Here is a 121,087-nt window from a genome sequence, read left to right as displayed (position 1 = left end):
CAGAGAAATAGCGCACTTCGCCACAATAACATACAATGACGATTATTTTTACTGGATCACCTAGTAAAGAGTTATTTTTGCACAAATCTATTATTTTATTTCAGTATTATGAAAAAAAAAACGCTGAATACATAACAATTCAATATCTTCAATTATAAAGAGTTCGAACAATCGGAATTCAACACTTTTTTAATTGGACACTGAAAATCCGCACTATCATTAATCTGCAACAAAAAAGGTTAAAACTGTTTAATTAATTACTTAAAAAACAAAAAAAAAAAAAATAAATAAATAATTGGCGAGTACAATTCTGTTGGATGTTTGGCTGAGCTCCTCTTCCTATTTGTGGCATGCGCACAAGGTTTTTTATGAGGATCTTTCTTTTTCATGGCAGAAAAACACTCTGAGATTTGCCATTGCCTGCCGAGGGGCGACCGTTGTTAGAAAAAACCGTTTCTACTATTTGTATTTCATACTGGGGGATTCGGGCCCGTGCACTATCCTATGGTAGTCACGCACCAACCCATTCGGCTACGGCGGCCGTCCCATGGATATAATAGCCGTTAAAATTTGAATAACCTCGAAGGATTTAAAAATGATTGGTTGGGATTGTTTTCATTATTTCTATATTTTCAATAACTTCGATATCCAAAATATAAGTATTTGCGAAAAAATAAAGTCTGATCTCTTAGAAGACATAAAAAATTAATACAAAATAAACTGGTGGTAGAATTTTTGCTGTTCTCTTCAATCCCTAAGGACCTGTGTTATTTTGGCAAAGAATTTTTTCTTCTCTGGAAACTCGTTGGTCAATATCTGTACTACGTCTAGGAGGTTGTCATTTATTTCCATTTGCTTTTGCACCAGCTGACCTATTGTCGTTTCGGAACGCATTTTCGGTACGCTAGAACCTACTCCTAGTCGCCGATATGACTTTGCACGATTTTGTTTGCGTACAATGCGATCTAAATTGAAATGTTTCAACAGCATGCTCTCATCAATCTTCTGACGAAATTCTTCATCTTTTGTTTTTTCACGTTCAATGTCGTTGTATAAACGACTTAGTTCGGCACGAATTCGTTCATTTTCGCGAGTTACTTTCACGAGCTGCTCGTCACTAATGGTGTTGATCTCATTTTGCATCTTTTTCAATCGATTACGTAGATCGATAACTTTTTGCTCGGAGGAAATACCGGTTTTCAAACGTTGCGCTTTGACTTCGGCGAGCTTCTTTGCCGAAGCGGCGACATAGATGTGCTCACGATGTGCCACACCATGCTGCAAATCTTGAGCAAGCTTCTCTTGAGCGCGTGACAACTGTTGGAAACGTATCTTCATGCGATGTATCTCTGACTTCATATTACCAATTTCACTCGAATCACTTGTTTCATCCTTGTGCCAACGCAAGGCCTCTTCGATGAGTTTATACTTGGTCTCCCACGAAAGCGATTCACGATGTTTATCTAAGACCAGATCTTTGTAATGCTCGATTTCGTCCTGTAGTTCATCGATTTCGGATTCCATATTCAAAACGTTCATTTCATGATCCTAACAACGTAGGATCAAATGTAGTTCAAGGCGAGCAATTTTTGAATTCTAATTACTTACCTTCAGTTTTAGAACCAGCTCAGTATGCTCCAATTGGCATTCATTTTCTTTAGTGTCATGCTGTAGACGTGCTTTGCTTATCTTTTTATTCAATAGCTCCAATTTGGTTAGGAACATTTGTATGTCACGCTCCAGTTCTTTTGTGGCTTCTTCTTGCTTTTCTAGATCTATGTCGATCTTCAGGGACTTTTGCTTTACTATACCGTATTCTGAAAATTCAAGGCAAGTAATATTAATAGTGTGTAAAAAAAATAGTGTCAACATTTAGACTTAAAAAGAGTAAATGAAAATAGGATGAAATTTAGCTTACGGGCGAAACCGCACTCTCTTCTACATCCAATTTTCAAATATATTATATCTGATCACTTTCGAATGGCGATACCAGTGACGATTTTGTAGGAGATCGTTTACTAATATTTAGAAACGAAGCTTCCATCAATAATATGACATAAAAACAACAAAGTTTCTGGTGTCAATGGCATACCGATTAAGCTGCTCAATGTTAGAGGCGAAGAGTTAATACGATGCATCAACGAGTAACTAAGTGCGCTTTGGTCGAATGTCCGATGCTGGGAAGCCTAATAACAGAATCGCTCGGCAACTGCGACTGAATCTTAATGCGACACGCAAGGAATCCCTTCTGAGCCAAATATACATAGTCTTAGCACACAAATTTCTGTTATAACCGGGCACTGTCAAAAAGGTAGACATACAAGCGGGGAGACCCATAAATTCTGCAGAAGCTGATAAGATGACGAAGAGGACGAGTCGATTCTGCACCTTCTGTGCCACTTTTCTGGTCTATCGAAACGAAGATTTGCAGTTTTAGATACACAGTTCTTCAAGGAGCTGAAAGACCATAGCACTGTGGAAAGAAGGGATATTCTAAAGCTTTTGTTTGTTATGTAGCTTTGCACCCTGCTCCTCGCGTGTTGCCTCTTTCAATTTGGGTTGATATTTGATTTCGGCGATCTCATCTTTAGTTGCTCCATCGTACGCAACAGATATTCTTTCAAGTTTGATTGGAACTTTGCCAAGAGAAGATGATCGGGTGGCAAAAGTGCTAGTCGAATGGGCTCAGATTCTGGTGTTCCAGGAGCCTCTGGTAAGCGCGAAAAATCACATTCGGAAGGGCCATCATTCTCATGATCCTGCTTTGATTCTGGTATGTGCTCTGGTCCGGAATCAGTCGGGGATGTCTGTTTAGCCTCGCGTGGAGCACTTTCTGGCGCTACTTCGTTATTCATTATGAAAATAATTCAGTTTTTGGTTTAAATATTCCGCTAACAACCAATCACTCGAAATGAAAAAGATTGAAAAATGTTTGTTTCTGTTTGTTTCCAAAAGTTGACTAAAAATTCAGATTGTTGCTTTGGAGATTTTATACAAAGTGTTTTTGCCTTATAAATATTGCCGAGTGAGAGTTGCTCGTTGCCATAAGAAAAATATTGAGATGTTCGTATTGACAATCATTTTCACCGTCGTTTGGTATTATTGTTTTCGGAACACGATGGAGAGATGGGAGCGATCGAGGCAAGTTTCACATGAGACCGAGTGTATCTCATAGTTTACAAACGTTACAAACTAACGTAACGGGACATTTCATGACACGAAAAAAGCTCTGCTTGGTATCTCTATGAAACTAAATGGCTATATACGAGTAGAACGACGTTCAACAGGATCCTCAGCCCCGTCTGTGGGACTTCTCCGAGCCATTCGGAATTAAATAATATTAGAAAGACAGATGCGTAACATAATCGATTACTCCATCAGGGTCATCCGCATGAAAAAGGGCCTACAGCTTAAAGAAGGGGACAAAAGAGGTTGATTCTAGTAGCGAAATAGGACAAAACAAACACTATTGAGAATTATAACTCCTGTCAAGGACTTGGTAGGCTTAACGAACAATAACCTCACTTCACAAGTCTGTCTTATGCCCATCATAGCGCCGTAACGTGGAAGATATTGAATTAAGATAAAAAGGCATTCAAAGGAGTTGCAAGTTTGATTGGAACTTTGCCAAGAGAGGATGATCGGGTGGCAAAAGTGCTAGTCGAATGGCTTCAGATTATGGTGTTCCAGGAGCCTCTGGTAAGCGCGAAAAATCACATTCGGAAGGGCCATCATTCTCATGATCCTGCTTTGATTCTGGTATGTGCTCTAGTCCGTAATCAGTCGGAGATGTCTGTTTAGCCTCGCGTGGAGCACTTTCTGGCGTTACGTCGTTATTCATTATGAAAATAATTCAGTTTTTGGTTTAAATATTCCGCTAACAACCAATCACTCGAAATGAAAAAGATTGAAAAATGTTTGTTTCTGTTTGTTTCCAAAAGTTGACTAAAAATTCAGATTGTTGCTTTGGAGATTTTATACCAAGTGTTTTTGCCTTATAAATATTGCCGAGTGAGAGTTGCTCGTTGCCATAAGAAAAATATTGAGATGTTCGTATTGACAATCATTTTCACCGTCGTTTGGTATTATTGTTTTCGGAACACGATGGAGAGATGGGAGCGATCAAGGCAAGTTTCACATGAGACCGAGTGTATCTCATAGTTTACAAACGTTACAAACTAACGTAACGGGACATTTCATGACACGAAAAAAGCTCTGTTTGGTATCTCTATGAAACTAAATGGCTATATACGAGTAGAACGACGTTCAACAGGATCCTCAGCCCCGTCTGTGGGACTTCTCCGAGCCGTTCGGAATTAAATAATATTAGAAAGACAGATGCGTAACATAATCGATTACTCCATCAGGGTCATCCGCATGAAAAAGGGCCTACAGCTTAAAGAAGGGGACAAAAGAGGTTGATTCTAGTAGCGAAATAGGACAAAACAAACACTATTGAGAATTATAACTCCTGTCAAGGACTTGGTAGGCTTAACGAACAATAACCTCACTTCACAAGTCTGTCTTATGCCCATCATAGCAAAGGCATTCAAAGGAGTTGCATTAAATAGGCAAGCCTTTCTAGCTTTATGACATGCGACACTCTAACATGCATCAAAAAGCGACTACGGTACCTTGGCCGACGAAGATGCTCCGGTGGAAATATACTTCGATTAAGTCTCTTCCACTACTTTCAATGAATCCACCTTCATTCAACCCTTGCAGTATTACATGGTCTAAACCCATCTCTTCAAGCCCATTAATTTCTTTGTTTAGAAAAACCACTTCGAGGGTGTCCTATCAGTTAGAAGGGCCATGCAATTCCCTACAATATTGCTGAGCTGTCACTCATATCAGTTCACAAAATTTTTTCAGAAGCGATCAAAAGAAAAGTCAAGAAAAAATAATTCCATGACGAATTTCGAGTGCCGTTCGTGAATCCAAGGAAATTAATGCCGCTTCATTATCAGATAAATATTGCTCTCTTGAAAGGATGTTACATTAATTAGCATACACATTACACATACATACACAGCCATTCGATTGTTTCTTTAATGTAGTGATCAAGATGGCATTACGCCGCGACCAGAGAAATCGTGACGAAACAGCGTGATTTCTTCCCTAACAAACTGATTTGCTGTTTTGGTGACATATCTTGGCCTCACAGGTTGCCTGATCTTACCCCTATGGGCGTTTTTCTGTGAGAGCACCTCAGAAGCAAAGATTATGAAACAAACTCAGCGGCCAACTCAGCACTAAAAGAAAATATCATTCGCGAGGAAAATGGCACCCCGACATCATTTTCCAGCGTGTGGCGCGGAGTACGGAGGGCAGGTACCAAGAGCGTATCCGACGTAACGGCATTTAGACGAAATAATTAAAAAAAAAAAAATCCGCACTTGTCTTCTTTGTAATAGTTATTGAATAACTACTTTTATCATTAGTCGACAACTCATTAGATCGAATTTTTTAGAATTTCCTTTGAAATTCGAGTATTCACTGTAGCAGTTTTTAAAATCGAAATCTGCAAAAGTACCTGTCAAGACCTCGATTACCACAATTTATTCATAAAAACCCAATTTATTTGCTGTTTTTCAATTGGTCTTCAAACGGGCCCCCAATACCAACAATGCAATATAAGAAATATAGATACCAGGTAAGGATTAAAATTTGGGTTTGAAAATAAACACTTACGTTTTTGTGTCACCTGTATTTCGTTAAGTTGATTATTGCGCTTTTCCGTGAGATTAACGTAGTGGTTTTGCATCATTAGCCAAAATTGTTGTAATTCACGTATTTGCTGCTCCATGGATGATATAGCCTTTTCCAGCATTTTTATCTACAGTTCAGAAATTATCTTCACTTTTCTAATTGTTTCTGAGAATATACTTTTACAAATATGTATACCTTCTTGCTTGCTGCGTGCAATCCCTCTCCTTCGCCCAATTCGGTCAGATAAGCGATACGACTTGACAAGCGGTCAACTTTTTTCAATTTTATATCGATTTGTGTTTCGATTGTACGTGTCTCGGCAGAAATGAGATCTGCGTTGCGCTCAGCATTGTCTAATTTCTTTCGTAGCTCCTCTTGTTCCTGATTCATCCTAATCAATATGCCTCTGTAGTGCTCTGCTTCGAGAAGTATGTCGGAGAGTTGGTTTTGCACTATGGCCAAGTTTAATTCAGTACTTCTGCGGGTCTCTTGTGCTTCGCGTAACAGTTTCAAACGATATTGGCTCGCTTTATCCGTAATCAGATCTTCTTGCGCCAATTTCAACATGTTCTCCTCCATTTCGTATTTCTTGGCATTAAGTTTATCGATTTTCCATTGCAATCTTCGCAATTCGGTTCCCAAATTGTTGCCTTCTCGATTAGCTTCGGTCAAATCCTTTTCGTTTTGCTCTAACCAAAGCGGAAGCTCTTCGAGCTTGGTTTGCAGAGAAAGCAGCGTGTCGGATTGCTTTTGACCTGTAGGTGGATTTTCAGATATGTTATAATTTTTTTTTGTTTTTATAGAAACCTTTATTGAACTCACATTCGCGTTTGAGATTTCCGCAGTCGGTTAAAAGTCTTGTTTTAAAGACTTCTAATTTTTCATTTATTTTCGTTTCATTCGCAATTTGCTTTTTGATAGCCTCAATGCTCCTGGTGTTTAATTTAATGGACTCTTGTGCCTTGCTGGAAGCAAAAAAAAAACAGAAAACATTGTTTCGGTGTGCAGACTAAACATTACTTAGCTCTCAACGATATAAGTACTTTATTTAGGTGGCGCAAAATTAATCATTTCAGTTTGTTTTTGAATAAATTTTTTACTAAATTAAAAAATGATTTTGAGTGATGGCAATATCTGTTTTGGCCTTTACATTGTTTGTTTGTTTTTATACTGCACTAGTGCCAAATATGACTGACGTCATTTGAAAAAAGGTTTAACTCTTTCGATCAGTCACCACCTTGCGCAATACCACCATGCTGAGTTGGTTGCCAGTATATGAAGGCCACGACTGCAGGCGAAATGCCTAGCGAAATTATGCACTGAATCAAAATTCCGCGGACTAGAACTCTTTTGTCGTCTTACCAAAGTCTACATAAAAGAAGTTGTAAAGGTCTGGGAAGACACGGAAGTTCACGACACTGGATTGAAAGTCCAGACAGGAGGCAGGTAAAACAGTTTATTCTTTCTCCAAGAAGAGCTCAAGTATACTCCTAAACCTAGACAGAGAGGATTTACGCTATATGTTCAGAAAACTAGGACTAGCAGAAAAAGACGTATACCGCTTTTGCGAGCCAAAGCATCACCTCTGGGAATGTGTAGCTCTCGTTAGGTGAAGAATCGCACACCTAGGTGCTTTTACTCTAAATCCATTGATGATATGGCACGAAAAGTATGAGGAAGTGTTCAACTTCATGAGAAGCCTCCAATTGTAGGCTCGCAGTCAAGCACCACATGGAGGGTCCAATGCACTATGACCCAATATTAATAATAATAATAACAATCTTACCTTTGTCAAGATGTCCAAGATTTCCCACAGTAAAAAAATGTCAGTGTCAACTAAAAATATTAGTCAAAAGTAAGCACATACTTGGGCTAAGAGACGTGAGCTGGTACCGAAGTACATATTTACTTGCATATAATCAAAGAAGTTTTAGGCAACTCATAACCCTCCCTAAAGACAAACTGAGAATACTCACGGGCATTCTGACAGGTCACTGCAGATTGCGTAGCTAAGCAAGATAAGAAGGAGGATAAGATATCGTGGAGAAGAATAAGATAATAGGACTATGAATAAGTTCGTGCGGTTTTTTCCGAAATTTGAAACTTTATTGACGTAAAATGGTTACAAATTTAATATTCAAAATATTGTCCATCGCTTACTACTACTTTTTCCCATCTTTCTGGCAATTCACGGATTCCCTTTGTGAAAAATTCGGTCGGTTTTGCCGCAATCCACGAATCGATCCATTTTTTGACTTCATCGTAATTACGGAAGTGCTGGTCAGCCAGGCCATGTTGCATCGATCGGAAGAGATAGTAATCGGATGGCGCAAGGTCTGGACTATACGGCGGGTGGGGTAGGACATCCCATTTGAGCGTTTCTAAGTATGTTTTGACCACTTGTGCAACATGTGGCCGAGCATTGTCATGTTGCAAAATAACTTTGTCGTGTCTATCGGCGTATTGCGGCCGTTTTTCTCGCAGTGCTCGGCTCAAACGCATCAATTGTCGTCGGTAGACATCCCCCGTAATCGTTTCATTCGGTTTCAGTAGCTCATAATACACAACACCCAGCTGGTCCCACCAGATACACAGCATAACCTTCAGGCCATGAATATTCTGCGCCGACGTCGATGTTGAAGCATGGCCAGGGTATCCATACGTTGCCCGACGTTTTGGATTGTCGTAATGGACCCACTTTTCATCGCCAGTCACAATTCGATGCAAAAAACCCTTTCTTTTGTGCCGTTGAAGCAGTTGTTCGCATGCCATAAAACGGCGTTCAACGTCTCTTGGCTTCAATTCATACGGCACCCAATGGCCTACCTTTCGGATCATTCCCATGGCTTTTAAACGTTTGGAAATGGTTGATTGATCAACTCCCAAAGTTTTTGCAACCTCTTCTTGCGTTTGAGCCGGATCTTGATCGAGCAATTCCTCCAATTCGGTATCCATGAACTTTGGCGGCGCACCCTCGCGTTCTTCGTCTTCCAAGCCAAAATCACCACTTTTAAAGCGTGCAAACCACTTCTGGCACGTTCGCTCAGATAGAGCATGCTCACCATAAACTTCCACCAAGATACGATGACTTTCGGCTGCTTTTTTCTTCATATTAAAATAATGAAGAAGAATTCCCCGCAAAAACACATTATTTGGCACGAAATTCGACATTTTCAAGTGTGGTAAAAATATTGTTGTTTACGCTTCAAATAAAAAACTTATACTGACGTTTGTGCCTTACGACAGTAGCTCTCCAATGAATGTTTGGAAATGTGGATCGATGGAATAATAATCAAGTTACGCCATCTGTTGTAAAACCGCACGAACTTATTCATAGTCCTATTATATCAGCCGGAAGTGACCGGAAAAAGGCAACCCAGCTATACTAAGGTTACTGAGTTTGGATGAGGTGCTGTGTTGTAGGGGGCACAAAATCCCACGAGGTCGAAGTGCAAACCTTATTTTGATTCATACATTTATTCAAGCAGATTTTGGGACCACTCTGAAACTACTAGGTTTTGCTTCTATGTATTATAACTAATCACAATTAACTTGACACTCTCATTGTGATATATAGAAAGTAGGTGGAAGTAGGAGTCATTATAGTACTGACCAGCCCTCCAACTATTTTAAAACAATATCCCTAATGCAGGCCAAAGCTTATCTACTTATATTATCATAAAAATATACTTGTATAATTAAATTTATTTGGGATGTATGGGCTCTGGGAGATACCTGGAAATGAAGCAAGTGGCCAAGGTGACCTGGCAGGGCCTTTATTGGTTCGTTATTAATTACTACACTAACCCTTACACCACTATCTGCCACACTCCATATCATTACACCATTCATATGCGATGTATCACTTACCTCATTGCCTTATGCGTTTGATAGACAATTTTGTCGCGGTGTTGTATGGCCACTATCACCTCGCTCCATGCCTGAGTCAGACGTTTATGCTCATTTTGTAGGACTTCCAAGTCGGTGCTCGCATCACTAATGCTCATCTTCAGCGTATCGGTTACGCCGCGCATTTCTTGCACTTCATTGCGCATTATCTCGACTTGATATTCCTGCTTCTTAACTTCCATGTCCAAGTGGTAAAAGAGCATATCGGATTTCTTTTTCTCTTCGGATAGTTGCTTCTGCAGTTGTGTATCTCGACTTACGATACGCTTGGCATTCTTCACTTCATCTTCCACCTCATCGGCCCAATTGCGTATATGCCCCTCCAAGGTGTTCATGCTCTCCAATTCGACCATACGTTTGTTATAATTTTGTTTTTGTTCTTTCTTAAGCTGCAAACGCTGTTCGTACTCCTCCTTGAGTTGTGCAACAGCGCCCTCCATTTCCATACGTTTCTGCATATTTGTTTGTATTTCTTGCCCATAATCTTCCAGCTGCTCGTTTTGGCGATTAATACCTTGTTGCAAGTCATATAGCTTTGCACCCTGCTCCTCGCGTGTTGCCTCTTTCAATTTGAGTTGATATTTGATTTCGGCGATCTCATTCTTTAGTTGCTCCTTCGTACGCAACAGATATTCTTTCAAGTTTGATTGAAACTTTGCCAAGAGAGGATGATCGGGTGGCAAAAGTGCTAGTCGAATGGGCTCAGATTCTGGCGTTCCAGGAGCCTCTGGTATGCGCGCAAAATCACATTCGGAAGGGCCATCATTTTCATGATCCTGCTTTGATTCTGGTATGTGCTCTGGTCCGGAATCAGTCGGAAATGTCTGTTTAGCCTCGCGTGGAGCACTTTCTGGCGTTACTTCGTTATTCATTATAAAAATAATTCAGTTTTTGGTTTAAATACTCCGCTAACAACCATTCACTCGAAATGAAAAAGATTGAAAAATGTTTGTTTCTGTTTGTTTCCAAAAGTTGACTAAAAATTCAGATTGTTGCTTTGGAGATTTTATACAAAGTGTTTTTGCCTTATAAATATTGCCGAGTGAGAGTTGCTCGTTGCCATGAGAGCATTCAACAGCCTTTGGGTGGTAGAGTACGAATCATTCGATACGATTTGTTTAGAAAATTTTCAATTATATTTGCTTACATAAGTACATTATTCGCCACTTAACACTAAGCTCATAGCGGCACCAAAAGAAAACTCGTATTGCTATGTATTTAAATATTTGCTCTCTAAAGAGGGAAATCCCTAAAAGTTCCAAAATGTTACATCGAACTAAAATCTAAACAGTCCAGTCGATACAGTCAAGCCATATTTATTAATGAACCTCCCGAAAAGTTGAGGTGGAGGTGCATGGGGTGCGTGGGTGGTTCCGTAAGCTATGAATCGCCTAGAATTGGCTGCTGGTCCAAACTGAAGTTTGATTAATTTCGAAAACGTAACACATCAAAGTGATCTCCTTTAGTTGTATGACCGTTTCCATTCATTTGTGCTTTGAAATAAGAGTTTGGTACTCTGCAAGGATGATTTTACGACTTCAAACTTTATTTAAAAACATTAGAGAATCACGCCCACGACTTGTAGCACAACAAAAAACATTAGTGCTTGGGAACTTTTTGAGCAAAAGTTTTCATTTCTATGATTTTGAGTACTTTTTCTTTAGTCATTGCTTTGAAATAAAAAGTACCTTTTCCCAGCGGTCATAACGGATTTCTTAAGTGGCTCAAAATGGCTGATACAGAGTGAATATTAGACATTACATCACCTTTAATTATTGCCTTATCTGGGCAAACAGAAAAATATTGAGATGCTCGTATTGACAATCATTTCCACCGTCGATTGGTATTATTGTTTTCGGAACACGATGGAGAGAATAATGAGGTGACGCCTATAATGGCCCTATCGTGGTTTATATCACTCTCGGATTTCGTACTACTTATACTATATATGGAAATAATTATAGAACATTTTAGTAATCGTATATTACAATAAAAACAGAACATTTATACATATATATAATTGGCGCGTACACCCTTTTGGGTGTTTGGCCGAGCTCCTCCTCCTATTTGTAGCGTGCGCCTTGATGTTGTTCCACAAATGAAGGGACCTACAGGTTCAAACCGACTCCGAACGGCAGATATTTTTATGAGGAACTTTTTCATGGCAGAATTTTTTCTGAGAAAACTTTTAAATTTATTGATCTAAAAATTTGTACACATATTATGTTCTCTTTTAACTGTATTTTAAGACTTAGTATTAGTAAAAATATTTATTTGGAAAGGAGCTACAGCTGATCTTCGGGAGCTCCTCTCAAAAAGGACGTTTTGCGGTGATCACTATATCTCTGAACTGGAGCCTCTGAAATGAAAAAACCAAACAGATTTCGTTACTGTAATATTAAATCTAGTAATTTATTGAAAGAATAATCAAATAATTTTTTTTGACAAAATGGCGGGTTCTAAATAAAAATCGGTTTTTGACCAATATTTCGGTCTTAAATTGTTTATAAAAAATATCTATATTTATCGGTGAGAAAAAGTCTTCGATTAATTATATTACTAAAAAATATATTTAAGAAACTCGTGTTAAAATTTGAGACTAATCGGTTTAGCCGTTTTCGAGTAATGTTGGTCACCGACTTTGAAAACACCATTTTGAGAAAGAATGCGTTTAAAGTTTGCTTGTAAAGGGTTTTCCAATAATAGGTGTTATTTTGAATAGCCCGTTATTTCGGTAGATGTCGCTTTTGAAGCTGTCATTTTCTGATATTTGTCAAGTAGAAACTATGCCATTAATAAAAATGGAACGATACACGCTTAAACAACGCATTGAAATTCACTTTAAAAATGGTGAAAATTTGGCAGAGACGGTTCGTAAAACTCGAACATTTTTGGGTTATCGTGACGCACCTTATCGGACCGCAATATAGAAACTGGTGAATAAATTCAAGCTGTTGGGACAAGTTAGTGATGTGAAGAATAAAACCCGAGCACGTCGCTCAAGAATAGCCGAAAATGTTGAACAAAACCCAGGTTTGTCCATCCCTCGTCGTTCTTTGGAATTTGGCATTCCACAAACGTCATTACACTGTATTTTGCATAAAGATTTGGGTCTTAAGGGTTATAAAGTCCAGTTAACACAAGAACTCAAGCCGGCCGATCATCAACAACGTCGTGTCTTAGCTGATTGGGTCGTTGAAATGCATGAAAATGATCGGGAATTCCTTCGAAAAATCATCTTAAGTGATGAGGCGCATTTCTACCTCGGTGGCTTCGTCAACAAACGAAAAATTGACGGGTCCGGGGCTCAGAAAATCCAAGAGTTATTGTTGAAAAGCCTCTCTATCCTCAACGTGTGACTGTTTGGTGCGGTTTATGGTCTGGCAGATCATTGGACCTTACTTTTTCGAAAATGAAGATGGATCAACAGTTACGGTGAATGGATTGCGCTATCGATAGATGATTAACGATTTTTTATGGACGGAATTGGATGGTATTGATCTGGACAACGTTTATTTTCAACAAGACGGTGCTACGTGCCCCACAAGCAACGAAACCATTGATCTTTTATCAAAATAACACCTCTCATTGGAAAACCCTTTACTTTCAGCACAAATTTGGGTGTAACTTCGAAAATATTCACCGGAATGATATTTCACGGGAACGGTATATGTATATAAAAAATCGGTTTTTTGAAAATTCTAACTGTATATAGCTCCTTAAATTACAAACGACGAAAAATAAGATAAGCCTTATGAGAACCGGTGGAGAGACTCTTTTAAAGAAGTAATCTCAGCAAAATAGAAGATGAAGCCAGCCGCTTTCTAAACCTAAGCCTACCAGTAGAGCTCTTACAAATGTCTCAACCTTTGGTGATAACACTTGGATGGCCAATGTCTAGCATATACGAGTATGTATTCGTTTTCAAATTCGCCTTTATTCGCCATTTTTTCCATACATTAGCGCTTACCGTCAATCGTTTTCCACAGAAAAAAACAAGCCAAACAAGATGAAATCAAGGCTCAGATGACATGCATATGTGTGTAAGACGGCTGATACCTCGAGGCACGGGCTTATTCTTCTAGGGGCGAATGGACTCGCTGGAATACTAGGACATGAAACATCTGCCTATTAGGGCAGAGTGGGTTTTGGCCGGGTTTTAAAACAGTTAGTCTTCTGCGCATACGACTGCAAAATTACAAAGGGCATGTTGGACAATTTAATAAACAAAATTCCTCAGTCTGGGTTCACTATGGTAGAAATGGTGAAAGATATGGGTGCAATAACCAATCGTTATGGAAAGAGTTGAATGTGACAAGTGGCATATTTGCTTAAGCTGATTCGAAGTCACTTCCTTGCCACTGGATATAGTAATACAGAAAAAACTCGCTAAGTTGCTCACATTAACATCAGCTTTAGATGTTTCAATCGCCTACAAAATATCAGAGGAACATCTCACGGTGTACCATGGAGTCAGAAGGTCTTGTTGGCTACCCAATTGTTTTCACAAAGTACTGCGAGTGCAATCAGAAGGTGATGCATTAGGGCATGACATTTGCAATGCGATTGAAACATCCGATTGAAACATTTCGCAACGAGCGGCAACAGTGAGAAGAGTTGGATAGTCTAGACGAGGACGTGATTGAATATGTTTCAGGCTTCATTATAAGAAAGCTGGGATTGACAGAACACGTTTCTAATAAGCCTACCTTTACTTGGGTGGATGAGGTTTTCAATCGAATTTCAGTGTCGGCGTCAAGAACTTTTTTATAAAACCAGAATGTATCAGTTAAATATAAATTTAAACACATCATTGCGAAATAAAGGACATTTTTAAAACCTCCCTTTAAACGCAATAATAATAATTAATTTATTGTAAATAAGCACAGTTAGTTTTTCAAGTATATTAGTAATATAAGAGAAATTGTGACCAGGGGATCAAAGCTCAAAACGTAGATGGGCAAAGCGTGGTAAGGTAAGTTAAAAGTTTGTGTTAGTAAATTAAATTTATGATGAATTTCAGTGAACTTATGAAAAAAAATAAGCAAAAATTTTAAATTTTTTACATTTGAATTGAATCATTGTTAGCGGAATCAATTTCATTTGCGTTACGAAGCGTCGAGCAAGAGATGATGTTGTAACAGGATTTTCCAATGAATTTCCGCTTTCGCATGTCAAATTCAATTAGCACTCCAGTGAGAAGCAACAATTTTCCTAGAAGTTAGAAGGCTCAGATCTTGTTCTATGAAGGTATAAACATTCTAAGGTTTCTTCGTTGGCACTGATTGGATGTTCAAAATTTTGTATTAAAAATGTCGAACCAGCTGTTAATAATTTCAGCAAACTCCGCTGTTTCTATAGCATTGTAAATCTCATGACCCAGCGCATGAACCCGCCATATTGCGCTTGAATTGCTGTGTGAGAACAATTGGGCAGCCAACTTCACCTTTTGATGCCCAGCATGATGCGCCGTGGATGTTCTTCGTTAAGTTTGTATGTAATGGAAGCGTCCGACACCGACGTAAAGTGAGCAACTGAGCAATCGTTCTCGATGTCAGCAGTTTGCCTTTATACACGCGAGGATATCCAGTGTCGAGGAAGTGATTGCCAAGCAGTTTAAGTAAATGCGGAACGTCTGCAAACACAAATATTTTGCCTTTCATTGCTGGATTGGAAAACCAGGTTTGCTCTAAGAAAAAAAATTGTTATAAAATGATATGGTAATCTTTCAAAATAGGAGTGGTATACACGATACTTTCAACTCTTTCCACAAGGACTGATTTCCTGCTCCCATATCTGATACAATACCCACCACTGTAAACCCGGATTCCTGAATCTTAATGTTGAGGTTCACCGAAATTGCCTTCGTAGTTGCAAGGATTGCGAATAGTGTCGGTTGACTGGTCGTATTCATAAATGAATTGCACTTTAATTTCGTCGTAGCGCATTATGCAGAGTATATCTTTAACGAGTACGCAAGAGTAGCAAGGGAACTGAAAAGCACTTTTACATAAATGGCCAGAGGAAATGTCTTGCCATGCCTAGTGGATGTTTTTTGCCGGATTTGTCCCTACGCAAAAATTGTTGTTATGTGTGATTTGAGTTTTTCTAACTCCTTAACTCGCGTTCTGAATTCCTCAATTTAGGTTTCAAGAACTGCCACATGACAATCTTTTTACGACCTAAAGCAAAATATTAGCTACAAGAGGTTTTTATTATCTCATTAATATGTATTTACTCGGTTTGGGTTGAGGTATCGACAATTTTGGAAGGAGTTGCATGAGCCCATTCAGATGGAGTTTCCGCTATCGGCAACGCATCTTCACATAACCTCCCCCTTTTAGATCCATATAGAATGTAGAATGTAGGTGGTACGGCTACCAAAAAGGGGTGAGGATGAAAAATTTTTTGAAGAAAGGTTTTAAATCGACGCCGCACGACTAAGACCATATTTTGTCTTTTATTACATTCATTGGAACGAAAACATCTTGATGGCTTCTTGGGTCTATGTTTTGTGACACAAAGCGCAACTTGCTTGTTGAACCAAGGATTATTTCCCAAGGCAGCACAAAATTTAGGTAGTGGGGGTGTACAAATGTTGACCAGAGAGACCAAAATCCTGTAGGAAGGAAACCACAATCCTGCTGTGAGTAAAGAAACCAAAATCTTGTTGTTTGAGACGAAACGACGACGCGAAATATTGGTTGATTTTTACAGCTTTTTAAATTGCGTTTTTCAATATATTTTCAAAAATGTTCCCCTTCAGGTAAGAGGCGTGCCTTTTATATGTCGGGATTAGGGAACAAAAACAAATTTTAATCATCGAAAATCTCTTTATTGTTTTTCAAAATACTCTCCATGAAGATCTATACACTTTTGCATGCGTTTGAACCAATTGTCGAATCACTTTTGCCACTCTGAATTAGGTACCTCCAAAACATGCATTCTGAATGCCGCAACCGCTTCTTCAGGTGTCGAAAAACGTTGACCTCTCAGTTTGTTTTTTACGTACGGGAATAAAAAGAAGTCATTCGGTGCCAAGACAGGACTATACGGCGGATGACCCATTAATTCGGTGTTTTGGGTGCTCAAAAATGCAGTTGTTTGAGCCGATGTGTGAGAGCTCGCATTGTCCTGGTGAAGAGTGATCCGTCTTTGGCGATTGGTTTTCCTAATTTCTTGGAAGACAACTGGCAAACAAATGGTTGTGTACCACTCAGAATTTACTGTTCTGCGTTGTTCTAGTGGTACGGTTGCGACATTCCAGTTTTTCCGAAAAAATAGGCGACCATTTGCGTGGAAGTGCTTCGTGCGCGAAAAACTTTTGTTGGATTTGGCTCATCTTGAAACACCCATACAGTCGACTGCTGTTTACTTTCGGGCTCATACGCGTAAATCCATGATTCATCACCTGTCACGATGTCATAGACGTGTTTCGAAGCCCCGCGATCGTATTTTTTGAGCATTTCCTTCGACCAATCGACACGAGCCTTTTTTTGAGCGATTGACAAATTGTGTGGGATCCAACGCGAACAAAATTTTTTGACAGTCAAATGTTTATGCAATATTAAATGTATGCTGCTCCCACTAATGCCTAAGATTGTCTCAATCTCCCGATAGGTCACATGACGATCTTGCAATATCAGTTCGCGCACAGCATCAATGGTTTTCGGAACAACAACTGATTTTGGACGACCTTCACGAAATTCGTCTTGGAGTGAACTACGACCACGATTGAATTCACCATACCATCGATAAACACTGGTCCTTGATGGAGCTTCATCGCCAAAAAATGAAGTAAGTTCATCCATACAATGTTGCTGAGTTAATCCACGTCGAAAGTTGTAAAAAATAATCGCACGAAAATGTTCACGATTTAATTCCATTTTTGGACCGAGACGAATCTTTTAAGTTACTTATGTTTAAGCCTTAAAGTGTATAACTCACAAATGTCATATACTGTTTCAGTTTACATTATGAGTGAATATTTGAGTATTTTAATATTCGTTGCGAATGCCATTAGGGTGATCCAACATTGCTTTTGGCATAATAACCTTATTTAAATATTTCAACCAAGAGATAAAATTGTTGTAAGCGAAATATATTTTTAATTAAATGTGTTTTCAAGCGAGTTATCGAAAAAATCCTTATAATGCGTATCGATTTTTTTATTTCATTTCATGTTTTATTAGTGTTTTTATACCCACTACAAAATCTTAGAGCTTATTTATTATGCATATATAATTGTTCTCGAGATCAAAAGCCTTAGAAGTAGTGAATTTACAAATTCAAAATTACGGCTTAGGTGTTTTTGTAGATACTCGTATAAAGTGTGTGCACTTATTCGTACAGGTGTGCAGGTGTTGGAAGGCTGTACTTGAGCCTTTACGAACCCTGCTAATAAAAGCTTTTAAAAACGATTTGTTTACAAATTTCCCATCAGAACTTACTAATTGGAGTATATGTCTGGTAGCCGGGATTGTATGATACTTGAAAAAATAAAAACCATTTATAAGAATTTTTACAAATGCCTGATTGGGACTTTCATGTATGAAAATGCACCAAACGATGGCTTTCTGCAGTAAGAGAACAGCTTTACATAAAAATTGTCATTTTATTGCCATTAGAAATGAAATTCGAAGGACCTAAATAATGAAAACCGTTGTTAATTTGCAGAACAATTCGTTTTTATAATGACACTTGCTCGAATGTTTACAATTAGATAATTTATTTAAACGAATAATAATAAGATAAAGCGTCAAAATCATTCCATCATTTCCATTTGCGTTACGAAGTGTCGAGCAACAGACGCAACCGGGAATGCAATATCTGTCATCGGCTGTACGAGCACATTGCTGACCACAAACCCCCACAAACCATGTTATAGCAGGATTTTTCATAGAGTTTTCGCTTCCGCATGTCAAAGTCTATTAGCAGTCCAGTGAAATATTTTGCCAGGGGTTAGAAGGCTCAGATCTTCTTTTATTCTTCACAAATCACAAGTGCAATCCTACCGAAGCTAGAGCAGTCCCACATAATATTTTTCACTTTTTTATCTCTTCGTCAATCGTACTCTGCAACGAAGAAACATCTGGTCAGACCTTGAAGACGCCGTATGTTGAGTCAGCTTGCAGTCAGTGGGTCAGTCGTCGATATACTGCGTTGTCGCTTTCATTTCATGTGTGACCATTCGAAAAAAAAATCGATTTTATTCACGAGAATTATTCAGAAAATATTCCGCTAACAACTCTTCGAACCGAACGTAAAAGATTGAAAATATTTTCTTTATTTTTATTTTCATAAGTTGACTGAAATTTACATGAAAATTTCAGTTTGTTGCAAGGCTTGCTGCTTTGAAAATTGTGTACAAAGTATTTTCGCTATAAACATTGTCAAGTGTGGCTTGCTATATACCACAAAATCAAGTTTCACGATGGTTGAGTATTCTTCATGCAATAATTTTTCAATAGTTTAGTAAAATCATAAGCAAGCGGCATGATTCGATTATTAATTAGAATTCTGGCATTATTTCGAAACCAAACGAAAATTAGCACAAATACTTTTTTCCTGTACGTAATATGGCTTTAGTAGAAACAGAAAACAGTCTCATTATCAATGGAATGAAATTTCTACCAGCAGCTGCTTCAGCTGACTTCATAGAAGGGCAAATCGAATCTCTAATAAGACCCATTGAAATCGCCATTACACTTGGTAACTCGGGTTATGGCTTAGCTGCTTTGGTAAACATAACGCAGGTATTCTATTACGGATCTATGATCACCTCAAGCATCTGATTATTTTGGCAGAGCAAGTCCTGTACGGGCTTCCATTGGCCGTCAATCATACTCGTATATGACGCTACCTATAGAGGCCGTCAAAGTCAAGGTGGAAAAATTCTTTGCTTTAATTCTCCAAGCAAATGCTCTAGCTTCTTTGTGGCTAGTATGAACTGGTAGTTTGCTGATACGTGGCTGGACAAGTGACATTTCCTTGGACATCCACGTACTAAAAATTGCACTTGCTAACGTAGAAAAGAAAAAAATAAAAGACGAACTCATTTTAAAATTTTTTCCTACAGGGTATTCACCATGCACTTGCTCATAAGTACATACATATACGTCCATAGATGAAGACCTATACATATACTCGTACATACTCATATAGAAATCTTGTTTCTTTCTCCACGGTTGAAGCTAAGCTGTTAACTTGCCAACAGAGATGCCACTAACGACAAAAATATCAGAATATCAAACAAATGAAAAAATATCCTATATTTAGAAAAGCCGAGTTCCTTTAAATAAAGGAATTCGAATAGTTGTTTTATTTAATAACAGTATATGAAATTATTGTCGGCTACAGTAGCCGAATAGGATGGTGTGTGACTACCATTCGGAAAAACGGAGAACGTAGGTTTGAATGTCCGTGAAAAACCAAAATTAAGACAAAGTTTTTTCTAATAGCGGTTGCCCCTCGGGGGGCAATGGCAAACCTACTAGTGTATTTCTGCCATTAAAAAGCTCTTCATAAAAAAATATCTGCCATTCGGAGTCGGCTGTAGGTTCCTCCATTTGTGAATCAACATCAAGACGCACACCACAAATAGGAGGAGTAGCTCAGCCAAACAGCCCAAAAGCGTATAAGCGCCATATATATAATATAAATTATTTGAAATTATTTACATAAAAAGTAAACCGTGTTTTGTATGCAACTTTAATAAGCTTAGACCGAGCTACAAATACGATTCTCCTTCCAAATGGCAGATCCGAAAGCAGAGAATGCGAGTATACCGCAAATTAGACAGGATACAACCTTGGTCAAAAAGTTCGCGAAATATAATCAGAAAATTCATAGTACAAGCTTATTCCGCAAAAGTGATTTTATGGCCTTCACAGTACTCCTCCTCTCGAAACATTTCTGGAACTTTATTTTCGGCATAGCCATCAGAGCCGTCTTCCATTACTTCTTTTGGCTGTTAAAACGTGATCCCCATTGTGGTGTTTTGAATCGATTAAATAAACAAAATTTATCTTAGGGAGCCATATCAGGTGAATTGGATGGCTGTTAAATGGCATTCGTTTCGTTCTTGGTCAAAAATTCACGGATGATAATGGCGCTATGTAGCGGTGCGTTATCATTGCGCAAAGTCCAGGAGTGGTTTTCCCACAAATCCTTTCATTTTTGACCAATTGCTTCCCGTTAACGTCCCATAATGCCCGAATAATAGTCCTTGTTAACAGTCTTACCTTCTGGCAAAATTCGTGGTGTATAATACCGTTGAAATCCATAAAAGCCGTGAATTCCGCTGTTTTGTGTTTTTTGTTCTTTGCTGGTAAACGACGTGGATTGTTTTTGGTTCATTTGGAGCTCTTCAGTAACTCGCCAGATATCTGGATTGCATGTCAAACTCATAAACCCACGTCTCTTCTCCATTAATAATGCGTTTGATGTTTGTTGGGTCGGACTCAGCCTTGGAAATCATTTCTTTGGCGATATCAACGGGATCTCTTTTGCCTTAAATTCAGGTTATTTGGAATCTTTGGGACTTTGCAGCAACACGGCTCAAGTTTAAATCATTAACTACAATGGCCTTAATGGACATTCTTATTTAGCAGACCAATTTTTTCTGCAGCTTGAAAAGTGAAAATTAACCAAACGTCACACAATAATTAACCAAAACACACCGCGGATCGTTTCGGTAGAGTAAGGTTAGTCGTAGGGGTTTTTGTTTTTATTAATATAAAGATTTATAAATCGGGTGGCGCACCTATGTCGCGCATGTGTAAATGCACTTAGTTTGAACCAGTTACATAAGTTTCCATTTGCACCCCAATGGCATGCATATTACTGATGATCGTTTGACGCAATCTAAAATCTAAATAAAAAAAATTAAATCTAAAATCTACCGCAATAAAAAATGTATCTTTGTATAAACCTAAAATGTGGTAACACAAGATATTTAAAGGTGTTAATTTGCTGACCACTGCTGAATTAAACGATTAGTCGCGAGAGTGCATTTGATCGAGCTACTCATACATTCTTAGCAGTTTTTCCCCCGTTGTTAATTCTTCGAAAATTGAACTAAAATGCACGTTCTATTTTGGAGTTTAAAGTTTTTGCTACTTTGCATTTTGGTCAATCAATCAAGGCAGCAATACCAACCAAAACAGTGTAACAACTCCACAGACGGCCTAGAAATAGGTTTTGTTCAAAGTGTATTTACCGTTGACCCTCAATGTGGCCCTGGCTATGTTTTGATAAACCATCGTTGTCACAAGAGCGCATAACTATAATTGGAAAATATGTGAATCTGTGTTTATATTGTATTGTAGTTAATATGAGTTTTCCGAGTTTGTTTATAATATTTGTGTTTTACGTGTGTATTAATAATTTTCTTGCCTATTTTAACCCAATCAGCACTTGGAATATAATTAAAACTTATTACTCAAAACGTTAAACCCGACAAAACAACGAAGCAGTGAAACGCAAGTTAAAATAGGCGTTCAGATATATTTGTTGAAATAATTAAGAGCTTAAATTATAAAATATATATGTACATACATACCTGTTATATAATAAACCAAACTATGATTTAACATTTTTAATAGTTTTTTCCTCGTACAAAGAGTTTGAATAATAAATCAGCAAAAGCTTGAATAAAATTCCTTGGTCGTTTATACTTTCTACTGTAGACGTGTTTATACGAGTAATTTTTATGCACGCATGCAACAGCATAAAGGGATCTAAAGCACCCGAGATACATATCGACCCATATGTGCAAAAGGTTCATAATGATGAGAGAAGTCAATTTAACATTAGAAAGTCTGAAACTTAGTACCATATATGTACCATATACCCATAATTCAATGATAAAAGGTTTGCTCAGTAAGCAGCTTTCTCGTCCTCTCTTGACAAATCGGCTCCCTTAGCAAGGCACTGGGTTGCTAGCTCCAGACATTTTGAGTAAAATGGAGGAAAAGTAAAATTTCATTTCATTTTCAAAATGGTCTGCTTACGAGCAACAACTGGCTAAAGAGTTTTCATCGGTATGCTTAGAACATATAAAGGGTTTCCAATAACAGATGTTACAGGTGAAAGGATTGCGCTATCGAGTGATGATTAACGATTTTTTATGACCGGAATAGGATGGTATTGATCTGGGCAACGTTTATTTTCAACAAGACGGCGCTACTTGCCATACCAGCATCGAAACCATTGATCTTTTACGGGAAAAGTTTCCGGACCGTGTTATCTCTAGAAGAGATGATCACAATTGGCCACCGAGATCTTGTGATTTAATACCATGTGACTTTTTTCTTTGGGGCCACGGGAAAGAGAAGGTCTACGCGAACAGCCCAGGGTCGTTTCAAGACCTCAAAGATGGAATTCGTGAGGCTATCGAGGACATAGGGCAGCCACTTTGCAATTCGATTATGGAAAATTTCGTGAAAAAGATATTGTCCTGTAAGCGTGGTCGTGGTGGTAATTTGCCTGATGTTATTTTCCACTATTAACAGCATACTTTCCTCTTTATGATGAAATAAACATTCGATCATTTATAATAAAAAATAGCACTTTTCGTTGAATATCAAAATAACACCTCTTATTGGAAAACTCTTTATTATTGTTATTGTTGCAAAGTCATACTTGATCAATTTTTCATTTGTTAGAATATGTACTATTTGAGAATGCCGCAGTTGATCTTTGTGGGTCTTCATTATTCTGATGAATTTTTTTGTCTTGCAGCTCTGCAATCGGAAGGCTGTTCTGCTAATTGAAACAAGAACTGTTTTCGTTGTATTTGTATTCCTGTCCCTTCTTTGTAAAGGATACAAGCATTTATAACAGCGAAATCTAAATTATTGAAATATATTTGGAGGGGCCATCTACGAGAGCTACAAGGTGAATTTCGAAATAAACAAGCCTGAGCTAAAATATAAATGATGGGAGCTTTGTTCTGATAACTTCGAGTTTATTTATTCAAAATAGTTCCCTCTGGCCTCGATACACGGTTTTGCGTGATTTAAAAGCTTTTTGAAAAAGTGTTTCAGGCCATTGACCGGAATATCCTTCAGGATGTCCGTACAAGCCTTTTGAATGGCTTCGACGGATGCAAAACATTTTCCTTTCATGGCCAAATGCAATTTTCTGAACGGGTAAAGGTCACAGGGAGCTATATGAGGTGAATACGGTGAGTGATTGATGGTTAAAATGCGATTTCTTGTCAAAAAATCAGTCACAAGAGTGGATCGATGAGATGGTGAATTATCATCCAACAAACGCTTCAAAACGTCAAAATAGAAAATTGCATTGACGGGTTGGCCCATTGGTACGAACTCCTTGTGGACAATTCCCTTGGAATCGTAAAAACATCGATATGATTTTTAAATCTGCAGCGCGCGAAATAAGAGCATAAACGATAAGGTTATGGCAAGACCGCTGGATTAACGAAACACGCGGCAGATGAACGACTACGCTAATAAAAGACGACACTACATCGTACAGCAGGAACTTCGGTGAAGTCAATTTTTATAAGAACCAAATGCTTTAAACGCGTTTCAAGAGATCTTCTGGGTGCTAAATCCGCTGAATATGGTGGTTGTTCGATGATATTTGCCAAGTTTTTGGTCTAACAAGTATTGGTCAATATGAGCTTTGTGAGACGGCATAACTTCCAAATAATATTCCGCATTCATTCCAGAACACCATGATAATCAAAGAAAACGAGTTGCATGACTTTTACTTTTGACCGATTTGACGTAGTTTTTTGGGTTTCGGCGCCGTTCAGCCGCCTGTTGACTGGTTGACTGATTCGTATGTCAAACTCATATACCCACGTCACATCATCCCTTATGATGCACTGGATAAACGTTGGGTCCGAATTCACTTGCTCAAGAATGTCTTCAGCCACCTTCTTCCGATGAATTTTTTTAAAGAAATTCAACTCTCTTGAAACGAGTCGAGCCGCCACAAGTCTCCTGCCCAATTGATGGGCAACATGTAAAATGTTGCGAATTGAATCGTGAGACACGTTTCTGATAAAGTATACTCGCCATAGGCTTTCTGCAACATTTTAAACGATTCGGCACAGGAAATCCCGTTCAAAACACAAAGTTCAAGAGAAGTTTTTTGTTATTTAGATATTTTTATCCATAGTGAAAATCGCAGAGCATACCCGCCAATCATAATAAATTTCAGTTAATCAAAATAAAAAATAATAAAAATATTTTATAATTTATGCAAATGCAATTCATTTAATATCTCGAAACAAGAAATATATGACTTAGACAACTTTCATAATTTGAAATTGAGACCACTTTCATATAAAATTTTATTCTGTATGAATTTAGAGAAATTTTACTTGCTTAAAAAGTACCGTTATGTGGGAGGTTGGCATGGTTATTGATCGATTTTGCCAATTTTTAGTAGAAACTTACCTTTCATCAAGGGCTACATCCTAACTGAGCTTCGTAAAATTATACATATAATACAATATATACGCGGAGGATGGTTCCATGTGTAGAAGTCCACGCAAGTGGGGAAAGTTATTGGTCGCCATTCACTTGGAGGTGGCCAGGACGATTCTTCTACATATGGTTCAAGCAGCTCACAACGTCCGGGATTAGCCCACGTATCCTCTGGTTAGCTTCCGAACACCCGATCGGGAGTGAGCTAACGTGAGAAGGCGAAGCATCCCAGTATAGCTGGTTGTGCGCTGGGTTTGGGACCCGCCACTTAAAAAGCCCCCCCAATGAAAACAGCAACAAAGCCTCGGATGAGAACTTCCAACACTGATGACGACCCCTGCAAACGAAATAAGGAATACGATTTGAGGGCATGCACCTGGAATGTCCGGTCCCTTAATGGGGAAGGTGCCTCTGCCCGGCTGGTTGATGTCCTCGTGAGAGTAAAGGCTGACATTACTGCCATCCAAGAGATGCGATGGACGGGGCAAGGTAAGAAAAACATAGGACCTTGCGACGTCTACTACAGCTGCCATGTAAAGGAGCGCAAATTCGGTGTCGGATTTGTTGTGGGAGAGAGACTTCGTCGCCAAGTACTGTCTTGCAATAATCCGCATCAAAGCGCGATTTTTTAACATCTCGCTAATTTGCGCCCACGCCCCGACGGAAGGGAAGGACGATGCGACCAAGGATTCCTTTTATGAGCGCTTGGAACGTTCCTATGAGCGCTGCCCCCGCCACGACATAAAAATCGTGCTTGGCGACTTCAACGCCAGGGTGGGCAAGGAGGGAATTTTTGGTCCCACAGTCGGAAAATTCAGCCTGCACAACGAAACATCCGGTAACGGACAGAGGCTGATTGACTTCGCCGGGGCCCGAAACATGGTAGTCTGTAGCACCAGATTCCAGCATAAAAAGATACACCAAGCTACCTGGCTGTCTCCTGATCGAAAAACGCGAAACCAGATCGATCATGTTGTGATAGATGGAAGACACGCTTCTAGTGTATTAGATGTACGTACGATCCGAGGAGCCAACATCGACTCGGATCATTACCTTGTTGCAGCCAAACTGCGCACACGCCTCTGTGCAGCAAAAAACGTACATCTACCTACGCAAAGAATGTTCGACATCGAAAAGCTGCAATCACAACAGACTGCCAGAAGATTCGCCACTCGACTCTCACTCCTGCTCTCGGAGAGCACTGCCCAACACACCGGCATGCGCGAGCAATGGAGCAACATTTCTCGTTCCCTATGTACCGCCGCCGAAGAAGAAATCGGATTCCGGCGAGCCCGAAAAAAGAATTGGTACGACGAGGAATATCATGCTGCCGCCGAAAGAAAAGATGCCGCCTATAGAGCCACGCTGCGATCGGGCGCAACGCGAGCCATGTGGGATCGGTACAGAGAGCTGAAAAAGGAAGAGAGACGTATTATCCGACAGAAGAAACGAGAGGCCGAAATACGTGAGCGCGAGGAGCTTGAGATGCCGGCCAATAGGAACGACGCCCGAAAATTCTACCAGAAAGTTCGGCGGCTTACAGACTGCCGGGTGAGCTATTCAAACATGGCGGCGAGGAGCTGGTAAGGTGCATGCATCAGCTCCTATGCAAAATATGGTCGGATGAAAGCATGCCTGCCGATTGGAATTTAAGTGTGCTCTGCCCAATCCATAAGAAGGGCGATCCTGCAATTTGTGCCAATTACCGCGGGATTAGTCTTCTAAATATCGCCTATAAGGTTCTAGCGAGCGTATTGTGTGAAAGGCTGAAGCACACCGTCAACCAACTGATTGGATCTTATCAGTGTGGCTTCAGACCTGGAAAGTCTACCATCGACCAAATATTCACAATACGCCAAATCTTGGAAAATACCCATGAAAGGAGAATCGACACACACCATCTTTTCGTCGACTTCAAAGCTGCATTCGACAGTACGGAAAGGAGTTACCTGTATGCCGCGATGTCTGAATTTGGTATCCCCGCAAAACTAATACGGCTATGTAAGATGACGTTGCTCAACACCAGCAGCGCCGTCAGAATTGGGAAGGACAGGGTGACTCGCTGTCGTGTGACTTCTTTAACCTGATGTTGGAGAGCATCGTACGAGCCGCAGAACTTAATCGCTTAGGCACAATATTTTATAAGAGCGTACAATTGTTGGCGTATGCCGATGATATCGACATTATCGGCCTTAACAACCGCGCTGTTAGTTCTGCCTTCTCCAAACTGGATAAAGAGGCAAAGCGAATGGGTTTGGTGGTGAACGAGGACAAAACGAAGTACCTCCTGTCTTCAAACAAACAGTCGGCGCACTCGCGTATCGGCACCCACGTTACTGTAGACAGTTACAATATAATTTCGAGGTTGTAAAAGACTTCGTTTATTTAGGAACCAGCATTAACACCGATAACAATGTCAGCCTTGAAATCCAACGTACAATCTCTCTTGCCAACAAGTGCTACTTTGGACTAAGTAGGCAACTGAACAGTAAAGTACTCTACAAGGCTCTCATCATGCCCAACCTATCGTATGACGCAGAAGGACGATGACAACATCCAATGAAGCGTGCCTTGGAATGTTTCAAAGAAGGATTCTGCGGAAGATTTTTGGACCTTTGCACGTTGGCAACGGCGAATATCGCAGACGATGGAACGATGAGTTGTATGAGCTTTACGGCGACATAGACATAGCGCAGCGAATAAAGATCCAGCGGCTTCGTTGGCTGGGTCATGTCGTCCGAATGGATACAAACGCTCCGGCTTTGAAAGTATTCGATGCGGTACCAGCTGGTGGTAGCAGAGGAAGAGGAAGGCCTCCTCTGCGTTGGAAAGATCAGGTGGAGAGGGACTTGGCTTCACTTGGTGTGTCCAATTGGCGCCGGTTAGCACGAGAAAGAAACGACTGGCGCGCTTTGTTAAGCTCGGCCAAAATCGCGTAAGCGGTTATCGCGCCAATTAAGAAGAAGAATATATACGCACATTTTTTCTGGAGTTACATACTGTAGCAGCAGGCGGACGGGAGAAAGTTTAGACTTAATATATAAAAAGTGGATTCGGGTTTTGTCTGATCTCAGTAATATTTCGATCGGATATAAATGAGTTGGGGTGCATTAGTGCTGAGTTTGGGCGAGCTTTATTAAGTTGTTACCGAAATACACTCTCTGCCAATGTATTCCGAATTTGTGTGTTGGAGTACATTTGCGAATATTTTTTTGTGAATATTCGTTTAAGAATTATACTTTCCTTACAAATCGTGTTCAAGTCCTTGTACAAGGCGACGTAAAATTAATCGGGAAATTTATAGTTTTGGCAATTATATTTGACATTTGTGAATTAGACAGCTGCAGTAGACAAACAAACAAGCACGTAAAGGTTAAAGAAAAAATCATTTTTATATTTGAAAAAATTATAAATCTTACGATAGGGTGATTAATTTTGTGCCATTTTGCATATGAATATGTGTGTGTGTATTTCGGTATGTGCCAACCCACCGAAGATGCCAGTCTATTAAATTGTTAAGTTAAACATACATACACACATATCTAAAGAGCTCTCTGCTCGTGAAACTATGAATATTAATCTTCAAATACTTAAGGCTAATCAATAAAGACATTGAGAAGCTAATTAGTCGATGTCTGTCCTATGGGCCAGAGATGAGGGAACCACCGCAATAGCTTTGTGTTGAATACATTGTGGGTGGAAGTGGCAAATGAATAAAAAACCACACGTATGCAAATTTTATAATATTTAAATTTAATATTTATTTCCATGTATGAAACTGGTTGGCAAAATCATTCACTTCTTTTTACATTTAAAATACTGAATTTATTTACATACATGCAAATTAAAATTCCTCAATAATAAAGCGGCGAAAAATATATGAAATTTCTTTCTAAATTATAAATTGCGCTTGAATACAACAGCAATATTTCTACCTTAGAGTTGGGCATTTCCCCCCGTTTGCTCCACCTTCAAAATAAAATAGCACTGGTTGCGCCTTCTGAATTCGCTGTGTCTTCAGAGCCCTTGAATAGACAAGCAAAAGAAAAGACAATTACTTGTTTGTGAAGAGCTAGAGTAGGCGAAAGCAGGAGAAACCACCAAACACAAGAAATTATACACACACACACATACATTCTTTCTTGCCACAGCGTCTTACGCATAAAAACGCAAAAAAAAAAGAATTGCATTTGGAGACTTTATATTCATTTATGCTTTCAAAATTTAACACTTTGTTAAGTTTAAATCTGACAAATATTACCAAGCCATTTCTGAATTTTCACCATCATGTCACTCCTCCTCTTTCTGTTTATTTTGTTCGTTTGTTCTCTATTGACAACCGACCTGATGCCAGACTTATCAAAAGTAACTGTTTTAGGAGAGCGCTACCATCAGTACTCAATTCGTCTTGGGTGTGGACTATATTAATTTTTTTCGTATATCACCAATACAATCTCAGTTTTTTCGTAAACTAACCGCAGGCATGACCCCGGTTACGACAGCCAATCAGCAGATTCCTTCAAAACCGCTGAGAACGGGTTAACGGTCTAATCTTAGTCACACCTCCGCATTCTGTACATCGTGAATTTTGCCATCATTTGCAAAAAAACAATATTCAATTATCACAAATCGACTTCAGATTCAAACTTTTCTCCGATAAAAACAATGATGGGCTTTAAATTCGCATCAAAATTGTTCATTAGAGGGTTATTATTATTACATCTTAGCTCCGCATTAATTAAGCGTGCAACCGAATGTAAATCACCGCTAAAAAAAAACATCCAATCAACTAAATGAGACAAAAGCTATTATTGTAACTATTCATCAGTGTATCGTAAAAATTTTCTAAACAAGTTACAATCTAACATAGCTTTTAATTGCGAAATCAACAAACAAATTTTCCAAATCAACATGATTCAAGATATTTTTCAATATCATATTTTTTGTTTTTCTTAAATAACTTTTGTTGCCATAAGTCCGCCTTTATTATATTTTATTTTATCTGTTGAAAATATTTTACTACTAGGCAGCATTTGAGCACACACCAAACTCAGTTTCATTGTGGCAGCTGCATATACTCGTACGAGTACAAGTATGTATATACGAGTATGTACGAGGTGTGTTCAAAAAGTATAGCGAATTTGTGTTTTTTGAAAAATTATTTATTTATTCATTAATAATATCTATTTTGTCGCCTTCAAGGTAATTCCCATGAGATATTATGCACTTGTACCAATGTTTTTTGCAATCTTCGAAGCACTTCAAAAAATCATTTTGTTTTATCTTGTTCAGCTCCTCCTTCGATGCCGTCTTTATCTCGTCAATCGTAGAGTAGCGCCATCCTTTCATCGGCCTCTTCAGTTTCGAGAACAAGAAAAAGTCAGAGGGGGCCAGATCTGGGGAATACGGTGGCTGTGGCATCATTAGAGAGTTGTTTTTGGCCAAAAAGTCGCGCACAAGCAACGATGTGTGAGCAGGGGCGTTATCGTGATGCAAGAGCCAATTCTTGTTCTCCCACAAATCCGGGCGTTTCTGGCGGATTTCTTCGTGCAAATTGCGCATAACTTGCAGATAATATTCCCTATTGACCGTTTTCCCCCCTCGGCAAGAACTCATGATGCACAACGCCCCTGCAATCGAAGAAAACGGTAAGCAAAATTTTTACATTCGACCGAACTTGGCGCGCTTTTTTCGGTCTTGGCTCGTGCGGCAGCTTCCATTAAAATGACTGAGCTTTGGTATCCACGTCATGACCATAAACCCATGATTCGTCACCAGTTATGACCCTCTGGAGTTAATTTGGTTCGTCGCAGCAATGCTTATGCGATGCTGCTTTTGGTTGAAATTGCTTTTGGTACGAATTTTGCGGCCACCCGTCTCATGCCCAAATCATTGAAAAAAATCGAATGGCACGAGCCAATCGATATGCCTAGGTCCTCAGCAACTTCTCTAACGGTGATTGGCCAATACCATTTTCTTCATTTCATGCTCGGGCGTGGGGCACGCTTTTCGTCGTTCACATCTTCTCGGCCTTCTGAGAACATTTTGTATCACCGATAAACGTTGCTTCTCCGTATGACACAGTCAACATTCGGAATGCATCCGCGTTTTGGTTTTTCACACAAAATTTGATACAGGATCTTTGATCCATCTTTTTGAATAGGTAAAAATCGAAGGCGAGCCGAAGCACGTGCAAGCAAAGCAGCTGTCAACAATTAACTGAACATTCAAAATTACCGAACTCGTCGGCATAAGTGAGAGGCATGAGTACAAACATATCGCCAGAAAAAAATTGAAATTCTATTATACGTAACCTGCGAAAATTCAAAATTCGCGATACTTTTTGAGCACACCTCGTATGTATGTATTTAATATCAGTATTAATCATAACGTAATTTATAGGCAGTTGTGATAGTGAACTATTCTTAGTATCTCAACGAAAACAGGGCTAGCATGTTCGTGCCTACTTGCCCGGCGGAACTGCCGTCAAATTCCCTCCTTATCTAACTTCTATTTGTTTCATAACCTCGTACATTTGCAGCCATTGTTGTATGTTTAAAACTGCACTCTCAATTCGGAATTCAGCATCTCGCCTACAATTCTATCCAGTTTCAGGTCTTTACCAGCCGCTGAATTTATTTTGACCCTCTCATTTTCGAAACGTGTGCTTGGAACAACACGTGCTTTGGGTTCTTCTAAAAGTTGCATACTGGACACATGTTGTTGTTGTCATGTCCATCCAGCGGAGATAGCTTTTGCACCCCTTATTTCCGGTCAGGAATTGGTTTAGGGGAAAATGTTCTTGTTGTTTTCTCACCACTCTTTCTTCTTGTCCAGAATATCGTTGCTTCATCCGTGAGAATAGTGAATAAAAGCAAGAATTGCAGAAACAAGATTGCGACCATCAGTTGTATGAAAGTGATGTGAAAATGCGAACAAAAATGTTAGAAGATAAAGAAATTACACCAACAACACACAAATAAACTGCACAAATACGACGTCATACACACAGTGATTCTGTCAAACTCGCGGAGGGCAAAGTAGCGGTACTACGATCAGCGCCATCTTATTATCTCCATCGTGGAATTAAAGCCTACCATGCTCTCTCGTGCGCTACACTGTCCGAGAGGAAATTAAATGCGCTAATGTGTCTTATGGCACGATTTACAGAATGCAAACAGACCGTTAAATGGCTATCAGCATTTTGAAGGAATCACCTGATTGGCTGAAGTAACAGGCTTTTAACAGCGGCTGTTGTGTTGGTGATATGCGAAATAAATCAACGCAGCCTACGCTGTTACTTCGTTGATATCTGAACAGCGAGTGATTGGAAGAGTGTGTGAATACGCGTAAAATAAGCAGGCAGAATTCTGCTGTCGAGTCCTCGGTGATGTAGCCGCGCGAAGTTGCTCTCACAATTTTCCTTCGGATGCCCAAACTGCTAGTCTATCATCCTAGGCTAAAGGCATATAATATGTAAACGTAAGAATACATGCATTTGCAAGTCTTCATTTTCAGTAAATGTGCCCATATCGGAGCTCCATGCAACAGAAATGAACTGACCACGATTGATAATAGAAACCTTTTGGCCAATCTTGGACCGTCAACATCAAAAATCTTTCTCGATGGTGAGCTTGAGATGCCTTTTGCGTAGATATTTCGCGTGTTTTCGGAAGCTTAGTCTATCATCAACAACCACACTTAGGTATTTTATGTACCGACTCGGCTTTATGATAGCATTTCCAAATTTAAAGGCTACCATCTATGGCTTCTTCCAACTAAAAACTAAAACTGTGTCCGTCTGCTAACGAAACACCATCATCCAGTTTTTTTCACGCTGTAAGTATTACATTGTACATAACAACCCATAATATTGGGTCTAATACAGATCCTTGTGGTATACCCGCCATAACTATACATTTCTTCGCGCCAAATTTGGTATTGTACATTCTATAAAGAGAGTTAACCTTGCTGAGATTACTTTTTCCATATGTTTTCCCATAGTATCTAGAAGATGGATAAAGCCATAATGGTTCTGTTTTCCTGGTAGCTTTCTCGGCTTCGGCAGAAGTATTGGTTTCTGAGTCTTTCAGTGATGGTAGTCCAAAAATATTTTTCTATATGAAGAGGTTTAGTGGTTCCGTTGATGATAAAATTTATTCGTAAGATGTTGAGAGTGAACCATTGCCCAAAAGAGTTCTGTTTATACAATAATACCGCAATAATTTTCATATATTTTCTGAGTGAAATGAGAAAGAAATGAAAAATAAATTTTGAAGGAAAACGTGAAACGACAAAATTAAATTTACCATAAAAAACAAATTCGAATTTACAACATTCAAAAATCCAGCTGATTTACTTTCAGAAAAAGTCGTCTAGTGTATTTTTTTGTTATTACAAAGCAAACTTTGTAGTATTTCTGAAGGCCATTTGATCTATCCTAATTTGTACTACATTTTTTGGAATAACCGGACATGCATCACATCTTGGCTTTCTAGTCATGGCTAGCTAGTCTAGTTATAAGACGCAGATCAATGTCTATAACTGTAAGAAATAGTCCACAGTTGTTAAATCACGTGACCTCGGCATCCAGTTTCCAGGACTATATTCTTCAACCAAAACCTCTTCTCAATAGAGTGTGGCCTATTGCGCCATCTTGATGAAACCAAACGCAACTGATTAGTAATGGCATGGGGCCCAAAAAAGTAATGAATCATCTGCCTGTAGCATTGGCCTTATATTCAGTTTGAAAATAGAATGTTACGAAACAGAGTTCCCTTATCTCCCTTTCAGCTTTCAGGAGTCTCATGAAGATTACTCTCACTCCATATACTGTAATTTTGACTCCTTTGAAGCGGGTAAGGTATTTAAACTTTTTTTATATTTTTCTTTTTCTTTAATAAATGCGTAATATCTCAAGAATATTGAGTCAATGGTCATTAGAGTTTGACGAGAATTTGAGTTATCGATTAGCCACCAGGAGACAGCACCCGCCACAGGTAATTATTTGGGCCGCAGATGCGCGCTCTCCAATCGTTTTCATCGAGCCTGGCGTCAAGGTAAATGCGAAATATTATCGTGAAAGTATTCTGGAGGTTGCTTTGAAGCCGTGGGCGTTTGAACATGGACGTTTGAACAGGACTTGGCGCCGTCTCACAAAGCTCGAGTGAGCCAAGAATGGCTAAAAAACTACATTCCGAACTTCATAACGTCCACATAACCGCTCTCAAATTCACAAGGCGCGAATCCGATGTATTATTTTTTTTGTCCCATTTTGGAGAACAAGGTGCGAACTGAAAGATTCACCAGTCTCGAGGCGCTGAAAAAGCCATTGTCCGCGAGTGGGCCAAAATACCTATAAGTCAGATTCGGGCAGCTTGCAATTCGTTTCCCAACAATCTCAAGGCCATAGTCAAGGCAAAAGGTGGTCATATCGAGCAAAATTAAATTGATTCTTAATTTGTTTATTATTTTCGCACATTTTTTGACTTTGAATTGAATAAAAGTAATTTTTCAAACTAAATTTATGGCCTTTTTAATTCGTTACACTTCGAGTGTCGGACCCTGTATTACATATCCTTGTATTACTTATGCAAATAATTAATTTAAAACAAATATAATATTTACTTTTTCAGATTTGGGCTTAAAAACGCTGGAATTCTTAATCACCAGGTATTCTTACAGAGCTCTTAAGTTTGAATGAAAGATGGCAGAAAGCAAAATAATTCTTATACTCGTAGGGTTAGTATTTTCTGAATATTACGCATCCACTATACAAAACTTTATATTGTTTATATTTTCAATTCGAGCCGCTTGCACAGTCGGAAGAAAAGAAATTCTCGTTTCCCACGCACTTATTTGGGTGATGAACTCCGTAGGAAAATTGTTATAAAGAATCATATTAAAATTCTCCTGCGATTATGACTAAATGACCTCCATACGATGGAGAAAGTCGGCCAGTTGTTAGGAATGAATAAATGAAAAGAAAAATTCCACAACTACTTATAGAACACACGGACAAAGAAAACTGAAGACTGAAGCCCGGAATGCGAACTGGGCAAACAACAAAAAAGCTATGTTGCAATTCATCTCACCTGGGTAGGGGCCGACGCTGTAATGGCTTTAATGGACAAACATTTAAAATATGCTCAGGCTCCTGTTTTTAGTAAAATATATGATTTGTATTTATTATTATTGTTATTAAGGTTGTATTCCTAAGTTCAAACCGTGATAATAAAATAAACTTGAGGTTATGTGTTAAAACAAAAAAAATAAAAAATAAATAAATTATTAGTATGGGATTAAGAGGTGTCGCTGCTGATACTATTTTAGTGTTCGCTCTAGTAATATACTGGTGATTTGAAAGTGTATGTGTGAGGTCTCGATCGCAGTAGTTGACATTCGTTTGAAGCGTAAATATCCTCTTTTATCGGACGTCAAAAATGTCTACGTTCGTCCCGAAACAACAGAATTTGCGGAAAGTAATGCTTCATTATTACCTTTTAAAGTGCAGCTGAAAAGTGGATATGGATATGGATCAATATTTATGGTCATCACGCACCATCAAACACAACTTGTAAAGAGTGGCAATTTGGACGCTTCCAAAGTGGCAATTTCGGCGTGCTTTAGAACTTTTCCATTTCCAAGTCATAAAATTTTTTTCCGTTTTTCAACTCCATTGTTTTCTATTTATTTTTCCTTCGACGTTTATAATGTATTTACATACATATGTATTTTTCAATGATATTTTTATTTCTATTTTCTTATAGTTTTATGAGCAGTCTTATCGTAAATTTTTTGAGGCAATGAAATAAAATTGCGCTTCTCACGGCAGTAAAGAGTTCGATATTAATAAGTAAAAATGGGCACGAATCCATCGCTTTGTAAAATTTACAATCTCAAGGAGGTGAGTTTCTACAAATGTCTCCGAAAGTTACTCTTCAAGAGGTGTATAAGCCGCTGGTCAAAGAGAGGTCATTGAGTTTTTGATATCAAAGAGGCAGAGCTATTGAAGAGGATTTTTTCATATAAATATATTTACATACGTACATATGTATATATATGAAAAATTTTTTATTATTGCAATTAGAGTATGTGAAAATAATAATAAGTCAACCACTAAGTTCCGCGATGATTAAACCAGCATCACCACCAGTTTACATTTCTGCCAACTTTTATGCCAGCAAATGATGAACTTTATAGGGCTCAGTTTGGTCGTTCTTTTTTTAGTCTTGGTTTTTTAATACGCCGTGTTACTAATTAGTTTTTCATGGCATTTCTATATGAAACTTGCACCTTGCAGCTTTTTTCTTAGTCCTGCCCCCGAGTTTCGCAAAGTTTCTGCGCAACCGACTTTTTCACCCGAAATGTTTGGATTTTTCTTCAGCATATCCACAACTCTTTCGCCTGTCCGCGATCATAAGAGTTCTGTAACATTCTGCTCAACACTGCATTAATATGACAAAGGAGCAGATGAACCGAAAAATAATAAAGATGGGTGCTGTCTTCAGGACATGCACGCTTTTCAACAATTTTCGGACAGAAGAGATCAGCTTTCGATTGTCGAGACAACACACATTTTAATTCGCATATATTTAAATTTGTGGAAAAGCGCAGTGCAAACATTTAATATTTTTTTCTAATTGAGAAATGTCACATCATTCGCGGTGTGGTACATGACGAGCTCGTTTCGGGAAGGCAAACGATCAGTAAGAACCGTATCGAGGCTACTCTGGCCTATCCCTTTTAAGTTAGTCTAATGCTAAGCCATAGAACAAAAAGAGGTTGTCTGTAAAGTCGGTTTACTGACGATAGTTTAACGTGACAACGTCATAAGAAAATACTAATGTAATGGTTGCAATTTTCAAAACAAAATTTTAATTTTATTTGTCTGATAGATATTTTGTATGGATATAGAGAAGGAGGTAAATGGAATTGCAATGGAATAGGTCAAGTTACATTTACAAAAACGTGAAAAATGACGAAACATTTATCAAATTCATGAAAGATATCTTCAATTTCGATTGTGCATCAGACGTTAATAAGTCAACAACACTAAGAGGCACCATCATCGATTTGCCTTTTTCAAGACACTTTACACTCGAAACACTCCCTTTCATTTCCTACTTTTTCTATCATCGTCCCATTCTCAACAAAGAAATGGTTCATTACCATGCACACAGCAAGAAGGCATATGCAAATACAAGTATGTGAATTTATATACAAATGAGCCAGATGTCGAACGTTGCCGAACGCGGGGGCCGATTGTGCTCTTTGTCGTTCGTTCCGCGCTCTCGCTTGCAGTTCAAGCACATTAGCTTACATTTGCTTGCGTACGGAATACATAGATTCGTATATTTGATATGTCCATATGACTTGTATGCATCTTTACATATAGATTTGTTCTTTTTGAAAATTGCGCGAAATTGTATATGTATATGCATGTTTATATACATATATTAGTATACAACATATCTTATAAGGTATATGGTAAATACTACCATACATTTTTTCCTTCATCTATACTAATATTATAAAGAGGAAAACTTTGTTTGTTTGTTTGTTTGTTTGTAACGAATAGGCTCAAAAACTACTGGACCGATTTTAAAAATTCTTTCACCATTCGAAAACTACATTATCCAAGAGTAACATGGATTACATTTTATTTTGGAAAAAAATAGGGTTCCGTAAGGGGGCGTCCATAAATTACGTGAGGTGTTTTTTTCAATTTTCTGACCCTCCCTCCCCCCCTGGTGAGATGTCGTGAGATTTTATTCAACCCCCTCCCCCATCCCCCAATCTCACGTGAGATTTTTCAAAATGTGGGTTTCTTATGTAAACGCGTTGGATTGTTATTGTAAAAAGAAAAAAAAATTTGCTTCGTGATTTTATTTACGACTAGTTAAGACTAGTAATCAATATTGCTGAGAGTTATAAGTGTAATAAAAATTTAACAATAGAAGACTTAAATCGTAACTACTGCGATTAAAAAAAGAATATCTACTCTAATTCAGTCCATGGAGAATCATGCGTTTCAAGAGAGACTATTGGGACCAACATGTCCATATGATTTTCAGTAAAAACATGTGCTCCTTCAACTTCGTTCTAATCTAGCCACTCTAAGCCGTTGACGCTTGCGCACAGTAACTCATTAGCTCGTCTTATGACAATCCGTGAGGGTCGCACTTTGCGGAACATTGCTTAGCTGGTGCAATGTGAGCTGCTCGCCTGTGCTCTGCAGCTCTTGTGATAGATGCGAAGTAAATACCGCATGTACTGTAGCATATTTTCTCTAAATCATCACGTATACTTGGGCAATAGAGATCAATAGGCGTGCTGATGAAGGCATTCAGCGGTTGAATCGGTACGCGTATTAGAAATGGAGCAAATGATTTTCCGTCATGTTCTTTAAAGTCCGGAATTGTCAAACGTCAACCTGAGTGATAGGGCGTTCGGCTCATAGTGGCGCGAAAACAACCGACGGGCTACACTGTACCGCAAATTCAGATTAAATTGAGCTATTTGGTATATAACAAATATGGTCGTTTGACAGTAGTAATGTATAACGTCGAAGTATGAATGAAATTATTTTCTTTCGAACGAATTAGTGAATGATCTTAACCATACTACGATTACGCTTGAGATTAAATCTTAAGCATGTACAATTTTTTTGTTTCAATCAGAAAAAAAATTGCGTGATATTTGCCGAGACCCCCCCTCTCTCCAACGTAAGATTAGATGAGATTTGACTCGACCCCCTCCCCCCCTTAAACATCTCACGTAATTTATGGACGCCCCCTAAGATATTTGGATTTTTCGGACACAAACTGAAAAAAATCTTATATATAAAATAAAGTCAACTTTTTGTGTGTGTTCGCTAACCGGCCGTGTCTGCACCGAATTAAACCAAACTTACATACATTGTTAAGAAGGTATTGAAGATGGTTTCCGTATAGTTTGGATACCTATTGGTGGATAGGGCTCGAGATATAGGTCAAAACGTAGACCCGGGTAACCTTCGGATGTGTATGTACAATATGGGTATCAAATGGAAGCTGTTGGTGAATGCTTTAGTTCAGAGTATTTTTCATGCCGCTCCGTGACTAGGGTCTCGAGATAGAGACCAAAACGTGGAGCCTAGAATGTGTTTGTACAATATGGATATCAAATTGAAGCTGTTGGTGAATGCTTTAGTACAGAGTATTTTTCATTCCGCTCCGTGACTGGGGTCTCGAGATATAGGTCAAAACGTGGACCCGGGTAACCTTTGGTTGTGTATGTACAATATGGGTATCAAATGAAAGCTGTTGATAAGTGCTTTAATACGGGGTAATTTTCATACCTATTGATGACTAGGGTCTGGAAATATATGCCAAAACGTGGACCCGCCGTGTCTTTGCACCGAATTAAACCAAACTTACACACATTGTTAAGGAGGTATTGAAGATGGTTTCCGTATAGTTTGGATACCTATTGGTAGATAGGGTCTCGAGATATAGGTCAAAACGTTGACCCGGGTAACCTTCGGATGTGTATGTACAATATGGGTATCAAACGGAAGCTGTTGGTGAATGCTTTAGTTCAGAGTATTTCCATCCACTCCGTGACTAGGGTCTCGAGATAGAGACCAAAACGTGGACCCTAGAATGTGTTTGTACAATATGGATATCAAATGAAAGCTGTTGATAAGTGCTTTAATACGGGGTAATTTTCATACCTATTGATGACTAGGGTCTCGAAATATATGCCAAAACAAGGACCCGCCGTGTCTTTGAACCGAATTAAACCAAACTTACATACATTGTTAAGTAGGTATTGAAGATGATTTCCGTATAGTTTGAATACCTATTGGTAGATAGGGTCACGAGATATAGGTCAAAACGTGGACCCGGGTAACCTTCGGACGTGTATGTACAATATGGGTATCAAATGGAAGCTGTTGGTGAATGCTTTAGTTCAGAGTATTTTTCATGCCGCTCCGTGACTAGGGTCTCGAGATAGAGACCAAAACGTGGAGCCTAGAATGTGTTTGTACAATATGGATATCAAATTGAAGCTGTTGGTGAATGCCTTAGTACAGAGTATTTTTCATGCCGCTACGTGACTGGGGTCTCGAGATATAGGTCAAAACGTGGACCCGGGTAACCTTTGGTTGTGTATGCACAATATGGGTATCAAATGAAAGCTGTTGATAAGTGCTTTAATACGGGGTAATTTTCATACCTATTGATGACTAGGGTCTCGAAATATATGCCAAAACGTGGACCCGCCGTGTCTTTGCACCGAATTAAACCAAACTTATGCACATTGTTAAGTAAGTATTGAAAATGGGTTTCGTAAAGTTTGGTTGTAATTCGGAGCAGTGGCAACGGGTACAGCGTTCTTTTGAGCCAGCCATAATGTCGCTTACTTTTTTAACGCTTGGGGCGGAACTGAACTGTCAAATTGACAGTATGAGTTACAATGTGTCAATATTTCTTTCTGATTTGGATGCCATAAGGAAAAAACGTAAGTGCAACATGTAAAAATTGTTTGTGAATTTTTTGGAGTGGATTTTGGAACAGTGAATAATTTCTTACGAAATTTGAGAATTTAATGTGAAATCCGAATGAAATTATGTGTTCGTGGAAAAAACAATTTTTTTCGTTTTTTTTTTTTGAAAAATATAAATGGATAATGGTTAAAAAGCTCCAATGCTTAATAAAACATATAAATTGAAACGAAAAATTCATGGATGATCAGGAAAAAAGACGATTGTTTATTCATATGCGTTGATTTGAAATTTAAAAACAATCTTCTTTTTTCCTGATTTTCAATTTATATTTTATATTTACTCAAAAACAAATAGAAAAACAAAAAATATTGTTTATGCCAAAACGCTTGAATAAAGAATAAAGAAATAAATAATATGAAAACCATATATTTTCTGTTCTAAACCATATCTATTCTATTTTAGTGTGCCCAGCGAAGGGGGCCGGGTTTGCTAGTATATAATAATAATAATAACATTAAAACAACAGGTATTATTAACAAACTTGGTTTTATTTTAAATTCTTCAAGTGAATCAAATTAATAATAATCAATAAGAAGGCATATGCAAATACAAATACGTGAATTTATAAGTAGTATGTATATTCCGGACTACAACGCAATATCAAAAATATTAAAATTTTAACATTTATTATCATTTTAACTCAAAAATATTAAAATTTTAACATTTATTATCATTTTAATTCAAAATTTTAACATTTTTACCATTTAACTCATTTTTTTTTAACTTACAGTTACTCAAAATTTTAACATTTTTTAACATTTAACTCATTTTTTTAGCTTATATTATCTCAAAAAAAAGTTAAAAATTTTGAGTTGGGTCGATTTAGTCCACCCCTAAATATTAACTACGAGTACCTTAAAAATATTAACTACGAGTACCTTAAAAATACTAACTACGAGTAACTATAATATAGGGGTTTTTAACATTTAACTCATTTTTTTAGCTTATATTATCTCAAAAAAAAAAAAAAAAAAAAAAAAAAAAAAAAAAAAAAAGGATACATTTATTTTTTAAAGTACCTTTCAAAAAAAAGTCTTTGAGTCAGATTTGAACTTGCAACAAAATTATTGTTACAATTCCAACTGCTTAACCAACTCATCTAAACCGTATACCCTGAATAATGTAATTATAGTTGAGTAGTATGCAAAGCAAACAGTTGATCTTATCAACATTGCTCACAATCTATAAATAGAATAAGCATAATTGCAAGATAAGCATAAGCACAAACCAAAAAAAATGAAATACTGTTGAATACGAGTCACAAACTGCAAGATAAGCATAATATTTGATTTAGAATATTCAATTTTTATACATCAACACATGTTTCGACTCTGTCGAAACCGTTTGACAAAGTCAAACATGGTTACAAGTGTATTTAGCGTTAGAAGAGGGTGGACGCAAAATAATTGAAACTTCAAATTTGAACTCTTTGAAGTTCAAATTTATAAAATTTACCCAATATTGGTTCATAATTTAAATCTCTTATTAAATATGTTATTGGATTAGATGGATAAATTTTACTAATATAAAATATTTCTCGAGTCCAATTATTTTTATATTTGTTTTCAAATTGTTTTTTATGTGACTGAATTCTTACTTTTTCTCCAATTTTAAAAACTGGTTTTTCTAAATTGTTTCTATTAATTTTAAAACAATTATCAAAAATTAATTGTTCATTTTTTTCATTTACTTCACAAGGTTTCATACCAATAGTTCTATGTACATCTTTGTAATTATATTCATATAATATTTTATCAATTACATCAATCCAATTAGTATTTTTCTGAATTTCAAATCGTATTTTTAGTTTTTCATTAATGGTTCTATTAAATCTTTCTACAATTGATGATTTCTTTTCACTAAATGTTTGATACATGTTAATATTGTATTTATCTAAAACTTCTTGAAAATGTTTATTTAAAAATTCTTTACCAGAATCTGTATGAAGTAATTTTGGGGCACAACCTGCTTTTTTAATAATATTTAAAAATGCTTCAGAAGTTGTTTTTCCATCTTTCTTTTTTAATGGCTCTATATAAGCAAATTTAGAAAATGTATCAATTACATTAAGCATATATTTGTATCCTCTATTAATTCTAACATTAACTGTTGTCATAATTAGTAAATCTGCTGCCCATAGTTCATTTATGCCTTTAGTAATAATTTTTCTTCTTTCAAAATTTTTTCTTACTGGTTTATGCAACTCTTTTGCTATTTTAAAATCATTATTTTTAGTATCAATAAATTCATCTTTATCCATTTCAAAAATATTTAAAATTTATTTTAATTAAATAACAATGATATCAGATAAAGTTTTAAAAGAATATATTAAAACACAAAAAGACTTAAAAAATAAACTTCAACAATTTAATTTAAACAAAGTAATAAAACAAGAAAAAATTAATGAAGATCTTCAAGCAATTATTCAACCATTAAATCAATCAGTTATTAATGTTCACAATTTAAATGATAGCTTTAAAAATTTAATAGTAGATTTAAATCAATCAAATCAATCATATAAAAAAACAATAGATGGACATTCACAAAGTGAACATGTTTCAACGGAGTCGAAACCGTTTGACAATGTCAAGCAAGTTTCCAAAAGAAACGACACTGAAAGTGAATATACTTCCAAAGGAAACGATTCACAACATGAATATAAACCACCTAACAATAATGTGAATTTACAAACTAATGAATTTAACGAAAAGCAACTATCACCAATTAGAAAAACAAACAAACAAAAATTAGTTGAAAGTACACCAACAACTAGCACAGGTTCACGAAGCGAACAGTTGACTCCATCAACATCAAAAGACGCTCTTTTGCGTAGTGCAAATGAAACGTTATCTACACCAGTACAATTTATTTCAGACAAAATTGGAAATATGGCAATGAAATATTTAAATTTAAATAATTCTGATATGAAATTATGTGACAATATTTTTGGTCTAAGATCTGAAGATGGAAAAGATTTATGGATTGGTAATACTGAAGTAAAAATTAGTAATAATGATATTATTTTAAGTAATAAAACTTATAATGGAACAAAAGGGTTATGGGAATTAATAACTTTAAAAGAACCATCAACAGCTGTAACAAATAATGATTTACAAAATTATGAAGAAATTATATTATCAACATATGCTTACATGCAAAATAATGACAAAAGTTCTAAACGTATTAAATCTAGCGTTGGAAATAAATATATGAATTTTATTAGACCAATATTGATTAAAAATAAAATTATAAAAGAAAAAGTAGGATCTGGTTTAAATTCAAAAAATAATCTTTCAAAATCATTACAAAATTTTAAAATTAAAACTAGTTTACCTACTGAATATGTTCGTTTTGCGAATCGTTCACAATGTGAACGTGTTTATTGGAATGATATTAATGAATTAAAAGATAGATTAAATTTGTTGTTAGGAGAGTATAATGCAGGAAATGATAGTCCAGAAATACATAATGAAATTATGAATATTATTGAGGAACTAAGAGAAGAAAATATGTTGACTCTCTCCGAAGGAAACGTATTAACTGTTTAATTAAATTACATATAAATTTAAATAAATTAAAAAATTTTTTTCTAATAAATGGGAATTGATAAGTTTGGACAAAAATCTTTTTCAGAAATAAATTCATCTAATGAATATTCTCTTAATAGAATAATATCATTAGAAAATGAAGTTGAAGAAATTCGTTCAAATAGTGATCAAATGAAAGATATTATTAGTAAATTAATGGAATTAAATCAACTACTTCAAAAAGAAGTTGAAAAACAAGAAAAAGATAATGTGGTAGCTTTTGGTGTTGTATATAAAGAAATAGAACAATTAGAAAATAATTTAAATCAAGATATTATTAACATAACTAAACAAGTAGATTTTATAGAAACAAATATTGAAAATTTTAAAAACAGTTTAGAAAAACAATTGGATAGTTATTCGGAAAAACAAATTTTAATTGATAATTATCTTAAAGATTTAGTTTTACAAAATAAAGACAATATTAATCAAAATAATATTACTAAACAAAATGATGAAACTAATAATAAGATTGATAAAAGTATTCAAGTAGATGAATATATAAAACAATTAAATATTGAAGAAAGTGAAACAGATATTGAAGAAAGTAAACTACAAATTGAAACAAATATAATTCAAAAATAATTTAAAAAATTCATACATATATAAATGATAAACAAAAATAATAAATCAAAATAAAAATTCAAATATTCAACATCGTTGAAATATGTTCACATCATATTTCATTTGAAATTAAAAAAAAAAACTTAATCTAATATAATTAATAATTTAATGTATAGTAAATAGGAGGGGTTCGTTTTAGTTACCTACATTTCCTATTTCATAATGTCCCCAGGGTAATTTGTAAGTCTTATTTAACTTATCGTTATCATTATTATTCAACTTTTTATTGAAATAAAACTTATCATCATAGGGTGACAATCCTATTTTATTCTCTTCTGTATTATATAGTTTATTATCATATGATCTAATATTATGAACAGTTTCATTTTTATTTTTTAAATTAATTAAACAATTCTTATAATCTTCAATTGTTAACTTTTTAATATTATTTTTCTTTATTCCTTTACAAACTTTTTTATCACAAACATCGGTCTTAAATGCATACATTTTACTTCTAAGTCCACAAAATTCTCTAATTGGTATTCCATTATATTCATCTTTAAATTTTCCTGGTACTTTTTTATTAATATTAGATTTTAAATCTTCAATTGGAAAATTATCTATATAATCACTGGTATCATAATTATCTAGATCATCTTTCATTTCAGAATAAATATCAAAATCATCATCAATATGTTTACCTTCAAAATAAAGAATAAATGAATCAGTATCTGTTCCTAATAATTTCATTCTATTACCATATTTAGTTTTAAGTTGTACATACATTTTAAACATTAATAATTTTGATAAATCTAAAATATTTTGACCTCCAAAGATAGGTTTATTTAATTTAATATTTGTATTTTTACCAAACACTACACACATATTATGATGTATTATTTTTCTTGATTGATATGTATTTCTACTTATTAGTTTTCTCATAATTTTTTCAGTTTTAACTATTCTAACATTAAGTCTATTTCTAACATTTTCCATTTGTTTACCATATACACTATTATTCATAAGTTTGAAAAAATCTTTTTCAAAATCGTTTTTAGCTTCTTTTCTAAGTGTTGTATTTTTTTCAATATAATTTTTTAACCATGCTTCTTGTCTACATTTAATACCTCTATGAATTTTAGTTAAAATTACACCATTATTTAAATATTCTTTTAATAATCTTATATCAATTATATAATTTTTCTTTGGTAACAACGTACACATTAATTTTTTAATTTTATCATTTGGTTTACTACCAATCCCTTTATTAATTAAGTCTGTTTGATTTGGTGATAAATCTTCAAATTGTGGAACATAATGATGAGGTGCTGGAGCATAATCATTATAAAAGTTGTGTAATTCCGGAGGAATACTTATATCAACTTCTAATGTATATCCAATATCACCATCATCAAAATCTTTATTTAAAATATTATCAATATTACAAAAATATTTAATTTCATCTTCATTTAACCATTCATGATTACCAACACTTAATTTTTGTGACATAGCCCATCCATATAAGTTATTTGCATCTAAATATAAAATATAACTTGTTAATTTTTTAGAATCGTATATACCTTTAAGAGAAGCTTCCTCTTTACTTAATTTATAAACTTGTTCTATAATATCATCGTAATAATAACAATTATTAGCTTTAGCATAGTTATGTGCAATTTGTGATATTCCACCTCTAGTTCCATTTTCATAAAATTCATACATATCTTGATCTGTTAATAATTCTAATTTTTGTTTGGTTAATTTTAAAGCAGATGAATTACTTAAATGTGGTGAACTTATATAATGTATAGGATCTAAATTATAATTTTTAAAACATTCTTTTCTAAAATTATCAAATACATCACTTAAAAGTATAACATCTAATTTTAAATACCAGTTGTGATAGTCTCTAAATGTTTTACAATTAAAATGTTTCCAAAATTTATTTGCAAATTTATAATCGTTAATATTAATATTTCCATTTAATGATGAATTAAAATCTTCAAGATTTGGAAATTCTGTTATACTTAATTTTTTATAATTATCAATAAATTCATAAGGATATACGCCTTTTCTAAGTAAATAACATTTATCTTTTAATGATAAATCTTTAAAAATATTATTAAAATTTTCTAAATGATCAAAATTAATATATTTTATATTTTTAGTATTACAAACTGAACAAGTACTACAAGCATATATGTTATTCTTAGTATTTTTACTAACTTTATAAGATACATAATCCATTTTTCTTATTTTCTTACATGTTACACAATATATATCATTAACATCTAATAAATTTTTAACAGCTTTATCTAATGAAGTATTTATAAATTCCATTGAATCTATAAATCTTAATTCTATTTTTTCGGCAACTGTATATAATTCTAAATCTGTTGATTCACATTTACAACAGGTGTCTCTTGTTATGAAATTATACTCATATTTACATTTTTTGTTTTTACATTTTAAATATTTAGTTTCACCTACAATAACTGGTTTTTTAATTTGTTTAAATTTTTCAGTACTTGTTGCTAAAACACTAGTTTCAGTTTCAGGATGAAATTCATCTAAATATTTTAGAAATAATTTTGAATCATAACCTTTTAAATTATGAATAATAATTGGTAAAAATTTTGGCATCTTTAACTTTAGATTACATGTATTACATAAAGCCATTCTATATTTACCAGTTGTATGGTCATGATCCCAACATTTTTTATTTTCTTCAGAAAATGGAATATCACAAATTTCACAATTGTTAGTATTATCAAACTTTAATATCGATTCTTTATCCTGAATTATATTATTCAATTTTCTTACTTCATAATAATCTTTAGCATATTTTCTTAAATTATCTAAGAATGATTTCAATAGCACTTTTCTATTAGAAGTATTTTTTGAAATATATTGTTTATTATAAGTGTTATAAATACCATAACTATTTGGAATGTGTTCATGAAGTAATATTGTATTTTTACATTTGTCAGATTTATTTTTATTAATTTTTTCCAAAGTACATTCAAAATCAGCATATAAAGTATATGGATGAAATAATTCTGCTCCAATAGATTTATATTTTAAAATATTTTCACCCTCTTTAGGTAACTTTATATTTTGTATTATATTATTATCATCTTTTAATAAATAACATGTTTTTATATGTTCTTCTAATTCATCAGATTTTTCAAAATGTTTAAAACATTTATTACAAATATGTAGATGTTCATGCTGATGATGAATTTTACCACTTAAAAATCCAGATAAATTTTTAAGTAGTACAAAGTGAGATTTGTATGTTTCTTCTGTAATATTTTCTTCTATATATATAATATTAACATGTTTTTTTGGCAAACCATTAACGAAATAATGAAAAGAGTTACTTTTATACATTAATTGAATTTGGTAATATTCATCATCATTTTTTTCTGAATCATAATGATAAAAATTCATGGTAATATTAAAATAATCTTCTAATTTTTTAACATTTTCTTCATTAATTATAAATGGAAATTCTAAATTTAGATTTTTAAATTTATCATCATTTTCTAAATCTTCAAGATATTTTTTATATTTTGTTGGTCTTTGAGGATCTTTAACAATTTCATCTTGATGAATAGAATATAAAATACAATATAAAATACATTTATTATCAGTATTTTTAATATTAACACAATTTCTATTAGTAAATGGAATATATGATCCAGCAAGAATTTGAGACTTATCTCTACTAATATGTGTTTTTACTATTCTAACAAAGCTAGCTGTAGATCCTTTTGTACATTTTTCTGAGAATTTATTATTTATTTCCTCTATCATTAAATAAAATTCTTTTGTATAGTTTAATTTATTAACATAATGTATTTCTGATCTATACCAATATTCATAACTTTCTTTAATTTTATTAGTTTTTTTATCAATAATCACAATATTTACCGCTGTTCCTAAAGACACTTTAAAATTACTATATTTTTTAAAACCTTTGAAAAAATATTTGAAACAATTTCTTTTTATTAATTCTAAATGTCTTTCAATATCAAATTCTTCATTATTTGTAAACTCTAAATCAGCAACCATATTGTTAAAACATGAACCATTTAATTGTTTTTCTTGAATATCAATAATATCAAAATCATAATCATCAAAATTTTGAAATATATTTTGAATAACATCATTATTATGCTTTTCTATTAAAACACTTATTATGTTTAATAAACTATTTTTATTTTTATTGTACCAATATTTTGGCAATTGAAAAATATGTTTATTTGCTCTAATATATTTTTTTAAATTTTTTAAATTTTTAGATTTCAATTCTTTAATATTAAATGGATTCATTTTTATTTGGTTGATATTTTTACTTAATTTTTCCTTATTTATATAGAAACATTTTTTTTAAATAAATTAACTTCTCGTCTTTATACAATATAAAATTATAATACTTTAAAGTGTGATGTAAATACCAATTAATTTTATTAAACTTAATTGGATATTAATTTTTATCATTAATTTTTTCATTATTTTCTTTATTATTAATAAATTTAATATGAAATTGAGATTTAAAATGACGTTGTTTATTTGATAAAGTATAATTTACACCACATTCACACTCTATTTTTTTATTTCTACTTGGTAATGTGTTACGATATGCAAATTTTTGATTGTAACATTTTTTACAATACCCCTTATTCAAATTAGAAATATTTGTTTCTTCCAAACATGAAAAACATATTTTTTTACCATTTATAATAGATAAACATATTTTTTCACCATTTACTATTTTATGATATAATCTTTGTTGTTGTTGTATTATTTCACCCATTGTTTCCAATTTATTAACAAATATTTTTTTTAAATTTTATATCAATTTACATTTCTAATATTTAATCTTATACTAATTTTTTCTTTTCTAAAATCAATTAAATTATTATCCTGATCAACAATATAAATAGTTATATTTCTAATAGTATTTGTATTTACTGGATAGTATATTAAATTTTTAGGTATTTCATTTATTTTTTCACCAGGTTTATCATTAATAAAAAATTCATGAATAATATTTGTTTGTTTATTATTTTCATAACTACCTCCTACAATATTACATTTTATTCTAATAGAATTAACATTCATAATATTTACTGGTAAATCAGATGATACTAATGTATTAGGTTGAATAATTTGTTCACTAAATCCTAGTAATGAAGCTATGGAATTTTTTTGTGTAAAATCAATAATATAATTAATTACTTTTAATTTCAACTTTTAATGTTGTCATATTTGGTTTAATAGTAATACCCTTTATTTTCTCTTTTATAAAATTGTTTATATCATTTATTTCATATGAACCAGTTGGAAATGTAATTTTTTTGTTAACACTGTTAATTGTATGTAAATTATCTTGTGAATCATTTCCTTCGAAAATATGTTCACTTTGTGAACCAATGACAGAGTCAACATAATGTAAAATATTATTTTTTAATTTTTCAGATATGTTCGGTATAGAATTATAAGTAGAAAAATTAAGCAAACACATTTCAAAATCATGTTTAACTTCATTTGACTCTGTTGAAATATGTTTATTATCTAAAATTATTGGTTCATCAAAATTACATGAAATTATTGAAGTATTTCCATCTAATGATATAGTCGGCATTATTTAATTAAGTAAAAATTTTAAACATAGATGACCACAAATTATTTCATTTATTTCTTGATCAATATTATTATTAAAAATTACAGTATTTTCATTAGTTTTGAAATATTTTTCTATTAATATTGGTAATTTATTTATAGCAAAGGAATCATAGTAAAAAATATGATTATTATATTTTTTATATGCTACCCAGTGTTTACCATTACCATCATTATTATCTAAATTTATTATTCCACATTCTATATCTTTTATCTTTTCTGGTAATCTATCTTTCATGAATACACCCCTAAAATTTGCTATATTATATTAAATTTTCTAGCATATTTTTTTAAATCATAATTACTTAATGGCTTAATTGGAATTAATTCAAAATCAAATTTTTTTTAAGTAACATACCATTACCAGATTTTTTAAGTAACATACCATTACCAGATTTTATATTTTTTTCTTCTAATGCTTTATTATGACGTATTTTTTCTTCTAATAATTTATCGTTAGTTTTTTTATCATTATATGCTCTATATAATGTTGTTCCTGCAGTAACTGCAGCTCCTATTGCTGGAATAAGTGGTAATAGTGCTGGTAAAAATCCGCCAATTTTTTCATTATTAAAACTTTGTAACTGAGACATAGATAATTTTAATATAAAAATTTTAAAAGTAGTTTTATTATTATCTAAATGTTTTTTTATAGAATTAATTTGTTTTCTAGTTAATGGTAAATATGTTTCATTCATTACACTTTCTTTAGTTCTTTGTAATTGAATTGGTTCTAATTTTATAGTAATATCTGTTTTATTTTTCATAGCATTATAAACTTGTTTTTGTTGATCTTCATTTAGAGATATTGGATATTTAATATATCGTCCACATTTTGGAATAAAATTAATTTCATTTTCATTTGTATTATGTTCACTTTGTGAACCGTTAACAGAGTCAACATTTATCAATTCTTCAGTTAATGAATTGTGAGTTGTTAAACCCATACCCATTTTTCTTTTAAATTTCATAGCATTAGTAGTTAAATATGCATTTACTTTTTCTGATAAACTAGCATCTTTTGCTGAAACTCTTGACCATGCTTTATCTTCTTTTATCAGCTTCATGTCTTTTCTTTATATCATTACTTTTAGAATATGCAATATCATGTTCTTTAGCTGCTTCATCTAATTTATTAATTGGATTTACATCCTTTTCAAGTTTTAATTCAAGATTAGTACCAGGTCCTAAATAATTATATCCTGGAGAATGTAACTCAAATGGAAGATTATTTATAAGATTATTTATAATACCACTACCATAATATCGTACCATTTATTATAATAGAAAATGTGATGTATTTATATTTCTTCATATATATTTATTATATTTATTATATTTACCAAATTTTTAGAAATTTTCAGTATATACTAAGCGATTTTAGTGGAGAAAATTTAACGAATATGAATGAAGTAAAAGAATTATTATATAATATTATGTCATTAATTCAAAAAATGGGAAAAATTTATTATTTAAATGGAAGATAAAATGAAATGTGATAAAAATAATCAATTATCAAAAATAGATTTTATTATTTCAAATGGAATAGATAAAATAATGCAAAATGAATACATTTCAATGGTACTAATTATTATTCTATTAATAATGTTTTTTTATAATTTGATAAGACAATTAAATACAAGACTACAATTATTTTAAACATAGGTTTCGACCTAGTCAAAACATATTAGTAAATTTTTAATAATATTTTTTAGTTAAATAAATGAAAGAAGAAAAAGGTATCGAATCTTATGACTTTTATGAACATTTGCCATCTAATTCTACACTATTAAATGAATATGGAAGACCAATAGAAATAAATATTAATAATCAAGACATTAAAACGTTACCATCAAAAAGTTTACTTAATATTAGAGGTCAAATTATTGCTAAAGATAAAGATGGTAAAATATTAGATAAACTTAATCCTGATAAAATAAATTTTGTGAATAATGGTATAATAAATCTGTTTAGTAAAATTACATATTTTATTAATTCAGTTGAAATTGATAAAATTGAAAATCCTGGAATAACAACAACAATTAAAGGCTTAGCATCATTTTCTAATGATTTATCATTAAATAATGCTGGTTGGCAAATTGTAAATAAAGGTAGTGTTTGTAATAAGAAAGGTTATTTTTCTGTTAGCATTCCATTATGTATATTAATTGGGTTTTTTGATGATTACAAAAATTTCATTTTTAGAATTAATCAAAAATTAGAATTAATAAGATCAAATGATGATACAAATTGTTTAATTATTGATAATAGTTTAAGTGATCATACTTTTTCTATTGATATTAATCAAATTATATGGAGAATGTCTCATGTTAAATTTTCAGTTGAAGTTGATCATGAAATTAATAAAAAAATTTCAAATAATACAAACTTTCAAATGTATTTTAGAAATTGGAGATACTATTGTACTACTGCAATTCCAGCTGTAAAGACTTATACCTGGAATATAACATCATCTAGTGCTAAACCTAGATATTTTCTTATTGCATTTCAAACATTAAGAAATCAGAATAATTATAAAGACAATAGTAAATTTGACCATTGTAATTTAGAAAATGTTGTAGTTAAATTAAATACAAATAGATATCCAAACTATGATATGCAACTATCTATTAATCAAAATAAATTTGATACATTATATAATATGTTTCTAGATTTTAAAAATTCATATTATGGTTCTAGTATAAATAATTTACCAATAGTTAATTATGATACATTTTTAAAAGAATATCCAATAATATGCATTGATACATCTAAACAGAATGAGGTAATTAAAGAGGCTGCTATTGATATTAAAATTGAATTTAAATGGACAGAAGATTTTCCATCAAATACAGTCGTTCACTGTTTAATTATTAGTGATGATAGTTATTCATATAATCCACTAACAAATCAAGTGATGCATGTTTGACTTGTTTTTTTTTAAATTTTTATAAAATTAAAATTAACTAAAAATTAATTGAAATAAATATGTAATTCATTATATTAATAATGAAAAAATTTATATTATCTAAAATTCTAATTATGGATGGTCTTTTAAAAGTTACTAAATTAGATAATAAAATTAAATTAACTATTCAAAATTTTGATACTCATAAACCAATAAAAAGATTAAATGAAATATTTCCGAATATTATTAGAGCAATTATTTGTGGACCAAGTAATTGCGGAAAAACAAATGTATTATTAAATATATTATCAAAGATTTATTATTCTGATATAATAATTTGTTCAAAAACTTGCTATCAAGAAAAATATAAATTTTTGGAAGATATGATAATTCAATTTAATAAATTGTGTATTAAAAATGATTTGGAATCTAAAGATATAAAATGTTTATCAATTCAATCTCTACCAACACCTGAAAATATTAAACCATATTCTGTAATAATATTTGATGATATCTCTACAGAACAACAAGATAATATTGCCAATTATTTTGCTTATGGTAGACACAATAACATTTCTTGTTTTTATTTATGTCAAACATATTCAAAAATTCCTAAACAATTGATAAGAGATAATGCAAACTATATAATTATATTTAAACAAGACAAGACTAATCTGAAGCATATATTTAATGACCATTGTAATGATATTGATTATGATATTTTAAAAAATATGTGTATTCAATGTTGGAAAGAACAGTTTGGATTTTTAGTAATAGATAAAGAACAAGAAACAAATGATGGTAGATATAAAAAAATGTTTGAATTTTTCTTTACAATATAAAAAATGTTTGAATTATAAAAAATGTTTAAATTTTTGTTGAATAATATTTTTTATTAATTGTTTTTTATATTGTTTAAAACAATAATTTTTCGACTACTTCATGAATTTGATTTATCACTCAAGTCTATTTTTTCTAACAAATTCAAAGCTTCTTCATAGTTACTATTACTTATTGTGACTCATATTCAACAGTATTTCATTTTTTGGTCCGCACAGGTCCGCACCAGACTAGATCAAATATTATGCTTATCTTGCAGTTTGTGACTCATATTCAACAGTATTTCATTTTTTGGTCCGCACAGGTCCGCACCAGACTAGATGAAATATTATGCTTATCTTGCAGTTTGTGACTCATATTCAACAGTATTTCATTTTTTGGTCCGCACAGGTCCGCACCAGACTAGATCAAATATTATGCTTATCTTGCAGTTTGTGACTCATATTCAACAGTATTTAATTTTTTGGTCCGCACAGGTCCGCACCAGACCAACAGTTCACTCTGTGAATACTTATAAAGCTTATTCTATTTATAGATTGTGAGCAATGTTGATAAGATCAACTGTTTGCTTTGCATACTACTCAACTATAATTACATTATTCAGGGTATACGGTTTAGATGAGTTGGTTAAGCAGTTGGAATTGTAACAATAATTTTGTTGCAAGTTCAAATCTGACTCAAAGACTTTTTTTTGAAAGGTACTTTAAAAAATAAATGTATCCTTTTTTTTTTTTTTTTTTTGTTTTTTTTTTTTTTTTTTTTTTTGAGATAATATAAGCTAAAAAACTGAGTTAAATGTTAAAAACCCCTATATTATAGTTACTCGTAGTTAGTATTTTTAAGGTACTCGTAGTTAATATTTTTAAGGTACTCGTAGTTAATATTTAGGGGTGGACTAAATCGACCCAACTCAAAATTTTTAACTTTTTTTTTGAGATAATATAAGCTAAAAAAATGAGTTAAATGTTAAAAAATGTTAAAATTTTGAGTAACTGTAAGTTAAAAAAATGAGTTAAATGGTAAAAATGTTAAAATTTTGAATTAAAATGATAATAAATGTTAAAATTTTAATATTTTTGAGTTAAAATGATAATAAATGTTAAAATTTTAATATTTTTGATATTGCGTTGTAGTCCGGAATATACATACTACTTTTATATATGTACATATGCGCATATACATACATATATACGCTCACTTAAGTAGGAGAGAGCAAGATGTCGAACGTTGCCGTTCGTTTGCTTTGTTTGCTTTGTCGTTCGTTCCGCGCTTTCGCTTGCAGTTCATTCAATGCAATGAGCAAGGTAACGACAAATGAGCAAGGTAACGGCATTGAGCAAGGTAACGACATATGAGCATGGTAACACTAATGAGCAAGGTAACACTAATGAGCAAGGTAACGACACATTTTTTCGTGCGTGCAGCCTGTTAAATCGAATTATAAGACGTTATCACGTCAAAAACGCTAGCAGCATTGAAGATGAACCGTGCTAATGATTTTCGGCTTACATACTACAATAAAAAACAGATTATCAGTATCAGATACTATATTATGGCAGTTATCCATTTTTATATGCAGAAAATAAAACATAATGGCGCTTTGTCATAGCCCAACATAATAGCCAACTTTTCGAGGGGGTGCAATAAGTACACGTGTTAGAAATGAAGACACCACTGTTTTTAATTTTTTATTTTTCAACGCAGTCGCCTTTTAGAAAGATACATTTCTCCTAACGCTCCGGCCATTTTTCAACCCCTCCAAAAATAGGACTTGTCGAACTTTCCAAAATATGCCTATGTCTCGGCGATGATTTCCTTGTTTGAACTACATTTTTTCCCCGCGAGCCATTTGTTTTAACAAGAGAAAGTCGCAATGAGCCAGATCGGGTGAATATGGGTGGTGCGGCAGCAATTCATAATGTACGAGTAATCATGCAGTTTAGTGGCGACAACTCCCGATGAATGTGCTGATGTGTTATCGTGGTGAAACATCACCTTTTTCGCCAAATGCGGCCGTGTCTCCTTCAATTTTTTGTGAAAGCGGTCCAGTAACTCACTGTAGTATTGTTCAGCGATCGTTCTTTCTTTTTCTAAAAAATCCACGATTATGACGCCGATCGCATCCCAAAAAATAGTCGCCATGACTTTTCCGGCCGATGGGACTACCTTCGCCTTCTTTGGAGCAGATTCACCGGAAGAAATCGATTGTTTCGATTGTTGCTTAGTTTTTGGTGTGTAATGATGAATCCAGGTTTCATCAACGGTGACAACTCGATGCAAAAATTCCTTCGGATCTCGCTTAAATTGCTCCAAACACTGCTTCGAAGTTAACAGCTGCTTCCGCTTGTTGTTGCTTCTGAGCAATCGAGGCACCCATCGGGCCAACAGTTTTTTCATCGTCAACTTATCATGTTAAATATTAATTGCCGTTCCGGTCGACACACTTGTGGCCTCTGTTACTTCGCACATTTCCGTTCGTCGGTCAGCGAGAATCATGTCGAGGACTTTTTGAATGATTTCCTCGGTCTTGGTCGCTCCTCATTAAAAACGGATGTTCGCCCACGTTTAAATTCGTTGAACCAATATCTAACTGGGATTATTATATCACGAAACACGTCTTACTCGAATAGCTGCCAGATCCAAACTAACCTATCAATCAGTCTGAAATTTGTTTTGACTTCGTTTGATAGATGACAGCACACGATGCTAACACCAACTTCTCTCAGGAACACCTTCTGTCATCAAACACGGGTACTTATTGAATCACCCTCGTAGTTAGCAAGAGCTTAAAAAAGTGACTTTAGTAGTAGTAAATACACTGGAGTGGCAACGCTGTGAAAATAACGATGTTTTTCTTAGAAGGAAAAGTGCGTAATTCAGCTGAGAACATACAATATTTTGCAAAAGATTTTGATCCATAAGTCAATAATTTTTAAATATTTTTTTTACGTTAGCAATCATTATAAACAAATTTTAACAACAAACCATTTTTTTATTAAAGTCCATGCTTTTGTACTGAGAGAAACTCAACTACTGATGCTTAACATTTAATTTTAAATTGAATATCATTCCAAAGGGGCCCGTATCGGACACTAGCATTCATTAAACTTGATCCACATACCACACCAGCATGTTTATAACAGGTGGCACAAAATTAATCACCTGATCGGAAGATTTATAATCTTTGCCGTACTAGCGTCGTACGTCAAATTTATTTGACACTAGCTCACAAGTGTCACAGTTGCAGTATACAAGCCACAAACAATGGGGCGCGTAAAGTTCGGAATGAAAATTTCCATCGCTCAAAATAATTTTTTTATTTAATAATAAAAATCATTTATCCGTCATCAAATGTCAAAAGTTGTTAATTTTGCGCCACTTCATAGTTTGTTTTTGCTAAATGTCCAAATCTATAAAGAAAATATTGACAGTTCAAAGTAACTTAAAGGAAATTTGCCAATGTAGAGACCAAATAAAAAGGAAAAAATCAAATCACCTTCTCTAGTGATACTACCAGTTCAATGTGCTTTCTTCTGCCTCATTCTGCAAAAAATATTCAATCTACTTATTGAATTTTTTTCCAATTTGAAGCTAATTAAGTTCATATCGGATACATTTTAGAATAAGGTATTTAAATAAAACATTTAAACAAAACGAGTTACGTAAAATATTTATGCAAAATAAAAAAAATTCTCAAACTATTGACATGACAAGCCATGAATGTTTTATATGTATGTGTATGAAGAGAAACTGTAATAATTCAGCAGTCTCTGTTCGGGCTCGGCAAAAAGAAGCCGAACATTCCTTTTCGTTTATTTAACATTCTTTTATTGGCATTAAAGCGATCGTCATAACTGAATGGCTTGGTGCGTCACTACAATTCGGAAGCGCGCGGGTTGCGAACTCACGGGTACGAAATACCAAATGATAGAAAACGTTTTTTCTAATAGCGGTCGCTCCTCGACTGGTAATGGCAAACCTCTGAGAGTATTTCTACCACGAGTCTCCTAAAATACTTTTATGGTGACCATCTGCTCAAAAGGCGAGTTACGCTAAAATCATGCGTAAGGTCCAAAGAACAGTTTTTTATGCATCTCTGGTGCTTTAAGGACTACCCCAAACAAAGCGCTGGAAGTGCTAATCAATTTGCCTGTACTAAATCTTCTAGGGAAACATGTGGCCGCTGGGTCGGTACTTAGACTCAAAAGTATGACGCTATGGAAAGAACGGTGGTTTGGCCACGCCTGTATTTTGCACTCTCTGAACAGTCACAAACAAGAAATAGACTATTCTATTCCAAGACTCACCTTCGACAAGCTCTTCAAGACGAGCATACCGAATAGGGAATAAATATCTATACAGATGGTTCCAAGCTAGACGATAAGATTGGCTATGGAGTATTTTCGAAGGAATTAGGACTGGAACTATCCGTTCGACTACCAGACTACTGCAGCGTCTATCAGGCAGAGGTTCTAGCTATAAAAGAAGTGGCTACATATCTAAATACGCATGAGCACTTCCTTTGCAATTTTCCAGTCTTAGCTAAAATCAGAGCAGGTTGTCTAGGGAAATACTTTTTCAATTTTCTTACAGAACCTTAGACCAATCCTGCGCTTCATAAGAGCCTCAAAATGGTTTCATGAAGATAAATAAACAAGGTTCCCGTTTCGCACATCGGTATCCCAACAGACCTGTAAGGTCTAAGTGAGTTGGTCGTACGGACCGACTACCACCATAATTTAACCTAACCTAAGCGTCTCATACAACCATCTGCCATTTCTTGCGGGCATAAAGCTTTAGGTCCCTCCATTTATGGGAAAACACGCGTCACAAATAGGAGGAGGAACTCGGCCAAACATTCAAAAAGGGTGTAAGCTCCAATTGTATTGTATATGCAGGTAAGCTCTCAGGTGAAAATACAGATAACCTATTATTTTTGCACTGCAATATTAAATTATTCAACTCTTATTATTAAATAATTTCTAGTACTAATTACAAACAAACATTTGAAAATAAGTTTTTATGATTTACAAACACGCATATTTACATTTGTATATGCTACGAGTTGAAATTATTGTGCTTAAAACTTGTTACCTTATAAAAGATATGGGGCTTTTAAAAAGTATTTGCCTGTTTATTACTTGAGCTCTTGAAAGTGTTCGGTTCGGTTTCAGTTCGCCCTTAAAACTTACTTGATTTAAAATGAAAAAGGAATAGAAGGAAGCTTCAGATGTGCGTACATCAAACTGGCTGTTTCACTTTATAAAGAGTATTTCAAAAGACGCGCTTAGATAGATATTGTTTCAAAATGAAAAATTTTAAAATTTAGATTATTTCATCTTTCACTAGTTTTATTCAAAATTCGGCTCTTAACTATCATATCTGTAAAATGACATAATTTAAATGCCCACCATGAGTACGTCTATAGGCTGTCATATGAGAATTAAAATTTTCAAGTACTCGGAAATAGACTTTACTTTCAAAAAACCCCACAAAAAGTGCGAAAGAGTGGAGTTCGATCGCATAGTCTAGGTGGCCAGTTTATGTCACCATTAGGAGAAATTAATCGACCGAGAAACTCAGATTGCAATAATGGAATATTTTCCTGTGTTGTGTGAGACTTGTGGCGCTATCCTGTTGAAAATAAAGATCGTCTGTGTCAGTTCCTTCAAGCTCAGGCAAAAAAAAATCTTCCATCAGTTGTCTATGGCTATGTCTATTGACAGTAACCGCTTTTTCATTTTCTTCTTCGAAGAAAAAAGGACCAGTTATTCACCAGCATGAAAGCCACATCAAACATTCCATTTTAGTGCAGGTAATGATTATTCTGAAATTACTCGAGAGTTTTCTTCTCCCCAGATGCGGCAATTTTGTCTGTTGACAAATTCATCCAGTGTGAAACGGGCTTCAGCACATCTTTCGTGGGTAACTTGAATCATGTTCAAAGAACAAATTCACGAAATTTCTGTTTTGTAAGGATGCAAATATAAGCCCTTAGCAATAATCTCAACAGAACGCCAAAATTTCTGAATTTCAGAACGCCCAAGTCCTTTTTATTTTTCTGACAGAACCAGTTTCTTGAAATTTTTTCACCAAACTTTGTTCGTGGAAGAATCTCCTCACATCCACGCAAGCCTGAGTCTTCGGAATATCTGGGCATGTCGCAACTGTATCACTAGAAAACCTTTTTGAAATTGTTTTGGCGACCGTTCTACTTCAAAATTGATTTGAGATGTTCTTCATCGAATTCAGAAGGCCTTCTTCATACGCGTCACAAATGCGTAATTTTCAATTTAAAAATGGTGATTAAAAAGTTTGAAATTTTGATGAAAATTTGTTTACCTTTTGTTTTTTTAATTTGCTCCAAGTTTGAAGCACGAATTTATAGAATTTCAGGAGGCGAATATGCTAAAAAATATTAACATTTTTAAGTTATTAAAATTAAATAAGCAAGAAAAAATTGTTAAAACTTCTCAATAAGTCTCTGTGAAATACTCGTTGTTATTTAACGCAGTGTAAATGCCAACGTATTTTTAATAATTAATAAAATATACATATGTATATTTCGTTTTCTGTCGCCAGAAACTTTGCAAATTTTAGCTGCGAAAGGTTATCAACACAAACACCAAATAACATTTTTAGTAAAAAATTATAAAGAGAAATGCGCATATCAGTTTTAATATATGTACTTTTTAGAAACCTGCATGTATTTGTGTAAATGTGTATAGAACAAGCAGCATTTTATTGACTTATTAGCACACATCTATGTATGTATGTGTGTATACAAATTTTGATGTCAATTTTCGGCGCCACTAAATTCTGAACGGGAACTGCACAAATTATTTCTCAGGAAAGCGCAGAAAAGGTGGAGCTCCATTTCTTCATGTGCTATTTCGAAAATCCTTTGGCCCCAATACGATATACGAAGGACTCCGAAAGTTCTTTGGACTCCTCGCCATTCAATTTCCAAACTCGTAGCTGTGTTTACCGGTCACTTTACGATCGGCGCACACGCGAAAAAGCAAGGGCTACCATTTAACCCCCATTGCACAAGTTGTGGGGACCTTTCAGAGAAGGAGACTGCAGAGCATTTTCTCTGTAAATGTCCGGGTTTGGCAGCTAGACGACTAAGGTCACTGGGCGCTCCTTTCTTCGACAGCCTGGTGCAGTGCGCCAACCTAAACCAATCAATCTTCTCCATTATATCAACAGCTCTAGCTGGCTGTAGATATCTGCCTGTTGGAGGTCTCATTATGGTATCAAAACGCCGCTTTAGTGATACTTGACAACCATTTCACCTACCTACCTACCTAAATTCTGAGCGTTACATGCTTAGTAGTATAAGCATGTAAAGTATACTTTCTCAAATGTTTTCGTCACAAGTAAGCAAACAAATATTAATAGAAATTTTGGTTGTCTAAATTTTTTGAAATTTCCACTTGCGACATTGCACTGATCGTGGACTACACCATCAAACACTTGCCCACTTAATCCTACAATATTTTGTATTTTTCCACTATCAATTTGTGGAAAAACAACGGTCAGTGATACAATTGCTGACTGCGTACATACATACGTATATGGAAATATACACTGTGAAAAATGTAAGTTTTTCTCTTTTCAACATAAAAAAATGGATGTCACTTTTGCTTGAGCATTTTCTCTTTTGTTCTATGAATATGAAGCTAAGCATAATCTTAACAGAATCTAACTGTTCTTGATACCTACCTACATACAAGTGTGTGCGTACCACCACTTCCTTGATGCAGCCAGTTCAATTTATCAATCACATTGCACCATTATGCCGTAATCGCTAATGAACTATCACAAATTTTTTACTTTTATAAATTTTGTATTATTATATTTCTTATGCACGACCCATTGGCATAGAAAGTGAAAATTTTCAAATCAATATCCGTTGATAGACAGTTCAAAACAAATTTCTGTGTACGCTTTCATATAACGGCATTACCAACTGATAACCTCAAAATTCGAACTGCTAATACTTATACGTAAGTAAGTATGTATGTAGGTATACTTTGACTCCTGTAGCATAATGAATATCATAGTTGAACGCTAATTTTTATTTTTTGCGAGTTATTTCCTCTGGTTTTTTGATTTTATTCTTCTCGTGCTCCTAACTTCTTATCAGTTCAACGTCAAACTGAGAGCAAGTTTTGTTATTCTAAATGAATTGTGCGCATCTTCGATTACGTCTGCAGAGGTGGCGATTAGCGAGTGGGTTTAAGTCGAGTCTGAATATTGCTACCAGACGCTCACATTTTCGTTTAACGTACAAATTTATTTCTAAAATTAATCAGAAATAAATATATGCACATACATACAAGGCAAATACTGCGTGGCACGGTGCCTCAGATTTCAAATTCGTTTAGCTCTCCCAAATGTGTTTGCTGTGATCTCAAAGAAAATTAAACTATCATAAGGTTCCTAAATGAATTTAATAGCAAATTGAGCGTAAAAATTTGCTATCAGTTAAATGCGGAAAATAATTTTGTGATAGTTTTGGAGGGTATTTTTTGCGTTTTTTTCAATTTCTGTACACATTTGAAACCCGGCTTTGACGAAGAAAGGTTTAAATTTTAGTGAGTTACTATGAAATTAATTGTTAACGCGCACATGGAAACTTTCAAGAGTACTGACACTGTGATAAAGTGGAGAATGTGCATATAAAATAAAATATAAAATAAAAATAAAGCAAAAAAATAAGTTAATTAAATAATCAAATTAAATCAGTAACATTTAGAAAACTTCTACGCAAAATTTATTACTTCAAATCGTTTATTAAGAACTGAAATTCCTGTGAAAATTCAAAGGTAAATCTAAGGTTCCTGGATTTATAATTTACAAATTATTAAGAAAAAATTATTTATTGTATAATAATAAAACTCGGAGGTGCGTAGGTTCGAATCTATGTGCATCAAATACCAAATGATAGAAAACTGCTCTTTCTAATAACGATCGCCACTCGGCAAGCAATGGCAAGCCTCCGAGTGCATTTCTGCCATGAAAAATCTCCTCAAAAAAATATCCGCCGTTCGGAGTCGGCTTAAAACTGTAGGTCCGTCCATTTTTGGAATAACATCAAAACTCTCACCACAAATAGGAGAAGGAGCACTACCAAACACCTAACAGAAGTGTACGCGAGAAATTTTGTTTTTTTGATAAATTATTTATTTAATGATAAAATATTATAACAGTCCTGTGGGAGCCCAAAGTTATGGTATTTGAGAAATATATATGCAAGTTTCAATAACTCATTTTAAGTTCACACACTGGTGATAATAAAACAAGATTTTTTAATAAATGTTCTCCGTTTTTGTACTGATATAAACCCAACAAAGGATTTAAGCAGATTTTATATTTGGCTACAAATTTGGTTCATGACATTAATATGTTGTTGCTGTTGCAACCGTATAAATACTTTGGGAGTACTGCAGGAGTGAGTGTTGTTGGCCAGATATAAGTCCGAGTAGTTCCGGTAGCGTAGAACCGACTATAGTGTGAACGATCATCACCGAAGTGCATTAGTGATGGAACATCTCTCCGATATATTCAACCTTCGCAAACGAGTACTATTGCGTTTAACTGCTTAAATTGTGGCTGGTTTGTCGGCGTAGATTTGGGGCTTGCTCTTGACATACCCCTACAATACCCATTTTCCTGGAATTGAACTCTACGAGTTCGCCTCTACTATTGATTGGGGTCTGTTGTTTTCTGGTTTAGAAATCTCAAGTTGCTTTAGTATATTTAAGTGAAAGAGGGCTGCCATGAAAAAGTTCCTCATAAAAAACAGAGTCAACAACATAAAGACGCACTCCCCAAATAGAAGGGCCAATCAGCCAAAAATGGTGTTAACGCCAAAGAGGCAATATGAAATAAATATTGGCATACTAAAAGTTTAAAGGACCTGAAACAAATTCGTTCGAAAAAAAAAAAAAAAAAAACAACAAAGCCCAAAAGATCTATTCATTTTGTGAAGTTTAAAGAATATATTATACTAAAAAATATAACTGCCTAACTGAGTTTTTACGTACTAACTACATTTTGAATTATGAAGCCAATATAAAAATAAGCCCAAATCTTTATGGAGTTTCATAAAATCTAAATAAAACTTGCTTTAGCATTCCATCTGCCTTATTTTCCCATGATAAAAGTGTGAATTCTGCTAATGAAGTGGCTAACCTCTTCGCCAATTTCCAATTTTGTTCCTCCGTCTGCTAGTGATTTGTAGTTCGAGTATGATGCGGATTCGTTTGGTGGCTTTGGTTTTCTATGTATGTTGTAGCCTTCGTATGATGTTGCCAAAGGTATGACTATTGCTCTCGTATCTTAAGTATTCCTACAGGGCAATCTTCAAACCATGAAATCTGATTACTGAATCTGAGTGTCACAATGTCAAAGCTTGAAAATAGAAGGTAATACTTGTTTTCGAAATCAATAGGTTAGAACTAAAATCTTCTAGATGTACTTCAAAACTCCATCGACCATTGTGGCAACGCTATCAAAAATTCCCCACAGTCGTTCCTATGTTGCCAGAAATATTGTGTTTTAAATCCCATCAAAGTCTGTCACTGCCATCTGTCTCTAGGTTTTATTTCTCTTCCTTCAACATTTTTTGCCGAACTACGCAAATATTGTCCGAGTTATAGTACGTCGAATTCAATACTAGTTCTGAATTGTTGAAAAAACGGTAGAACGGGTAATAAATGATTTGTTTAGGGGACAACTAAGAAAAATAGAATTAACTTACAAACTTATTGCACTTTTTTCTCAGTGTAAAGCCCTATATAAAATAGTTGGTACAATTATAGTACAGACTGTAACAGTTTTTATAAAAATGAAGCTGAAATTCATCGTCAACATTAATTTCATAAACTCGATGAGAATTATAGAGCCAGACTGGGCTTTCCACCAATGCCAAACGCTGGGCTCCCAGGCTTTGATTTTGAGAGAATTGTCAATTGTTTCCATTGTGTGTTTGATGGAAATTATGTATATTTTAATCGTTACTCGTTTGTTTACGACAGTCAGCCTTAAAATAAAGTCTACACCACTTAATTACTTTTAACTATTTTTTAATTTATTTTGTAATTTCAGTCATTTTTTTTTTAATAAAGATATGGTTCATACTATTAAATAAAGCAAAGTTTCGAACTTTTTACTCAGAATTTTTAAAACATTTTCGGGTATGAATTTTTAGTTTAGAATATTGAATTTTGGTATAATAAAGTGCAAGTTTCAAGTAGATCGAAAATCAGACTAGGTTAGGTTATACTGGCTGGGCGAAACCCCCGGAGACCATTTTGGCCCATAGCGATACCGGATCAGAGTCCTATTTAGCGAAAATCTGCATCACTCAAGATGCGCGCTGTTTTACGAGTTGCTCAAGCTCCTGTTCAGGGATAGATTCTAGCTGTTCAAAGCTGAGAGCGTCCAGGTAGCATAGTCTAGTTTTCGAGAGAGCCGGACAGTAGCAGAGAAGATGCTCCAGGGTTTTTCTTGTACCTGCCAACGTCGTGAAGGGTTAAATTTAGCTTGTAAGCGTTTGCTACAACTAGGCAGTGCCCTGTTAGTATACCAACTAAAGTTCTACAGTTCCATCTATCGAACGATATAACTGATTTAGTATACTTGACATCATATGCGTGTTTACACAGGATCTGGTAACTTTGCAATTGGTTAAGCCAAGCCATCTGCCTTTTCTTAGCATGTGTTCCTCTAGTTCTTTTTGAATTGTGCGCAGGGGCTTAAGTACCTGACTTATTTGATCCGCTGCAAGTCTGGGGCCTTCTTTAGCTATTGCATTCACTGTCCCATTTCCCTCTATGCCTTTATGCCCAGGAATCTAATAAACACAAATCCTGCGGTTACGAGTGAGTTTCTTTATTGCTTCCTTACATTCATGGACACTTCTGGATGATACACAGTATGATTTCATCGCTTTTATAGCCGCTTGGCTATCTACGTAAATGTTGTGTCTGTACACATAAAATCTGCTGGTTTCTTTTCAGCAAATATCTCAGTTTAAAACGCCGTACAATAGTTAGGGAGTTTAAATGCCCTTTTTGAAGCTTAACACAATCACACTAATTTTTGAGAATTTTTTTCGGACGCGGTCTTGTGCATTTTCTCCATTTAACGCCCACTCCACATTTTTTTCTGTGGAAGAAAAAACCCAACAGGGTCAGCAGAAAAAATCGTCAAAAACCAACGCGATTTTTGAACCACTTGAAACCAAAATTCTATCATCCATTAAGCTGCATACCGGAAGTTTTTCTAAAAATTCTGAGTAAAAAGTTTACAATGTCCATGAAAATTTTCTGAATACAAAGTTCGAAAATTTGCTTAATATGGGATTTGTTGTAGGATGAGCTACATATATTTTTATACAAAAATTACTGAAATAACAAAGTTAATAAATAAATAATAAAAACTTACTAATATCTGGTGTACACTTTATTTTGTCGCTGACGGTATATCTATGATGTACATACATATATCTAAATTTTAGTCGTCGGCAGCCAATCAAATTGTCTCGATATTGGCAGTGCTCCCATATTTCGATAAGAATGCAATAACAAAAGGGAACATATATAAACACTATGGTGTCCATTCAATATTAAAATGCATGCAAACAAGCTAGGAAGATGGGTTTAAAATGGCTTTGGGTTATGATATACTTACATATGGGACTGATTTCGGCTGGTGTTTGCGCAAAAAAGTAAGCAGTAACGCTTACACGATATATTAGAAAGGAACCTAATGTCCACGTTGTTTTAGCGACTAGCGAAAATTTCCTTGCCGGGGAATTGACCGTCCAAGGAGCTCAGCCAGCGGTTGTCTGCTCTATTTTTGGAACCGCAAGCCCAGCAAATATAATATATTAGTTAGCACAGAGCGCAACACTCTTATTTATTAAAATTTCTATGAAATAATCTTGATATATAAATAATCAATTAGTTATGTATAAAGACATACATATATGCATACATACATATATTATTGAAAACTTTGATCAGCGCTGGACTTTTTCGCATGTTTCTGGCATTTTACGTATGTTTTGTGGAAACGTGACTAATTTAACTAGTTTATTGCTCAGGATGAAAGTTTGCCTTTAATGCATAACAGACTTCAAGTTACAATGTCCGATCATAATCGTAATTTTTAGTTTACTCCCATGAACATGGAAATGAATCCTTATGGACTAAGACCCTTCTGGTAGTAAATTAATGTGTATTTACGATTATTATAAGGAATTAGGAAAATGATTGTATGGAAAATAGTTCAACAGGTTTATATGTACGTTTGTGAATATGTGCATACATATCTTTATACATGGTGGCGCGAAATTAATCACCCTTTTGGAAGATCTACAAACAGTTCCAATGGAGCGCGCAAAGGTCAATATAAAGTTTACCATCACATAAATTTTTTTTTATGTAAAAAAATGTATTTAGTAGGTATATTTCTGAAAGTATTCGATGCGGTACCAGCTGATGGTAGCAGAGCAAAAGGAATACCTCCTCTACGTTGGAAAGATCACTTGGTGTGTCCGACTGGCACCTAGAGAGAAACAACTCGGCCAAAATCGCTTAAGTGGTTATAGCGTCAAAAAGAATAAGGAAGTTATTCAAAAACACAATTGGATGATTAATTTTGCGCCACCTTATATTAGTACTGATTATATTCGCACACATAATTTATGTATATAAATACCTAAACAACATTTGATTACTTCATTTCAGACCCCTCCTGAGGGTGTACACCTACAACCTATAGTTCCTGTGAATAGTACCCATATAGCGATGGCGTTCGATTTTGTTGCGGGTTGCCTTGGTGGTAAGTTGAAAAAAGCAAATTTTCAATTATTTTTACGATAAGTAATAAAATTAATATTGTGTTTTTATTAATCAAAATAATGTTTTCCATAACTCAGGCGTTAGTTGGAATTAGAAAAGAAAAAAGAAATTAATTAAATTTAAAGAAATTAAAAATAAAGAAAAAAAATAATAAAGTTATTTGTCATTGGAAATAATTACATTATAAAATAAAATTATTGTTTTAATTATTTTTAATATAATAAATAAATAAATAATAAAATTACTATTTTTAATTACTTTTAATAAATTATAAAAAAAATCGTCGACTATTTTATTTTTTTCTTCTTTGATTATTTGACACATTTTCTCAAATATTCTAAAAAGAAACTAATCGCACTATTTTTTATTTTGTTTATGTTTTCTTTATTTTGTTATGGTAAAAATTTATATTTATTGTTATTTAATGCATTTTTTTTTAGAATATTTGAGACAAATTATAAAAAATCAGAAAAATCAGCGATTATTATTAATTAGTTATTAAATTAGCAGTTCCATTTTATTCGTTTTTGGTTTTTGATACATTTTTTTAATCATAACTATTATTATTTAAAGATTTTTTGGGACAAATTAAAAATAATCAACGATTCAGATTTTTTATTATATGATAAACTTTGTTTGATTACTTTCTTTTTAATTGTTTTTATTTTATTTAAGGGTAAAAATTGTAATTATTATTTTTAATTACTGGTGGCAAATTATAAAGAAATGAAATAATTTAGCGATTATTATTAGTTTATTATTAAATTATCAATTCAGTGTTTTGGTATATTTAATAGGTAAGTAATAAATAATAATATTTATGATTTTTTTTTTGAAAGAAAAAAACTAATTGAAGTTTTTGTGACAAATTATTATATAAAAAAATTTGCAATTCGGTTTTTTTATTATTCGATCAATTTTCTCAAATAATCCGAAAAAAATAATAACATTCTTTTTTATTTTTCTGATGTTTTATGTTTTCGATTTTTTACTTTTTTTATTATAACACTGCACCAAACATTTTTTGGGGGCAATTATCCCAACGCACGATGAAAGACTTAGACCCAAATAGTAAAACGTCAAAATCGTTTTGGATTCTTCAGTAAAATTTTTTTGATATGGCCATTTTAAATTTGCAATATTTTGCCTAAGTGTTTTTAGAATAAATGGGGGAAAGAGTTAAAATACATGTCGTAGAGAAATATGTTGTTAGGGCGAATATATGTAGTAAAATTTTATGCGGACTAATTTTGTAGAACAAGTTAGCTCTCTCACGAAATCGTGTTGGTTCCGTTTTTAGAGTGGCCGAGTAAAATGGCATTGTTAAGGCCGCTACAGGGCTAAAGTGTTTGTCCAAATATTTTGTCTGAGGGGACCCCTAGTGAAATTTTCTAGTAAATAATTTTTTAGAATATTATAATCCTCTAGCGATCTTCAAAATGCCATTTTACTTCAATTTTCTAAAAAAGAGGCCTAAACGACCCTTTTGTGAGAGATCTAATCGGCTAAAATGATATATAAAATTATAGCTCTAAAATTTTGCTATATGCACCTTAACAACACTTTTGTCTCCGATATATAGTTTAATACTTTTCTTCCTTTAATCTAAAAATACGTAGGCAAATTTTGCAAAATTTATTGTCTATGAATTTGGTATTTTCTAATTCATCCAACAACTTTTTCTAAAATTTTTGCAGGCTGTGCGGGTGTGTTGGTTGGTCATCCCTTTGATACGGTTAAAGTCCACCTACAAATGCAAGATGTTAAGAATCCCATTTACCGAGGTACGTTCCACTGCATCTCATCACTAATTCAAACTGATGGTACGCGTAGTCTGTATCGAGGCATGTCCAGCCCATTGATGGGGATCAGTGTTGTGAATGCCATAGTCTTCGGTGTTTATGGAAATGTACAACGGCAAATAGAGGACTCCAATTCCTTATTTTCGCATTTTATAGCCGGCTGTGCTTCGGGCCTTTCGCAAAGTATAGCGTGTTCGCCAATGGAATTAGCTAAGACGCGTATGCAGCTACAGCATCTCGATCCAAAAGCGCCTCAATTCACAAGTCCATTCCAATGCATAAGGCATATAATTCAGAGAGACGGATTTAAAGGAGGGTTTCGTGGGTTGGGTATAACAGCCGCCAGAGATGTGCCAGGTACGTAAAGTATAGTAAAATTACAACTGCATATCGACATTCAAACTAAGTAATTACCATTTCACTTAAAAAAAAAATCGAGGGTCGTTCAAGCAGTATACACATGCATATGTTTGGATAGCCTAGAAACGCTCATAAGAGTGCATCGGAATAAAAAACTAATAAATTAAAATAAAAATTTGTACCTATCGTTTCCTACGAACTGTTGAATGACCCTCTCATGCGCAATGTGCTACGTTTTTGGAAGTGTTAATAAATTTCATATATCCTTCGCAGCTTTCGCCGCCTACTTTGTTAGCTACGAGTGGCTTATGTCTTTAAGTGAAAAACCCAACGTGCTTCATGCCCTTGCTGCCGGTGGCATGGCCGGCATTGCCTCCTGGCTCGTATGCTATCCTACAGATGTAGTCAAAACATTATTGCAAGCAGATGGAATGAGTTCAGCACCAATATACGAGGACGCTTGGGATTGCGCAGTAAAGAATTATCACAAGCACGGCATACGCTTCTTTTCCCGGGGTCTCAACTCAACCATAATACGAGCATTCCCTGCGAACGCAGCCTGTTTCTATGTAGTTGCGTGGATTTTGGGTTTGGCCAAACACACAAATATGGATGTGGAATTACAAACAGCAGATCAGCTGGCTATCTCGAGTGTTCCCATAACTGTGGAGATGCCACTCTCGTATTTACATAGATATGAAAAGGAGCGGCATGAAGTGCGCGAAAAGCGGTGCACTATGGTAAAAATACTACAGACATTGGGTTCGTTCAATGAAGCCGTATGTCATTCAGATATTGAGGAGCTGGCACATGAATTCTATCCAGAAAACGATAATGATTTTAAATATTATGTTTTTGAGGACGAACGCTTGCACATAAAAGAAATTTTTGACGATTACGAGTAATACTGCAATGCAGGTTTAGCGTACTCGTGCATATGAGCATTTTGCATACACACATACATACATACTTATTTATGTACATAAATAGTGCTAAAGCATAAAATAGTCGTCTGTAGTTAGGAACTATGAAAATTATCAAAATATATTCTAAGTAATACTTTAAAATTGTGTAAAAGAAGGCAGTTGTATTTTGAACTGATAAAGGGAAAATAAAAAATTCATTTTAAACTCTAAATTAGTGTATTCTATACGTACTTTGATTATAATTAATTTGTTTTATTCCAGAAAATAAAAACCTCAACATTTTAGACTTCCTAGACTAAATAACCAATTTCTCCCGCTTTCAGCGTAAGTTAAGTATTTATGATTGATACTTGACTCTAAACTCTATTGGAAGCTCCACATTAAAAATCAGGTTAAGAAGGTCAGCATAGCTCTCTATTCCTGCAAATCTATGTTCGACAAAAACTGGGGACTTAAGCCACCGGTCATTCTCTGCATTTTTTCCTATAGTCAAGTTTTGATCTAGGAGCTGAAGACATCAAGATGCAGATTCAAACTGGTCTATTTCTGTAAAGAGGAGATCAAATATGTTGTGTGTGCATTTCTCATATTTGAGTTCCAGGACATAGGAACATAGAGTGAAATGAAATTGCTGATGAGCTTGCCCGGAAGGGGTCGACTGGATTGGTCTCAGAGGTCTTCCACCAGGTCATAGGCATCCCCTGACTGTCGTTAAAAGGAAATGGCACAACTTATTTCTCAGGAAAGCGCAGATCAGATAGAGCTCCATTTCTTCGTGTGCTAATTATTTTGAAAAATCTTTGACCCCATCACATTAGACGCAGGACGCAGATAGTTCTGGGGACTCCCCGTCATTCAATTTCCAAGCTTGTAGCTGTGCTTACCGGTCATCGGACAATCGGTACTTACACAAGAAAAGTTAGGCTTGTCATTTAATACCCATTGCAGAAGCTGGTCACTGGGTGCTACTTTTTTCGACAGCCTGGGGCAGTGCTCCTACCTAAATTGCACGAATCTTATGCGTTAGATCAACAGGTCTGGTTGGCTGTAGATTTCTGCCCGTAGGAGGTTTCATAGTGGTATCAAAACGGCGAGTTAGTGCTACTTAGGGTGTGCCAGTTTGGTACTTCAACCATTTACACGAGTATTTAAATACATATCACTTAATTTAAAAAGCCCTTTGAAACATCTGGGCTTGTGCTTTTTTGATTATCATTGCAAAGAGTACTTCTATCCGGTATTGTTTTCTTATTTATTGAAATTTTTTTCTTGCGAATTCAGTCGGCTTTAACATTTTTAAAGGGCCTCTGATTTTAGGTCTCCCTCTGCATTTGCCTGTTGAGCAACTCTGTTCTCTGGACATTTTGAATTTTGGGTACAAAAGAAAATCATAACATTTCTTTAAACAACAATTTTTTACCCATTCTATTATTATAAACAATTAAACCCACTAAATAAACCAATTTGCAGCGCAACGTTTACCCGGTTGAATACCTCAAACTAACGATGAATCACTTGCCACTAATAATATAGGTGCATATTTGCACACTTCGCAATTTTTATAGCACTCTGTACAAAATTTCCAAAGCAGCAAGCCTTGCAACAAACTGAAATTTCCATGAAAATTTCAGTCAACTTATGAAATCAAAAATAAAGAAAACATTTTCAATCTTTTACGTTCGGTTCGAAGAGGTGTAAGCGGAATATTTTCTGAATAAATTTTCGTGAATACAAATCGATATTGGTTTCAAAGGGTCACATATGAAATGAAGTATTCCGACCTTGTCAATTATTAAAGGTTTGCTCACTTGTGACAAATACAAGCTCCAATTGTTTTGTAGTATTTAAAAAACTGGTGCTAAACTTGGTTAAGCTTCCTCTGGACACCACATCAACCCAAGTGAAGGTAGGCTAATTAGAAATGCGTTCTGTCAATCCCAGCTTTCTTATGATGAAGCCTGCAATGTATTCAATTGCGTCCTCGTGGAGACTATCCAACTTTTCTCCCTGTTGAAGCCCGTTGGGAAATGCTAGTTCGCTGTAAAACGATAATTCCTCCAATATCATCTAATCATCAGAAAGAAAACTTTTTAGACTCTCGACTAATGTATGACTCAGGCGAAGCCACCCTTACCTAGTAAGTACTTTCGGAACCTATGTATATTTGAAATGCATGGGGCTCGGAATGTTAAAAAGCCCACCTTTCGCGTGCATTGACTCAAAAAAATGCTCTATGATATCCTGATTTAATCGATAGGTCAGGATATATTGAATGTGATAGTGGTCATGGACATATCTATATAAATCACTGAGCGAGTTGTTGCTCATAAGCAAATTCTTTTGAAAGGGTAGCATTGCTTTTCGTCCAAAAGCCCTTGTGTTGTGCAGACACGAGTCCATTCTTTCCAAAAATGGTAGTTGGTGCAGCAAATGCATTCGAAAGGCTTTTTTGTTGGCATGGATTGAAATTTTGTGAATTTCCGGTTGAATATGTCGAACCAGTCGTTCACAATCGATGTGAACTCAGCTGTTTCGATCGCATTGTAAATATCATGCCCTAATGCATAACACCTTCTAATAGCACTTCAGTGCACTTGTTCGAAAACAATTGAGCAGTCAACTTAACCTTCTGACGACCAGCGTGGTGCACTGTGAGATGTTTCTCCGATATTTTGTGGGCTATTGAAGCGTTTGAAGCTGATGTTAACGTGAGCAACTGTGCTATTGTTCTCGTCGTCAGAAATTTAACTTTATAAATAAATCCTTTACCAATGAAGTGGTTCCGAATCAGCTTAAGCAAATGTGCTATATTTGAAAACCACGTTTGCTCTAAATAAGAAATATAACTATAGAGCATTATAACAAATATTGATGAACTCTAGCATACCACTTGACACATTCATCTAGTAATTAAATCATGTATCCCGATAACTGACCAAGTGACTCAACCTATGGCATCTACAAAGTTTGGCCAAATGTTTCTTCTTTGCAGAATACGATTGACGACGAGATAAAAAGGTGGAAAATATTATGTGCATCTGCTCTAGCTTCGGTAGGATTGGGCTTGTGATTTGTGAAGAATGTTTATACCTTCAAAGAAGAAGATCTGAGCCTTCTAACATCTGGGAAAATATTTCAAATTGTTGCTCTTTACTGGACTGCTAATTGAATTTGACATGCGGAAGCGAAAACTCGATGAAAAATCTTGCTATAACAAGGTTTATGGTGGTTGGTGGTCGGCAATGTACAGCCGATGACAGATATAGCGTTCCCGGTTAGGTCGCTTGTTCGACGTTTCGTAACGCAAATGAAAATGATTCCGCTAACAACCATTGAATTCAAATATAAAAGAAAAGAAAAGTTTTTGTTTATGTTTTTTTTCATAATTTGACTAAAATTTTCATTGAAATCTCAGTTTGTTGCAAGGCTTGCTGCGTTGGAAATTTTGTTCAAAGTATTTTCGTGCTATAAACAAAAATGTTTTTCTAATGTAGGATTCACGTTCGGATAAAACATTTGAACAAAACTTTAGAACAAATTTAAAATAAAATAAAAATACGATTCAGAATACAAAACTTTTATAAAATTGCTACTTGAATCGAATAACTTATTTAATCAAAATAGGATTTTATGTAATTATCACTACATATTATAAAACAAAGTCGCTTTTTCTGTCCCTATGTCCCCTTATACGCTTAAATCTTTAAAACTACGCAACGGATTTTGATGCGGTTTTTTTTAAAGATAGATTGATTGAAGAGGAAGGTTTATATCTATATAATGTGAAGAAATATATAAAGGGGGCGTGGCAATCATTCAAAATGTGGCAAAAAAACATAATTTTTTTGTTTTCACGGCCATAAATCATAAACGAATCAACCAATTAAAATGAAACTTTCTTGAAGTTTAACTTTGAAATATTTACTTTCGTTCTGCATCAAAAAAAATAATTGATTTATTTGTTATTTAACCAAAATTGTTTAAACAAAAGCAGCTCTTTTTCCAAAAAAAGCTGTTTGTGTGTGTGTTCGCTGTCAACCGAATGAAGCAACAGGCGTTAAGCGATAATCTCACCACACCTCATTAATGTTGAATTACATCGTATGGTGACGTATGTATGTATGTATTTACGAATCGCTCGCATTATTTCATTTCGGACATATGTACATACATATGTATCTATGTATGTATGTACTGAATTCCATGTAATTATATGTACATACAATTTTACAGCGAAATAAAACGCTATTTTCAGGTTCTATATTAGTAAATCGCACATAATTAAAATACAGTTTTTGAATAGTTTTTATTGATTCGGAGCGCGTTTAGTTTGCTATCAATTCCATACAATAACATTTTTTGTCATTTACTTTTTACGACAACTAATAGCTTATTTTCGAAGCGATTTCAACAAATGGGTACAACATTAATCCTTATCCAATTAAATACCTTAAATACATTGTTGTTTTCATATAGATCTATGTATATGGCTCTTTACAGCATATAATTAAAAACAATATTTTTCAAGATATTAGAACAGTAATTAGTAATTGAGATCTACCGGAAAAATTGCGTTAGCTGTTGCGTCATCCGGCATTGCCGCTACTCTTTTGGAAAGAGTCTTTTGGAAAGAGGCCGAACCACACACTCTACAATGAAGCACCCGCTGAAAATCGCCACCGATGATGATAACAGCGTCTGTAGTGTTTCTAGACAGAGCAATACAGGAAAATTGATGCGTGACTGCTCATTAATAGTCTGGGACGAAGCTACCATGTCAAACAAGACGTCTGTGGAAGCACTGGATAGGACAATGCGCGATTTGCGCAACAAAAATGCACCTATGGGTGGATATACAATTCTGTTCTCAGGAGATTTCCGTCAAATCCTACCAATTGTGACTCGAGGAACACGTGCTGACGAAATAAATGCTTCGCTAAAAAGATCCCACCTTTAGTCGTATGTCAATAAATTAGAGCTTAAAACTAATATGAGGATTTCGTCATCTTCACGTGAGAACAGGCTATTTCCAGAGATGCTGCTAAAAGTTGGCAATGGAGAATTAACACAAAGTGAGGGAAAGATTAACCTAGAAAACCTTTGTGTTTTGATAATATTAGACAACATCCCAGAGTTAGTCAACAATGTCTATCCAGACATTGATAACATAAGTTATAAGACAATATCTTGGTTTAAAGAAAGAGCTATTCTGTCACCAACTAACGAACAAGTAGATAAAGTAAATAACTTGATTATTTCAAAGGTTGATGCGCCGACGAAAATATACTACTCGGTCGATACTGTTCTCGATTTGGAAGAAGCTGTTCAATTTTCTACAGAATTTCTAAATTCTTTGAAACCGTCTGGACTCCCTCCTCACAAAATGGAGCTGAAAATAGGTTGTCCTGTTATTTTATTAAGAAACCTAAGTCCACCTAAACTTTGCAATGGCACGCGTTTGATGGTAAAATCACTGAAAACTTTCATAATAGAGTGCACAATACTCACAGGATGTGGTACCGGAGAAGATGTATTGATTCCCCGAATCCCTCTGATACCATCGGATCTACCATTCCAATTTAAACGCTTACAATTTCCGGTAAAGACATTTTTTGCAATGACCATTAATAAATCTCAGGGTCAAACCTTCAACGTTGCAGGCTTAGATTTGAGTGTTGACTGTTTTTCACATGGCCAACTGTATGTCGCTCTTTCAAGAGTAACCTCTAGAGAAAACATGTTTGTATTGTCTAATGACAAGAAGGCTGTGAACGTTGTATATAAAGACATTCTGTAATATAGTAATTGTTGTAAAAATAAAATAAATACATATGTAAAAATGCAAAAAGTTAATATGCAAAAATGTAGGGTATGAATTTAGATATCCCAAAGATAGCAGGAAATCTTCATGCTATAAAGAAAGGGGAATTGTTTTACTCCAAATTTAACGCGTGCGGGCCACGGGCAATAATGAATAAGCCAAAACTACTGGATCGATTTTAATCATTTTTTCAGTGAGTGACATAGGGTATATATTTTATACCAGTGCGAAGCTGGCGGGTTGCTAGTTATATTATAAAATTATTTTTAATCATAACTAAAATGTATCTGTACACAATAGAATAAATAGTTATAGAATATAATAGTTAATAAAATAGTGTTTTAGATCGAATTTTTTTTAAGTTTGAGAACTTAAAATGATAATATAAATAATACAAAACAGAAATATTGTTGGAATGTATTTTTTATTATATTAATATATAATCTGGTGGATAACTTCATGGCATATAACTTTTGAATATGATATCCAGCATATGTATGCCTCTCGCCGCTACGACTTATATTGTCCATTCGCTCAGTTCAATATTTGACTATTTTTTGCCATAAATTTGGCCGTATGGCGTCAATGGTGGCTTAAATATTGCAATAAATCGATTGTTATGCCCGCTCATGACAAATTGCGCGTCTTGTTGGAACCAAATTTCAATGTTTAGTTGATTAATTTTTGGAAACAAACATTCTGCCTGCACGGGTCGAAAACGCTCGTCATTCACCGTAACAGTGGCTCCTTCCTCATTTCAAAAGAAATAAAGGTCGGTGAAGCCGTAGTGCTCTGAACTTCGCGAACAGATAAACTTTATTATTTTTTTTTTTCAAAGTAAATTTCCACAACTGAATAGAAACTAGCTGTAAAACCATAATTATCGATATCAATAGTTCTCATGCTGCTAAAAAAAGACCCTATATATTTGAATTATCGTGCAGACTTTTTTCCTCAAAATATCAGAAACATCTCAAAGGTACCGTCACACCAATGGTTGGTCCACTCTCCCACTAATACTACAACAATCCTCCCACCGCGGTTAAATTTTACCCTGCACAAAAAGATTACACTTGAGTAGAGCCGTGTTTATTGCAGACACCTGCATCCAGGTCCCGCTTCTGCTGACTTATGGAGGCTATACTTCGTCGATAGTCTCAATTACTTCCACTGTATTCATAGGGGGTTCTAAAGTAAAACAGGCATCGAAAAAGTTGCAATAGTGTAATATTGTGTATATTAACCTACTAGCGTCTTATCATCTCCACTTGGCTCTCATCATGCCCGTCCTAACGTATGGCGCAGAAGCGTGGACGATGATAACATCCGATGAAGCGACGCTTGGAGTGCTTGAGAGAAAGATTATGCGCAAGATTTTTGGATCTTTGCACGTTGGCAACGGCGAATACCGCAGGCGATGGAACGATGAGCTGTATGAGCTTTACGACGGCATAGACATAGCGCAGCAAATAAAGATCCAGCGGCTACCCTGGCTGCGTCATGTCGTCCGAATGAATACAAGCACTCCGGCTCTGAAAGTATCGATGCGGTACCAGCTGGTGGTAGCAGAGGAAGAGGGAGGCCTCCTCTACGTTGGAAAGATCAGGTGGAGAAGGACTTGGCTTCACTTGGTGTATCCAACTGGCGCCGGTTATCACGAGAAAGACCCGACTGTTAAACTCGCTTTGTTAAACTCGGCCAAAATCGCGTAAGCGGTTATCGCGCCAATTAAGAAGAAGACTACCGTCTTGTCCTCTAGGCGATATTGTGAGTGCTTCATTCAAAAGTTTGTGGTTGTCGTCGGTTTGTCATAAACCATTCGCCTTCACTGCTGCTGCTGGAATTGTTGCATAGATCTCTTAGGTTGCGCGCAACCGCTGCCGTTTTGAATATTAATTACTGTAAAATTGGGTTTAAATTTAAGCCCTTTTCATGAGGAAAGAAACTACCATAAAATAGACAAAACCATTTTTATTTTTATTATTGTAATTTCTATTTTGAAACATTTTATGTATTTAAATATTTCAAACAAAAACTACTTCTAAATGCCGTTTTAACTTGCGTCCCTCCGTTTGACACTGAAATATGTATGATACCCTGGTGTTTCGTGGGTCTACTTGAGGCACATTCGGAGATGCAGTGGATTACTTGAACTTGGGTGAGAAAAGAAAAATTAATTAATACACACGTAACATAAATATTACACATAACATAAAAAATCATGCATACTTATATTCTTATCTCTCACTTATGCTTTACACATACATATACAGTATACGAGTAACATCTTCTTTACTTGAACATAAGCAGCTATGCGCTCTTGTGGCAACGACTGTTTATTGAAACATAGCCAGGGCCACATTGCGGCTCGATGGTGAGCACACTTTCCATAATATACTTATTTGGATTCTCGGTGGAACTTTTACTCGTTTGTTGTGGCTGCACTGAAGTGAGGAAAATGCAAAATAGTAAAAATTTTAAACTCCAAATTAAGGCGCGCATTTTAACTCGATTTTCGATATTTCACCAACGGATCAAGAGCTGCTACGATTAAATGAGTAGCTCGATCGAATACTGTCTTACGACTAATTGTCTATTAATACATCAGTGATCGGCAAATTAGCACAATCAAATATTTTGTGTTACCACATTTTGGTTTTGTAAAAAGGTATATTTTTTACTAGTGGTTTAGAGTTTAGATTGTTTCGACAGAAATGGAAAAATTATCTGGGCGAATCTAATACTACGCGTTTCATTAGCAGTTAGAAGCTCTGTCAGCCACTACTTAGACATAATTTTACTTAACTTAAGGCCATTTACCATACCAGCAGCACATTTTTCCCGCTAGCCAAAACTCAATTCAGCTTAGAAAACTTAGACAGCTATAGGTTTTCGCTGCTTAAGTGTCACATATTCCCTATTTTGAATAAAATATCCGCAAATATGTCATACAAAATTGATTTTTGGTACAAATGCAAAACATATGGCAACGCGTCATTAGCGAGCTGTCGAAAATAAATACAAAGCAGACAAACAAACAAAACAAAACATTGTAAACAGTTTACAATGGCGAATAATTAATGTGGCTAGTACAATCGTGACGACAATACCAAACTCTAAGTTTCTACGAAAACTAAGCTAAGTCTAAGGCTTCGTTAACACAGCTCTGTGGGTTAGCTGCAATAGTCACTTAACGGTTTAAAATTAATCGTGTTCGCATACGAGAAGTATAATTCTACCTACTGAGTTATGGGGGAGTATTCTGTGAGGAGCTCCCCATCAAGCTCAAATTCAGGACCACTGAAATGTTTTCCAAGCGAAGGTAGCCGCAATTAAGGAAGCAGTGGACTGGTGGACTGAACCTGTGACCTGCTTCTGGAAAGATGGGCCACGAGTCCACTCAACGAGCACTGGGCTAGTGCATAAATTTGCAAAGTTGCGAGATCTTTCTGGCCATGGTGAGATCGGGGGCGCTCGGGGGAACTCCTAAGGCTAACAAAGCCGCAGCTCGAATTTGGTGGGTATCCTTACTGAACACTGTCCGTTAGGTGCCCATGCGGTGAGACTTGGGATTGCCTCAAGTTCGTTCTGTAGAAGCTGACTGTAGGATGAGGTGGGAGCATATCAGTATCTTCTTCTCAGCTGCCCCGCTCTCATCTAGCAAAGATTTAGACATCTGGGGTTTCACTTTTTAGCTACACCTGCTGATATTGCGGGTTTAAATATCATGCATCTGGTGAAGTTCTTCAGTAGCTTGGTGCGCCTAATTACGAATGTAAATTAGCCACCGTCGGCGTCGGCGTCTTGAATATTTGGCTTAGTGGGCGCCATGCAAGGGCAACCATTTAGCCTAACCTAACCTACTGAGTTATAAAAACTATTTTATTTGAAGAACCATGAAATTACCGGCGTTTATTAAATAAAGATCGAAACATTTTTTTATTTCAATTGAGACGTATTTGAATTCAAAATGGCGTCATATTGCAATTATTTAAAGTAGTCAAATCCGTTTCCATTAAATTTCATTCACGATTAGATAATTTCACAGAATTTCTTATTTAAGTATGATATTTTTTATATGTCTGCCGCGTCTTCGAGTTACACGGCCCATTCGACCAGTTCAATTATTAACAAATTTTTCCAATAAATCTGGCCGTATGGGGTCAATGGTAGCTTGAATATTGCAATAAGTCGATTGTTAAGCGCAATATATGGCTAGCTGTTTAGCTGGTTCATTTTTGGAAAGCTCGCCATTTGAAAGGGCAGATTCTTCCTCATTTCGAAAGAAATAAGGACCAATGATGCCACCAGCGTTTACGGGCAATAGAGCACTTTAACTGCGCGAACAGATAGATTTGTGTATTTATTTATTTATTTCTTTTTTTTTTCAAATTAAATTTCCGCAATTTGGAAGCGTTTTTCTGGCGTTAAACGAATCATGATGACCTGCCAAACCTTAATGAGCATAAACGTCAACATAGTTTGCCATTCTCAGCTGTCTCACCATAGTTATCGATATCGATAGTTCTCATGCAGCTAAAAACCACCCGATATGTGTATAGCTATATTTTATGTGAAATTTCTGCTAATTAGTGTAAATATAATTCCGCTTCGTTTTGACATTTTTAAATAGAACTGAAATTAGTAGGGGAAATCGCAATGAAGTGCAAGTGACGTAACATCATGTCTTTTTCAAATTGAGAGGCAAAAATTTGGTAGTTGAGATGACATAGAAATTTCCCCATATACGAAAACAGATGTTTTTTAATTGTGAGCTGCCCTAATGATTTCAACTAATGCAGGTTTCTTTTGCCTTAACTATTTATAATAAAATTTCATTTTTCCAAATCGTTGCCTATTTTTCGGTTCGATTTAGGCAGAGTATTGATAAAAATAGGCCAAAGTTGGGTTCGGTTAGGTTTGGACGTGAAAAGGTTATGGTTAGTCTTTCTCTACATATGCAAAGTAAGCTGACAGCCTCTGTAGTTATTGGTTTTAAGTAAAATAATAATTTATTATCAGTTTTTGTGTCACAAATAAATAAATTATTACATTCAAGTACTCGTATGACCTCAATTTCGTTTTAAGTTTTGTTAGTAAAGTAAACCGGAAACTTATAAGAAATTTGGTTACATTTCTTATCAAACATTCGATTCAGACAAGCCGACTCATGAAAGGCTATTACGAGCCACTTTGCTGATGAGACGGCTGTCCCAGTATAAAAGTATGAAGCATGAACAAAAACAAAAATAATTGTCAAAAGAAAATATACGATACGAGGGAAAGTCAAACAGTTTGAGCAATGAAGCGGAAGGGATGTGAAATTAAATATAAAAACATTACTCCTTATCGAGATATTATTCGTTAAACCTAATGTAAGATTAATTCGGTGAAAAAAGGTATGTTTTTAATTTTTTTTTTGTTTGCGATACAGATAGTGCTAGCTTTTTCAGTCAAATTCCATATAATAATGCAACATTTGACAATATTTTTGTAAATTTTTATTGCAATATGGTCAAACCAAAAAATGTAGTAGAAAACCGTATGTTAAAAAGTGCCCAAAATTGGAAAAAAGGAATTGCAATCCATTAAAAATTGACAACATTTCTAGGTTAGGATTGAGTTTTGAAAAGGTCATAATTTCTAATGGGCTATGACTATTTTTATTCAAAAATAATCAATAAATCGCTTTACAGGCAATGCAAAAGTGTAATATTTTGAGAAACGAACCAGATAAACGGAACACATTCTCTGTACACATTAAGGTTAGGTTTTCTTAATTTTATATATACTTCAGGGCGTTTTTGTTCAGGCTGTGTCAAAAGTCATTCTGCAATGTTGGTATACAGAAAAGTAATGCAAGTACAAAGTGGCGCAAAGTTAATCACCCTATCGGAAGACTTATAATTTTTGCAAATGGCGTCGTACGTCAATTATATTTGACACTTGTGAACTAGACAGCTACAGTTTGCAAACAGACAAATAATGGGGCGCGTAAAGGTCAAAATAAACATTTCCATCACTTAAGGGATTATATACATTTAGAAGACCGAAAAAACGAACTTTCCTGAATTTTTTCTGAGAAAACTTTTAAATTTATTTATCTAAAAATTTGTACCCATATTATGTTCTCTTTTAACTGTATTTTAAGTTTTAGTATTAGTGAAAATATTTATTTGGAAAGGAGCTACAGCTGATCTCCGGGAGCTCCTCTCAAAAAATACGTGTTGCTGTGACCACTATATCTCTGAACTGGATCCTCTGAAATTAAAAAACCAAACAGATTTCGTTAAAGCAATGTTAAATCTAGTAATTAATCGATGGAATAAGCAAAATAAATTTTTTTGGCGAAATGGCGGTTTTTAAAAAAATAATCGATTTTTGACCAAAATTTCTGCCTTAAATTGTTTATAAAAACAGAAATATTTATTGGTGAGAAAAAATCTTCCATTGATTGCTAAAAAATATATTTAAGAAGTTCGGGTTAAAATGTGAGACTAATCGGTTTAGACGTTTTCGAGAATGTTGGTTACCGACTTTGAAAACACCATTTTTAGAAAAACGCGTTTAAAGTTTGAAAAACACTTTCAAGCTCTCTGAAACGTCTTTTCAAAATTGCAAGTAACTTCGAAAATATTCGCCGGAATGATATTAAATTTTCTGTGTGTATTCTTAAATTCGGCCGAATGAGTTTGTGCCTGACTACCGTTCGGAATTCAGAGAGAGAGAACGTCGGTTCGAATCTCGGTGAAATATCAAAATTAAGAAAATGTTTTTTCTAATGGCGGTCGCCCCTCGGCAGGCAATGACAAACCTCCAAGTGTATTTCTGCCATGAAAAAGCTCCTCATAAAAAATATCTGCCGTTCGGAGTCGGCTTGAAACTGTAGGTCCCTCCATTTGTGGAACAACATCATGACCACAAATAAGAGGAGGAGCTCGGCCAAACACCCATAGAGGGTGTACGCGCCAATTATATATATATATATATTTCTAAACATATATACTTTAAGAAAATAAGAAGAAAAATCAATTTTTTGAAAATTGTAACTGTATAGAACCCCTTAAAATCGTTTTTTTTTTATTCAGTAAAAAAATTATTCAAAAACAAAATTGGATGGTTAATTATGCGCCACTTTGCATATCTAAAAGTGGTGCGGTTATTGGGTTACCATCCGAAGTGACAAATGTGTGAAATTTAAAATTGTCGAAATGAAAGCTTGATATTAGACGTTTACAAAAGAAAATTTGAATTTGACATTTCACTTACTTTCCATCATCCACACTGCTGATGAACTACATAAATTATACCAAACCTTTGAATGAACATTAGTTCATTTTTGTAGTGAATTACAAAATATTTTCATTGTGGATGTTGAGAGAGGACGTCGGTGAAAAGCGCAGACGCAGAAGGGAAAATGTGTTCCAAAGACATGGAAATATGTTCCATAGCGAACGTGCCTGCAAACATACAAACAATAGTCCATTTAAATCCCTACATACATACATTCACAGCAAGCATACATGCATACATAGCCACATATTAAAATCAAATTTGTTGACAATACTAAATTTGAATATTAATATGTATTTTTATGCATGCAATGACTCTATGTGTACAAACATATATACATATGTATATATACTCGTTAAAATATTTGGCTTTCACTTGTATGCAAGTTCGATGTATAAATAAATTATTTGCAATTTTTTTGTCTGTAGTAATTTTAGCAGTTGTAAGATAGTAACTAATGTGTAGAAAAAAATTAACAAACAAACGAATTCAGCTCTTAAAAAAACAAAACACTTCAGATGCACATACATACATATAAAAAGTATTGATTAATATTTTGCTTTTTTCAATTTAATAGCCATATAACTATTCAAAGCCTATTCAAATTATTCAAACAGATTCGAGTTCCGACTCTGTTGAATAGAACTTTTTCGCATCAGATGCAATTAGTAAAATGTTTGCAAAAAGAAAAGCTTTAGTACTTGCACTACTGGTTGAGCTTTAGTGTTTGCAGCACCTTTTTTAAGCAAAGGCTGAGTTTGTATTTGACGGGAAGTTGTTTATTTAGAGTGCGAAGAAATAGCAGCCTAAAATTACCGACACTCACAGCAGTTAATGCTTTAACTGGCAGTTCGCAAACTTCATATAACAGAAAGGTTATACTATATTTATAGTTGATTATTATAGAAATTTATTTTATTCTAATGGGGGTGATAGAGGTTAATACAGTAGATTCTGTTTTTATGCGGTTTTTTTATGCGATTTTGAAATAGTGCGGTTTTTAAAAAAATTAAAAAATGCATGTCGACCTATCGTGAATTGTACATATAAACAATATTCTAAACCAGCTAAGCAAAAACTCATCACAGATTACATCAGAAGTGCTAACCCTACAAGTGTGGAACCGCCTGCATAACCATCTAGATTAGACGTGTACATTTCCTCAAGTGACGAAAGTGATTTTACGCCAAATCCTAAACGAATGCGCAACATGCGGATATTGTCTGATTCTATTTCTGACGATGTAAATTTATTTTTCGATTCTGACGTTTCATAAATAAAGATATAATTTTCAAAAATAATCAAATGTTTATGCGATTTTATTACATTATTTCAGATTTATGCGGTTCTTAGCACTTTTGAAACCTATCTATAGTTTTATCATAGTTTTTTTTTATGTTGTTTCTTGCGGAACGTATGTACCGCATAAAAACAGAATCTACTGAACTTGAAAAAATCATTTCAATTTCTGTTGGGTTGGGGAATAAGTTCGTGGCATTTTTACCGAAGACTTTTTATTAAACAAAAAAACAATATTTATATCAATAATTTAATCAATTATATATTCGCCGATGCTCTTTAAAACCTCACCTGCCGACCTATTTGTTAATGCAGTTCCGCTAAAGATCGTCTGGTCTGGTGTCAAAGTAGTTGTTGAGCCAGTTTTTAAGGATCTCTTTGTTATCGAAGGTAAGGCCCTTCATATGGTTTGACAGAGAGCGGAAAAGATGGCAACTGGTCGGTGCAAGGTCCGGAAAATACGGCGGATGTTGAAGGACCTCCCATTCGAGCTCTTGCAGTACGGCTTGTGACGACTTGTGCAACATGGGGTCTGGCGTTGTCGTGAAGGAGTCGTCGAATAGCCTCATTCATGCGGTGTATCTGGGCAATGTAGAGCACCTTGTTGACCGTGGCATTCGTTTCGAGCATTTCCCAGTGCACCATGCCCTCCCAGTCCTACCAAACACATATCATGATCTTCTTTGACTGAAGATCCGGCTTGACCTTCGGCTTTGGCGTATCTCCTGGAGCTGGAGAGGGTGGTTTTCTTGACTTATTATAATATTAATGTATAGGCACCATTTTGCATCGACCCTGACGATTCGGTACAAAAAGCGCTGTTTATGGCCGCGTGTTTCTCGATGGCGGGCGAGATGCTGAGAAGCAACTTGAAGACGACTTTCTTTGTTGTTTTCGTTGATCCCGTGAGGCACCCAGGCTCCCAACTTTGCGGATGAATGAAGGTGATTGAGAATTGTTCTATGATCGCAGTTCATTTTTTTCGTCAATTCACGACGGGTATGGCGACCGTTCTCCTTCAAAAGGGATTTGATACATTTTTCACCGAATTCAGAAGGCCTTCTGCTGCGGAACATGTCTTCGTCGTCAAAGACACCATTTTTGAACTTTGCAAACCATTTCCGCGCTATAGACTTGCCTATGACACTTTCTTCATAAACATCGCAAATGCCCGGGGCTACTTCGGCAGAGAAGGGATGAGCATGTGTCGAAAATGTTCCATTTCAAAGCGTCAAGACTAATAAAAAATTAAATAACTCAATATACAATTAAAATAGTTTTGAAGAGCAGCCAACCCAATACTAACAACCCCGCCAACAAGTACCGAAGCAGAACCGTAGTTCTCATCTGCTAGCTTTCTATGCAATAAATTTAGCTCAAAAGCACACTCCCAGTACTTTAGTTTGTTTAAGATCACAGTTTATTCAAATATATATACAATATATATCCACAAATGGAAGGACCTACAGTCTTAAGCCGACTGCGAACGGCAAGTGGTTTTTTATGATAGCAGAAATACACTTAGAGGTTTGCATTAGCTGTTAGAATAAACTGTTTCCATCATTTTGGTGTTTCTGTACGGAGATTTAAGGTAGGCGGAGCAAAAAGTAATATAATCTTAAAAAGCAATAATCTATATTACAATAATATATTTTAAATATAGCAAACGTTACACTTCCTGTAATTTTGGGTAAAGAACCTTAATTTATTCCTTGATATTCCTATTGTGCAGACAGACTTTTCAAATCGGTAGGTTAGGTTAGGTTGTAGCGATTGTTCACTCTAGGACACACTAAGGCTCATAGTCAATAGTGATTCCGCATGGGGAACTTGTCTTTATCTCACCTAAAATTAGTGTGAAGCATTCAAAAATTTCTGAAGATTCCTGACTCGCACCGCGCCGAGATCTTCCAACTCATTGAAAAATTGTCTATCGAAAATAATTAATCTGCGTCTGATTTGAGCAGGACGTGTGTCTGCAGTGTCCCGTTATGACGGAAATCAATGGAAGCTTAGCATTGAGAGTCGACTTCATTTGTCAGACGATTCTGCAGATGGATTCATATCGTCAGATTTCGTTTTCTTTCTTTAATTTTCTTGAACAAAAAGTTGTTAACATGTCTGCAGGAGTATGCCTATGTCATTGTATGTGCACTCAGCAGTCAGTTTGGTGCCGAGTCTTGCCAGTTCATATGTGGTATAGTTGATTTCCCAATGGCTAGGCACTCAGGTTCCAACTAAAAAATGAGTCCTAAGTTCTAATGAAATAAATACTTTCCAGATAACTTATACTTTTGAGCGAGACTGTCATCAATTTTTAAAACTCAACCATGTTAAATTATTCGTAGACATTAACAATTCCAGTAAGATGTGAAATATTTAGAAGTCAAATTCGCATTATTCAAAATTAATCATCCAGTTTGGTTTTTGAATACCTTTTTTACTGAACAAGAAAATGTGTTTGAGTGATGGAAATCTTTATTTTAACCTTTACGCGCTCCATTCCTGGTCTGTTTGTGTAATGTAATTGTCTAGTTCAGAAGTGTCAAACATGTTTGATGTACGACGCCATTACGCCAAAATGTAAATCTTCCGATAGGGTGAATAATTTTGAGCCACCTTATATGATTGAGGAATATATCCTGTGTGGGATCCTTGATTTAGTCCTCCTCCTATATGTGTTGTGCTTGTTGATGATTTTTCACAAATAGAGTACCGACGAATGACAGATAGGTTTTTATGAGAAGCTTTTTTCATAGCAGAAATGTTTGGAAGTTTGGCATTGCCTGTCGAAGGATCGCTATTAGGAAAAACCTTTTCAAAAATTTTGGTGTTTCATGCCCACAGTGCGGTTTGAAACTGCGGTTCTCATGATCCCACTCACTTTTACTTATCTGTTAGAAGATTGAAAACTAAATTTTATTTTATAAAAGTAAATTTCCGGCTGGGTATCTTCAGATCAATATACCGTCTTCTTGTGCATATGGAATTGTACATACTTGTGCGGTTGATGACTTACGCGGTCTAAAGTATTCAAAATAGTCAACAAATATCGTCTTCACATTTCAAATACAGTATTGCAGCTATAAAAATTACCACTGCATACATTTTTCTAAAAAAGTATAAATGCTAAAAAAAGCTAGAGCTTTTGTGGTAAAGGTAATTGTACAAACACCAAAGCTATTATTTTTTACAGGACCATACTCACTAGTTGAAGAGTTACAGGCTTTTCTGTCATCCTCCGTTCTAAGAAGCGTTTGTGATTTTACAATGGAAGCGCATGAAGCACAAAAAAAAAAAACAAAAAAATGTTCGCAAATTCTCTACGATGCCAATGCACCCTAAAGCATTGAGGGTATAATCGTGTTATGAAATATCATTCTACACCGCAGAACGGGGTGCAAATTTGGATTCGTGTGTGCTGTAAATCTTCTTTTCTTCTGCGAACTTATGTGACGTCATCTGATTCATTGAAGTTTACCGTTGATTTATTCGTATAAAAACTGCAACTGAAGGGCTAGTAGCCAATGCTGCATTCAAATATATAAGAGTATAATAGGCGATTAATATAATAAAATAAGTTTTGTTACATAAATTCTAATAAAAAAACAGGTCTTCTCCAATCATTTTAAGACTAATTTCCATATCGTCAGGAAAAATTAGGCAATACGTATACAGAACAATATGATTTTTTGCATGTAAATATTTTCTTACTGTTCCTTCATCTCAGACTCTTCCTGTTATCAACTCTACTGAAGAGGAAAAAATTCAATTAGGAGAAAGCCTAACCTACTCATATTTTTGTGTGATGGTTGTTTTTATATGATTAATACTGTAGAGATATATGACTACTCGTATACACATAAACATTTGAATGCGTACATTATTTGTCAGATTTATCAAAAAGTATAGTAAAAATTTATTAAGCTTAATTGCTGAAGTAAGCTACAAATGCCCACAGCCAAAGTTGTGTGCTTGTTATAACCCAGCTAACAAAATTGTCAGACGACCGTCACATATCCGTCAGACTCCGCGGCAAAGAAACTCCAAAATATTCAAGACTTATTACTGATATTGATCACTGAAATGTATAGAGCGTTGGCAGGAGAGCTGATTCCAAGATGAAATGCTCATGAAAATCTGATTCCATTCACTTGAGTTTTACTTCATATTTAATTAAAGTTAAAATTCAATTTAATATAAATTGTATAATTATTTGCTCTTTCCGGCCTTGTCAATCCACTCTTTCGACATTTTTAACAATTTTTTAATTAACTCTTCGATATTGGATGTATATTTTTCAACGCCAAGCCTGCTAAAATATATTTAAAATATACAAAATGTACAAGTAAGTATGTATAAACGAAATATCGGTTGTTTTTTTAAGAGATTGAGAACATAAAATGATAACATTAAACAGAAATATGGTTGGAATGAAGCAATGAGAGCAATTCCACGTCAACGATCCAACTATTTTGGACATTATCGTCAATTCTTTTAAAAAATTATTTATTTGTAGGCTTGAGTATAAAAATAAGTTCCTAAACTGAACATACTTTGAGAAAAATAAAATTTGTAATGTTGATAGTTATTCAACATTGCAAATTTTTGTATAGTTTTTTAAAATGAAATATCTACTGCTTTTTTTAACATTGTTATAATGTTTTTAAATGGAATAAAAAATACTTTTTAAACAAATTATTTTTAGGAAAAAAATTGATTTTTCTGTTCAAAAAAATATTTTTTGCCCTTCGAAAAAAATATTTTTATTAAAGAAACAACAAAAAAATAAAAAAAATCTCATATTTTTCAAAAAAAGAAAAACTTTGTTTTTGCCAAAAATAAAAGTACGCTTTATTCTAACGGTAAAAATTGTACTAACATTTGACTGAAGATTTCTCAAAAATCCGTACCACAATTTTCAACAATATACAAATCTCAAAATTATTAATTTTTTCCACCATTTTTTAAGAATATTAAATGCTGTATTTTTTATATTTTTAGGCCCAAATATACCTTTTTAACATTTGTTCGAGAAAAAAATTTAATTTTTTATTAAGAAACCCAAAAACAAAAACCCTAGCTATTAAAAAATTAAAATTTTTTTATTAAAATAAAATTTTTTTGTTTTTAATTAAATTTTTTTATTAAAATTAAATTTTTTTCTTCAAACATTTTCGAAACGTTTTTTTTTGGATTTATAGAAAACACGATTATTAAAAAATAAGAAAAAACAAATCTTATGCTTTCCACAAAAAAAAAATTCCAAAAATTGTTGAAAAAATAAACATAATATACAATAATTTTTTTCCAAACAAAAAAAAAATTTTTTTCCCCCAACTTTTTTTAAGCATGTTTTATTCTAAAACATTTAATTAATAAATGCAAAAAGAACTGAAGATATTAAAAAACTCCATACCAAAATTTTCAACACTGAACAATTCTCAAAATTATTAAATACTTTTCCAAATTTGTCCATTGTGCTCAAGCCTACAAATAAACCCAGTTTTTGAAGAATTGACGACAGTGCCCAAAATACTTGGATGACTTAACATGGCAACACTCTACATACATTATTTTTCGCTAAATTCCTCCAAAATTGTGTTTTAGTGTGATCTTTCTTAAATATTAATAGCAAATTTTTATATATGAACTCACATGGTATCTCTTGCTTTTGCTTGTTGAATTTTTTGTTTTTAATTTTTAAAATAGGAAACTTGCCAAATCAAGTCTGTGTCAGATATTTATCAGATTCATCCGATATCAGAAAATGTCTGCCGCTTTTGCTAACTGGACAAATGTTTTGCAATGTGTGCGCACGCATACATGTACCCAGATCTGGGCATGTTTGTATGTGCATACATATGTATAAAAAACTTTAAGTAAGCAAAACACAATTAGAAGTAAGCAGAAACGCACGACAAAATGTATCGCGTACCGAATAGTTAAGTTAACGAACTCCTTCAGATGTCCGTACAATTGGTTCCAGCAAGTATCTTTGTATTATAGAAAGTAAGAAATTTTGGTTGGCTGATTCGTTGATTTCTAAAATAGTTCTTCGACAAAATTTTTTGTCTGGTCTGGTACTTTATACAAGGTGCCGTAGAATTAATCATCCAATTTTGTTTTTGAATAACTTTTTTGACAAATAAAACCATCTTTTATATAATATGTAATTGGATTTCGATATGCTGTTACAAACAAAAGTTATACGAGCAAAGTACTAGTACACCTATGCATTAATAACCTCAGCTATAAACAACACAATATCACAAAAATCTGTTCAGTAAAACTTATTTTTCAAAATTTATCATCCTTGTGAGAGCCGGCATTGACTTGTTGAAGTATAATTCGTCTTCGGCGGTTGGTTTTCCTTAATTCTCTGAAAACTTCTGGCAAACTAATGGTTGTGTACCACTCAGAATTGATTGTTTTAAGTTCCTCTAGTGGAATAGCGACATGCCCAGATTTTCTGAAAAAAACATTTGCCTTGAAGTGCTTCTTCCACAAAAAACGTATGTTTCATCAAGCTCATGTTAGAACACCCATACTACCGATTGTCGTTTGGTTTTTGGCTCATATGCATAGATTCAAGGTTCGTCAGCTGTTAAAATGTCATCGACTTGTTGTGAACCATCGCGGTTGATTTTCTTCAACATTTCTTTACACCAATCGGCGCGAGTAATTTTTTGGACAATTGTCAAATTTTGGCAAAATTTCTTTCGAGGGCAAATTTTCTCGACCATCAAAAGTTCATACATTCAATAATGCTAGTCCCACCAATGCTCAAGAGTATCTCTATCTCGCGATAAGTCCTCAATAGACTCACAGCATCGATTGTTTCTGGCACAACAACTGTTTTTGGATGTTCTTAACGAAATTCATACTGCAAAGAACGACGGCTAGAACTCGTTGTATTAGCGGTACACAGTGGCTAAGTGTGATGCCTTAACGTAAAAGTCGAAGTAAGTTGGTCAATGCACTCCTGTCTTGATAATACACGTCAAAAATCGAAAATGTTGTCAAAATAATTCCATCATTTAGGGGAGAAGAACGTTCCAACTCACTGAAAAAAGAACAAATAAGGATCGTAAGTGAAAATGTTATATATAAGTTTATAATAAAAAAAAAACAAGGTTTTCGGTGAAAATATCGAATTAAAGCTGAGCGTACGTAGTTTTGCTAAGGCGCAAAAAATGTGCTTTTATATTTTGCGCCTTAGCAAAACTACCTCGTATAGTATAATGAAAATAACTCATAAGTAAAGAAGTTCAAAGATAGACCATCTTTAGTTATTTACCACATTTCAGTATTTTCTTCAGCTGGTAAAAATCTATTCAGTATCAGTCTAGTTCGTAGTAACCAACTAAAAAAGTATTTTCCTAATTCAGGCTTTCCCTGCAGGGAGTTCGGTTTGTGGCTTATTTATAAATGTGCGGGCATACATACCATATACACACATACATATGCTGCACTGATTTTAGCGTATCGAAAGAGCTTCTCCAATTTGTTTTCACTTGCGTTCTTCAATTGCCTATTGGTACTATGCACATATGTATGTATGTATGTACTTAACATATAATATATATGATATAAATAAACTCATTCACATTTGGTTCACTTGTTCATCCATTTAAGTTCTACACATAGCATTGTTGTGGGTAGAAAAGAATTCAGTTTGTGCCGAGAGATTGCGCTGCCTAGTCAGTGTCAGCAGAATTTTCGTATTTACCATATTCAAACTCAAACAAGTCCACATACATAGGTGTATTCGGCGCATATCGTACAAGTAGTTAAGCAATGATTAAGAAATTTGTAACAGTCGGAAAAGCCATTTAATTCTTTGAAAATTCAGTGAAATTATTCGTCAAATACTCTATTTTGACGTATAAACGTACACATACACACACAGACGCACTCACGTAAGCGATGAACGCGATGGGTATATCTACGGATCCCACATTGCTCGATGTGGAATTGCCTGCAACTCTCATTGAATCACCTTCAGTGTCGACATTTCTGCCAGAAGAGGAGGCTTCCATATGCCCACTATTGTCCACAACAAATGGCACTTCAACGCCGGTCACCTTTTCACATCCGCTGACACCTTGCATAGACAATGACAGCACAGCCTCGGCTAATTTGTGCAATGAAGATGCAGACGCCAAGGTCGAGACAAGTTCATCGTCGGGCAGTAGCTCCGGTATTGGAATGGATGCGCCAGATACAGCGGCCACAACGCTTTTTCACAAGCCTCTTGCCTATCAACATTTACAAGTCAACAATGGAGGTGCTGTGCAGGTCAGGCCGCGAAAAAACAAAAAAATATACATACATATATAATATCTACACATGCATGTGTGTGAGGTGAAAGTGTAGGAAGAGGAAGAGCAAGCATGTGGTTATTAGTGGTGATATGTTTAGATGGGGTGGTATTATGCAAAAGTGATGTGGGCGATTGTGTGGAACTTCTTTTGACAGCACGTAGAGGCAAAACGTTATGTATACAAACAGATGCTTACCATGCAAACTTACATTCCATACAGTGCGTGAGAGTGTAAAATGAAGAGTGAAAAATGCTTGCTTAACGGTTGTTTAAGTAATATTTACATTTCGATTAATACGAATCATATAAACATGAGTGATCCATGTATTTATGTGCGGCCGCCGTATTCGAATGGTAAGTGCGTGACTACCATTCGAAAGTGCGTAGGTTCGAATCGCCGTGCATGAAACAGCAAAGTGATAGAAATTTTTTATCAATGGCAAACCTCCGGGTGTATTTCCGTCATAAACACATTTGCCGTTCGGAGTCGGCTTAAATTTATAGGTTTTCCCATTTGTGCAACGACATCAAGGCACGCCCCACAAATAGGTGGAGCTCAGCCAAACACCTAATAGGAGTGTATGCGCCAATTACTTCTTTATTTTTCATATGTGGTCCACATACGACGAGAATTTATTTAATAAGAAAACGGAAATTGCTCATTGCGTTTATCCATTAACACCTGCGGACCTAATGGCACCGCTAAAAGTGCAGTTTCAGTTAAACGCTGTTTACATGACGCGATTTTTAGTTAAGCTTTACGTGAATGTAACAGTTTAATGGTGTAAACGGCCTTGCAACAAAGCGCTTTCCACAAAGTTGGTCGCCAGCCAGCTTTCATTCATTCATTTTTTTCTTTTTGAAGCAACCCTGAGTTTGTTTACATTTTGTACCATGTGTGTGCCAATTTTTAATGTGAATCAGTGGCTTTGTTTACGAATGCGACATACAAAATACCTATGGAAAGTATTCACCGTCTTGGTGTATTCTGCACTACAGGGGCGAGGGGAACTACACCAACGGCAGTGATTGAAAGAATATTCAACCTGTTACCGATTGACATTACGGCAGAATATCTAGCAAATAAATCTGCCGTAAAACTTTGCGCAACGGTACATAGCTCAATAGGCATGAGTTATAGGGTCAATATGGATTATATGACTCCGAAATGCAATTGGGTGGGGAAATCCCGAACAGCAATAGAAGAAAACGTGTGGAAAAGAGGAATGAAATTTGGTCCCAATACGCTTAATATATTTACTGACGGCTTGAAAATGTTGGACGAAGTAGGTGCAGGGATTTCTTGCGCAGAGCTGGACATCAGGCAGCCATTCAAGCTGTTCATGGCTGCATTCGCAAAGACATCGAGCAACACCAAACTTCAACCTTACCTAACCTAGCCTAACGAAAGTAGGCAACGCTTGCAAATCATTGAATTTTATTATAAAAATGCGTGTTCTGTTAAGAAAGTTTAAAGTCGATTGTCGAAATTGTGTTCAGCTACGAAGCTCATTTTTGGATCAATGGGTACGTAAATAAGGAGAATTGTCGATTTTGGAGTGAAGATCAGCCAGAAGAATTGCAATGTATCCAGAAAAGGTCACAGTTTGGTGCGGTTTATGGGCTGGAGGTATCATTGGACCGTACTTCTTCAAAGATGCTGCGAATCGTAACGTAACTGTGAATGGTGAGCGCTACCGTGAAATGATATCCAACTTTTTTTTGCCCAAAATGCAAGAGCTTGACTTGCATGACATGTGGTTTCAGCAAGACGGTGCCACATGCCACACAGCACGCGTAACAATGGACTTGTTGAGAGGCGAGTTCGGTGAACATTTTATTTCACGTTCGGGACCTGTCAATTGGCCACCCAGATCGTGCGATATAACGCCTTTGGATTATTTTTTGTGGGGCTATGTTAAAGCTTATGTCTATTCAGACGAGCCGGCTTCAATTTACGCATTTGAAGACAACATTAAAGCATTTATATGTGAGATACCGGCCGAGACATTGGAAAGAGTATGCCAAAAATGGACTAAGCGGATGGACCATTTGAAGCGCAGCCGCGGTCAACATTTGCATGAAATAATCTTCAAACATTATATTATATGGACTGTACTATCGATTTAAATAAAAATTGCATACATTTTTCTGAATTTTACGTGTGTGTTTTTGAAAAACTTTCCTATAGCTCTTAAAAAATCACCCTTTACTTTTCTAAAATCCCCGAAAATAACCAGTTTGATGAGTTTAGGTCAACTTTTCGGTTTTGAGCCGCCATCTTGCGTCTTCCATTTTTAATTTGGAACAACTGTCGTCAGATTTGTAATCAGTGACTCCAAAAATGTAAAGAGAATATAATTTACTCAATTTAATAATTGCAATTCTATCGTAATCACTGGGCCCCATTTTATCCCCACTTTTCTCAAAACATTGACGAAATGAACACTTTTGAGCCCAGAATCATATTCAGCGACTAAAATACATCGCAAACCAGTGTCATTTAAAACAAAGGAGATATTTGTACCAGTGATTAAAAACATTCTGCCACCATTTGGAACTTATATATAGGTATAAACTTAACCGAAAGCAGTTCCCGAACTTATTTAAATTCACTATATGCTTTCATAATGTTCAACTATGGCCGGTTAGCAAGCGGAGAAATGCCTGGCTTGCGTTGCTAAACTCGGCCGAAATCGCATAAGCGAATATGGTGCCAATTAAGAAGAAAAGTTTGGTTTTATGCCATGTTGAGCAGTTCATAATTTTGCAAATCACAAAGAACTTAAACTAAACCCACTGCGAGCTGTGGTCAGCTGAATATTGCGGCAACCGAGCTCTTCCTTTACGATATTCAAATTTCTTTTTTCTGAAGTCGTTCACTTACCTTCAACTCTAATCCATGAGTGTTACTGTTATATTTGTTGCACAATCCGATCGACGGCTATTCGAAAAAATATGTTTTTTATCATTTCGATGTTTCTTGTCTGAATGTTCAGGATACTGAAAATATATATTTATTATATTTTATAATTTCACAATTCCTACCTTGAAAATTTCTATGGTGCATTATCGTGCACTTCGAATAGTAGTCGAGCATCAACCCATTTGGCTACAGTGGCCGCTCTTATAAAGCAAAACACCCTGTATGTAAGGGACACACAATAAACTTAGCGCAGATTGTCGATTGAGTTCATTTTGCCGTATTGAATATGTGATTGCCTGCATAAAGATTTATCAACAAGAACTTCCATTGGTTTGCAAACTGGCTTCATCAGTTGATTCACCGTTTGCTAACCCATTAGATGCATGTATTTTCCGGCTTCAATTACATTTTCGGTTTCACAACACAATAGTTAAATATCGTGAAAAGAAACACTGCCCACAGTCAGGCAACTCGTGCATATCCACATACGTGACTCGACAATTATTGTGGAAAACATAGTTATTGTGTGATAATAGTACTACGTATGCTAAGAAATGTATTATATACTTATGTATCTACATACTTGCTTACTAGGGGTGTCTGATAAGTTCACGGTCTAAGGTACTTAATGGGATAAAAATTCAATTAAAATATTTGTGTTTTTTTCATTCATAATGTAGTCCCCTCGTGTTACTCTTGACTTCTTATAAAAGGTGGCGCAAAATTAATCATCCTATCGGAAGATTTATAATTTTTGTAAATGGTGTCGTACGCCTGTCGTATTTGACACTTGGGAACTAGACTGCTGCGATATACAGACAAGCAAACAAGATCAAAATTAAGATTTCCATCACTGAAAATAATTTTTTGTATTTAGTACGAAACTTATTCAAAACCAAAATTGATAATTGAGGAAGACATACTCCGAACGTTTTGTTTGGTGCTTTCATTGGCAGTGGCTTCCACATAAACTTATACATCTATTTCTTGCTAGAAGATGAGGAGTAGAGTGGGAACGAGGAACAGTAGTTTCTTCATATTACAATCAATCTACAGGTTTTTTGAGGGCCATCAAATAAAGATTAAAAAATCACTACCAGACTAAATATACAAGGGGAAGTCCAAAATAAAAAAGTCTGAGCTAAAATAGAAACGACAGGAGCTTTGTTCTGAAAACTTCGACTTTATTTATACAAAAACTCCTCTCTGGCCTCGATACATTATTTTGCGCGATCTAAAAGCTTTTCAAAAGAGTGTTTTAGTACATTGACCAGAATGTCCTTTAGGATGTCGGTACAAGCCTTTTGGATGACCTGTACGGACGCACGAACTCCTCTTCGACAATTCTCTAGGAATCGTAAAACCAAATGAGTTTCGACTTGATTTTTGACTTCCCCAAACGCGATTTTTTGGGTGGTGGCTCATCTGGGGCCTTCCATTTGGTACTTTGACGCTAAGTTTTAGGCCCATGTTGGAAACACCGCCTCCTCTCGCCTACTTAATGAGGTCTTTCGAATGTTGAATTCTGAGCAGTTTTTGGTCCTCAGTTAACTTGTGCGAAATGAAACGTGCACAGACCTTTCGTAAGCCCAAATGATTAGTTAAAATGTGATAAATCAATGTTTTGGAGGTATTCAACTCTGATTTCATGAATTTCAATGATGATTTCGGTTCATTTTTGATAAATTTACAAACAATTTCGAAGGAGTTTTCGGTGATTACTGATTTTGGGCGACCCGTATGTTTATTGTCATTTATGTCCTCACAACCATCACTAAAACTTGTTAACCACTCATGAACTCTGGCTCGAGATATACAACCATCGATATAAACTTTTTCCATCAATTCAAATGTTTCTTTAAATGTTTTACCGATTTTAAAACAAAATTTGATATTAGCTCTTTGTTTGAAACTTATTTTTGTACAGATGACATACTGACACTTTAGACGCTATAACTTCGCTTCCACTGAATCGAATGTCACCTGGCTTTCATTGGAAGTCAGCTACGGATGTAACTTCCAACGCTCTCATTAAAAAGATGGCGCCATCAAAAACATTTCTATGACGTCAGTCTTGTTTATTTTGGACTTCACCTTGTATATGTACCTACAAAAAGAATTTTTTTTTTCTAACCGAATATTATTGGAGCTACATACTACATCCGAATGCTCGATGTATAGATGGCATGTATGGCATGTAGCGCCATCTTTCTGGGACCAGATCGCACCCACAACCAATTCTTAAATGTAAGAAAAAAAAAATTGTTTATCTATCCCGTAGCACACTAAGGATGCATTGACTCCTCTACGACTAAGTGACTAGCAACAAATTGAGGAATTTTTGTGGATATTGTTAATTTTGCGTTACGGAGACCTGCGATAAGGCGACGTTCTCGACTTCATGCATACACTTTTGGCCAGGCCCGACGAGAGGGGGGGGATCGGGTTCTTTTTCCCCCGGACCCGGAGTTTTCAGAGGGGCCCGGACTCGAGATTATACGCATTTATATGAATTAGACATACTTAGAAGGGCCCGCATTTGCAATTTTCCCCCGGGCCCGGATATGCTCTCTACGGCCCTGCTTTTGGCAAAACTGGCCACCCTGAACTTGGTAAAAGTTTTAACTTCAAATGCGTATGGCGGCCGTTTTTTCTTTTTTCGTTTTAACTCCGTAAAAACTCGAGCTTGCACTTTCGATCACACTGTCGTATTCTGTTTCACCTGGGACTATTTATAATACTTTTTTCGGAGACGAATATTAACGTGTGGAGCAACATCAAACGCCCAAAAAGGGGTGTACGCGCCAATTATATATTGTATATATACTATTAACGGCCGTGAACTTTACCGACGTCCCTCGTTAGTACCTATGTATTCGTATATGTTTATTCGAATTCTCGCATACTTAAAGTTAGCTTAGATGATACGTGGAGTATTGAGTAGTCGTTGGGGGCGACACAAAAGCCAAAGTGAAATGTTTGCACTTTTAATTGTTGGGTGAAATCGAATTGCGTTGATATTTCAAACAAGTAAGTAACAAAAATGTAAATAATTGCCAAGAGTATGTGTGGGTATGTGTAGTATTTTTGCATAAATGCTTATTAAACGTAAACAAATTAGGAGGGCATTTTAAGCCATAACAGAAATCGGAAGTTGGCTACGTGTAATCTCTCACGACGCGGCGTTGATACTTTGGTTTTATTGCGATTTATGAAAGGTTTGGTTATAATTAAAAGCTCATTTTGTGGACTTATATATGGTATTGGCATTTCAATAGCTGAAACACTTAGGTTAGGCTAAGTTAGATGGTTGTTTCTAAGTAAAAGTGGAGTCACTTGGCTAAAATTCCATTTTTGGCCATTATGAGGGGAGAGAGGGGGGGGGGGGGGGGGGGGGGATAATAGGTAAGGCGAACAATAACTTATTAGAGTTGTGGTAACCACTTCCTATCGATGATAAAATCCAGCAACCGGGTAATATTCAAGTCAATACTGCCAAATCTTAGTCTCGCGAAAGAAGGTTGCCGCGAAGTAGGCACTGAAATGATTCCACCTCATTTTCTCATCAAAGTTACCACAAAAGGAATGCCAAGTCTTACTCCATAGACGTCTTACGGACAATTCCTGATCAAGATACCCATCGCAATCGAAAATTAATTTTTTGTTAGTATTTCGAGTTTTCGTGTGCCTTCAAACCACGCGTGACCAGAAGAGCCTCGTAACCATTCAAGTGCGCTCGATTAGTTAACGTGAAAGCCACCTTTTCAGGAGCACATGTAATACACCAGTCCTATTCATACACGGAGAAATACTTGGCTGATGTTCTGCCTAGCCTGTGCGTCAGATAAGTAGTTTTTACTTAGCCAATGTTGTATTTTCTATCGAGTTCAACCAGCGAAAGCTCCATACAACAAAGTGGCCAAAATATTACTTCACATTTTGCGCCCTTACAACAAGACAACTCATGCCCGTCTTCACACAATTGGGTTTCCATGTTAGCTTTCTGGCAGATACATAAATGATAGTATCCATATTGAAGGGAGCTGCGATCTGCGTATCCTATATCTTCTCATAAATAATACAACGAAATTTAAGTATCCCTGTGTCAGCTCGTTAAGAGCACCCTGAAACTGTTCCCTATACGTGCTAAATCATCCGATTTGATGATCCTCTAACAACCGCTTCTTCCCATTCCTCCCCGTCTACTCAAAGTAGGGGTGAGAGAGAACTTCCTTGGGGCGTGCCCCGAATCACTTGCTGCCAAAGAGAGGCACAGCTCCACTCATTGTGGCTCAGTCGCTTAGCAATAGATGGATATACCTGATAAGATCGATTTCAACCATTCCAGTTGACATTATTTAGAACCCTACTCGATGTCGAGGTAGGCGCAAATTGCGAACTTCTTCTGCAATTGAGGTATATATATTGTACCACATATCATTAAAATTGTGTGCAAGGAACATTGGACTGAAATATCTTTACAATAAGTCTTTTAAGCGTGCAACAAACAACCCCCAGAAACTCGATTTGTATGCATGCAGGTTAATCAGTCTTTCAAGGACTTTCAACAGAGATGATGAAAAATTGATTAGCATGAAAACTGTAGGGATGCATGTTCGCTCTCGTTCGCCTTGATTATGAAGGTAACTCACACTGCCCTCATTATCGTGAGCAAATAACTCCTACTTATGCAGGTTGCAAAATAAGGCCCAGCCAGCGGCTGACACTCCTACATACATATTCCTGGGACTGCCCAGATATAATGCCGTCGGTACGAGGCGGCTCTAAGGGTTTTAAAGGGGTGAACGCCCTCAACAGGCTTCTCTAATTTTTTCAGTACGTACTGCTGCAGCTTGGGGTGCTGATAGTATTCGGGGACGACTTTGTCGAAAAATGGGCGCCGAGGCGTATCCTGAGCGACTTCTCGCTGCTCATGGGTAACCTTGATACACCTAATTCCTCTGAGTCATTCGAACTTTTGAACTTTTTTGGAGAATCTTTTCTACAAGTTTTAAATGTACTCCCGTGCCTACAAGAATGTCAATGCAATGGAGGCGGTCACGGCATCCAACTTACATAGGTGACAAAATACTACAACCTCCCTTGCTCTGAGATCCGAAAAACAAGATCAAATGAGAATAATCATCATCGAAATCTAGGGTTCATATTTAAAAATTCCATCAAGGATCAATAGCAGTTAGCATTACACAGTGTGCCCTACATGCATGCGATCTGCTCCACTTCCCGCTAAAGCACTTACATATAATATAATAATATATTATATTGGTTTATATTTTTATTAAAAGAAAAGCTGGTTAACATGTTTTTTATTTTCACAGGACTCCAATATCGCAAATGGCACTCTATCGAAGGATACACCGTCCTTTGTTTCCTGGAACTGGCCCTTGATACGCAAATGCACTTTCTTTGTCTTCATGTCCAGCTTATTGGGTATGTGCGCAGTCGTGGTGGCAATGATTATCATGTTGCCGAAGACCTGTAATCCAAAGTGAGATAGATTAGGTGTTGATATTCATTGGTTCCAATTCCAACTAAATTAATTATTTCTCGCCCCACAGAACAGCTTGGTATCGCGGCAGTGTCTTTTACGAGATCTTTCCTGCCAGTTTTCAGGACTCCAACAACGATGGCATTGGAGATTTACGTGGCATTGCTCAGCGAGCGGACTACTTGGCCTCATTGGGGGTGAAAGCCATACGCTTAAACTCAATATTTCAGTCAACTCATTATCCCGATGATTTTGAGCATCCGACCTCTGTCTTCGAGGTAGCTAATATTTTGGGCAATGCACAAGATGTTCAACAACTGGCGGAAGCACTACACGAACGTCAGATCTTCTTGCTGCTTGACCTACCGATCGGAGCATTTATTCAACAACTGGATGAGGCCACTACGACTGCACCAGTCTCATTGACTGAGGCCGTGACAACGCAAGCAAATAACGAGTCTGACAGCACGGGCTCCACTAGCACAACAGCAAAAAAAACGGTAACCTTATCGCCCGTCTCATCAGCTGGCAATGTATTCAGCGCTGCCATACTGAAATGGTTGCAACTAGGTGTGGATGGCTTTTATCTTAAAGGTTTGGAGAATTTCGTGGATGACGTTCGCTTGTTAGCAAATTTGCATGAGTGGAAGCAGCTTGTCGGCGCCAACCGCATTCTAATTGCTAACGAAGCTTTCATTCAAGAATTGAATCCTGCATTGCGTTCATTGGCACTGCATCATCTGGATCTGGTGGATATGCATTTGGATGTGCTAAATGGCACACGGCACTTGGAAAAGCACCTCAATAATATTTTTAGCGGGCCACTTGCGCCTACCGAACATGGCCCATGGCTACATTGGTCCATCGGCGGTGTAGATAAACAGCGTTTTACTCGCTATGGGCAGAGTAGAAATATAACTTTGGCTGCGACCATCATGCAGCTCATGCTGCCAGGTACACCAAATATCTTCTACGGTGACGAAATTGCATTGGAGGCTATCACCGATCGGCACAATGAACATAATGAAACTAAGCACCTTCACCATCTGTCCACTATGGAATGGCTAAACACCACAAAACAGTTTACGAATCGTGAAACTTTACCTTGGCTGCCACATACGGCGCACTACAGCCTAGAAAACTTCAAAACGGTAATGAAAATGATTGAATTACGAAATCGTTCGCCGTCATTGTATAAAAATGCCATCTGCAAGCCCGAGAAGGCCCTGTCTAACACGGACATACGTTGCAGCAACGACGACATCTTAGTGGTTGAGCGCGTGTACCCGCGTCGGAACTCGTTTGTTTCCGTGTCGAATTTCGGTCAGAAGCGTGTGTCCATGGACATGACTGCCATGTACTTCAGTGGCGTAAAAATGCTTGCCAATGATCAAAGCGAAAAAATTTACTTTTCAAACTTCGAGATTGGTCCATGGGAGACAATAGTTGTCAAACTAGATAAGTGAGCGGTTCTAAGTAGCTGTAAAATGAGCAATTCAAGACATGGAAAACATCTGCCAAAATCGGAGAGAATATGAATTTTGTATACTTTTTGGGCTTCTGGTTTTAATATGTACTTATTGTAAATAGCAATGTACCGTTTATATATTTTTATAGATGCATGTATGTACATATGTATGTATGTAGTGGATAGATACTTGCACATCAAAAGTTGAATAAAAAATAGGACTTTTAAGATTTGAATAAGCGTTTTTCTCAACTAGCCGGCCATAAGATCCTGGAGATGACTTGGAGACTGAAGTCGAAATATCGACCAAACCAAATAAATAACGCTGGCCGCCGTAGCCGAATGGGTTCGTGCGTGACCATTCGGAAATGCACAGGTTCGAATCTCACTACATGAAACACCTACGAGAGTATTTCTGCTACGAAAAAGCTTCTCATAAATAACCATCTGTGCCTTGTGCAGCAGTATTCGTTGCCAATAACAGGAAAAGGCAGATAAATCAGCCTACTACCTTCCAAATACCAAGTTGGCTTCCTTATCATATGCTTCTATTGGCTTGGATTCTTCGCTATCAGATATAATAGGAACTGCATACTGTGAGGCTGTGGGTGGGGACGTCTGCTAATGCGTATTATTTATTATTCTATGACAAAAAGAATTATATAAATTGAACTATATATAACACATAGTTTTCAAGACTTCAGCTGTCTTTAATCATTCAGAGTTCTAACGAAACACTTTAATCTAACGGGTGGGCCATATAGCGTTTGCTTTTGGAACCACCTATTTTTTTTTTTGAGAATGGTAACACAAATGACATGTCAAATGTGTTCATAATTTACTTAAAGGTTTGACATTTACGAAATGGGACGCTATACGCTTGAACAAAATAGGGAAATATTGAAAACCTATTTCCAAAGTGGTGAGTCTTCTTCTTCTTCCGCGCTTACAGTAAATGGCGAGCGTTACCGTGACATGCTCAACGAGTTTTTGTTTCCAAGAGGATGAGATGGACGACATTTGGTTTCAACAGGACGGTGCAACTTGTCGCACTGCCAAAGTTACACTCGAACTTTTGGCTACCGTTTTTGAATTCCGATATCAATTGGCCGCCTTGGAGCTGTGATTTAAGCGCGTTGGACTATTTTTTGTGGGGAGCCGTTAAGGGCAAATGCTATGCGAACCATCCAGAGACGATTGATGCTTTAAAACACGAAATCGAAGTTGCCATTCATGAAATTGGAGCCCAAACAATCGAAAATGTGCTTAAAAATTGGGTTGTGGCAGTCATTTGTATGATATTATTTTTCATTCATAAATGACAATGTTCAATCTTCAAAATAAAAAAAAGGTTGAAAATATATTGATTAGTTTTTTTTTATAGCCGATTCAAAAAGCAAATTTTACATGGCCCACCCTATATCAGCAGCCAGAAGGGACCACTTTAACAGCAAAGCGGGCAGTAGTCTGGTTATCAAGAAACGAGTAAATAACTGCTTTGAGACATTTTTGGGTATTTAATATCATTTGGATTCACTGCAAAATGCTAATAACCATGAGAATTGTGAGCTAGAGATGACACCCGTGATGAGGGTGTTATACCAGCATAGCACATTGCAGCCACACAGCTACATACTAAACAACAATATTTTCTCCATTTAATATTTTAAAGGTTTCGGGAACATAGCGTGGGCATTGGAACGAGACGTGATCAGCATCCTCTTTCCTCTCCATTCAGATTGGCACCAAGCTGCCCAACTGTTTTGAGCAAATCTGTCCTGTGCCCTGAAAGGAATTGAGTCAGGAATCTTACCTCCGAGGAGCTCTCCTTCGACCGAAATAGGGTTTCAAAAATACATTGCCTGTTAACGCCACTTCTAAACTTCACATCAAACTACTACTCTCTAGAATCTGTCCCTCCAAAGTAGCAATGGCCGACATTAAGGAGAAGATACATTTTAACACAGAGTAGAGAAAATTACCTTTAAACTGCGGTTTCATTCTTCTGACGAATTCATTCGAAAAACAAATATCATACTTACTTTTCAATGAAAGTGTTTACCTTGGATGTGAATTTAATGTCAGATTTTTTCATATGTGTGACGACTAGCTTCCAGTGTTTTAGTTTTTAGACTGGATTAAAACAAGTGTTTTGCGAAGAGAATATTTTGAGGCAGTATACATTCATCATGAAAGTTGGGATAGTGGTTCACAACTGGAAATTTCACTGACAACGAGTACCCCTCTACGTGAAGGCTAAGCGTCGTTGTTCTCAAATGTGACGCATCAATACATGTAATATAAATTACATATGTACTATATGCTAAGTGGTTTTAAGTCGTATTTCTGTATCATACTTTTAATCGACTTTTTCGTACTTCAAAAACGCCGCCAATCTTTGTTTGAGCTCCGAAAATTAGAGTACTTTGTGATTTTTTTTCCAATATACTCGAATTCAGTATAGAGCTCCTGTTAACCGAATTACGGCCGAGAGCTCTTTTTAGAAATTTACTCATTCATTAAAAATGAATGAGCTATTTACTAGTTATCTCTGTACAAACCGTTGTAGAAGAGCCACATAATGTCCACACTAAAAATTATTAATTTCGTATTATCAACACATTGACTTGAATGTAAATTTTCTTAAAAAAGGTGAAAGAGTGGCCTTACAGCCTACAGCAAGCGATATCTTTATTGAAAAGAAAAGAATTAAGCTATTCTAAAATATCTTAAGTATTTAGTAAGAAGCTCGAAAATTGCAATAGTGAAAATCGAAAAAATAAGTGAAAACTCGACAATTTTCTTTTCACTCGGTATAAACAGAAGAAGAAGTTGCAGAGGAGCCCGCTAAATGACCCAGAGATGAGCGCCACAGTACGGCAAATCGTTTCGCGTCGCACAACTCCATTTTAAACTAAATATATTGCAAATGTACAACAAGAAAGCCCAAATTGACTCCTAAGATATGCGTGTGAAGACTATATTGGGCCCAGCTACAACAAGCATACCATATGATTCCTGCAATTGGAGAGGTAAATTATCTTTTAAAATTATTAAAAAATATATAAATAATCGGCGCGTGAACTTGTGTTGGGTGTTTGGTCGAGCTCCTATTTGTGGCGTGCGTGTTGATGTTGTTCCACAAATGGAGGGACCTACAGTTTCAAGCCGACTACGAACGGCAAATGGTTTTTATGAGGAGCTTTTTTCAAAAATGTTTAAAGTTATTACTAATTAATTATTTGCTATTTATCAATTTTTAGCTTATTTATGTTTTTTAGCGATGAATGTAGCCCAGAGGCATTCATTGTTAAATTTGCCCATAGAAGGATAGGTGACAGATACGCAAAAGGCTGCATAGGCCCCGCCAGTAAACATCTACCTTCAGTTATGATTTGGAGCTGCATAAGCGCGGAAAGAGCAAGCAGAATATATATAAAAATTTTTTTTTAAATCTCGCAGTATATTGAGATCCTTAAAAATGTTTTGATGCCCTATATTGATGGTCTTTAGCACGCCAAAGATAACTACACCTGCACTTTGCCATACTCAGCTAATTTGAATGTATTGGCTTGGCCTGGAAATTTTTCGGACATGAACATTGCTGAGCATATTTAAATTCCAAAGTTTATTGTCGAAAGGACACAACAGTAACAATTTTAAAAGCATACATTATATTTAGGTGGAATTGGAGTAATGATCAGCGATTGAAGGAAATGATAACAAATAGTATCATCGGGCAAACAAAGTATTTGACATCAGACACTGAATAAGGACCAGTTATATAGTGATTTTCTTGATAAATAAAAGCACATATCTGATTTATTTAGATTTAAGAGGGTATTCTAGTGTAGAGACATGAATTTGAGGTGTTTTTGCGGGTGCTATAAGTAAAAAACGAAAAATATTTTTACCAGACATTTATTAATCTTTTAACTTTATATATTGTAAAAGGCAATCAATTAAAAACTGAAAATTTTACAAGCTGTTGAAGTGGGGGGTCCAAAGAAAACAGCGCGCTAAACTTGTCATGATTGCAAGCTTTCTAATGATCTGAAACAAAAAAATGATAAAGATTATTAATTTAGATGATGCCACTATCGTACTAACTAAGAAAAAGTGGAATTTTTTTTGTGCTAGATTACGGTTGTGCGAAAAAATAATACATTTATTTCCTATTTTTTTTGGACATTTCTGAATTTTTTAAAAATAGTAAAAAATCAAGTTTGTTAAGATAATCGGGTGTACGATAGAGATATGTATTGAGAAGGCTCACACCAAATTTCAACTGAATAGGTTCAGTAGAAGAAACGTTTTTAAAAATGTAGGTTCGAGAAAAACGCGTTCAAAGTTTTCAGACAATACGGATAGGAATCGATGCCATGTTACCAAAAAGGTTATAACTCATGAAATAATAGGATTTATAAAAAATCCTCTTAAAGGCATATTCTTAAATGTCTAAACTTTGAAAATATGCAAAAAAAAAAAAATTTCGATTTTTTCAAAATTCTTCCTTAAAATTAAAAACAAATAATATTTTTGTTTCAATTTGTTTGTTTCTTATAAAATTAATGTAAGTTTTTTTTTTGTTTGTTTTTCGGTAGTAATTCGGTGAGCAGGTTCTGTATGTTCAAATGTAGTTGGGCTCAACCTGAAATACTTAAAAAACTTTTGAGATTTCTCGAAGAATCTTGAGATGAGGTTTGGAACCCTGCCTTATAACCCCTCTTGGATAAAAGGCATTCAAATCTACTATTTTTCCACTTGTCAGCAATAATTTTAATAATGGATTTTCTAGAAAATAAAACTCAGCAATTTCGTCTATATTTGTTGCGAGATAGAAGCATTCGACTATCAGAAAATGTACACAATGTAACTACTTTGTTCAGACGAGCAGTTCGTCAGAATAAGCGTTCATAGTATTCGAAGCCTTAGATTATTTTCTGGGAATATCTATGTTTGTCGCTTGCTTACACTGATAGATCAAAATTCAATTACTTCAAAATGAATGAGGAATGAGCTCTTGGAAGCTAACATTTGACCTGTCATTGCAGAAATAAAGCCAATCTTACTGCGAACAGGGTGTGGAAATTGGACCTCCAGATTACGCATTTATGCGCAAGTCATGGCGGTCACGTGCTCCTAATCATAAATTCATGTTACAAAATTGTAAGTAAAATTAAATTAAAATCATGGATATTAACACCAGCTTTCTGAGTTTTCGTTTAATCTCTTCGCCTCTAACCCCTTACATAAATATGTATGTATATTTTTTGTAGTGTAAACCACTTAATAAATGATGCTCGAGGTCAAAGGGCGTTGAATTGTCAATACATCGTACACACATACATACATATGCAATGCCGTTAAAACCTACAATGCCACCTGGTCGAAGGCAGTGAGGTGCTGGTGCTGACGTAATAACTTTTACTATCATCTGAGCACACTTGGCTGACTTCTTAGTCGTTTAGTTGGTGACCTGTTGCTTGCACCGAATTTGGTGCCGCTGTTATTGGCAGTGAAACTAAAGCGATTGATATGCCGTACAGTTAGGTGGCCCCTCCGTCGACAACTACAATTACAATAACCAAAAGTTGTGCAAACAAAAATACATACATTCGTATGTGCACAGAATGAAGGTGTGATTGTTTATAGCTACTGATCGTTAGTATCAATTCGAAGCTTTCAGTTTTGCTTTTTCAATTTTCTCTGGCTCACATTGCTACATTGCTGAGTACGTATGTGTGTGGGCAAGGCCAAAGCCACAGCCAAAGAAAGCAAAAAATTGTGCTCTGAGCCATCAACCAAGTGTGTACATAGCAAGTACGCAAGCGCGTACGACTGCCAACCACTGGCTTTGATTTACAGTGAGCGCAAAGAGTATTCGTCTTTATTACAGAGTCTATGAGGAATTTATTTTGTAGACTAACAGAATTTTAGTTTTCATTTTAATAAAATTGTCTGTAGAAGTGAAAGTGGTTTTTCAACTAATTTGACAGTCAAATTTTTTCCTCTGGAGCGCCCGAAATGTGTTTTGAAAAAGTTATTTAGAAGAGAATTACTTTCAATTTGCTGGTTTTCCAGCTATTAGTAAGTTCGCTTTGAATATGAATAAAATGTTAAAAAAAAATCGAAAATATTAGTAATGACATAATTTTATGTATGTATGGCAGTTTCATTCTTTTCTATGTATTTTGCGGTCTCTGCAGACGAATGTGTTGCTGCGAAAGAAACGGGTTTCTCTAATAGCGGTCGCCCCTCGGCAAGCAATGGCAGGCCTACGCGCGTATTCCTGCCACGAAAAAGCTTCTCATAAAACAAACAGCCATTCTGAGACGGCATAAACCTGTAGGTCACTCCATTTGTGTAAAAAAACATCAAACGGACACCAGGACATACAGGAGGAAGAGCTCGATCAAACACCCATATGATTTATACATATAACGACGATAACTTGAGTTCTTGAGTTAAGTTGTAGCTCTCCGAGTTTTATCGTAGGAAGAGTAAAACGAAAAATAATGATTTCGGGAGGTTACAGCCACATAGGTGCATGCCCCCAACCACCGAATGCAGCCTGTATATTTAGGGGTCTCACCAAAAAAAAGAAGCTTTTTATCACCAAAATTATGAAAATTATTACATTTTAATACTTACGCCAAAATATTTCGGGAAATTTAAAATTTACGTGAGCCGGACTGATTTGAAAATACCTCAAAAAATCGGACTTTTGTATAAATAAATTGGGATTTTAATAATATATTTTCCAAAAAATGAGCTCATGTAATAAAGGATTTAAGACTAAAAGGCTGCATAAAAATTGTATCAAAGAATTAAGCAAAAAGAAGTGTGCGACTTTGCGAAAAAAATTGGACATGAATAGGTTAATATTTCAAGAAATTAAATGGGTGAGATCTTTTATCTTTTATATGATAGTTCGAATTCACGATGATTCTTAATTTATTCATAAATATGTACATAAATATATGTATACAAGATGGCGCGAAATTAAGCAACCAAATAACTTTTGTACGAAATAAAAAAAAATATTTTGAGCGATGTAAGTCTTTACGCGCTCCATTTCCTGTCGGTTTGTATACTCATTTGCAAAAATTATAAATCTTCCGATGGAGTGATTAACTTTGCGCCACCTTGTATATGAATGTTGTATGAAGCATTGTGTTTTCATTTCATTACAAAAAATTATATTTTTTAAGTTATTTGATGATTATTCTATTTTAATTTTTTTTACAACATATTAAAAGCATTTCTTTAAATTTTATAAAGCGCTTATAGGCGTTTCGTGACAGAACTGATCATAAGCTTCCTTATACTTTTTATAAATGCTATTTGTAATAATGTTGAAATAAATAGGTAATAATAAATAAATATTCATCAATTTCCATGCCATAAAGATTGTCGGGTGTGCGTTGCGCCAAGCGAACGGTTTCAATCATTCGTCGACATTGCAAAAGAGAAATTGCTTGGTTTGAAACTTTTAACGTGTATCGATTTGCAAATTTGCAGAACTTAGCAAAAGAAAACCACTTTGAACACTTTTCGCATTATGTCTTTCTCGTCAACATTGATTATTAAGCTGAGATCTGCTACACACACTTTTTAAGGTCATGGTGTCAGTATAATCTGAAATAACGATCGGTTATCTTATGAAACCTTGCTTACATTAGAAATAATCGATTAGAGCTTATTCTCATGCATAAATACAAATACATACGTACCCGCATCAACTAGCTATATAAAAACCTTAAATGACATTAACCGAGAAACTGTTATCATATTTACAAGCTCTCAATAAACGAAAGCGATTATAGGAGATCAGATTTCATCCATTATGGACATAGACACGATTTCTTGCTCGATGAAACAAAAAAAAAAATTATATTTTATTATGAATATTCGCGCAAAACTTTTGGAGCAACCATAGAGATCTGACAGAAGAAGACATATTAAACACTGGGTTGAAAAATGTCACCGAAGACTCACTTTTCATGCTCCCATTTCGGAGACTTTCCCGAGTACCCAGAGGATATTTGTGATGACCATAGACAAGGGTTCATTAGGATATCTTCAGCATGAAAAAACGATACCAGAGCAAATGCAGTCCTGATAATTTGCCCCATCTTGGTTGGACGCTTGCAAAGGGCCAACCTCAAGCCATATACTCTAGAAAATCCTAGGTGATGGTTGGACTCCGATAACGGCGTTTGGGGCATATTCATTGCGGCCGATTCTACCTACCGGAATGACCAGAGGTTTTCCCGACCAAGAGCTGCTCTAATGCACTGAATCTCACCTCTTGTTTGAATGTAACTCGAAAAGTTATGGGAATAAAAAATGTTCACGAGAAATGTTTAACAAGATAATAAAATTAAAAAAAAAATCTTAAAAGTATATTTTATCCTAGGAATAAAGAAAAAACTATTGAAAAGCAGAACCGGAAATACTTCATTTAAAAAAAACTATATTAATAATATATATTAATTTGAACGTTGAATAAATCTCAAAATAATGATTTTTTTCTTTTCAAAACATTTTTAGTTTACCTCTTATTATACTCAAGCCCTGAACTTGCAACTTAGATCTTCAAATTCGAAAGGAAGCGAGGAAGGCGACGTATAGGCTCATGTTAAACGGAGTCCGGGGAAATGAAGAAAGCACTGGCCACTGTCAGATATACCACCAGTTGTCGAAGTGGTGCACACCGTTCTCGACGCCAGTGTACAATCGGGTGCCTTTCGTTAGCTTCGGTAGGAATTATGAAGTTTTAATTCCAGATAGAGATCAATGGTAAGTCCAGAGAACCTACTAACGGGATATCGTGATACTGATGGTAGCGGATCTGCATGGTACTTAGACGAAGACACTAAGTACTCCTATGCCACAGGACAGATGGCCACGGTATTCTTTACGGAAATCTATGCCGTCTTTAGTGAGGCATATTGGCTAATTGAGAAAAGTGGCGGGGTAGCAGTTTTGGAATTTATTGTGACCGTCAAGCTGCACTGAAAGCCCTTGCTAGCCCACGCTGCTCTTCAAAATTAGTCGGTGAATGTAAGACAAAACTTTGCAAAACACAACAAAGTTTGCTTTATTTGGGTGCCTGGCCATTGTGGTATTGCAGGGAACGAGTTAGCTGATAAACTGGCTAATGAAGGCTCTGCAAGTATGCCATTAGGCCCTGAACCCTTTCTAGGTGTCAATTCTACATCAATTCAACTATGGATTGACGACTTCATGAGGTCTACTCTTAGACGACGTTGGTCTGGGTTGAACTCGTGCAGAGTAGCCAGGTGCTTTGTGAAAGAACCAAACAGGAAAATAGCGACCTTTCTCCTAAAACTGAGCAGAAAGTACCTAAGAATACTGGTGGTTGTAATCACAGAGTACAACGCCTGTTGTCAGCAAATGGCTGCCATGGGGGTCGTCGACAGCCCGATATGCCCATTCAGTCTTCAGATGACGACATTGCAGAGCATTTTCTTTGTAGCTGTTCGGCGTTTTCCGACGAATCAGACTTAGAGTATTGGGTTGCATTACATTGGGTTTCATACTCTTCTTCTTCCGGATCTCTTAAAATTCATCAATGAATCCAAGAGATTTGGGGAAGAGTGACCTCAAACTAATTTATCCGTCTTATCACCAACATTTTATCCTTCCTATCTCTATTTTTTCTCCTGAACTCTATCCGGGTGTAGTGCTTGGACTTGTCCAACCGCCCACAAATCTAATCTAATCTAAAATACTCAAGCCCACAACTGAACTACTTTTCAGAAACATTTACGACTATGCCCAAAATACTCGGATAACTTGACATGGAATTGCTCACCTTTTTTCCACTTTGGGGAGTCAAAATAAATTTAAAAATATCATTTATATATATATATATAATATAAATTTAAATAATAGAGAATCTAACAAAGTTAATTTTTTTCGATCAGTGTAATACTTAAAAGGTTCAAAGAATTAGGGAGCATTAGTAAAGCTGCTATAACAACAACAAATAAGTCAATGTTTTTTTTTGCTGACGCCCCAACAGGCAATGAGGAATAATGGGATTTTGCAAGCTTACATGGAACTTGGATGTCTGGCTATAATCGTGCTAAATCTGAGAAGTTTTGGATGTTTGATTTACAGTAAAAATGAGATATTCGGAACTATTAACTTATCATTATCTAAATTTAGATATGTCGTATCAAATCTTCCTGTAAATTATGTTTTTCACCGTTACATCGAACTGTTGACGAATACATTTTGTGCGCACTGTATGTAAAATTGCCATCCGCCGCATCAGTTTCGTTAAAGAAGAAATGTTAAAGTCAAATGTAAATGGAAGTGTGGAGAAATTTATGAACGGCTCAGCGATAGCAGCAGAAGCCCCAACCGCTGCGCGCTGCTAAGGTGCAAAAAATAGTTAGTTTGTTATGCTATACCACTCCATGTAGACGCGACGCGCGTGCGCATGAACAATTCACGAGTCAAATTATTTACGGTCTACTTTTGATAAATTCGTTACGTTGCTAAAGGAATTCTTACAAACTCGTAAGCTTAAAACCGTACGAAGAAGTGTTGCATACGCAGAAAAGCAGACACTTCTACTTACCAACCGAAATCAATTAGCCCAATTGGGCCCGATTCTTTCGTTTCTACACACATACCGACATACAATGGTTTCATTGTTGCAACACTTTATTAAGATTCTACTTACACTGAGTGTTGTTGGTATGGCTTGGGGTCGCGCTGCTAATTCGAAAACGGCGCGTGCGCCACTGGAAGAGAACAGCAAACAATTATTTGTCTTTGGTAGCGGCAAAGAGACGAGTCCGCCAGACTTTGTGCGCTTGGTTGTGATGCGTCTCATTTACGGACTGGCGTCAACTATGGGGCTGGAAGACCGGCTAGAGGATGCATTCAATGGCGCCTTTGTGCCGCCGAATGCTGATGAGGGCCTTTTCAATTTCGGTGGCTCCGATTATGATGATGGAGATGATGGGGCGCTGGGTGCGCTCTTCGATGATATCTAGAAAGCAAAGACACGACAAAGACAAGACAAAGGAGAATATATTCCGAATGAAATCTGAGTTAGTTACGAATGATAAAAAGGCCCAAGTGAAGATTATATTTAAAAAAAAAGATAAAGTAACCAAAAATTTAAAATACGAGTAGAATAAATTATTTATTTTAATTAAGTGTAGTTGTAAATTTTATAAATTAATTGTAATATTTATGCCAAGTTTACTGTGTAAAAAGTGGGGATTCCTAGTTATGCAATGTAATGGAATAAAAACGAATAGAAATGTGTTACTCATGTGAAAAAATAAAAATATTTAAATAAGAAAACCAAACGTGTTATTCATTCTGCAAATTAAACTTTCTTTCTTTACTTACTCATCCTCATATACGAGTATAAGTGTGTCTATGTTTATATGTATTTATGCAGATTTTGTATGAATATATTTTGGTCTTCAACGAAATCGAAAATTAAATATTTGTCAATATCCAATTAGCGACGCTATTGTACGTGCAAGCGTAAGTATGTAATGGGTGTTTGTTTTTCGAATTTGGGGAAAGAAGAAATCCATTATTTTCTCCATAGATGGCTGTACTTTACGATATATCGATCAAACATATTAAAGTTTATGCTCGTTTGCTCGTTGTCAAGGTGACATTTCGCACTAAAAAAAATAGTTTGCTGTTTTTTGTTTGGTTCATTTTTTTTTTAATTTTTTAAATTAAGTGATTTTCATGGATTTTTTATTTGAAGATCGGACAAATTATTATATATTTAACATATATTCAACTATACTGACACAAATTTTTATTAAAAATATTAAAAATTACAATTGTTATTAATATTAATGCAATAACATCATAAAAAACTGATGCACTTTGGTGGCCACGATATATAATGTGTATATATAATTGGCGGTACACCCGTTTTGGGTGTTTGGCCGAGTTCCTCCTCCTATTTGTGGTGTGCGTCTTGATGTTGTTCCACAAATAAGTCCCTCTTCTCTGTGAATTCCGAATGGTAGCCACGCACTAACCCATTCGGTACGTGGCCACGATACAGCGGTGAAAAATCATCTGAAAACAAAAAACCAAAAGAATACTTGTCGTACGTGGCGGGTTTTTTTTTTGTTTGAGAAAATGGTGCAGGCTTGAAAAATGAGTTTGCGTTTTTACCCTTTTTTGGGTTTCGAAACGCTTGAAAAAATATTAATTTTTGGAATTTTAAAAAACGGCTTTGTACGACAGTGGACAATACATGTACAAAAATTAAAAAAAAAAATTAAAATCGGTTCATAAGTCTTCGAGAAATCGAGGCCACCGTGTTCAGAAAAGTCGTTTTGAGAAAAACGCGTTTAAAGTTGTCATTGGCGGCGCTCAGTACTCGTATTAAGTAGCGATAATTGAAATGGTATGTTAAGTATAACTTCGTGACTTTTCAAGATTTTAAGTAAAATTTTTGTTTACATATTTTTGAATATATCTACTTTAAGAAAATGCAACAAAAAATCGATTTTTTCAAAATCACAGTAGTATTCCCCCTTAACAATGGAAGTCAACAAAGAGAAAATTTGGTTCATTTCACAGTTTTTCTTTGATAAAGACGAAAATGTAAGCCAGGCCGCTGAAATTGTGAATGATACCGATACTGTTACAGCTAATTACGTGCAATTTTGGTTTCATCGATTCCGTTCAGGCATTTTTGATGTTGAAGAAAGTGTTGATCGGCATGTTAGTAGTCGCATCGCGCAGGAAATAAAGAACGGCCACAAAACAATTTTAAGCAGTTTTAAATCGCAAAATTGTACGCAAAAAATAATGGATTTCTTTTTGACGTGATAACGTCTAATAATTCGATGTAGCCGGCTGCACGCACAAAAAATGTGTCGTTATCTTGCTCATGCGTCGTTACCTTGTAGAGTAAAAAAATAATAATTTTCGATACTACAGGGTTCGGCACTGGAAGTGTAACCAATTAAAAAGGCCATACATTTTGTTTGGAAAATCACTTTTATTCAATTCAAAGGAAGGTGTGTGAAAATAATAAAAAATTAAGAAACAATTTACTTTCGTTCGATATGACCATATTTTGTCTTGACTATGGCCTTGAGACGGTTCATAAACAAATCACAAGCTGCCCGAATGTGACTTGCAGGTATTTTGGCCCACTCGTGAACAGAGGCTTTTTTCAGCGCCTCGAGACTGGTAAAACTTTTAGTTCGGAACTTACTCTCCAAAATGGCCCGTGCTGCTCACGGCTTCAAAGCAACCTCCAGAATACTTTCCTGATAATATTTCGAATTTTCCTTGACGCCTGGCTAGATGAAAACGATTGAAAAGCGCCCATCTGCAGTTACAGCGGCCTAAGCAGTTATCTGTGGCGGGTGCTGCCTCCGGGTGGCCAATCGATAACTCAAATTTTTGTGTGCACGGTCGGTCAAATAAACGGTGTCGTCAGAAAACAGAATGGTCGGAAATTGGCCGCTTTCGGCCACGCGAAGCAACTTCTTCGCTCTCGCAAGTCTAACTTGTTGCTGCTTTGGTGTGAGATCAAGTGCCTTTTGAATCTTGTGGGGCTGGACTTTAAAATAATTTTTCAGTATGCGGCGGATGCTACGGTCAGATATTTTCAGTTCATTCGCCATTTGATTGGCGCTTCGGTAGAAAAAAGAGAGATGTTAGGGAAATCAACTTAATCAAATCGATGCCTCGATGACTTCAGGAAGTTATAATCAAAGGAGTATCCAGCAAAAATTACAAAGCTCATATTTGTTTAATATAAATAAAATACCTTTGGTCTTATACTTTTTTCGTTCTGTAGGTTTTTTTTTCTTAATAATTAATTTAAGTATCGTAAAATGTGTTTTTGCTTCTGAATATTTTTAAAACTTTTTTCAATAAATGTTTAAATATTAAAAATATAAATTGTTGATATTGATAATAAAAATATAAGAAAATTAGTTGGCCTTATAAGTTTTTAGTGTGACGTATTTTTGGTTGGTTAAAGTGGTGATTGTTCCAGAATCCAACTAGCGCTTCCGCACCATTTTGTTGCCACATCCTCGTTACCAACTTTTTAACGGTTATTTACAGCATGTCTATATCCAGTCTGTGCGGTTGAAGAACATCTTTAGGTTGTTCACGTCTAAGCCAGACAGAGTTGTTCGAGATTCTTGAACAGCGGTTGGCCCATGGTTAACATTCTGCCCTTCCATAGGGCAGGGCATTCACAGAGGAAATGGAAGATTGTTTCCTTTTCCTCCGGTTGTTTACAACTGTCTCTCCAGGCGTCCCGTCGTTTCATGCTTATTAATGTCAACGATTGCTTGAGGTTGTAGGTCTGGTCTTTCCATCTACAATCCGCGATTCTGAGGTAGTTTTGGGAAATTATATTCTTGACTGCACCTAATGGTGTGAATGCCGATTCTGCAAGAGCATTATTCATGGTAGATCCTCCTCTTGCCAGTTCATCTGTTTTTTCGTTACCTTTAATGTTCCGATGTCCCGGGACCCAGATTAAGGTAACTTTATGATTTACATTTTACAGACTATTCCTGTAAGGTATTGTATTAGAATTAAATTTCTAAATTTTTGTAACTGGGATGTATTATAAAGGATTAAAAGTCAACCACATAACTGAGATGTATAAATAAATAAAAAATCTCCTCTAATGTAAATGGTTAGAATAGACTATGCCACGTCGTAATACATAAATAAAATAAATTAAAAAATATTTGATTTTTAAAATCTGAAATTGGTCATTTACTTTTCCTATTCTTTAGTTAGTTAATGAGCTTGTCTTTCTTATAGGTACGATAAGTAGCAAATTTATTTGGTACAGCACTTGTTCTGATCCCCAGGTTCGCCAGGTATAGTAAATTCTAACAATCTAACTTTTTCTCTTTAATCCAACCACGTTTTTTATTATATTAATATAAAAATAGAGATTTATAATGCATGGGTGTGTATGTATATGCATAGGTATACTTATATACTTGTAAAATAAAGCAGATTTCTCTCGATGAAAAAAGGGATCCGTGTTCGATAATGCTTGTTTTTGTACAAAAGTACAAATTTTATGTGTATTTTTTTTCTTAGAAGTCAATATAATATTTTCAGCCGAAGTCATACATATTATTAATATAATCTTATCACTACTAGGAAGGCATGTAATTGCAATCGCATGCATGCAAATGTAGATCTACTTCTAATTATGTACTAGGTTGTTCAATAAATTTTGCGGTTCGATGAGAGAGGGCAGTTTTTTGTTTGCTATGTTCGTACACTCTTCATATGAACGTTTCATTTCAGTTTGCCAATTTATTCTTTGTTTACAAGCCATTTAGTATCGATGTGTCACAGTATTTTCTGCAATGGAAAAAATCGAGTATCGTTCAGTGATTGAATTTTTATTTTGGGAAGGTTTAAAATCAAAGGAAATTAATGAACGAATGTTGAAAGTGTATGAGGACTTTTTGCCATCTGTTAGTCCAGTGCAAAAATGGGTTGCTGAATTTAAACGTGGTCGAACAATTCAGAGCGTTTTCGAAAGGCTAAAGAGGATTTTTTACGTCGATTCATCACTATGTATGAGACTTGAGTCTATCACCATGATCATGAATTAAAATAAGAGGAAACGAGTTCGTATCCAGAAATCGGCCAAGAGGGTGTGAGCATCAGTTTTTGGGATGCGAAAGCAACTTTGCTTGTGGATTACTTGCAAACTGGTAAAAGAAGAAATTCTGAATATTATTGTAACCAGTTGAGGGAAAAGATGCGTGAAAAAATACCCAGTTTGCAAAAGAAAAAAATTATTTCTCACCCAGGACAACGCACCGTATCACAAGCGTATTTTGCAACCCTTCTAGATTCTCACTGCAGACATGGAATTCATAAATGTCGTTGGAACAAGTATAATGATGCTCAGGGAGACTATACTGAATAATGAAGTGTTTTTCAAACCATAAAATTGTGTTTTTCTTATCGATTCGCAACTTTTATTGAGCAACCTAGTGCATATGCTCTATTTAAATACAATTACATACCTATATCTACATAGCTACAGCAAAACATGAAATTAAATATAGTAAAAATTTATATTTTATAATGGTGGACCATATACATAGGTGCATAGGTATGAATGTAATAATTTGAGAGCCAGCAATGTTTTCCAGATTTTCCATTCAGCTGGGACATTACTCTTGGCATTCAATCCAAGTTATCTACAATTTCCGACTTCGACAAAGTATTCTCTATAACCAAGGTGCCATTTGCTCCGTTTGCATGCAAGCGTGAGAAAGCGAACCCTGGAAAGTTCACTTTAGCGCAATCGGCGAAAAATATGGTACGTGACCAACAACTGCTTCTATAACTGTACTAATGAGCGACAACATCGCCGCGATATCCAACTCAGGGTATGCAAACAAAGATTATTAGGAGTCTCAGTAATTCAGTAACCGCGAGGAAAAATATACTAATTCAAAATTTTTAATATACATACGAGAACTTAAATCGACTTGAATCAGTTTCTTCGAAAAACAAGCTTCTAAGGCGTAACTCAAGCCGTTCTGTAAAGCTACTGGAAGTTATAAAAAAAAGAGAATAGTATTATTTGAAGCAAGAAGTAAATAAATAAATAAATAATCATCGCATGCACTTGTGTTGGGTGTTTGGTCGAGTTCCTCCTCGTATTTGTGGTGTGCCTCTAGATGTTGTTATGAGGTGACCTAAAGTTTAAAGATGACTCGGAACAGCAAATGGTTTTTTTTGGAGAACATTTTTCTTTGTATTTCAAGACAGAAATACACCCGGAGGCTTGCCATTTACTGCTGAAGCAAGAAGTTAGAGGCCGAAATATGTGACTGCGAACAATTTGAGATGATGGCTAACAGGAACAGAGCCTGAAACGGCTACCAAGGGTATGGTGTGGAGAGTAGGCTTAAATTGTGGAAAGAATCCTAGTTCAGTCTGCTGAATATTCATAAAATTGCAAATCGCTGAAAAGATGAAGGCCGCAATATCCCAATTTCCGGACGTTGCTATGTTACCGGAAGTACTTGGATTTAGCATCACTAGAACAACGTAGCTGGTGACGAGGGGTTGATAAGGTGTATACGAGTACATTAACACCCATGGAGAATAAAGCAGAACAAATGGCTTTCTCCTGGCAACCAACTCCATGAAATCGGCTTTCATAATATTGCATTAAAGTTTATCCACCTTCA

At 35.3% G+C, this 121,087-nt stretch overlaps 4 protein-coding genes across 5 annotated transcripts; 3 read left to right on the top strand and 1 right to left on the bottom strand.

Moving 5' to 3' along the window:
- Nucleotides 1–611: 611 nt before the first annotated feature.
- Nucleotides 612–10,572, bottom strand: LOC128864394 (coiled-coil domain-containing protein 40). The gene is made up of 6 exons (XM_054104027.1): nucleotides 9,583–10,572; nucleotides 6,535–6,677; nucleotides 5,908–6,467; nucleotides 5,695–5,839; nucleotides 1,609–1,817; nucleotides 612–1,548 (listed from the first exon to the last, which is right to left on the bottom strand). The coding sequence occupies exons 1-6, from the start codon at nucleotides 10,491–10,493 to the stop codon at nucleotides 748–750; spliced, it is 2,769 nt and encodes a 922-aa protein (XP_053960002.1). The 5' UTR covers nucleotides 10,494–10,572; the 3' UTR covers nucleotides 612–747.
- A 25,338-nt stretch (nucleotides 10,573–35,910) lies between these two features.
- Nucleotides 35,911–71,399, top strand: LOC128864081 (mitochondrial basic amino acids transporter). Of its 2 annotated transcripts, none has more exons than XM_054103573.1 (4): nucleotides 35,911–35,991; nucleotides 67,995–68,088; nucleotides 69,806–70,267; nucleotides 70,544–71,399. In XM_054103573.1, exons 1-4 carry the CDS (start codon nucleotides 35,947–35,949, stop codon nucleotides 71,173–71,175), a joined length of 1,233 nt encoding a protein of 410 aa, XP_053959548.1. In that variant the 5' UTR covers nucleotides 35,911–35,946; the 3' UTR covers nucleotides 71,176–71,399. The 2 variants fall into 2 exon arrangements, with proteins under 2 accessions (XP_053959548.1, XP_053959549.1); XM_054103574.1 differs by lacking the exon at nucleotides 35,911–35,991 and adding an exon at nucleotides 62,480–63,062.
- A 21,881-nt stretch (nucleotides 71,400–93,280) lies between these two features.
- Nucleotides 93,281–104,071, top strand: LOC128863870 (maltase 2-like). Its single transcript, XM_054103249.1, has 3 exons — nucleotides 93,281–93,910; nucleotides 102,201–102,370; nucleotides 102,441–104,071. Exons 1-3 carry the CDS (start codon nucleotides 93,539–93,541, stop codon nucleotides 103,834–103,836), a joined length of 1,938 nt encoding a protein of 645 aa, XP_053959224.1. The 5' UTR covers nucleotides 93,281–93,538; the 3' UTR covers nucleotides 103,837–104,071.
- Nucleotides 104,072–114,300: 10,229 nt separating this feature from the next.
- On the top strand, nucleotides 114,301–115,127 carry LOC128865122 (uncharacterized). The gene has a single exon (XM_054105118.1). The coding sequence runs from the start codon at nucleotides 114,521–114,523 to the stop codon at nucleotides 114,875–114,877; it is 357 nt and encodes a 118-aa protein (XP_053961093.1). The 5' UTR covers nucleotides 114,301–114,520; the 3' UTR covers nucleotides 114,878–115,127.
- The last annotated feature ends 5,960 nt before the right edge of the window (nucleotides 115,128–121,087 follow it).

The sequence above is a fragment of the Anastrepha ludens genome, chromosome 5 (assembly GCF_028408465.1).
Source record: "Anastrepha ludens isolate Willacy chromosome 5, idAnaLude1.1, whole genome shotgun sequence".
NCBI lineage: Eukaryota > Metazoa > Arthropoda > Insecta > Diptera > Tephritidae > Anastrepha > Anastrepha ludens.
This window is presented reverse-complemented; position numbering and strand designations above follow the sequence as displayed.

Bases quoted from the DNA above. Each gene is read 5' to 3' on its own strand.
- LOC128864394 (XM_054104027.1), bottom strand. From the start codon at position 10,493: ATGAATAACGAAGTAACGCCAGAAAGTGCTCCACGCGAGGCTAAACAG. The intron at 6,678-9,582 runs GTAAGTGATACA...TTTTGCTTCCAG, and splicing joins CAAACGCATAAGGCAATGAG to CAAGGCACAAGAGTCCATTA. The intron at 1,549-1,608 runs GTAAGTAATTAG...CTACGTTGTTAG, and splicing joins AGCTGGTTCTAAAACTGAAG to GATCATGAAATGAACGTTTT.
- LOC128864081 (XM_054103573.1), top strand. From the start codon at position 35,947: ATGGGCACGAATCCATCGCTTTGTAAAATTTACAATCTCAAGGAG. The intron at 35,992-67,994 runs GTGAGTTTCTAC...ACTTCATTTCAG, and splicing joins AAATTTACAATCTCAAGGAG to ACCCCTCCTGAGGGTGTACA. The intron at 70,268-70,543 runs GTACGTAAAGTA...TATCCTTCGCAG, and splicing joins AGCCGCCAGAGATGTGCCAG to CTTTCGCCGCCTACTTTGTT.
- LOC128863870 (XM_054103249.1), top strand. From the start codon at position 93,539: ATGAACGCGATGGGTATATCTACGGATCCCACATTGCTCGATGTGGAA. The intron at 93,911-102,200 runs GTCAGGCCGCGA...TTATTTTCACAG, and splicing joins ACAATGGAGGTGCTGTGCAG to GACTCCAATATCGCAAATGG. The intron at 102,371-102,440 runs GTGAGATAGATT...CTCGCCCCACAG, and splicing joins CCGAAGACCTGTAATCCAAA to AACAGCTTGGTATCGCGGCA.
- LOC128865122 (XM_054105118.1), top strand. From the start codon at position 114,521: ATGGTTTCATTGTTGCAACACTTTATTAAGATTCTACTTACACTGAGT.